The sequence below is a fragment of the Malus sylvestris genome, chromosome 4 (genome assembly GCF_916048215.2).
Source record: "Malus sylvestris chromosome 4, drMalSylv7.2, whole genome shotgun sequence".
In the NCBI taxonomy this organism is placed as follows: domain Eukaryota; kingdom Viridiplantae; phylum Streptophyta; class Magnoliopsida; order Rosales; family Rosaceae; genus Malus; species Malus sylvestris.
In genome coordinates this window covers 9,241,696-9,385,874 of record NC_062263.1, presented here as the reverse complement: position 1 = coordinate 9,385,874, position 144,179 = coordinate 9,241,696, and the positions used below count along the sequence as shown (strand labels likewise).

Genomic DNA, 144,179 nt, shown 5'->3' with positions numbered 1-144,179 from the left:
CATGATACAATAAATAGTGATTAACAATAAGATTTGCCCTCCATTAAACATATAAAAGTTTAACACAATAAGTATTCCAAAAAGCTATTACATCAAATGAGTGGCTTTGTGGGCATACTTCCAACAGGTATTGGCTGCGGCAGAGAACAAGGATGAATTTATGGCGTGAATGATGTATATAGGAGGTGGTAATTTGACCAAGGGATGAATGAGAGTATATATAGGCACATAAAACCCTAGGGAAATTAGGTTAGGACTTCGACTTAGCAGAAAATAAGGATTAGGGCCCAAACAATCAAAATCCAAGGGGGAAAAGGCTAACAAGGTGCGGCAAGGGCTGGAAAAGAAGGATAAGGCTTCTAGAAAGCCTTGCAAGGCAAGGAAAAAGGGTTTCCTTGCTGAAATTGGTGCGGCACTTATAGGAAAATGTTCTAGAACCTTTCTTTGTGTCCAAAAATGTTTAGGAAACCTTCAATGTTGCTTAAACTTAAGGCCATCTAGGTTTAGGAAAGGTCGACCCAAAATAAGAAACTTTAGGCTTAACTTTCCTACTTCAAGTAGGAAACCTTGTTTGAGTAGGAATCCTCATTCTTCTAGGAATCCATCTTTGACTAGGACTCCTCCGTTGATTAGGAATCCTTCTTCAATTAGGACTCCTTCAATCTCGTCCATTCATTTCGTTCCAAGCATGTGATATCCATTCCAAGCTCAATTTTGCTCCAAAAGGCTCCAAAATGCACTACTTTGCATACTTTGCCCTTAAAACCTAAAAACACATGAAAATAGCTTAAAAGGCTAATTTAACAAGAAAACACAATGTAAATGCACAAGAACAAGCTCACTAAGTCGCATAAATATGTTCCTATCAAATTCCCCCACACTTAGCTTTTGCCAGTCCTCGAGCAAAACAACAAAACAAAAGAAAAACAAAATGAAACAAAACAAACAAACAAAACCTAACCCTTCCAACGTTTGCCTCAGAGATTTCCAATGCACATGACATGTTAAAAATCATCATCCCCACGGATTTTAGTCATCTCTACACTCGAGCACATACTTAATCATAGTCACCACTTACTAGTTCACATTTAACCAATTAAAACGATGTTTTGAATGTAGTAACATGCCTTAGAGAATTTGCTCAATTCCTTACAAGATATGCACTCAATTTTCACTCAGATTTTCTAACTACACACCCTATACTAGCTATATGTGAGAAGATTGATGTAGTCATGAAAACGAACGCCCACATATATGTATAACAAAGAAAGCAATTTCTCGAGTTAATAAGCATTTAGATATGATCTCATGAATGGAATGCTACTACTTAGATGCGAGAACCAGTGACACCATATGCTCACACCAAATTCAAACTCCACAAATTGAAACACATAACACTCAAAATAGAAGTCAAGGGTTGTAACAGGGCTAAGGGTAATGGCTAACAAAGAAAGGATAGGGATAACAAACGTTCTTAAAGCAATAGCAAGCAAAGTAATGAAATTGAAACTTAGAATTCACTTTAGAATGCAGAAATCAACTTTTAAACACAAAGGGAAGATTCATGCAACACTTAAGGCCAATTGAATGTTTTGGACCCTATGTTCAACAATCACACTTTAGAGCTTGTTTTCACATTTTTTCACTCTTTTCCATACTTTTCACCACTTTTCTTTTCTTCTTTCTAATTTCCACGATTTTTTTTTTCTTTCTACCCATGCCACATTAAAGTCTTTGGCACACACACATATCCCTTCCCCCACACTTGTTTTTTGCAATACCTTGATCAAAAGGAATTCATCTTGGTCATGCTTTACTATACTTCAAGAACAAGGGTATGGATGGTCCTAATCTAGGCTAGGTGAGGATATTGTGGGTTAACAAAGAACATAGGCTACACAAGGCTCAACGGGGTTAAACTTAAACATATAATGAATTGGGATACACGGCAGTTTGGCTTTGGTGGTGGTCACTACACAACTTCATCTTGAATATGTGTTATGCAAATCAATAGCATGCTTCGAACGAAATGGGCATGAGTTCTAGCATTTGGAACTAAATGATAAAACGCTTCTAAGTAGTAACCAAGCAAAGAATAATGAGATCATGCAACAACTTTAGAAAACAACAATGCACAGATTATTAACTCTCCAAATAAACGTTTAGGCTCAAGTCTCACAAGGTTGTAGCGTTAGTTTGAGTTCCTTCCTTCAAGCATGTTACAAAAACTAATTTTTCCTTTATGATTGGATGTGAATTCATAAGTTATAACCACAACCAAGCATAAACCAAAGAGGAAATCAAACTTTCATCCATGTTCATAATTCTCTTTAACAGTCATGCAATTAAAAACCGAATCCTCATCATTGTGTTGGAAGGTACCCTAAGACACAAACAAATACAAAAAAACAAATCAAAACAACTCTTTTTGGTTTTTTTCAAAACAATTTTTCAATTTTTTCTGGGATTTTCGGATTTTTATGTAAAACACACTAAAATGCATCAAAACAGCTTAAAAATCACTTAAAAACAGAAAGGAACAACATTGGAAGTTATGGGTGATAAAATCCTACGAATTTGCATCAAAAGCACTTATTTACCCCCCCCCCACACACTTAAATCAAACATTGTCCTCAATGTTTCAAGCATAAACTCACACAAACAAAACATAAATAAGCAACAAACAGCAACGAAACACACTAAACATGGCAGAAACGAAATAACAACAAAGAGAAGGGTTTGAGGAACGCAAATCTGGAATTGGAGTGGTTCCTAGGTCTTCATTTGTTGAATGCATGGGTTTCCTCCCAAGTAGCGCTTACTTTAACGTCATGCAGCCAGATGAAGAACGCATTCACTCCCCATTAGAGCCCACGGCATGCAGGGAAATGTCATCCACGGCATGCTCCTCAAAGTTCTCATAATAGGGCTTTAATCGATGCCCATTCACTTTGAATTCGTGTCCCGTTTTCAAGCTTTGGATTTGGACTGCACCATGAACGAAAACATTAGTAATAACAAACGGTCCAATCCACCTAGAATGTAACTTACTGGGAAACAAACGTAAATGGGAATTGAACAATAGCACTTTTTGCCCTATGGAGAATATTTTGCCATGAATCATTTTATCATGAAAAGCTTTGGTCTTCTCTTTGTAAATGCTAGCATTCTCGTATGCCTTATGCCTTATCTCATCAAGTTCATTCAATTGGAATTTTCTATGACTTCCCGCTACATCTAGATTCATGTTGAACTTCTTGACGGCCAAATGAGCTTTGTGCTCCAATTCAACGGGAAGATGGCATGGCTTGCCATAAATGATCCTAAATGGGGACATCCCAATGGGTGTTTTGTACGCCGTACGATATGCCCACAGTGCGTCATCTAAGTGTAAGCTCCAATCCTTCCTTATTGGCCCAACGGTCTTCTCTAGGATTTGCTTGATCTCTCGGTTAGACACCTCGGCTTGGCCATTTGTTTGAGGATGGTAAGGTGTAGAGACCTTATGGTTGACATTGTATTTCCTCAATAACGCCTCAATGGTCCGGTTGCAAAACCTTGCAAATATGTTAGTTCTAATAAAATCTGCAACCACTTTAGAATTATTAGTCCGAGTGGCTTTTGCTTCCACCCACTTCGACACATAATCCACCGCAAGCAAAATATACATGAAACCATACGAGGAAGGGAAGGGACCCATAAAATCAATACCCCAAACATCAAAAATTTCAACATTAGGATAGAAACCTGCGGCATTTGATCCCTAGCACCTATGTTACCCATTCTTTGGCATTTATCACATGTTAAGCAAAAAGTTCTAGCATCCTTAAAAACACTGGGCCAATAGAATCCACATTGTAACACCTTAAGTGTTGTTCTTTGTGTGCCAAAGTGCCTACCACATGCATATGTATGACAAAAGCTTAGAATGGAATGAAATTCAGAATCATGCACACAACGACGTACAATCTGATCAGGGCAAAATTTCCATAAATAGGGATCATCCCATACATAAAACTGTGCATCATGTCTTAACTTATCACGTTGGTGCCTTGTGAAATTGCTTGGAATTCGTTTTGACACCAAAAAATTTACCAAATAGGCATACCAAGGCTCACTTACCTTTATGGACAGCAATTGTTCATCGGGGAATGTCTCGGCAATGGGTAGGGACTCCTCATTATGCACCATTCGGCTTAGGTGGTCAGCCACCACATTTTCACTTCCCTTCTTGTCCCGAATCTCAATGTCGAACTCTTGAAGTAACAACATCTAACGAATTAGCCGTGGCTTGGCGTCCTTTTTAGTGAGCAAGTACTTCAAAGCTACATGATAAGTGAAAACAATTACTTTAGTACCAATTAGATATGATCTAAATTTATCTAAAGCAAAGACAACGGCAAGAAGTTCTTTTTCCGTAGTGGAATAGTTCAATTGCGCATCATTCAACGTCCGTGAGGCATAGTAGATGACATGCGGCCTCTTGTCTTTCCTTTGTCCTAAAATAGCCCTTAACGCATAGTCGGACGCATCACACATAAGCTCAAAAGGTAGGCTCCAATCAGGTGGGACAATGATTGGTGCCGTGGTCAACAACTCCTTGAGTTGGTTGAATGATGTCGTGCATTCTCCATTCAAATCAAACGCCACATCTTTTTGTAGGAGTCTGCAAAGAGGTTGGGCAACTTTTGAGAAGTCTTTGATGAACCTACGATAGAACCCTGCATGGCCAAGAAAAGAATGAACCTCTCTAACCGAAGTAGGAGAGGGTAAGTGACGTACAAGATCTATCTTTGACTTATCAACCTCAATGCCGTTTTCAGAGATGATATGACCTAAAACTATGCCTTGTTTAACCATGAAATGACATTTTTCCCAATTAAGAACAAGGTTAGTTTCAACGCATCGTTTTAAGATCAAACTGAGATTATGCAAACAACCATCAAATGCATCACCAAAAACGCTAAAATCATCCATAAAAACTTCAATAATTTTCTCAACATAATCAGAAAATATGATCATCATGCATCTTTGAAATGTGGCAGGTGCATTACATAAACCAAAAGGCATGCGACGATAAGCAAATGTACCAAAAGGGCATGTGAATGTGGTTTTTTCTTGGTCCTCGGGTGCTATAACAATTTGATTATAACCAGAATAACCATGAAGAAAACAATAGAAAGCATAACTTGCTAACCTTTCAAGCATTTGATCGATGAATGGCAAAGGGAAGTGATCCTTCCTTGTGGTGGCGTTTAGCTTCCTATAATCGATACACACCCTTCAACCGGTTTGAATGCGAGTAGGCACAAGTTCATTTTCGGCATTTGCTACCACTGTCACTCCAGATTTCTTTGGAATGCATTGAACTGGCGAAACCCACCTAATATCCGAGATTGGATAGATTAGTCCACAATCTAAAAGCTTGATGATTTCCTTCTTCACAACTTCCATCATAGGAGGGTTGAGTCAGCATTGAGCCTCTCGAGATGTTTTAGACCCCTCCTCCAAAAGTATGCGATGCATGCACGTAGTAAGGCTGATTCCTTTGATGTCGGCCAATGTCCATCCAATTGCCGTTTTGTGCTCCTTTAGCACCCTCGCTAATTTGCCCTCTTCTTGTGCCATGAGTGAGCATGAGATAATGACGGGCAACGTCTCATCTTCTCCCAAGAAAACGTACTTCAAATGACTAGGCAATGGCTTAAGTTCAAGTGTAGGTGGCTGCACAACTGAGGGAAGCATCTTATTAGCCGAAACTAAACTTAAAATTAGGTCCAACAACTTACCAGATTGTGGTGGCAATGATTCTAGGGCAGCCACCATCTCAATAACATCCTCACTAGGGGGCACGGCAAAGGAGAGTTCATGCATGCCGTGGGTTTGCATGGGTGCTGCTTCCATGTTTTGCATGTCCATTCCTCGTGCAATGACCAATTCAAGTGCATCGTCCTTCAATTTGTCAAAATGGTCCTGTGCCAAAGAGTCAATTACATCAATAGCAAAACATGAATGATTCTCACTAAGATACTTCATAGAATCAGAAAGATTGAAATTAATCACTTCCCCATCAAATTTCATCGTCAATGTTCCATTAAACACATCAATCTTTGTCCGAGCCGTTTTCATGAATGGCCTTCCAAGGAGGATGGGCAATGATGGGGCATGGTCAGACTTGTCCATCTCAAGCACGTAGAAATCCGCCGGGAAGATTAAATGATTAACCTGCACTAAAACATCTTCCAGAACTCCTTTTGGATAGGCATTAGATCTATCGGCCAATTGTATATTCACACCATCATTTTTCAACTCTCCTAAGTTTATAGATGCATAAATTGAATATGGCATGACATTTATAGATGCACCTAAATCTAACATGGCAGATTCAAAACTAGTATTACCAAAGACACAAGGAATTGTAAAACTACCCAGATCTTTGCATTTAGAGGGCAGTTTGCGTTGCAAAATGGCTAAGATGTTTTCACCTACTTTTACAACTTCCTTGGTCGAATCCTTTTCCTAGTGGTGCAAAGTTCCTTAAAAAACTTGGCATACCTCGGGACTTGCTTAATTGCATCCAAAAGGGTGATATTGACTTGAACTTTTCTAAACGTTTCCAAGATGTCCTTTTCAGCCTCCTCCTTCTTTGATTGCATAAACCTACGAGGAAAAGGTACATTTGGAGGAACAACGTTAGAATTAATCACAATTGGAACTTCCCTACCTGATTTGGACATATTGGATTGATTATGGGATGTAGGAGGCTACGGCAAGGGTGCTTCTTTCCTTGCCGTGGCTTTGGCTTTATCCTCCTCTTCGAATTGCAACTTCTTGTCCTCTCTTTGGCTAATTTAGATGGTTGTGGATCAGTTCCAACTTCTTTTCCACTCCTTAGCATGATTGCCTTGGCAGATTCAAAGCCTCATTTCGGATTCACAACGGTTGAACTAGGCAACTTGCCTTGCTCTCGAAATTGTCCCATGAACTCCGCAATTTGCCCTACTTGTTTCTCCAACTCGTCCACCTTTTTGTCCTAGTTTGCATACCCTATGCCATAGAAGTTAATAATTGAAAAATCTGATCATTATCAGTAGACGAACCTGATTTGTTTTGGGCGGGTTGTGCTTGAGGTTGTGTGGGTGCAAACGGTTTTTGATAGAAACCCGGGGGTTGTTGCCCAAATGCACTTTGTTGTTGGCCTTGTTGGGGTTCTCTTCATTTGAAATTTGGATGATCCCTCCATCCCGGATTGTACGTATTAGAAAATGGATCATTTCTTTGTTGGTATTGCTGCCCAAAACCCACGGCATTGAGTGTCTCCCACCCTCCGTTCTCAATCAATTGTGGGCACTTGTCCGTGAGATGTCCTTGCATGGAGCATACGCCACAAGTAGCCACATTTTTGTACTTTTGGTCCTTCCACAACCTGAGAAAGAAGAGTAGTAAGGTTAGCCATTTGATTTTGAAGTTCGGAAATGGCACTTACCTCATTCACTTGGTGTTGCCGTGGGGTGTTTCTTTGTCCAACACCTTCGTATTGTTGAGCATTCAACGCTCGATTAGCAATCAAAGTCTTTGCAGCCGTAGGGGTCTTGTCCACCAATGCTCCTCCTGCTGAGGCATCTAGCATTTGACGTTCAATTGGTAGAAGTCCCTCGTAAAAGTATTGTAGAAGAAGCTCTTCCTTCATTTGATGTTGTGGACAAGAAGCAACAAGAGTTTTAAACGTTCATAATAAGAAACTTTAGGAAAATGTTCTAGAACCTTTCTTTGTATCCAAAAATGCTTAGAAAACCTTCAATGTTGCTTAAACTTAAGGCCATCTAGGTTTAGGAAAGGTCGACCCAAAATAAGAAACTTCAGGCTTAACTTTCCTACTTCAAGTAGGAAACCTTGTTTGAGTAGGAATCCTCATTCTTCTAGGAATCCATCTTTGACTAGGACTCCTCAGTTGATTAGTAATCCTTCTTCAATTAGGACTCCTTCAATCTCGTCCATTCCTTTCGTTCCAAGCATGTGATATCCATTCCAAGCTCAATTTTGCTCCAAAAGGCTCCAAAATGCACTACTTTGCATACTTTGCCCTTAAAACCTGAAAACACATGAAAATAGCTTAAAAGACTAATTTAACTAAGAAAACACAACGTAAATGCACAAGAACAAGCTCACTAAGTCGCATAAATATGCTCCTATCAGTTCCCGTGAGCGAGAGAGAGAGAGAGAGAGAGAGAGAACTCGGTTAGCCAACACGTGGCGCCATTTTTTTTTTGGAAAGGATGAACGAGACAGTAATGTAATAAAGATGATGAAGAATAGTCTTATATGGGATTTAGCTGGTTCTTATTCCAGACTGGTAGATTTTTGCCTCTCTATAATGGGCCCCATAAGTACTTCAAGTAGAAGACCTTGGACTCTCCGGTGGTAACCGAAAGAATAAGGTGCGACTGTAGGAGCTTCAGGATTTCGGCGTAAATGGCGGAAAGCTCGGTCTCCACCTTGGATATGTACTGCTTGAAAACGCCACGTACTTCTCGTTGCGGCGGCCTTCCTCCTTCTGCTCAATCAACAAGATTATGCGCCAGGCGGCGCGGAGCGAGCTGATGACGTTCTTGTAGGCATCGCTGAGCAGGTTGTGCTCCTCCACAGTCAGCAGGTTGTCCTCCTCCACCATCAGGTTGAGCCGAGCAAATCTGATTCAACGGCTCCGCCACTACCTTGTCGGCCGGCCTCGCCACCGAAACCTACACTAATCCTCTGCGACCGCGAGAATTGGATTTCAAATGGAGGATGCGGGAACTTTGAAGAAGAATCCAGCGGGTAGAGCAACTAGGCATCACATGGGTTTTGCAGTGACTATGCAGGTGTTTGGTTCTTGGGTTTCTGCAGATTCAAGGTGGTGAGATGAAAAAAATGAAAGAGAACCGACATAGCTTTTCGTGTCGTTTCCCACAGACGGCGCCAAATGTTGATGCACAAAATCCGGAGGATCTTGGACCAATGTAAATCCGGTCGTGAATCACACAAACGCTCAAGAACACAAAGATGTATCGTGGTTCACCCCAATGTTTGGGCTACGTGCTCTCTAGCCTATTTTCTATGTTTGCCCTCTTTGAGATGTTTTCTCTTCCCATAGCCTAAACCTTGACCTCCCCTAATGAGGAGAGTGAGGAGTCCTTTAATAGAATAAGGGCTCCTCACTTATTACATATTTGCCCCTTCATTTATTACATAATTACATTTGAGTCCCCCGAGTATTTATACGAGGTCTAAATACGAAGGCCCTAAATATAGTATAAACACTGCTAATGACAATTAATTTCTCATGAAAACAAAGAAAAGAGAAACAAAGGTATAAGACTAATTTATTGTTAGATGATATGCATCATAATAGCAGTAAACTGAAAATTAGGTAAAAATTAGTAAAAATTGAAACTTTTTTTCTGATGTAATATTCTCTTCATTTCACACATTGTTTTTTTTTTTTTCATTTCTTGGTTCCAACGATTTTATTTAGGATTTTCTTTCTCAAATTATTTTTCATGATTTCTCTACGGCCTGGAAAATAATAGCCTCCCTTGATGATAATTATAGTACAAAAGCATCACCCAATGAATATCTGAAAGTAAATTTTTGCTTTTTAATTGGAAATCATGACGAACAAAAACCTTTCACCAGGGAGAATTGGGGGATCCTTTCCTATATTAATTGTAATATCATTTAGACGAAATCAGTCATTTTAGTTTCCCCGACTGATACCATACCATACATACCAAGCATTAACAGCATATGCAAATTTTCACTTTGTTTCACACATCGTTTTTTTTTTTTTCATTTCTTGTTTTCCAACCATTTTATTTAGGATTTTCATTTTCAATAGTTTGTTTCTAAATGTACTTGTTTTCAATTTAAGAGGGTGGTCCTATATAGACATGAGCCAGGAAGGAAGAGTTCCGGTATGCTGGGCCAATTGTGGGTAAGTGCGACAGGGATACCTACACAGAAAAGAAAGAAACAAGAGGAGCTAAGGCCATTTCCAATGGAGATGGCTTAAGGTTCAAAAGCCAAAAAATGGCCTAATTTGTGCAGAAACTCACCTCCAACCGATGCTCGGCTATAATTCTTTGGAATCTATCAGGCCATTATTTGGCCATATGGGCATCAGGCTGGCCAATTGTAGTTCCCCTCTCAAACTCTTTTTTGGGACCCAACTCTTCAGTTGCAATAATTGATTCAAATTCACCGACTAGATTTGAAACCATCCAACGTAGTTTAATTAATTAACAAATAAATTTAAAGTATAAACTTAATACTAATAAATTATTGAGTGGGCTATATTTAGCCCATTCGATTGGAAATAGTATATGAGTATGGTCTGACACTGTTTATGTAAAAATAATTTTTTGCAGGCTATATTTCTGGATGAGGCTACGTTTAGCACTTTTCGGTTGGAAATGGCCTAAAAGACCTATGCTCTAAGAATCTCAAGATTTTCAAAACTCAGTCCATATTCAACTCGTAAACCCGTCAAACCCAAACCAAAACTAGTTGGGTTGGATGAGTCGGAGTAAGGTCTTCTCAAATAATGGCCTAACTATGATGGGTTAGCTTACGGGTTAGGTGTTGATCCGACTCATCCTGACCTATGAAATTGTATAAAAGTAAATTACTAATTTCATCCCTCCCAAAATAATAGGATTAGAAAGAAAAACTTTTCTTTATTTCTATCCTATTCTAGTCTCCTAAAAAAATATTATCTCCTACTTTTAATATATGTACATCGAATTTAGAGGGTTACGTGGACTGTGACGCCACTTTATATGCTTGGTTAATACAATTTCATTGCTTAATCCTTGCAAACAATGAAAATGGTGCCATGAAACACGTAATTACCCACTCAATATATAAATAGGCTTTTTCACTTCCTACATACCTTTGTTTAATTTTGTTAATTTTTTTTATGATTTATTCAATTCGATGACAAAAAATAAACAAAGTTGTGTAGCAGGATAAAGATGGTGTATGGGTCACTGACCAGATTTGAATTTAATATTTGGAAACAATACATTTATAACATCTAGAATACTTCTCAAGAATGAATTTTTGCAGCTGTCGCTGTTCGAGGTTATTATGTTTGTATCTAACAAATTATTATTGAATGGATCCTTAAGGTTTTAACAAGAATTATAAACCAGTTGGCAACGCACTATGCAAGAACGGTTACATAAGCTCCATCGCCACCACCTGCAAGTATTACTAAGTCCAGCACATTTTTATCTCTACTAATCACAATTATCTAATATAAATAGGTACTTAAATGGTAGACTAACACATCTTTTTTACTTCCAAGTTCTTCTTTCAACCAAATTAAAAGATGGAGAACGAAAAAGGTGCAGCAATGCATGTCATATATCTTCTTGGTCTTACTTTGATCATGTTTTACTTCTCAAGGGCAGTTGCACAAGAGGAAGAAAATAGCCTCCAAACTTACATTGTTTTTCTTGAAAAGCCAGCCTCCTCGAAATTTTCTGTAGAATCAGATTTAGACAGTTGGTATCAGTCATTTTTGCCTGAAACTACTACAAACTTAAACCAGCAGAGGATCGTTCATGCATACCGTAGTGTGGTCACTGGATTTGCAGCTAAACTGACACCAGAGGAAGTGAAAGCAATGGAAAACAAAGAAGGGTTTTTGTCGGCTCATCTCGAGAAAACGGTTCCTTTGCTAACTACTCATAGTCCTGACTTCTTGGGGTTACACCAAGGATACGGACTATGGAAACAAGCAAATTACGGTGAAGGTTTGATAATAGGACTCTTGGATACAGGCATTGGACCCGATCATCCTTCATTCAGTGATGAAGGAGTATCCCCGCCTCCAGCTACGTGGAAGGGCAAGTGCGACTTCAATGGAACAGTGTGCAACAACAAGCTCATTGGTGCACAAAATTTCGTTGGTGCAGAAGAGGGGAATATTACAGGAAATCCATTTGATCTCGTTGGCCATGGCACCCACACTTCTAGCACCGCTGCTGGAAATTTTGTGGAAGGTGCCAGCGTGTTTGGAGAGGCCAATGGCACGGCTGTTGGCATGGCACCTTATGCTCACTTGGCAATGTACAAAGTCTGTTATAGGACTGGTTGTAGGTATGGCGACATCTTAGCTGGTCTTGATGCCGCTGTTGAAGATGGCTTGGACGTGCTTTCCCTTTCACTTGGAGGCCCCTCACTTCCTTTCTACGATGATGTCATTGCAATCGGTGCATTTGCAGCAATTAAAAAAGGAATATTTTTCAGCTGTGCAGCTGGAAATTCTGGTCCCTATTATGAGTCTTTATCAAATGAGGCGCCATGGATTTTCACAGTCGGAGCAAGTACCACTGACAGAATACTAAAATCACAAGACGAGAAGCTCAACACCTATGGCAGTATAATCGGAGATGCACTTGCTCCCAAGGTAGCTTCCTTTTCGTCAAGAGGACCAAGCCTTTCAAGCCCCGGAATTCTGAAACCTGACATCATTGGACCCGGCGTTGACATCCTAGCAGCATGGCCTGAATCAGTAGACAATGCCACACTTCCTAATCCTAAGGCAACATTTAACATAATTTCTGGTACCTCAATGGCAACTCCTCACCTAAGTGGCATTGCAGCTTTGATCAAGAAATCACACCCTGACTGGTCTCCAGCTGCAATCAAATCTGCCATCATGACAACCGCTGATGTACTAAATCTTGCAGGCACACCGATCGTGGATCAAGATCTTACACCCGCGGATGTTTTCGCAATTGGTGGAGGCCATGTCAACCCTGCAAAGGCAAATGATCCGGGGCTTATCTTCGACATAAAACCTGAGGATTACTTTCCTTACTTGTGTGGATTGAATTACAATGAGACAGCAATAAAGATCATCACACAACAAACAGTGAAATGCTCTGAGGTCGGGGTCATACTAGAAGCACAGCTCAATTACCCTTCATTTTCTATTAAAGCAGGCCCGAACCAGACTCAGTCTCAGTATTATACACGGACTGTGAAGAACGTCGGCCCATCTACGTCAACTTACAACTTGGATCTGTTAGTACCTCATCAAATGGGAATGAGTGTGAATCCTCAGGTTCTTACATTCACAGAGGTTAACCAGGAGATTACATACCATGTCGAATTTATCGCAGAAGATGGTGCTGGGAAGGATGGCGTTCCATACGGTCAAGGATACTTGAGATGGTTTTCTGATAAGCATAATGTTACTACCCCTATAGCTGTCATCTTTGACACCCCGCAAGATTAAGATTTGTTGCTTTAGATGCTATCAGCAGTCATCCTCAAAAAAGAACATGCCTCGTCGAATTCAAACAAATGTTCATCCATAATGCATTATGAAATAAAACATGGCATTTATCCGTGGTTGTTGTTCTTCTTCTTCTTATTATTATTACTACTGGTCGTATGCCCACACATTCGTGTGTAATTAAATTTGTCTATTATTTGTTATGAAGATATTTATGTCACTCTTTTAAAGAAAAATAAAATAAAAATTGATGTGGTAGAAACTAACACATAAATTAAACCCTATAAATTATGCGATCGTAGTACGAGTAAGTAGGGATCGTTCTATTTCGGGGATTAGAAGAGATGCTAATCAACACAAATTAAACTTATAAAACTAAAAACTAAGTTAAACTAACAACAAAACAATAACAGGGGGGGATTTTGGACGAATTTGATTAAAACAAAAGTAAATGACAACAAGTAAATTAAGTTGTGAATGAAATATGAATAAAAGGATAGCTAAAGGATTCTTCTCCACACATGAATCATATGCATAAAAAACAATTTTCAGTTATTCTTCCTATAAACCATGAATGACAATGCCCCAAATTAACTGTGAACAACACTAATTAACTCTTAGATTTTCCTAAGTTCATTGAATTGGACTTAGCGACGCAACCAAATTATTCTTCTCAAGTTCCCTAACTATGAAAAGCATGATAGAGATACATCTCAAAGATCATTAAGTTCTGTGAAAATCATAAGCATTGACAAAGTTTTCGTAACTATGAAAAGCATGATAGTTCTGCCAAGAATTTACTTAACTCAATCATGACTACTGACTTTTACTACTTGCAAATATAAGTTCATAACGATTAGGTGAAATTCCCTTATATTCTAGCATCAAATCTCTGCATGCAAAATAAGTGTGCACCCTTAATAAATATACAAGAATAAGTTTTCTTTAAAGCAGATAAGTAAATCACATTTATGTTTTATGAAACAATAACTCAATGTAATAAATTTATATAAAACATATGATCATGGCTTTGAATTTACCTCTAATTAAAGAGAAACTTAGTTACACATGTTCATCATAACTAAAAAGCAATCTAAAATAAACATTGAAACTTAAAACAAAGATAGAAAGAACTCTGAAAATTCCAGCAACTTCAATGGATGAATGGTAGGCATGGCACCCCCTAAATAGCTGTAGGAATTTCATATATATAGGGGGAAACGGTTGAATCCAGGAGGAAAAGGGTTTTGGCATTTTGAATTATTTTAGGACTCTAAAAATCAGTAGAAAGTGTTGGAATGTGATTAGGATTCCTCCTTGTAGTTGGAGATAAGATAAGATAGATTATGTTGGATAAGATAGAATAAAAGATAAGATTATGTTGGATAAGATAGAATAAAATAAGATAAGATAAGATAACTACAAAAAAAGGGTCATTTGCAACCAACTTTTTCTGAGGGCCTACAAATACTCTCGGAAAAACCATTGTTTCCGCCCAAAAATTATGCGTTGTCGGAAATATGTCGACAAGAGATTTACTATTTTCAACACCCAAAATACCCTCGAAAAAGAGTTACATCGCCATCAGAAATAGCTATTTTTTGGAGGGAAATTTTGGCGCCACATTTATTTATGACGAAACTTGTATTCGTCGATAATAGTTATATTTTTTTCCAAGGGCGTATTTAAATTGTAGAGGTAATTGTTTATTTTCGAGGGCAATAAGTGGTCGTCGATAGTAATTTATCTATTTTCAAGGGTGATTAGTTATTGTCGGAAGCGATTGTGTATTTGCAAAAGGAATTAGAGGCTGTAAAAAATAATTGTATTTTAAATTGATTAAGTATCCACTAGTGTAAATATTTTAAATTGAATATTGAATTAGTTCATTGTATTCTTATAGTATCAAGGAGTGTAGTTGTAAAAAATCATCAAAATTGGAGCTAAAATAACTGTTAAATCATGATTTTTCATTTATAACTATCGAAATATTTCGTCCTGATACCTAATCTCTAAATGTTTGTTTTTTGCGATTTTGATGTATGCGATCTCAGAATATATACAAACAAGCTTTGACATTTTGATCATTAAACTAGTTTCTTAAAATGCACATTAAAAAAACCAAAACAATTTAAAATTACCAAAGAACGTTAAAAAAATTCACAATAATTAATTTACAAGTGTGAAAAAATATGCATACGATCTTGATCGCATCGTCTATGCTTTGACGATGGGTGCATCGTTGTTTGAATTTTTAAAACTCTACAAATAATGTTTTTAGTGGGAGTTCAAAATAAAAAAAAAAGTTCATAATAATTAATGTACAAGTGCGAAAAATGTGAAAGGATATACAAACGCTCGTTATTGCATCATTTACACTCAGACAATGGTTACATCGTTATTAGATTTTTAAACCCTCCAATACCCCATGAATAGTGTCTTGTTTGAGTGCAAAATTAATAAAAAATATACAATCACTTGTAATGACATGCTTTATAACTTTCGTGATGGGGTCAAATCTGAATACCGACACCATAATCCATAAACGCTAAATTTATATTTAAACATGGATTTTTATTTACACTCTATTCATGTCACTGATTTCATTTTTCAGATTTTCTTTTTTGAAAACAGGATCCTTTAGTGAAAGCAAACAGATGAACGATTTGAATCGTTAATATCACGTTCCAATGTTTACAATTAATTGAAATATGAGTCAATGTTATATAGTTTCTAGAGACCTTACAAACTCCATTAAACGTGTTTGTATCATTCTTGACCAATCCCGAAACTACCGAGTACCGGTTAACGTTATACCTTCAAGGACCCAGAAGAATTTCCCTCCAACTAGGAGGCCAATCACATTGTGACACGTGTCGACATCAGAAGCCAATCATAGCGCGACACGTGTCAACATCAGAAGCCAATCACAACACAACATGTGTCAATGTCAGAACAAAGCTAGAAACTCTCTTCTATAAAAGGAGATCATTCTCCCACAATATTTCCTAATGTCATTTGTACTAAATCATTCACTAGTGCTGATAAAAGGAGAGCTTAAACCTATGTACTTGTGTAAACCCTTCACAATTAATGAGAACTCCTCTACTCTGTGGACATAGCCAATCTGGGTGAACCACGTACATCTTGTGTTTGCTTCTCTGTCTCTATCCATTTACATACTTATCCACACTAGTGACCGGAGCAATCTAGCGAATGTCACAAACTTGACACTTTATGTTGTACCAAAGTTGTCACTGATTTTGTGCATCAACATTTGGCGCCGTCTGTGGGAACAACACATATTCCCACTCTCTTCAGCTTTGTCAAGTTGGTTTCCACCATTCGTACACTCTATTTTGACCAGACACTCCAACATGGGGAGCGAAGGAAGCCACAGCATGCAGAACGACACCCCATCGCACCTGGTGCGAAGCAACGAAAAAATGAACAAAAGTTTGCTCTTCAGGCTAAAGTTGATGAGCTGAAGGCTCAGAAGAACAAGATAGCAATGAAAAATGAGATCCTCCAAAAGCAGTATGAGAAGGTCTTCGAGATGCTCCACGAGGCTAGATATACTAAAACACACGAGCTCATCACCCTTGTGGAAGTCAACCATCAACTGGGTGCCCCCCAACACAGAGAGTCATTTGCCCTCGACATGGGTTTTCCTGTTGAGGAGCGAGCTACTTATCGAAATGGCGACCAACATGAGACTTCTCTCAACCCAGCTGCTTCGACCCGAAGTAGAAGAAGTGGAGGAAGGCACCTCCTTACAGAAGGAATGGAAGGATCGAAAGCCGTCTTTCGCGACTGTCGAGACTTCCTAAAGCAACTTCAAGACAAACTCATCCATGTAAGCTTGAAAATCAATGAACCAAGTCCTAGAGAAACACGAAGGTATAGGGGACTCAGAGATGTTCCGACATACATACCTTGGAAGTCAGTATGGCGAGTCCAGGGAAAAATCACATGCTCTTGATTAAACCTTCCTACTTCTAAGAGGAGATGGAGATTTACGAAAAAAAAAGCACCAGTGGTACATAACTCCACTCAGAACCCTCTTGTCCTACAACTCCTTAAGGAAGTAAACAAGTTGAAGGCCAAACGACAAGCTGAGATACCTGATTGGAACCAACCGAGGCCTGGCCCTCTTACAAGAAGGATCCCTAACACCCATTCCGAGCAAAGACAAAAAGTGATGTCTTTTCTTCCTTTCCACCCTCTCTGGCAGAGCTCTAAACTAGTATTGCCGTCTTCCACCTGAGACGATAGACTCATTTGAGGAATTAAGGAAACTGTTTGTTTCTCAACACATTTTCCAAACTGATCGCTTGCACTCTGCGGATGACTTGTACATTATTCGCCAGAAGCCAGACGAGTCATTACGTATGTATGCTGGCCGCTTCAGCCATGGGTATTCTGTTGTGCCGAGGCAGACGACAAGACTGCACTCAAAGCCTTCATGGCAGGCCTGCGTGATTATTTCTTTAAGTACATGATCAATGCCAACACTTGGAAGACTTACTCTGAGGTGATGGCGCAGGCTTATAACCATGCCTCCGCCGAGGCAAAGACATACCAAGAGAAACCCCCAACAACCATCCCCTATCAGCAAGTGGGGAGTGAAAGCCAAACCCACCCAAATGAGAAGACCTTAACCTTCCAAACAGCAGCGGTGCCTCCCCCTGCCTTACTTAATACTTTGCCAAGTCAACAGACATATCAATCTCAGGGTAAAAGGAAAGATTTCCATCCTCACCAGTCTCATTTTAGTAAAAGGAGTAAGGGACACTACCACGATAACCAAGGGTATCGCCACGATAATCCCTGACCCCAACAGTCAACACAGTGGGTCAAGCACGTGTCAAGACAGGCCCTACCCCGAGGTATGAGGCGTACACACCTTTGAACGCCACATGCGTGGCCATTTACCCTAACATAGTACACCTGATACCGAAGCAAAAGCCGAGGCACCCGAATTACAAGCCCACGAAGAACACGGGCACGTTTTGCTGCTACCACGAGCATAACGGCCATGACGGCGAGAAGTGTATCACCATTCGTGATCATATTGAAGGTTTGGCACGTGAAGAAAAAATTGATCAATTCCTCCTTCACCCTCCAAGAGGTAACCGTAACCAACGCCAGGTGAATGTGATATATCCTATAAGTGGTGGTACACTCATATCTAAATCTTCCAACAAGGCTATGAAAAATAGTGAACAAGCTTTAAGGTTTGGCCACCAAGTGTTTCACGTGGAAGACATCAAGAAAGGCAAGTATTAAAAGCCTAACTAGGATCCAATATGTTTTTACCCTCACAACGACCCACTGATCGTGGAAGCTCACATAGCCAACTTTGAAGTACGATGAATCCTGGTGGGCACGGGGGCTTTGGTCAATATCATGTTTGATGAAGCTTTCAGGTCACTTAATGTAGCTGAACACTTGCTCGATCGCTCGATTTCTCCTCTGATAAGCTTCTCCGATGATATCGTGCAACCTTAGGGGAGCATACAGTTACCTTTCACCATTGGTACAGGCCCTTACACAACTACCATTACCACTAACTTCCTGGTGGTTGATTGCCCAACAGCATACAATGTCATCTTGGGACGCACATGCATCAATGATCTCAAGGCCATGGTATCCACACATATGTTGTTGATGAAATTTCCAACCCCCTATGGCAATGGTTACATCAGAGGAGATTAACTTAGTGCACGATCATGTTACAACACTTCGGTCAAGCAACAGCACCTGCCTATGTCCAAGGAAACCCTTTCTATACATAACCAAGTCATAAAGACTAGCCCAGACGAAGCCAACTTGGATCTTCACGGTGGCAACAATCAACCCGATGATCCTCAAGATGACTCTTTCACCCAGCAAGCACAACCCGCTAAAGAGTTGGAGAAGGTCTATATCTCAAAAGATTATTCGAATCACATGGTGAAGATTGGCACCACCTTGTCACCACCCATTCGGTTGACATTGATCTCTTTTTTATAAGAAAACACTGAGGTCTTCGCCTGGTCATACGAGGACATGCCAAGCATCTCTCCCGATATCATTTGTCATCGCTTAAATATTGACCCCAAGACCAAGCCAGTGAAGCAGTAGCGAAGATTTTATGACGTTGAATGGTACGAGGCAATGAAGGTAGAAGTTGAAAAACTCAAAGGAATAGGCTTCGTCCGCGAAGTCAATTATCTAACGTGGGTAGCAAATGTTGTCCTTGTTAAAAAGAATTTGACCAAGGAAAGTCTTTTGCTCTAAAAGGTCTTGTGGAGAATGTGTGTCAATTACACCGACCTAAACAAAGGATGCCCGAATAATAGCTTTCATATTCCTCTCATAGACAAACTTATAGACTCTACGGCAGGGTGTGAACTCCTGAGCTTTATGGATGCTTACTCCAGATACAACCAAATCCTCATGAACCCTCCAGACCAAGAACACACAGCCTTCACTACTGGCATCGGACTATATTGCAATAAAGGCATGCCCTTTGGCCTAAAGAATGCAAGAGCGACTTATCATAGACTGGTCAATTCAATGTTTGCCGAACAGATTGGGAAGAGCATGGAAGTTTACGTTGATGATATGCTAGTCAAGAGCAAACATGCTGACCAACATATCACTAACCTATCTGAAAACTTTCACCATTCTGAATGAGGTTGAACCCCAACAAATGTGCCTTCGGTGTAGGCTCTGGCAAATTCGTAGGCTTCATGATAAGCTAACGAGGCATTGAGGCTAATCCCTAGAAGATCAAAACAATCCTCGACATGAAGGAACCGGTAACTTCAAAAGACATCCAGAGCCTTGCTAGTAAGGTGGCAACCTTAACTAGGTTCATCTCAAAGGCCACAGACAGATATGCTCCTTTCTTCAAAGCACTTAAGGGAAGTAAGAATTACATTACATGGACTGATGAATGTGCCGAGGTAATCAAGAACCTCAAAGACTACATGAGTAAAGCCCCTCTGCTTTCCAAACTTAAGGTTGGTGACACTCTCATTATCTATCTGTCTGTATCGGCTTTAGGAGTAAGTTCCATTCTCATTCGAAATGATGGTAATGTCGAACGACCTGTCTACTACACCAGCAAGGCCTTACAAGATGTAGAGACACGATACTCCAACATTGAGAAATTGGCTCTAGCATTGGTCATGTTTGCTCGAAAACTTCGCCCTTACTTCCAAGCACACTCCATCATCGTGCTTACCAATCATCCTCTTCGACAGATACTCCAAAGTCCTAACACTTCCGGACGAAAGCATTGGGTGAGTTTAACATCTCCTACCAACCAAAGCCAACTGAGAAGGGCCAAGCAATGGCAAACTTCATCGCCAATTTCACATATCCTGTTGACATTGTTTCTACACCTATAAAAGTGGTTTCATTACCCTCGGAAGCTCAGAAAATATAACCAACAGCCCCAGCATGAAGTCTATATGTTGATGGCTCGTCCAACCAACAGGGTTGTGGAGCAGGACTAGTCCTTACGACCCCTGACAAAGTGGCGATGGAGTATGCTCTTCATTTCAAATTCAAGGCGTTGAACAATGAGGCCGAATATGAAGCCCTCCTAACAGGCTTACATTTGGCCAAACACCTTGGGGTTAAACAAATTGATATCTTCAGTGACTCCCAATTGGTGGTTAACCAGGTCACCAACAACTTTGATGCTAAGGATAGCTCCATGGCAGCATATCTGGCATAAACGCAATTGTTGCTCAAACACTTCCACTACCAAATCACCCAAATTCCTCGAGCGGCAAATAGTTATGCAGATCATTTGGCTCGCCTCGCCTCAACTGTGGAAGACAAGATTGGGAGAAAAATTCAGGTCCAATTGTTGGCAGCACCAAGCACCATGACTGTGGAAGTGTGCAACTTACAACAAGGGGATAGTTGGATTACCCCGATTTATAGATTCCTTGCTCATGGCACCCTTCCAAATGACAAAGTCGAAGCTAAGTAGATTCGATACAAGGCTACCCGTTACTTGATCATTAATGGCCAACTCTACAAGCAAGGTTTTAACCTACCATACCTAAGACGCCTTACGCCCACAAAGGCGGAAACTGTCATTCGGGAAATACATGAAGGAGTCTACGAAGATCATGCTGGATCTCGATCCCTAGCACACAAGGCTTTTTTGCCAAGGATATTACTGGCCAACACTCCACCAAGATGCCATCAGAATATCCCGCTCAAGTGATAAGTGTCAATGCTACGTAACTATTCCTCACTCCCCTCCCAAGCCGCTCACTCCTATGATCAGCCCTTGGCCCTACACCCAATGGGGACGTGATTTGATCGGCTTAATGCTTGCAGGGAAGGGCAAGGTCCGCTATGCAATCGTTGCAGTTGACTACTTCACAAAGTGGGCCGAAGTAGAACCCTTGGCAACCATTACTGAGACAAAAATAGAAGACTTCGTATGGAAAAACATCTTTTGCATATTCGGCATTCCCAATGCGATAGTCACTGACAACGGGCGACAATTCGACAACAATAAGTTCAGGATGTTCTGCTCTAAGTTCAACATCAACTTATGTTTTGCCTCCCCAGCTCAGCCCCAGTGTAATGAACAAGTTAAAGCCATCAACAAAATAATCAAGCGAACTTTGAAAACCAGCTTGGACAAGGCTAAAGGTTGTTGGCCAGAATTTGTACCCCAAGTTCTTTGGTCATACCGCACTTCGTATCGGACATCAATAGGAGAAACCCCATTCTCACTTGCCTTTGGTACAAGGGCAGTTGTCCCAGTTGAGCTTGAGCAAGCAACATTCCGAGTCCAGAACTACATGCAAAGCCAAAATGACAAACAACTTACCCTTAACTTAGATCTAGTCGAGGAACACAAAAACCAGGCTCACTTAAGGAATGTCGCCTACAAGCAACGCATCTCCAACTACTATGACTCAAGGGTTAAACCTTGTTCTTTCAAAGTGGGGGACTGGGTATTGAAGAAAAGATTACTTTACGACAGAGTCCCGAGTGCAGGAACACTTAGTCCAAACTGGGATGGACCGTTTGAAGTTGTTGGCATCAGCCGCCCTGACTCCTACAAGCTTAGAAGCTCTGATGGCAAGACCCTTGGCCATCCATGGAACACTGATCATTTGAAGTACTATTACAAGTAAACTCACATTGTACAAGTGTTAAGCTTCAGCCGTTGAGCATCCTATGTAACAAAGACTATTTGGTATGAATTCAATAAAGAGGTGATTTAGACAACTTGGTCCTAATCCTCTTACATTCCTAGCAATGAAACACTTGGGTTCAAAGCTTCAACATGAATGCTTCCAACATGAAACAAAGTCTAAGTATATGTCAACAAGACTATACAAATAAACGAATAGCTTCACTGTATATTCGTTTAATCATACATTCCAACACATTCATACATAAGACAACTGTGCTTCGAAAGGGTTCAACATACATTGTGTCAATCGACACTTGCTACAATGTGCCTCGACACCTTGCCCTTATTCTCACCAACTGGGTGAAGAAATGTGAAGAAGGAACTCATTTTCATGCCACCAACTAGGTGATGAAATGTACAACCCGTTCTCTCCTTCATGCCACCAACCAGGTGATAAAATGTACAACCTGTACTCTAATATCATTTGGCAACTTGCCACTCAAGCCATCAACCAGGTGAAGAATGAACTCATCTTTATGCCACCAACCAGGTGATTAAATGTACAACCCGTACTCTCCTTCATGCCATAAACCAGGTGATGAAATGTACAGCCCGTACTCTAATATCATTTGGCAACTTGCCATTCATGCCACCAACCAGGTGAAGAAGGAACTCATCTTCATGCCACCAACCAGGTGATGAAATGTGATGAAAGTTGATAAAGGAACTCACCTTCGTGAAAGCAACTCACCATTCATTCCACCTACCAGAAGCTTGACAACTCACAAATAATCAAAAATGTCCAAGCTTGACAACTAAACTAGGGGAGCACTTATGCCCAACAAGAGTTATAGTCACCAACAAAGTCTTATTGCAAGCCAACAACAATTTCAGTGCATGGCATGCGAAAATCAAGCTATTAAGCCCTCTTGCATCTACTTCAGACATTTCTCCTCTGTAACAATGCAAACACTACAACTCGTTGAAAGCTTCACACACTCTTTATCAAGACAGTGTGAAGCAAAACCAATTTATGATGTCAACAAGAGCTTCATTAAAGGAGTTCAACCACAATTCTCAAAAGCTTCACACATTCTTGATCAAGACAGTGTGAAGCAAAACCAATTTATGGTGCCAACAAGAGCTTCATCAATTGAGGGCAACCACAATTCTCAAAAGCTTCACACACTCCTGATCAAGACAGTATGAAGCAAAACCAATTAATGGTGCCAACAAGAGCTTCACCAATGAAGGGCAACCACAATTCTCAAAAGCTTCATACACTTTTGATCAAGACAGTGTGAAGCAAAACCAATTTATAGGGCCAACAAGAGCTTCATCAAAGGAGTTCAACCACAATTCTCAAAAGCTTCACACACTCTTGATCAAGACAGTGTGAAGCAAAATCAATTTATGGTGCCAACAAGAGCTTCATCAATGGAGGGCAACCACAATTCTCAAAAGCTTCACACACTCTTGATCAAGACAGTGTGAAACAAAACCAATTTATGGTGCCAACAAAAGCTTCATCAAAGGAGTTCAACCACAATTCTCAAAAGCTTCACACACTCTTAATTAAGACAGTGTGAAGCAAAACCAATTTATGGTACCAATAAAAGCTTCATCAATGAAAGGCAACTACAACTCATAGAAAGCTTCACACACTCTTGATCAAGACTGTTCAAAGCAAATTCAATATATATGGTTCATCCAAACCTTCGACCACTACAAGGTGTGGCTTGCATCACAATCTTTTGGTCAACGGTGTAGAAGCAAAATTTCTATATGTTATCTCTCCCACATTTTCAACTTGCTAATTTTCCCAAAATTTGTATATGTTGTCTCTCCCACTACAAGGAAATTGGGAAATTCAACAAAGCTTCATCAATGGAGGACAACTACAAATTCTCAAAAGCTTCACACTATCTTGATCAAGATAGTGTGAAGCAAAATCAATTCATGGTACCCAACAAAGCTTCATCAATGGAGGACAACTACAAATTCTCAAAAGCTTCACACTATCTTGATCAAGATAATGTGAAGCAAAATCAATTCATGGTACCCAACAAAAGCTTCAACACCAAAGTTTCACCTACAAAGCTTCAACTCCAAAGCTTCACCTACAAAGCTTCAATACAAAAGCTTCACCTACAAAAGCTTCACCCACAAAAGCTTCACCTACAAACTTTCAACACCAAAGCTTCACCTACAAAGCTTAATATATATATATATATATATATATATATATATATATTCGAAAATTCAAAAATTCAAAAAAAAAAATCGAAAAAAAAAGTAATAAATAAAAAATTGTCTAGGCCTTCTCTTATTTGGGCCTAACAACTTTCATAACAAATATATATGAAGGAGGAGTTTTGGGCTACCACTTAGAAAGGAAATGCCTCATTCGTCAACTCCCTCGATTGGAGATTTGGGGGACTCCTACCATATGCTACTGCACCTTATTACTTGGAAGTCTCACGACCACTCAATGACTTGGATTTTTCAAGTCTCCAACCAAGAAGTTTTCCTCACTTAGGAAATTAAGGGAGCACTACCTCAACATACATACTTCACTCACAAAGCTTCAACATACAAGCTTCAACAAAAGAAAAAATTCAAAGAACTTAGTGAAGAAGGCTTTGGTGTATTTAACACAATACGTTGAAATGAAGCAAAACTTATTTATTCATATCTCTGATAAGTTACAAATATGTATATATACATGAATCAAAATAAACAAACAAGAGGGAGCCTTCACAAAGGTTGCTCAGGAGAAGTCTCAGCAGTCGGCAGAGCCCCAGAAAGAGTAGGCACTAGAGGGTGATCATTCAGAGCCTCAATACTGGGCAGAACCCCAGAAGAAGGAGGCACCGGAGGTTGATCATTTGGAGCTTCATTACGCAGTACAACCCCGGAAAACGAAGGCAATAAATGCCTTTGGAACAAACCAACAGACCTCTGATGATCAAGTAAAATCTGACCATCAGATTCCTGCAGCTGGTCAAGCTTCATCTGCATGTTTGTAGCATAATCATGTGCAAGCCTGTGCAATTGTTTATTCTCATGCTCGAGCCCTCTAATCTCCTGTTTAAGACTTATCACTTCAGCCGCCAATGATTCAACTTGTAGGGTTCGAGCAAATAGACGTTAGGCCATCTTAGACATAAAACCTGCACACTAAACACTGAAAGCCAGAGAATCCTTAACAGCCAACTCATCAGACCATTTGGAAAGTAGTCTGGTATCTTTGAGAGTGAGAAGGTTTCTGGCCACCACCGCAGCGGTCATATCAATCTTCATCACAGAGTCTCCAACGGTAAGAGGTCTAGTAGGGGATAAGAATGATGGGTACCATATGTTGTCTTGAGGAGGCATGGTTGCCTCTTCACCAAAGTTCAAGTCAAAACGACGGTCGGATAGCCTACACGCAACATCAACTCATCGGGTACCACAGATAACTTTGCCAAAGATCTCTGACAAAGTTTAGACACATAAATTTTGAAGGTCCAGCTACCATACCATTACCCACAAGGGTAAAGGAACAGCACCACTGCTTGATAACTGGAAAGTGAAGGAAGATTTTGTGAACAAATGTTCATTTAAGCAACATCAATAAGCATGCAATTAACAATTAAAGGCGGAATCATGCTTGCATGCACTTAAAAACAAAACATTAACCATGAAATTCAAAGCCTAGTAGATTGGTGAACCATGAATCAACTCAAAACAAAATGAGTTGAGATTTATACCTTTGTAGATTCCTCTTTGCATAAGCAAAGGCTAATCACCCAAAGAGAGGGTCTTCAGTCCTTGCATCTAAAACTATATTTTTGGATGGAAGAATAGGTTTCTCCAAGTTCCCAAAATTGAGAACCTCTAAGTCTCTTCACCAAGGAGAGATTGGAGAAGAAATGAGTGACCTTGGAGTAGTGGGATTGCAAGATGCACCCCCCAAGGGGCCGGCCTCCTAGAGAGAAAATGGAGAGACAAGTTCTCACCAATTTTCTCTAAAAGAAACCCTAATGAATAAAAGGCTATAAAGTCATATTTATACCTTTATTCATTTGAGTGGCAAACTTGTAATTAAAGCAAGTTCACTACCCTTCCTCTAAATGGCCGGCCATGGGGTGTTGTTTGGGCTTTTGGGTCTTAGTGAATCATTATTCATTAAGTTGTCATACAACTTAAGTCAATGGGCTTGACGTTCGAAGCCCATTGGGCCTTAAGGTCCAAAACCTATCCCGAGGTCTTTAACGAACTTATTCGTTTGATTAATTAACATATTAATTAATCCTTGCCATAAATAAATGATTAAACCATTTAATCATTCTTACTCATCTCCATTGTTTCTTCAATCTCCACCTTACACGGTGTGCGATCCATTAGGTTCCCTTTAGCGAGGCAGTGGGCGATTAAAACCATTTTACATCGATTGTGAATTGAAACTTACTTTCAATTCTCCCTTTAGTGATTACACACGTTTAGGGCTTCCACAAACCATGAGTGACACCTTGCAGCATATCATGGTTACCCAAGCTAATCAGAAGAGGTAGAGAAAACCTATTCAGTTTGGGATTACAAATGCAATACGGTCTTTCTCTAATCTAATACTCTTGACCACATTGTTTGGATTGATAGTTTATTTATTCATGTCCACTATCCAATGTGATTCGTGTGCTTATATGATTTCTTTGAATGTGATTTGGAACGCATTCCTAAATCTCATTCATACTCTGGCCAGAGATTCCAAATCATATCGTAGAGTATTCTCCCTCAAACGGTTTGAAGGTTAGAGATCCCTTGTTGCGCATTCACTTGCCTCCATGACTAAGTGGCTTAACCCCAACGATGCCGTGGACACCCCGATGGGGTGACTTTGTCATAATCAAAGATTAAGGACTTAACCACAAGACAACTGTGATGCCTCAGGTCAAAGGACTACTTTGCATTATCCCAACCATGAGTTCTCATGTGACATGAGTATGAGAACTCTTCGTTGATCGCGTTCAGTGAACTCATTCTCTACTGAGCACCTACGTACTTGTCTTGATGTCACACACACCAATGACTCGAGACTAGTCACTCTCCCTGAGAGAAGACATAGCACGTACCGATCTTGACGGACTGTCAATGCCCAATTGACAATCCTATGATCAGGAACATTTAGGATGTGTCTACGAAAAAATGGTCTCATGAATCTAACTTCATTAGATTACATTCTCCCAATCACATATTCCTTGGACTTTATCGTTTAAGCATATAACATTTATATGAGACGGCTCAAACGATAATCTATGCCCTTTATATGTAAACTAGATTAGTTTAACATGTGAAATGTCCGTAAAGTATCATCGTATGATTGGCTTTAGGGCACATTTCCAACAGAAAGTCCTTATGTGTGTCAACCTTCGTGCTCCGTGGCAAGGCAGACTGGCAAAAATGCCCAGCCTTTACTCACATCAAGAAAACACTTCCAATAGGATTACTTTCTCAAAAATCAAAGAGGCACCGCTCTTCGAATCTCGAAAGCCAGACTCTCACCAAGATTGCTTTCTCAAAAATCGAAGAGGCACCGCTATCTGAATCTCGAGAGCCAGACTCCCACCAGGATTACTTTCTCAAAAATTGAAAATGCACCGTTATCCGAATCTCGAGAGCCAGACTCCTACCAGGATAGCTTTCTCAAAAATCGAAGAGGCACCACTCTTTAAACCTCGAGAGCCAGATCCCTAATTGGATTCCTTATTCAAAAATCGGAGAGGCAACACTCTCCGAATCTCGAGAGCCAGATCCCTAACAGGATTGCTTGTTTGAAAACTGAAGAGGCATCGCTCTCCGAACTTCGAGAGCCAGATTTCCTTGGATAAAGCTTGTCTGCAATATTCACACGCAACATCAGCTTTCCAGATACCACATACCACTTTTTCAAAGTGCTCTGACAAAGTTAAAACAAGGGTAAAGGAACAGCGTTAGCACTCGTTGTTTGGACAATTCCTATATATGTCGACCTTCATCCTCCACAGCCAGGCAGACCTGCAAATAAAAAAAATGCTCAACTTTTCTTCACATCCGAGAGGGCACTCTCAACAGTCTCTCGAAATACTCAACTTATTTTCCCTCCGATAATACCTCTGCAAACAAGCCACACCAGAGCAAAAGTATCTCATATCATCAGGGTTAAAAGCAAGAGTATCCCATATCATGCTTTTTCCCTGTCTTACCTGTAAGACAAGGAGAAAAAGAGCAATCAGTCAACACTTGGAATCAAGCTTCCAGTCAGGAACTGACTACCTGGAACTCCTTCCCTGATTACTTACCTGGCATTGCTCTCGAGTACTCATCTTCAACATCTTATGCTTCTAGAAAAGATACCACATATGCCTGAGGAACAGATAGGGGAAGTGAAAATGATACAAGGAAGCATGTGGAGACAAGCGCAACAGAACACGTGCCGATTCATCTATTATTTTGTCAACAGAAAAAGTATCTCATATCATCAAGGTCGAATGCATTCTTGATTTGATGAACCTGTTTTGACCCTCAAATTCTTGAGTCGACCTTATACTCTGGAGGAAACCAGAAAACCCTCCAACCCAGTTCAAGAATAAGCCTATGGAAAGTTACTTCTTCAAAAGCAAAAGTATCTCATATCATCTATTCTCCTTTTTTTTTTCTTTATCTTTCTTGCTGCCTGCAAGATAGGGAGAATAAGAACAATCAGTCAGAACTCGAAATCAAACTTCTGATCTGGGACTGATTGCTGGGAGCTTTGATTGCTTACCTTGTTTGTCACCTTTTTCGGCAAATCTCCTAGCTCGAGGACTTGAGGGACTCCTACTACATGGTTCTTAACCAAGCCTGAAACTACAAGTAAGCTTCAAGTGAAATTGATACATTACCTTGTGCATCTCCACCGGTTAAAGATACCACCCCTGGATGGAGTAAAAGTACTTCCATAGAAGATGCCACATCTACCTATGAGACAGATAAGGCAAGTGAAAACGATACCACACTTTGGTACTTAGAAGTTTCGTGATTACTCAACGGCTTGGATCTTGCAAGTCCCCAACCAAGAAGCTTCCCTCACTCGGGAACTTAGGGGAGCATTGTTTTTATCTGTTTGAGCCAAAAAATTTAGTTTGGGCCGAGATGGATTCTCGGCCCGGAAGGCCTTACGGAAAGATTACCGTGGACCGTTTAGTTCATGGGCTTCCTAACCTAGGTTGGTCAAGTCATGCTGAGACGAGTAATTGAATCTTGGCGTAATAAGAAGTCTCGGCAAGATATGGATAAAAGTGAATCCAGCTTGATAAAAGACTAGGTTCAAAGTCATAGTGAAAATAGGACTTGTCGAGATGGTGTTTTATTAGAAGAAGAAATCCTAATCCGAGTGGGGTTTTAACTCGATTCAAAAAGTACTTGGTGCTATAAATAAAGAAGGCTATGCATCGTTCAAAGCCCCTCCAATTCAACACACAACTACCCTGCGCAAATTCTCTCAACAACCTTGAGATTTTTTCCTTTTCTTTTTTTGCCAACACACCTTCAGTTTGGATAAACAGCACTGTGAAGGCAACCAGTGATATCTTCAGTCGGCATAAATAGCATTGTCACCGTAGAACCAACCAATCTCGCAACATCTTCAGTCGGCATAGATAGCACTGCGTCGAGGGCGATTGGTTATCTATCCAAGTCTCGGTCGAGAAGGATTTCTGAATCCTTATTGGTCGAGGTCATTTCATTAGCCTTCTTAGCGAAGTGAGGTGTTACAGTTTATTAGGCTCGGCACATTGCAGGCCAAGTTGGTTTATGATTGGATACTCTCAAGTGGGATTCAGAGTTCTGCATTTCGACGGTCGAACCACGTTTATTGTTAAGACATATATCCACTTTGAGTATTTGTGCCCTTACACCTTGGTGTCTATTCGGCGTGAGTTTACTCTGACGAATACCATCACTACGACCGAATTCGACGACGACAACAATTTGTGAACTTCGTAAGAATTAGTAACCTTGTCTTCAGGTTCGAGAACGCAAGAGGCCGAGACGTGTTCCTTCCTCCGTCGTAATCGCAAGACGCATAAGTCGGCTGCGCACCCAACGTAACATCAACATATTTTAGTCCTCGGTTGAGCTCGGTCGACGAGTTGGCACGCCTCGCATTCAACCGAATGACGTAGTTAGCTCATAGATTACTTGGCCTGCGCGTCACGTAGGCTTGGTAGTTTTTAGGGTCAACATTTTGGCACGCCGAATGGGACCCAGTGCTAAACTACGAAGTTCATGCCAATTGAAACACAATCGGTTAAAAAGAAAACAGCTATGGGAAAATCAACAACCGATTTGCCAATTCAGAACATAGGACAAAGTGTATCACATGCACAGAATCCCCTTAGTGCCGTGACACCTGAGTTCACAAGCGCGACTCGCCGAGAAAAAAAAGTTGGTCTCGGTGGTCAGCTTTGCAATCTAGAAATCCCTAACAAAAACACATGCATTCTCAATGAAAAGATAGTGGAAGATTGTGATGAGGATGGTGGTGAAGGTTCTGATCCACCAACAAGATCGTTTCTTCAAAGACGGCTGGACGAACAGTCTAGGGCGGTTGAACAGACATTTAGTCGAAGAATCGATAAGCTGCATGACGTGATATGCAATAACAGTGAGGTACAAAACAGATTGCTTGAAATACTGGTTAGCAAGGTCTACGACGACAGGTCATTCGATTTTTCCCGGCAATTGCCACCAAGGAATAATCTGTTGCCAGTAGTACAAGCCGAGCCAGTTCCTATTCGGCTAAAGCCAATTGACCTAGAAAAGAAAGGAGGATCGAGTAGTAGGACAGATGGACACGACCAGAGGGTGGAAATAACATTCGTCGATATAACCGAGGTCCAGCGAATGATTGATTCGACCATGAAAAAAAGGCCGAAGTTCCCTAAATTCATCCATCCATATCCAGCTTACGTGGAATGGTTCGAATATCCTAAAGGTTTCAAAATTCCAGACCTTAGTCTTTTCACTAGAGAATCGTATTTATCCTCGTTAGAACATGTGGCTCGTTTCACCGCACAATGCAGAGATGTCAACAGTGATTTTCACAAGCTGCAGATGTTCAACTTTTCATTGACCGGTTCAACCTTTGCCTGGTATATCAACCTTCCACCTAATTCATCCAAAGTTGGGAGGAATTGGTCGAGAGATTTCACATGCAATTTTATCGGCCAGGGATAGAGATGTCAGTTTCTTCGTTGGCAAAGATGGCTCAAGCATCTGATGAGTCACCAATGGATTATCTTACCAGATTTAAATCGGTCATGAACTGGTGCCGAGTACCTCTCTAAAGTCGAGTTTGTTAGACTTGCTTTGAACGGACTCGATGTAGAATACAAAAAGAAATATTTGGGGGCAAACTTTCGAGATATGTATGAATTAGCCCAGCATGTCGAGCAATATGACTATTTGCTCTGAGAAGAGAAGATGTCGAAACCCCATCTCGAGGGACGATTTACAAAAACCCTATGGTCAATTACGCATCGACCAAAGGCGAGGAATCTCAATACGTCAACGTGGATGCGACCGAGATAGTAATAGATAAACCATATGTGTGCAAGGCATTGACTCAAATTAATTCCAAAGAGGTCAAAACCCGCTCGGCCACTGAAGAAACAACAAAAACATCAAAAGTTTATACCTTCGATATCACAAAGGCCGAAGTAATTTTTGATCAATTGCTATCAGCAAAGATCATTAAACTTCGGCCATGGCATAATATTCCCAAGGCCGAAGAACTTAAAGGAATGACATATTGCAAATACCATAACTCGACAAAGCATGCAACAAACAATTGTGTCATATTTCGTGATGATATCCAGAGCTAGATTGACAAAGGCAAGCTAAAGTTTCCTGAAAAATGCATGACTTTTGATACAGATCCATTCCCTTCAGTGATAGTCAGCATGGTAGACGCCTGTTTGCCCAAGGGCAAAGGAAAAGAGAAGGTCAAATTTACCCCAGTACAACACATCCGGAAGCAAAGCTCCTACCCTTGACTCAAGATTGATCTATTTTCCAACGCGCCACCTACCGAGCTATCAGGACCGGCCATAGTTGAACCAATGTCAAACTACAACGACAAAGAAAATGACGGGCCTAAAGAAAGGTTCCCAACCTCGACTCAAGATCGACTTGTTTTCTAATGCACCACCCATCGAACTCTCAGGACCTACCATAGTCGAGTCCATGTCAGACTCCAGCGAAGATGGAAATGGCAGGCCAATAGTTCTGTGTAGCAATTATAAGGCACGCGTTGTATTAACCAAGCCCAAGGGGAAACTTCCTCCGATGCAGATGCTACATCACAACACCAATCGGCGATTACAACAAAACCCTCAAAGGAACCTAGTGAAGGCCAACGCCAGAAAGTATTCGACAAGCTCGACCCAAGGAAACAGACAAATGGTCCTGCATCGGTCAAACGGCGCCTTGATTTTAACGCACCATTTTACAACTAGGATTATTATTCCCGTAATTCCAGTAGTTCGAGCTCATCAGCAAATCAAAAAACCTTCAGCCCACCTGAACCATGTGACCAACGTTGGTACAGCTACAATTCTCCCACCGGCATGTATATCACGTTATCCAAATCTCAGAAACATCGACATCAGCGTATAGATTGCTTGGCTCGACGACAAGCTGCCCAGCCTGTTTTGGCCACTAAATGGCAGTCGAAAGAAACAGCAGGAAGTGGAGATGATCGGCCAACCCCAACAATCATGGCTGAATTACAGAGGCAAAAGGAAACCAATCAGGATCTCGAAACTACCATTGAAGCAGCCGAGAAGCGCATCAAACTTCTTCTTCGGCCCGGGGAAATGAAAGCTCGTTTTGATCAATTTAAGAAAGAGGCCAAAAGCAAACTGCCCTCATTACCTTTGAAAGAACCACTAATCAGAGTTTGGCGGAATCTGCACCCTCTATTCCTCGGCAAATCATTGGAATATATCAAAGAATTTCACAAGAAATATTCCGCCAACGACTTGTATAGGTTTCCCAAGGCTTGCCAAGAAGCTCTTGACCTAGCATTAACTTGCCTTGATGCTTAGCAGATCATCCAAAAAACCACTGATCTAGCAATAAAAGCCAGATTCCAGCACATTCGAGAGGCTAAGGTTCTCGGCTTCGAGGTCGACCCATACACGGATATTGACACAGCCGAACTCCCTTTTTCTCTTGAAGATCTTCAACACCTTCGCATCACTTCGAAGATTTTTCCACGGTCTCCTTGTTCGGCTTAAAGGTCAATGAGATAGAGCGGGTGGCATGATTGGATGCTAACCTGGACACCAGGAATGCCCGGATCGCTAATGTGAAAATTAAGTTGACACACAAATTAAACCCTATTGATGACAATTGTAGTATTTAAGCAAGTAGGGATCGTTCTAGACCGGGGATTAACTAGGGATGCTAATCAACACAAATAAGACTCAAAAACACTAAACTAGACTCTATAAACTCAAAACTAACTCAAAACACTCAAAACAGCAAGAAACAATAAAAAAGACTCAATTTTAGACCTAATAAGTGATTTGGACGAAAATAGAACTTAAAAGACTCAAACAACTAAAAAAAAAACAGGTTTTGACTCTAAAAACAAGACTTAATGAATGGGGATTTTGTTTTGACGAAATTGAAAGTTAAAACAAAAACTTTAAAAACGAACTTAACAAAAACGATTTTGGATGAAAAAGAATGGTGAAAAGCTAGTTAGAGGGATCCTTCTCCACACATGAACATATGCATACGAATCTATTTCCAATTATTCTTTCAACAAACCATGAATGACAATGCCCCAAATTAATTGTATTGAACTAATTAATTCTTAGATTTCCCTAGATTCATTGAATTGAATGGATAACGCATCACAACCAAGTTATTCTTTATCAAGTTCCCTAACTATGGAATACGCATGATAGAAACACTCAACAAAGATCATTAAGGTCAATGGAAATCATAAGCATTGACGAGGCATTCATAACTATGAAAAGCATGTTACTCTTGCCTAGGATTTACTTAACACAATCGTGACTAACGACTTTTACTACTCATGAATATAAGTTCATAATGATTAGGTGAAATTCCCTTATACTCTAGCATCAAATTCATGCATGCAAACTAAGTATGCATCCTTAATTAACACACAAGAACAAGTTCTTAATAAAACAGATAAGTAAACCACATCCACGATTCATGAAACAATAATTGGATGAAATCAATTCATATAAAACATATAATCATGGCTTCGAATTCACCTCTAACTATAAAGAAATTAGTTCCTCATGTTCACAAATAAACAAAGATAACTTGAATTAAACATTGAAACAAAAGATGGAAAACACCTAGAAACGCTCCAACACTCCCAAGGCTTGGGCATAGGCACGGCACCAAGTAACTCCTCCTTTCTCCTTCCTTGCAATATGCGGCACAATGAGGGTGAATGTGTTTAAGGGATGTATGAATGTATAATTGTATGGTAGAGAGTGGTGAATGATTTGTGCGGCAAGGGTTGGTATTAATAGGCTGGAATTCATGTCAAAATCCCTAAGGATTTGGATAGGTTTCTGAAATTAAAATGGGATAAGGATTGTGAAACCAAAACCCAAGTGGAATGGGCTAAATTAATCAGAAAACCAAAGGGGATTAGGTCAATAAGGTGCGGCACTAATTCCTACAAGGAAAGGGATACATTTGGCCTAAATCAAGAGGGAAAAGGATTGAGATTTCAGGTTCTAGAGCTTCTAGAAAAGGGGGAAAACGCCAGATTTTTAGATGCTTCTAGAAAAGATGTTTTAGCACCAATTTAGGGGTTAAGGGTTCTAGAATCTGAAATATATAGTTTAAATACATAATTATCCCTTAAAAATAGCTGGAATCAAGGCACAAATTGATTTGGATAAGATAGGATAAGATAAGGTTAGGTTAGGCAAGGATAAGATAAGATAAGGTTGGATAAGGTTTTGGATAATGTTCCTTCTTTTGAGTTGATTTCTTATCTTCCTTGACTTGGATTTATTTCTTCACTCTTTTCAACTCATTCCTAGCCTCTTGAACTTCAAATTCATCCATCCATCTTGCTCCATTCATAAGTTATCCATTTGGTGCCCAAAACTGCCTCAAAATGCTCTAAATTACACTTTCTTTCCAACTTTGTCATATGGACCTACAAACACACGAAAATAGCTTAAAACACAATAATAAACATAAACAAACTATGAAAATGCAAGAAAACAAGCTAACTAAGTCGCATAAATATGCTCCTATCAATCGCCTATGAAGAATGAGCTCGTAAAATACGGCAGGAGCAGAGTCCGACACCAGATGCATGCAAGCTCGAAGATGACAATCAACAGGATACAGCGTCGGATTGTATGGCACAAACGCCTTAATGTGTTGAGACACACAGCAAGCCGGCCGCGAATGCTCCGACACACGATGATATAGTCCTCCCCACTTCGGAAGATGACAACCAGGATCCAATGGGCCCTTCAGTCCTTGAAAATATGGAAATCAGCATGGTCCATGTTCTACTTGCCAAATTTCAGCTAACTACACACCAACCAAGTTCCTTGGATGGCGATGTGGTCACCGAAGAAGCAACACAAGTTGATTTCGTCACTACGACGGAGGATGAGTCACCAGACGGCGACGATAAACTTAAAACAGCCTTGGATATCTTGTTTCCCCGTTTTTCTTCGACTAATCTTCAACATTTAAAACCATTGTATGTCACGGCCCATATTGAAGGCTACCCAATCTCCAAGATTTTCGTTGATTACGGAGTAACAGTCAACATCATGCCTATATCCGTCATGAAAGCATTACGACGATCCACCGACGAACTCATTCCTTCCAGAATAACCATGAGTAGCTTTATCGGTGACAAGTCTCAGACTAAAGGGGTGCTCCCTCTAGAGGTAAACATCGTAGGCCGCAATCACATGACCGTATTTTTTATCGTCGACTCCAAAACCAAATATAATGCTTTGCTCGATAGGGATTGAATTCATCAAACGAATTGCATTCCTTCTTCTTTATATCAAGTTCTCATTTTTTTGGATGGTAAATCAGTTGTGGTCCACCCGGCCGACACTCAGCCGTTTGAAACCAACATGATTTAGGCCCATTATTATAATGATCACGTCAGCTATATTACCCTATAGGGTTTTAATGAAGATGGACGGCCGACCTGGATCTCAATCCAAAAGCCATCGAGGTAGGCGCCGAGACTGTCCACCAGGATTCAGCGAGACTTGGTTTGGCCAATTTACTCCCCACCACTGATGATTGACGTCAAAAGCGAGAGGCGTCAAGTTGCGATTTCATCCACAATGGAACGCCTACTGGCCCATTGGTATGCTATTGCCAAGCACCCGCATTCGGGCATCAACTTAATCAAATTTTTTACCGAAGAAGATAACAGCCCGGTACTATCGTTGGATAAAGTTCAGGCTGCACTGGTCGAGCTCGACGACAGCCGACCCCAAGTTAAGGATCCTCTAGAGGAAATAAATGTTGGAACGGCCGACGATCCTTGGCCATTCTTTATCAGTACATTATTGCCCCATGCCATGAAAGTTGAACTCCATCAATTGCTTCACGAGTTTAAAGATTGTTTTGCTTGGAGTTATCATGAAATGCCGGGTCTCGAATAGACTTTCGTCGAACATGAATTACATATTAAACCTGGTTGCAACCCTATTCGACAACCTCCTCACCGATTCTCGATCGAAGTACAACTCGGCATAAAACATGAAATTGTTCGACTATTAAATGCTGGGTTTATCCGAACCGCTCGATACGTTAAGTGGTTGGCAAATATCGTACCCGTGCTCAAGAAAAATTGGGCCCTATGCATTTGCATTGATTTTTGGAATTTGAATCTGGCAACACCCAATGATGCATATCTCATGCCAATTTCAAATTTGCTAATCGACGCCGCGGCTAATCATGACATGCTGTCATTCATGGATGGACATGCCGGTTATAACCAGATATTTATTACTGAGGTCGATGTTCATAAAACTGTTTTCCGCTGCCCGGGGGTACTCGGAACTTAGGAGTGGGTAGTCATGCCATTCGGTCTAAAAAACATTGGTGCTACATACCAACACGCGATGAATACCATTTTTCATGACCTAATCGACAGTGCCATAGAAGTGTATATTGATGACGTCGTGGTCAAATCGAAAAGTTGCCCAACGCATATTGATCTTCGGCAAGCTTTCCTTCGCATGTGACAACACAACCTTAAGATGAACCCGGCCAAATGCACCTTTGGTGTGTCGGCCAGCAATTTCTTAGGTTTTCTTGTCCACCATCGCGACATCGAGGTCAACGAGAACAAAGCTCGTGCGATTATTGACGCCCCACCACCGGCGACCAAAAAATAACTTCAGTCCTTGCTCGAGAAAATAAATTTTCTTCGCCAATTCATAGCTAATTCCACTGGAAAAATGACGGCATTCTCTACACTATTGAAACTTAAGGACTCAAACAAGTTTGAGTGGCGTGAAGAACATCGAGTGGCTTTCACACAAATCAAGGTTACTCTCGCAACTCCACCCGTCCTCGTACCACCCCGACGTGATAAACCCCTTAAGCTTTACATTTTCACAGCCGAAGAATCCATCGGTTGCCTCCTCGGGCAAGATACTGATACTGGGCGAGAGCAAGCTATTTTCTATCTCAGCCGAAACCTCAATCCTCCAGAAATCAATTATTCACCAGTTGAGAAGCTTTGCTTGGCTTTGTTTTTCACCGCATCAAAACTCCGACATTATATGCTCTCATCCGTTACACAGGTCATCACCCAGACAGATGTTATTCGATATATGCTTACTCGGCCAATAATGAAAGGTCGAATCGGGAAATGGACACTGGTACTATCGGAGTTTAGTTTGCAGTATGTCCCACAAAAAGCCGTCAAAGGACAAGTGTTTACCGATTTCTTAGCCCACCACCCTTCTCCATATGGGTTCGGGGGCACCGATGTTGAAATCGGAATGGTGGAAACAGGTGACAATTATTGGACGATGTATTTCGATGGTTCCAGCACGTCAACATTGGCCGGTGTAGGGATCGTACTCCAGTCGCTACACCGACACCGTTAGTTCTTTTCCCTCAAGTTGGATCTTGATTGCACCAACAATCAGGCCAAGTACAAAGCCCTTGTTATCGGCCTTAGCGTACTTCATGATTTGCACGCTGCTCGCGCCCTCGTCTTCGGTGATTCGGAGCTTGTGATTAACCAACTTAATGGAACTTTTTGGTGCATGAGTTGTACTCTGGCGCCCTATCACATGGTGGCCAGTTACTTGGCCGAGTCATTTGACGGTATCACGTTCAATCATATTTCCCGTGGACGGAACACTATCGCAGAAGAACTCACTCAGATAGCTTCCGGTGCACAACTCCTAGGGGGCAAGAGTGGACCAATGATACCCGTTTTACGTCAATCATGTCCAGCTTTAGTTAATCAACAAATCCTTCAGCGAGACTAAGTCATCCATACACATGTAATGTCCTTACCTTCGTTATTGGAACAGGAGGATCCTATAGATGGTTGCATGGTCGAGATGCTACCAAACGACTAGAGAAGGCCAATTATGCAATACCTTGATAATCCCAGAGGCAAACACGACAGAAAGACAAAGGTTCATGCCATAAACTATGTCTCATACCAGAATGAGTTGTATTGAAAAGGCGAAGATGGTTTATTACTGTTATGCCTCGGCCCGCAAGAAGTCGCTCAAGCAATCAGAGAAGTACATGAAGGAATTTGTGGAGCCCATCAATCAGGACGCAAGATGCGTTGGTTACTTCGCCGCCACAGTTACTTTTGGCCAAGCATATTGAAAGATTGTATCGAGTATGCATGAAGATGCATCCAGTGTCAAATTCATGGACCCATCCAAAGGGCCTCGGCAGAATTACTTCATTCGGTCACCAAAACTTGGCCGTTCAAAAGATGGGCAATGGACGTGATCGGCAAAATCACACCATCCTCTAGAGTAGCGAAACATGCATGGATACTCGTGGCAATGGATTATTTCACTAAGTGGGTCGAAGCAAAATCATACGCCGAATTAACATCCAATGAGGTTTGCGATTTTGTGAAGGAACATATTGTGACCAGGTTCGGCGTACCAGAAACGATCATAACTAATAATGGCATAGTCTTCAGACCCAAAAGGTTCAAAGAGTACATGGCGAGCTTAAAAATTTGGCTTTAGCAGTCCACACCATACTATCCACAACGAATGGACAAGCCAAAGCAAGTAATAAGGTTTTGATCGGTATTCTCGAAAAAATGATAAAAGAAAGACCTGGCATGTGGCATTTAAAATTGAATGAAGCCTTATGGGCATACCAGACCTCACCCCGGTCAGCAACAGAAACCACCCCATATGCGTTCACTTATGGACATGACGCAGTGTTACCAGTCGAGCTAAGTGTAAATTCTTTACGCGTGATCGAGCAGAGTAGCTTATCCAACGCCAAATACAACCAGGCCATGTTACAAGAGTTAGAAGATTTGGAAGGAGATCAGGTTGACACTTACAATCTTCTAGTGGCACAAAAGAAAATTGTCGAGCGAACTTATAATCAAAGAGTCAAACAAAAAATGTTCGGCGAAAGAGAGTTAGTTTGGCAAACTGTGTTACCCGTGGGAATTAAAGACCCCAGGTTCGGCAAATGGTCACCAAATTGGGAAGGACCATTTGTCGTCCATAAAGTTCTTGGTAAGAGGCATACCATCTTAGAGATCGAACCGGTATTATTCACAAATTACCAATTAATGGAAAGTTCTTAAAAAAATACTACCCAGTCACATGGGAGATGTAAGAGTAAAAGCTTGTTTCATTTCATTAATAAGATGGTTTACAATCAAATTATTCTAAGGTGATGAAGGAAGAAGAGTTCCAAGAAGTGCTTTCAGCTCCAACCACCTCACTTCACCCATTATGAGCTCGGCCTGCCTGTTCTTCTTGTCCAACTTCAGCTGCTCAACTCGCTTCGCGTTCATTGCAAATTCAGTTAGACAAGATTTCCCACCCGACTCAAAGTCCACCGCAAGCTCAGAAGCAAGGGCCGACCTTCGTTTTGCCAGTTCGGCCATTTTCCGGTAGAGGTCGGCGAAGGCTTCCCCTTTCGTCTTTAAGGCATCGATCTTCAGACGAAGAGTTTCCTGAACGGCCAGTGCAGTTTTCAAGTCATCATCAGCCTGGAAAGCATTCTTGAGAATACTGAAGGATTTCTGAACTCACTCCAAGGTGGATGACGCCTAAACGACAGCCTCGACGCTCATTTGGCCATCTGCTCCAAGATCGTTTAGGCATGCACCCAACAAATCGAGCCCTTTGCGCTCAATGACTTGTGACGCCGAGAGAGATAAAACCTCTTGTAGCTGAACCAGAGCAGCTAAATCGGCAGGTGCAGTCGTAACGGCCGAAGAACCAGCCGCTTCAAAATCGCTCAATGACTTCCCATGAAGGCTACGCACAAAAATTATTTTAAGTACAAGGAAATTATGAAAGAATATAGCAAGAAGGTTTTTGTTTTAAACCTGCCGAGATGAGACTTCTGCCATATCTTCGGGTTCGTTGCTCGAACCTAAAGAACTTAATGGCCGAGCCTAGTGCTTTAGACTGCTTCTTAGTTCACGCGGCCGATAGAGGTTATCTACGTTCGATGGCCACTGAGGCGGCCAAGAAATATAGATAACACCCTTCAGCGCGTAAAATGTTCGATGAAAAGAATGGGTAGGCACCTGACATTCAGTATCTTCCTGGTTTAGAGATCTAAGACAGAAAAGTAACCAAAGAAAGGTGGTAGGGGTACTTACGAAGGTCGAAGTGGCTTCTTGGGGAGGAATGTTGAGGTCCTGGTTTTGCAGATGAACGGGTGTTTCCGCCGTCGCTTCTGGCTCGACGGCATGACGTTTGCCATGATTGGCCATAGAAGGGCCAACTTGGACAACCGCCTCTGACGCACGGGGAGGCGGATCACGTGGTTGAAGGTGACTCGTCAGTGGAATCTCATCGCTCTCGTCGCTCTCTTCTAGAGTGACTGCCGTGTGTTTTGGATTTACGGGAAGATTTTGCTCGGCCAAATGGGCAGTACCTTCCAAGACAGGCACAGCAGCTAGCCTTGAAATTGCAGACGCCTCGACCAGTGAAGCAACAACTGGTCTAACGACTTGAGAAACAGGCTGTACATGGGCCGTTTCTTTGGCCTGTACTGGCCATTTCTCTGTCGAAACTTGAACGACAGGGGTAGAAGGGGAAACACTAGGAGTCGTCGCCTCTGTAGTGTGACTGGAGATAACATGAATCTCCCGTTCTCTTTTCCTCGCCAGCTTCTTGACCCGTTTTACGGGTTGAGGGGGTTCGAGAGCCGTCTCGGCTTCTTGACGAGGCCGTTTGCTCAACAAGGCTTGTGTGGTAGGCTTAGCCCTTTTGGAGATGGTCAATTTTTTCCCAGCCGCAGCCACAGTGACCACTTCTGCCTTTTTCAATGACCGACCACCTGAGAAAGCAAGAGCAAATTTGTAGAGTTCAAAGTCGAAGGAAGAAGGTAGAAATAGACCGTTACCTTGAGATTGGGCGGTAGAAGCCTTATTGGGTCGACCGTCGAAGATCTTGTTCAGGACGTCTTCGACCTGAGCACCAAAAAAGTTTTGGGTATACTCTTCCCACCAATCATTGAAAGTCTCAGTGCTAAGAGATTCTGGAACGATTGGTCGAAGGCGGAACTTTTGGCACCATTCTTGAAACTCCTTCTTGCATCCTTGCACTCCTTGTCTAAAAAGCCAAATAGGCATCCTTGGCTCAGCTAGGAGCGAGAAGTAAGAAGAACCACGTGGTAACCCTGGAGATAGCCGAGTTACTGAGCAGTGAATTGGGGGTGATATACTTCCCAACTTGATCGGTACGCATCACACCCAAGAGGAAAGTCGTGGGTAAGCACAAACGACCCCCAGGACTGACGGAGATCAGCATCATCATCTACACTCCATGTTGATGTAGGAAGTTTGACCGATAAAGGATATTTTCGACGACGGCAGATCAAGAATTCATCGTCGGAAAGGGCATCAAGGCCGAAGAAGTATCTGAACACATCTTTGGCTTATTGAGAAGGTACTGGTTGAGAAGCCACCTGAAGGCCGAGCGATTCAGTAGGCGAGAAGCTGGCAAGCTCTGGCCGAAGGGTGACAAAATAGACCTGCAGCCAGAGTTGGAATACCCAAAGGGGGCCACTCTGGTGTAGGTCGATCTTCTAAAGGGTCATATCGGCCAAACAACGTAAGAGATGGGCAAGAATGGCTGGACTAAGCGCCAGGGTGTGACCGCTAGCTAGGGCTTCGGCCACAGGCATGTTCTCGACCAAACATTTGTTGGACTTGGTACAAAAAATAAATTTGTTATACCAGTAGAAGAGGAAGGCTTCGTGTTACCCCTGCCGTAGGTTCTCATTCCTCCGGCCGGCAAAGTGGAGGTAGAGAGTGTTGTAGTTGAGGAAGTTCTTATAAAGTTTCTGAACTTCCTCCTTTAGAGGTTCTTGGCCCTCTCCGCTCAGCGTCTCGATGGCCCGATCGTTGAAAAGTGTCTTTAAGTCGATGGTCGATGGGTATCCGGAGAGGGTAGCGTCAACCGGGATGCCAAAAGGGGAAGTCCCTAGGATCGCGGTAATGTCGAGGATAGTAGGACCCATGGGGCCAAGGGGAAGGATCATAGTGTTGGTGGCTGAGCACCAGAAGCTTGAGGCTGCCATAAAAAGCTTCTTGTCCACGACGAGCTCCATAGATGAAATACGGATGGCATCATAAATGCCAAGCGCTTTCCATTGCTCGCTGAAGATCTTTTCCATCCGAGCAAGCCAGGCTGCCCAGGTCGCAGTGGTCGAGGGCTAGGAGCCTTGGGGTTTTGCCAAATCCCACATTGACCATTCAAACCCTGACAGTAGGGGTGTTAGGCATTAATCCTTGAAGAGCTCGGTAATGGCTGGTGGCACTGCATCCTTGAAAAGTGGACCAAGGATTTGGTGGAGGGTGCTCATATCGCTCTCAAAGCGCAGAGTCTTAATTGAGTGCTGATCGATGATGGTCCCACATTTGTCGCATTCCTTAGAGAGCTTGGAAATGAAGGAGGCCATTGGAAATGGTTTCGAAGGGTTTCTAGGAGAAAGTCAAGGGGTTTCTTTTAATCTTTGAGCAAGAGAAAGTTAGGAAAATTTGAAAGCATAAAGAATGAATGATAGAAGGTCGGGTATTTATAGACTCGTGGAATGGAAGACCAAATGGGAAGAGTGATCGGGAAGATCGCTAATAATGATGAAGCGATGGAGAATATTAACAGACTCAGGAGAAAGATTCAAAAAACTCGCAGATTAAGGGGTCATGATGATATCGTGACCGTGTCTTTTATGAAGAAATGACGTTTTGGTGTCCGCACGATCTCGAGGGTACCGAAAGATTCGTAAATCAAGATTGCATGATGGCATGCGGTGACAGGTATATTGATTTGAAGATGTTTGGACATCCACACGTCTTGAGGAATTCAAAAATCTCATGAATCAAGGAGGTAATGATGAAAGGACATTCCAAGTCATGCTGAAAAGAGGACACCCTGCGAGATATCTGACGAGATCAAGATTGTGCAATCGTGCTTCATAAATGCTCCTAGGAAGACGGAGCATGGTGTCACTTCTTCAAGGTTAGGCCTTGGCCAGAAACTTCAGGCCAAAAAATGTCCTCAAAAGCAAGGGGGCAATGTTTGGGCCCAAAATATTGGTTTGGGCCGAGATGGATTCTTGGCCCGGAATGCCTTACGGAAAGATTACCGTGGACCGTTTAGTTCATGGGCTTCCTAACCTAGGTTGGTCAAGTCATGCTGAGACGAGTAATTGAATCTTGGCGCAATAAGGAGTCTCGGCAAGATATGGATAGAAGTGAATCCGGCTTGATAAAGGACTGGGTTCAAAGTCATAGTGAAAATAGGACTGGTCGAGATGGTGTTTGATTAGAAGAAGAAATCCTAATCAGAGTGGGGTTTTAACTCGATTCAGAAAGTACTTGGTGCTATAAATAGAGGAGGCTGTGCATCGTTCAAAGCCCCTCTAATTCAACACACAACTTCCCTGCGCAAATTCTCTCAACAACCTTGAGATTTTTTCCTTTTCTTTTTTCGCCAACACACCTTCAGTTTGGATAAATAGCACTGTGAAGGCAACCGGTGATATCTTCAATTGGCATAGATAGCACTGTCATCGTAGAACCAGCCAGTCTCGCAGCATCTTCAGTCGGCATAGATAGCACTGCGTCGAGGGTGACTGGTTATCTATCCAAGTCTCGGTCGAGAAGGATTTTCGAATCCTTATTGGTCGAGGTCATTTCATTAACCTTCTCGATGAAGTTAGGTGTTACAGTTTATTAGGCTCGGCACATTGCACGCCAAGTTGGTTTATGATTGGATACTCTCAAGTGGGATTCAGAGTTCGGCATTTCGACGGCCGAACCACGTTTATTGTTAAGACATATATCTTCTTTGAGTATTTGTGCCCTTACACCTTGGTGTCTATTCGACGTGAGTTTACTCTGACGAATACCATCACTGTGATCGAATCCGACGACGACGACGATTTGTGAACTTCGTATGAATAGTAGCCTTGTCTTCAGGTTCGAGAACCCAAGAGGCCGAGACGTGTTCCTTCCTCGGTCGCAATCACAAAAGGCAAAAGTTGGCCGCGCACCCAACGCAACATCAACATATTTTACTGAAGGAAAAATTTTGTCCTAGCTAAGAACAAGTAAGAACATTTGAATACATATGCAAACTATTAACACTTTAAAGTAGGCATGCTTTCAAAAACAATTCATAAAACCCATGACTTTCAAAGCCTAGTATATGGTGAACCAATAAACTCTTTAACAACATTAAAGAGAAGTAAAGATTTAGAGTTTCTTTACCCTTGAAGCTCATCCTTGTTTACACAAGGGATTCACCCAAGTGGAGGGCCTTCAAGTCACCTCCAAGCTCCTTGGATATTGCTTGTGATTTCCTTCTCCTTTTGTGCTCCTTTGGACTTTGTGGATGTAAGGAAAGGATCTCCAAAACACCAAAGATTTGGTGTCTCTAAGTCTCCACACCAAGGGTTAAGTGTGAAGATGAAATGAATGACTTAGAGAAGAAAAGATTGCTAGATTAATCTCTCTAAGTGGCCGGCCTTGATGTGAAAATTATGTTGACACACAAATTAAACCCTATTTGTGACAATTGTAGTAATGATGTAAGTAGGGATCGTTCTAACCGGGGATTAACTAGGGGTGCTAATATAATATAAATTGAATTAAAAACACAAAAACTAAAATTAAAGACTCTAACAAGACTACGATGACTCAAAACAGATTTGGAATACTCAAAACTGCCTAAAACAATCAAATTGACTCAAACAGAAACTAGAACTTGATTTGGACGAATTTGAAAGTGTTTATGACTCCAATTGCTTAAAAACACAAAATAAAACAGATTTGAATGACAAAGACTCAACAAAATATGGGGGGATTGTGTTTGGACGAAATTAAATTAAATTGGCAGATTGTAAAGAAAACAGATTGTAAGACAAAATTGTGATGAATCAATGGATGATGGAATAGCTAAGGGGTTCTTCTCCACACATGAAATATACGCAACGTAAATCGATTTCCAGTTATCAATTTAATAAGTTATGAACCTCGACACTCCAAGTTAATTAGGTCCGCTTAAATTAACCTTCAGATTTTTAATGGGAAAAGGCCTAGGGTGTGGCTGGATGGATAGGGTAAAGGATGGGCCTTCTAGAATGCCTTGCAAGGCAAGGCAAAGGGTTTCTAGAAAGGGGAAAGGTGCGGCCCAAGTCTAAGAGGATTAGGATAGGTCATCTAAAAGCCCAAAGCCAAGAATAGAAACTCTCAAAAATGGAAACCTCCACGAATAGAAACTTCCAACTTAGAAACTTTGGTTTCCACTTCTGCATTCTTTGTTCTTCACTTTCATTTCTTCATCTCTTAGGCTCCTTTGACCTTCAAACTCGTCCATTCCTTGTGCTTCATATGCATACACTCCATTCCAGCTCAATTTTGCTCTAAAATGCTCCAATTTGCATCATTTTATGTAATATGCCCTTAAAACCTGAAAACACATGAAACTAGCTTAAAAGACTACTTTAAACTCAGAAAACATAATGAAAATGCATAAGAACTAGCTAACTAAGGCGCATAAATATGCTCCTATCAGGCCTCTTTAGAGAAAATGAGAGAAAGTGTTTCACCTCATTTCACCAAAAAAAACCCCTAATGAGAAATAAAGCTATAAAGTTCCTTTTATACTTCATTTCAAGTGAGTGGCAAACTTGTAATTAATCCAAGCTTGCCCATTCACCCTAATGGCCGGCCATATTAATGCTATTGGGCTATTTGCCCATTTTGTTTTAGTTGTCATACAACTTAAACATAATAGGCCTTTTGGACCAAAACGCTTTTGGGCCCCGAAACCCAAAACCAACATATAAGCCCAATACGAACCTTTCGTAAAATTAATTAACTAATTAATTAATCTTGACCATTCTTCAATTAAACCATTTAATTGCATATCCATTTCATTTAATTTCTTCACTATCACCCTTACTCGGTGTACGATCCATTAGGTTCCAATTAGCGAGGTAGTGGGCGATTGTTACTCTTAACGATCGATTGTGAATTGAAACCACATTTCAATTCTCCCTTTTATGATTAGTGTTTGCTAATCATTTAGGGCTTCCACAAACCATGAGTGACACCTAGCAGTATGTCATGGTTACCCAAGCTAAGTAGAAGTGGTTGGAGAACCTATCCAGTTACAACTACAATGCAATACGGTCCTTCTCTAATACAATACTCTTAATCACATTGTTTAAGTGATAGTTTGTTTTATGTCTACTATCCAATGTGATACTTATCTATATGATTCCCTTGAATATGATTTGGAACATTCTTCCTAAGTCATATTCGTATGCTTTGGCCAAAGACTTTAGAATCATATCTTAGAGTATTCTCCTTCCACCATGGAAGGTTAGAGATCCCTTGTTGTGCATTCATATGCCTACACGACTAGATTGCTTGACCCCAACAATGTCGTGGACACTCCGATGGAATGTCGTTGACATGATCAAAGATCAAGGACCTAACCATTAGACATCTATGATGCCTCAGGTCAAAGGACTCCTTTGCATATTGCAACTTTTGAGTTCTTACATGACATGTATGTTCGAACTCTCTTTTGATCGTTGTTCAGTGTACTCGATTACTCTTTCGAGCACCTATGTGTTGTCTTAGTGTCCAACACCAAATGACTTGAGACTAGTCATACTCACGCTTTAGTCAACATAACACATACTAAAGAAGTGGACATTGTTTAAACGAATTGATATCTTCAGTGACTCCCAATTGGTGGTTAACCAGGTCACCAACAACTTTGACGCTAAGGGTAGCTTCATAGCAGCATATCTGGCATAAACACAATTGTTGCTCAAGCACTTCCACTACCAGATCACCCAAATTCCTCAAGCAGCAAACAGTCATGCAGATGCTTTAGCTTTCCTCGCCTCGACGGTGGAAGACAAGATTGGGAGAAAAATGCAGGTCTAATTGTTGGCAGCACCAAGCACCATGGCTGCGGAAGTGTGCAACTTACAAAAGGGGGATAGTTGGATTACCCCGATTTATAGATTCCTTGTTCATGGCACTCTTCTAAATGACAAAGTCGAAGCTAAGCAGATTCGATACAAGGCTACCTGTTACTTGATTATTAATGACCAACTGTACAAGCAGGGTTTTAACCTACCATACCTAAGATGCCTTACGCCCGCATAGGCGGAAACTGTCCTTTGGGAAATACATGAAGGAGTCTGCGGAGATCATGCTAGATCTTGATCCCTAGCACACAAGGCTTTTCACCAAGGATATTATTGGCCAACACTCCACCAAGATGCCATCAGAATATCCCGCTCATGTGATAAATGTCAACGCTACGTAACTATTCCTCACTCTCTTCTCGAGCCGCTCACTCCTATGATCAGCCCTTGGCCCTTCACCCAATGGGGACTTGATTTGATCTGCCCAATGCCTGCAGGGAAAGGCAAGGTCCACTATGCAATCGTTGCAGTTGACTACTTCACAAAGTGGGCCGAAGTAGAACCCTTGGCAACCATTACTGAGGCAAAAATAGAAAACTTCGTATAGAAGAACATCCTTTGCAGATTTGGCATTCCCAATGCGATAGTCACTAACAACGGGCCACAGTTCAACAACAATACGTTCAGGATGTTCTGCTGTAAGTTCAACATCGACTTCTGTTTTGCCTCCCCAGCTCATCCCTAGTCTAATGGACAAGTCGAAACCATCAACAAAATAATCAAACGAACTTTGAAAACCAACTTGGACAAGGCTAAAGGTTATTGGCCAGAATTTATACCCTAAGTTCTTCGGTCATACTGCACTTCGTATCGGACATCAACAGGAGAATCCTTATTCTCACTTGCCTTTGGTAGAGAGGCATTTGTCCCAGTTGAGCTTGAGCAAGCAACGTTCCGAGTCCATAACTACGTGCAAAGTGAAAATGACAAACAACTTACCCTCAACTTAGATCTAGTCGAGGAACACAGAAACCAGGCTTACTTGAGGAATGTCACCTACAAGCAGCGCATCTCCAACTACTATGACTCAAGGGTCAAACCTCGTTCTTTCAAAGTCGGGGACTGGATATTGAAGAAAAGATTACTCTGTGACAGAGTCCCGAGTGAATGAACACTTAGTCCAAACTGGGATGGACCATTTGAAGTTATTGGCATCAGTCGCCCTGGCTTCTACAAGCTTAGAAGCTCCGATGGCAAGACCTTTAGCCATCCATGGAACGCTAATCACTTGAAGTACTATTACAAGTAAACTCACATTGTACAAGTGTTAAGCTTCAGCCGTTGGGCATCCTATGTAACGAAGACCATTTGGCATGAATTCAATAAAGAGGTGATTTAGACAACTCAGTCCTAATCCTCTTACATTCCTAACAATGAAACACTCGGTTTCAAAGCTTCAACATGAATGCTCCCAGCAGTAAATAAAGTTTAAGTATATGTCAACAAGACTATACAAATAAACGAACAGTTCCACAGTATATTCGTTCAATCTGACCCAAGTTATGGCTTATATCCAAACAAAGGATTTGCTCAAACATAGCCAGGCATTCATCAATGATAGTGCAAATACTTGGTAATTAACATCAAACTATACGGCGCAAAGTCATAAGCATCCATAAATAAAAAGCTCTCAGGCTTACAACATGGCACATGCCATACAAACAACAAACTAGTACATCCAAAGTACATGGCTTGTGCCACACAAACAACAAACTAGTACATCCAGAGTACATGGCACATGCCACATAAACAACAAACTAGTACATCCAGAGTACATGGCACATGCCACACAAACAACAAACTCATACATCCAGAGTACATGTAGAAAAAGAGGGCACTACGAGTCATCCTTATCTGAGGCTAAACCCCTGACAATATCACTCTATGTTTCAACCCCATCACCATCACCACCTTCCTCAGCATCTCCAGGACCATCCTCACTCTCCTGAGACTACTCACTGATACTAGCCTCATTATCAAAGTCATCATCACTACTAGGATCAACAGCGAGGACGAAAGCTTCACCTTTTTGTCAGTACTTATCCATCTCATCACGGTACTTTCGGATAATACTTCCATTGTCGTAACGCTCAAAGACAGCCATCCATTTCCTTTTCTCAAAATTAGCCGCCCGGATGCAGTGAGGTCTAAAAGCATCGTGAAAGGCCTGGGAACCTAAGAACTCCTACACAGCAGTATCCCTCTCAATTAGGATACTCCTCTTCAGCCCAGAAACCTCAACCAAGGCATTATCCAACTCTCTTTTAACCTTGGAAACCTCAATGATGGTTGTCTCCAACTGTTCCTTAGTCGCTTCCAATTGTTTCTTGAGTCTCACGTTCTCACCATTCCGCCTCTTCAAACTCTCAAAGTTTTCATCCTTAAGGCAGATAGCATCAGCCAAAGCTTTGCTCGTTTTTCTGGTGTCATTCACAAGCTACTTATTCTCTTTAAACTTTGCCCTGTACCGCTTGACCTCTTGTAATCTGTCATTGTACTCGGTCATGACCTACATGACAAGATGATCGTCATTACCAGGAAAAAGAGGGGAGAAAACAAAGAAATGACAGAGTAACACTTACATAAGAAGATAGCCTCATCATCCGGTCACGATCTGATTCGTTCTCATCTAGCAGCTTGCCAAGCTCATCAATAGTGGATCGACGTCCTACTAGGTAATTATTGACATACCTAAAACTACTTGGCTACATGGTAACTTTCAAGTCCTTCCAATGAATGCTGCCAACCTCTTCCTTATACTTTCTCTTACGGCTAAAGTTAAGGCCACCTTCTTGGTCAGTAGACTCCATTGTTAGAGGAAATATGGGATTGATAGTAAGAAGAGGAGGCAACAGTCATCTCACCTCCCCTGCAACTATGGTAGCAGCACACCCGATGGCCTCAACTTCAGCCTTCTTTGAGGCAGTATTCTTGAGGACCTTCTCTTGCGATTTAGGTTTAGGGTTTGGCCTCACCTGATGCTTACGAGCTCCCTTGTGAAACAAAATGTCGTTTACGGGAACTCAAATGGGTGCTTTCCCTTTCTTGGGGCTAGTCTCCCCTTTCTTGCCCACTTTCTCCACTGAACAAGAAAAATCAAAGTAAGGAATGCAACTTTGTAAAAGAAAGAGGGGGCGAAATCAAATACATAACTTACTTGCTCGTCTCTAGCACTTCAACACTAAGGGCTAGAAACTGTACTTTCGAAATAAGGGTCGTAGCTTGCCCAACTGTCTATCCTCTTTGGGCACCCTCAACACCTTCTCTACGTCAGCTAGCTCCTGTCCGGACAGCTTGATAGTGCCTCGCGTCACTGCACGAAGAAAAATGTTAGAAGCAAGAGAAAATCACAACAAATAGCAAATAATGCAAACAAGGGATACATTACAACCTACAGTCTGGAAGTGAGTAGGAACATGTCACTCAGGCGTGACACCTTTAGCATACTCCAAATCATTATAAAGAAAGTACCAACGATTTTTCCAAGTGCAGTACGCATTTTTCTTACCAAAGACAATACGCTCTCTCTCACTCCGACATGCATACTCGACATACGCAGTGCATGCTTTCACCGAGCGCATCTTATAGCAGTAACTCCACTAATGAAAGGAAGGCTCACCTAACCCACATTAAATCCAAATAATATAAAACCCGATCAAGGTATCCCAAAAACCAGGGTAGAGTTGCCCAGGCGCATATCCAATGAAAGACAGCATCCGTTGCAACCACGAGTGCAAAGGCAGCTTCACCCCTAAAGTCAATAATATCTGGGTATAGAACATAACATGACCCTTGGGCGGTTCAGATGACAATTCTTCATGATGCACCAAACGCATTCCTACACTACGGGGGATACTACATGATTGCCTTAGGGCCTCAAGCTGCTTTTCACTATCTAACAAGTTTTGCACTAAATGGTCTGCTGTGAACTCAGAGCGAAATATGGGTATGGCATCACAAACAACCCCTTCACCCACTGACATGAAGGAGGAAGAACCAATATTGGCTAAGGCTTGACAATTATGAAGATCACCCAATCTCGAATTTTTTGTACAAGACTCCAACAAAGGCCCTGAAGACTCCAACATTGCAACCTCAAACCTAGAGTTAGAGTTAGGGGAGCCCTCATCATTAGGACTTCCAAACTCTAACATCTACAACAAACAGAAACAAACTCTATCACCACATGAAAGATCGAAACATAAGGAAATCCCTAGAGCATGGAGAAAAGTTCAATCCGTTCATTATGTTCTCAACCAAATACATGAACACTCAAACAATTCAACAAGAATGAAAGCATGCGATCTAGTGGAGAAGACTACCAACCTGAAGATAGTGCAAAGCAATGCCGGAATCCCTCTCAACTATAAGAGCACTCTGTCTCCAAAAATCACTACAAAATGAGCAAATGAAGACAATGAAAAGAGTGGTAACTTATCATTCTTATAGGGTTCAACATGGCCAAAGACATTCAAAATTCAAAATTCAAACCATGAGAAAACCCCACATGGAAAGTCTTCAAACTTCCACACAAGCTAGGGAGTTTTCAAATTTCAAACTTGCAGCACCCCCTCTCCCCCTCAAAATAAAAAAATAAAAAGGGGAGGAGGTGAACACATTAGCTTCATCAAAGAAGTTCAACCATAATTCTCAAAAGCTTCACACACTCTTGATCAAGACAGTGTGAAGCACAACCAATTTATGGTGCCAACAAAAGCTTCATCAATAAAGGGCAACCACAATTCTCAAAAGCTTCACATACTATTGATCAAGACAGTGTGAAGCACAACCAATTGATGGTGCCAACAAGAGCTTCATCAATAGAGGGCAACCATAATTCTCAAAAGCTTCACACACTTTTGATCAAGACAGTGTGAAGCAAAACCAATTTATGGTGCCAACAAGAGCTTCATCAATGGAGGGCGACCACAATTCTCAAAACCTTCACACACTATTGATCAAGACAGTGTGAAGCAAAACCAATTTATGGTGCCAATAAGAGCTTTATCAATGGAGAGCAACTACAATTCTCAAAAGCTTCACACACTCTTGATCAAGACAGTAAGGAGCAAAACCAATTTATGGTGCCAACAAAAGCTTCATCAATGGAGGGCAACCACAATTCTCAAAAGCTTCACACACTCTTGATCAAGATAGTGTGAAGCAAAACCAATTTATGGTGCCAACAAGAGCTTCATCAAAAGAGTTCAACCACAATTCTCAAAAGCTTCACACACTCTTGATCAAGACAGTGTGAAGCAAAAACCAATTTATGGTGCCAACAAGAGCTTCATCAATGGAGGGCAACCACAATTCTCAAAAGCTTCACACGCTCTTAATCAAGACAGTGTAAAGCAAAACCAATTTATGGTGCCAATAAAAGCTTCATCAATAAAGGACAACTACAATTCTCAAAAGCTTCACACACTCTTGATCAAGACAATGTGAAGCAAAACCAATTTATGGTGCCAACAAAAGCCTCATCAAAGGAGTTCAATCACAATTCTCAAAAGCTTCACACACTCTTGATCAAGATAATGTAAAGCAAAACTAATTTATGGTGCCAATAAAAGCTTCATCAATAAAGGGCAACTACAACTCGTAGAAAGCATCACACACTCTTGATCAAGACTGTTTGAAGCAAATTCAATTTATATGGTTCATCCAAACCTTCAACTACTACAAGGTGTGGCTTGCATCACAATCTCTTGCTCAACAGTGTAGAAGCAAAATTTGTATACGTTGTCTCTCCCACATTTTCAAATTTCTAGTTTCCCAAAAAAAAAAAAAAATTGGGAAATTCAACAAAGCTTCATAAATGGAGGGCAACTACAAATTCTCAAAAGCTTCACACTATCTTGATCAAGATAGTGTGAAGCAAAATCAATTCATGGTACCAACAAAAGCTTCAACCCCAAAGCTTCACCTACAAAGCTTCAACTCCAAAGCTTCACCTACAAAAGCTTCACCTACAAAGCTTCAACACCAAAGCTTCACCTACAAAGCTTCAACACCAAAGCTTCACCTACAAAGCTTCAACTCCAAAGCTTCACCTACAAAGCTTCACCTACAAAGCTTCAACTCCAAAGCTTCACCTAGAAAAGCTTCAACTCCAAAGCTTCACCTACAAAGCTTCTACTCAAAAGCTTCACCTACAAAGCTTCAACACAAAAGCTTCATGTACAAAGCTTTAACACAAAAGCTTCACCTACAAAGCTTCAACACAAAAGCTTCACCTACAAAGCTTCAACTCCAAAGCTTCACCTACAAAGCTTCAACACAAAAGCTTCACACACTCTTGATCAAGATAGTGTAAAGCAAAATCAATTCATGGTACCCAACAAAGCTTCAACATCAAAGCTTCAACACCAAAGCTTCACCTACAAAGCTTAAATATATATATATATATATATTTTCGGAAATTTGAAAATTCGAAAATTCAACAATTCGAAAAAAAAATGCCTAGGCCTCCTCTTCTTTGGGCCTAACAACTTTCATAACAAATATATATATGAAGGAGGAGTTTTGGGCTACCACTTAGAAAGGAAATGCCTCCTTCGTCAACTCCCTCAACCGGAGACTTAGGAGACTTTTACCATATGCTATTGCACCTTAATACTCAGAAGTCTCACGACCACTTAGTGACTTGGATTTATCAGGTCTCCAACCGAGAAGTTTTCATCACTTGGGAAATTAAGGGAGCACTACCTCAACATACATGCTTCACTCACAAAGGTTCGACATACAAGCTTCAACAAAAGAAAAAAGTGAAGAAGGCTTTGGTGTATTTAACACAATACGTTGAAATGAAGCAAAGCTTATTTATTGATATCTCCGATAAGTTACAAATATATACATATACATGAATCAAAATAAACAAACAAGAGGGAGCCTTCACAAAGGTTGCTCAAGAGAAGTCTCAGCAGTCGGCAGAGCCTCAGAAAGAGAAGGCACCGGAGGGTGATCATTCGAAACCTCTGTACTGGACAGAACCCCAGAAGGAAGAGGTATCAGAGGTTGATCATTTGGAGCTTCATTACACGGTACAGCCCCAGAAGACGAAGGCAATAAATGCCTTTAGAACAAACCCACAAACCTCTGATGATCAAGTAAAATCTGACCATTAGATTCCTGCATCTGGTTAAGCTTCCTCTTCATGTTTGTAGCATAGTCATGTGCGAGCCTGTGCAACTGTTTATTCTCATGCTTGAGCCCTCTAATCTCCTGTTTGAGGCTTATCACTTCAGCCACCAATGATTTAACTTGGCGGGTTCGAGCAAATAGGCGTTAGGCCATATTAGACACAGAACCTGCACATTGAACACTGAAAGCCAGAGAATCCTTAACAGCCAACTCATCAGACCGTTTGGAAAGTAGTCTATTATCTTTGGGAATGAGAAGGTTCTTGGCCACCACCGCAGCGGTTATATCATTCTTCATCACAGAGTCCCCAACGGTAAGAGGACCAGTAGGGGATAAGAATGATGGGCGCCATATGTTGTCTTCAGGAGGCATGGCTGCCTCTTCACCAAAGTTCAAGTCAAAACGACGGTCGGATGAGCCAGACATTTTCAGAAATGATGAAGGAGAAATGAGGTCCAATAAATCTCTGAAGTACGCAATAAAGGGAAAATTCCTACAAGCAATAACTCTCTAAACATACTTCTTACACACAATTGGTGCCCTTATAAAAGAAAGGGCAGCAGGACTGTTTGTTCAAAAATCGAAGAGGCACCACTCTCCGGATTTCGAGAAGCAAATTTTCCTGAGTAAAATATGTTTGTAATACCCACACGCAACATCAGCTCCTTGGGTACCACAGATAACTTTACCAAAAATCTCTGACAATGTTTAGACACATAAATTTTGAAGGTCCAGCTACCCTACCATTACCCACAAGGGTAAAGGAACAGCACCACTGCTTGAAAACTGGAAAGTCCATGTGTGTGTCAACCTCCGTGCTCCGTGGCAAGGCAGACTGGAAAAAATGCCCAACCTTTACTCATATCGAGAAAACACTCCCAACAGGATTACTTGCTCAAAATTTGAAAAGGCACCGCTCCCCGAATGTCGAAAGCCAGACTCCCAACGGGATTGCTTTCTCAAAAATTAAAGAGGCACCACTCTCCAACTCTCGAAAGCCAGACTCCCAACAGGATTGCTTTCTTAAAAATCGAAGAGGCACTGTTCTTCGAATCTCGAGAACCAGATCCCCGACAAGATTGCTTGTTCGAACTTCGAGAGCTAGATTTCCTTGGATAAAGCTTATCTACAATCTTCACACACAACATCAGTTTTCCATATACCACAGACCACTTTTTCAAAGTGCTCTGACAAAGTTAAAACACATGAATCTTGCAGCTCCCATTACATTGCTATGACCGAGAAGGGTAAAAGAACAGTGTTACTACTCGCTGTTGGGACAATTCCTATATATGTCGACCTTCATCCTCCACATCCAGGCAAACCTACAAATAAAAAAAAATGCTCAACTTTTCTTCACATCCAAAAGGGCACTCTCAGTAGAGTCTCTCGAAATACTCAGCTTATTTTCCCCCCGATAATACCTCTACAAATAAGTCACACCAGAGCATTGCTCTCAAGTACTTATCTTCAACATCTTATGCTTCCAGAAAAGATACCACATCTGCCTGAGGAACAGACAGGGCAAGTGAGAAGGATACAAGGAAGTATGTGGAGACAAGCGCAACAAAACACGTGCCGATTCATCTATTACTTTGTCAACAACAAAAGTATCATATATCATCAAGGTTGAACGCACTCTTGATTTGATAGACTTGTTTTGACCCTTAAATTCTTGAGTTGGCCTTATATTATTAAGGAAACTAGAAAACCCTCCAACCCAGTTCAAGAATAAGCTTGTGGAAAGTTACTTCTTCAAAAGCAAAAGTATCTCATATCATCTCTTCTCTTTTTTTTCTTCTCTTTATCCTTCTTGCTGCCTGCAAGATAGGGAGAATGAGAACAATCAGCCGGAACTCGAAATCAAACTTCTGATCTGGGACTGATTGCTTAACTTGTCTGTCACCTCTTTCAGTGGATCTCCTAGCTCGGCGACTTGGGGGACTCGTACTACATGGTTTGTATCGCGCTTGACCAAGCCTGAAACTACAAGTAAGCTTCAAGTGAAATTGATACATTACCTTGTGCATCTCCACCGGTTAAAAATACCACCCCTGGATGAAGGAAAAGTACTTCCCGAGAATATGTCACATCTACCTATGAGACAGATAAGAAAAGAAAAGACGATACCACACTTCAGTACTTAGAAGTTTCGTGATTACTCAGCGGCTTGGATCTTGCAAGTCGCCAATCGAGGAGCTTCCCTCACTTGGGAACTTAGGGGAGCACTGTTTGTACCATACTTGACCAATCCCGAAACTACCAAGCATCGGTCAACGTTATACCGTCAAGGACCCAGAAGAGTTTCCTTCTAACCAGGAGGCCAATCACAGCGTGACACGTGTCGACATCAGAAGCCAATCATAGCGTGACACGTGTCAACATCGGAAGCCAATCACAACATGACACGTGTCAATGTCAGAACAAAGCTAGAAACTCTCTCCTATAAAAGGAGATCATTCTCCCACAATATTTCCTAATTTCATTTGTACTAAATCATTCACTAGTACTCACTAAAAGAGAGCTTGAACCTATGTACTTGTGTAAACCCTTCACAATTAATGAGAACTCCTCTACTCCATGGACGTAGCCAATCTGGGTGAACCACGTACATCTTATGTTTGCTTCCCTGTCTCTATCCATTTACATACTTATCCAGACTAGTGACCAGAGCAATCTAGCGAAGGTCACAAACTTAACACTTTTTGTTGTACCAAGGTCCCCACTGATTTTGTGCATCAACAAGCTTCATCTGCAGCTTCACTTCCATCTTTCTTCTTCGCTTTCTCATTCACAAGAAGAGGTATACTCACTGGTTTAAAATCATCCTTCAAGCCAAATTTACCCCTAAGAGCAAGAACATACTTCTACTGGTTTATGAGTATACTAGTTCACCTTAGACAATTCCCATTCCAAGGAAATGATAGAACAATCCAAGATCAGTCATTTCATATTTCTTCATCATATCCTGTTTGAATTCTTCAATCGACATTGCATAGCTTCCAGTATACACAATGTCATACACATAGATGGATACAATCAGTGATTCCTCATTTCTTAGTTTGATATATAATGTGGCTTCACTAGGACTCCTTTGAAAACCATAGCTTAGTAGATAAGTATTTATCTCATCATACCAACCTTTGGGTGCTTGTTTTAGCCCATAGAGAGCCTTTTTCAATCTATACACCTTGTCTTCAGTTCCAGACTTTACCAAACCATCGGGTTGATTAACATAAGCCTCTTCTTGTAGAACACCATTCAAAAATGCATACTCACATCCAACTCATATAGCTTCCAATTTCTCTGTGCAGCAAGAACAATCAGGGTTCTGATTGTGTCAAGCCTTGCAACTGGTGCGAAGGTTTCGTTGAAGCCAATACCAAGCTTCTATGAATAGCCTTTTGGCAACCAATCTAACTTTATGCTTCTGAATTGTACCATCCAAGTTCAATTTGATTTTGAAAACCCATTTTACACCGATCATTGTTTCTCAATAGACCTATCAACAAGCTCCCATGTCGATTCTTTTCTTCTTCAAAAACTTCTGGTTTAGCAATGCACATATTGCATCTAGCATAGACCTCACTCAGAAAAATGAGTTTTTTGGAAGAAAAAAAAAATGAAGCACACTAAGATGAACAACGGTGCTGTAAAACTTGGAGAGTACATTGCTTTCTTTCTATTCCTCTTGGATTCGATTACAGAGGCATTCGATCACACACAGATACATAAGGTGTGAAGGAAATGAACAGAACAAAATATAACCGTTAGGGAGCCACACACCTCACTCGTGTAAGAGTGCTCACGTGCTCCACATGGGACTACTTAAAAACTTAACAGATTTGGATAGATGGCACGCTCTCCATCGTTTAGATGTTTTAATCCTAGTTATCAATTACATTCAACTTATAAGTTCAAACTTAAACTACGAACACTTCAATTCAATTTGAACTGCAATGTGATGCAATTCACTTCCTTTGATCTTCATTAGCAACATGTTTATGCTGCAACATCTAATACATCTGCTGGAAATTTTGTGCAAGGGGCTTAGCATGTTTGGAAAGTCAAATGGCAAGGCACCTTGTGCTCATTTTGCGTTGTAGGTCCGGTGACATCTTAGCTGGCCTCACTTGGAGGTCCCACACTTCCGTTTTACGATGATATATTGCAATTAGTGCATTTGTAGCAACGAAAAGAGGACTACTCGTTAGCCATGGAATTGTAAAGTCTAGTAATGAGGCCTTATAGTTTCTCATAGTTGGAGCAAGTACTGCTGAAAGAATACTAAAATCACAAGATGAGAAGCTCAACTCATATGACACTGTACTTGGAGATGCTCTTGCTCCCAGGGTCGCCTTCTTTTTATCAAGACGACCAAGCCGCACAAGCCCTACAATTTTGAAACCCAACATCATTGGACCCGACGTTAAGCATTAAAATCCTAGCTGCTTGGCTAAATCAGTGGACAATGTCGCACTTCCTGATCCTAAGGTGTCATTTAACATAATTTCGGGTACCTCGATGTTAAGTCCTCACCTGAGTAGCATTGCAGTGTTGCTCAAGAGATCACACCCTAACATAATTTTGGTGCAAGAAATTTCATTGGCACAGGCAAAGGCATACCTAATCCAAAACCTCCAATTGACCAAGATGGCGATGGAAGCGACACGTCTAGCACAACTGCAGGAAATTTCGGGTAAGGTGCCAGCATGTTTGGAGAGGCCAATGGCACAGCTACTGGCATGGCTCATCATGCTCACTTGGCAATGTACAAAGTCTCTGAGTTTGAGTGTGCTGAAGGTTATGTTTTGGCTGCAATGGATGTTGTGGTTGAGGATGGAGTGGACGTGCTATCCCTCTCAGTTGGCTGTCCCATAATTCCTTTGTATGAGGATGTGATTGCAAGCTGCATTTGGAGCAACTCAAAAGGGAGTTTTTGTCAGCTCTGCAGCTGGAAACTCTGGTTTTGAACCCGGTTCTCTGTCAAATGAGCTCTCAAGGTTCTCACAGTTGGAACAAGAACAACCGACATAATATTAAACATAAACTCACAACCTACAGCCACAATCTTGTCCAATGGCAACAGAGACGCACTTCATCCCGAGATCGCATCCTTTTCATCAAGAGGGCCAAACACTACAAGCCACGGAATTCTGTAACCTAACATCATTGGACCTGGTGTTGACATCCTGGCAGCTTGGCTCGAATCAGTAGACAACTCCACACTTCCTTCTCCTAAGCCAACATTTAACATAATTTCGGGTACCTCAACTTTAACTCTTCACCTAGGTGGAATCGCAGCCTTGCTCAAGAAGTTACACCCTGATTGGTCATCAAATCCGCCATCATGACAACTGCGAATGTTCTAAATCTTGCAGACAGGCCCGTTGTTGATTAATGGAACAAAACTGGGAATATCTTTGCAATTGGTGCAGGACATGTCAACACTTCGAAAGCAAATGGTCTGGGGCTCAACCACGATCTACAACCAGAGGACTGCATTCATACTTGTGTGGCTTGAATTACACCAAAAAATAGATAACCACCATGCCCCAAGAAACAGTGAACTGCTCTCAAATCGGCACCATAGAAGAAACACAACCGAATTATTCATCATTTTTTTATCATTGTAGAAGTTGTGCATTAATTAAGTCTGAATTTACCACCTCGCTCATAAACCGTAAAGTTTCCTTCACATCCACAATCTTTACTTGGTGCTCAACATTCAAGAAACTGCATTCAAGAATCTCATTGATCACGTGAATAACAATATCATCTTCTAAGAAATTATACAAACTTGAGGAGTATAACTTGCTTACCTCATCCTCATCAACTTCATTCACAAAACAACTATTGACTTCGTCTTCATCAATGTACTCATCGTAAATTGGTGGTAAATTCCAATCGACGAAACTAGTTTCTTCGACAGTGTGCTCTTCAAACAGATTGTAAATCACAGCCATGGTCTTCAACTGCAGCGGAAAACCTGCTTTGATGCCACTTGATGCAGGACAGAACCAAGGTATCAAGGAGAGGGGAATAGATAACCTGGGATTCGCTTAACCAAGGGCAACGGAGCTAGCTCACGTCGCTAATCGTGGATTCGCTCACACGACCGAGCCAAATGCTTGATTGGGGAAGGAGAAATCACTCACTTCACAATGCAAAATATATTTTAATTCATTCAAGTCTTCCTAAACATACATACGGAGTCCTTTAAATAGAGAGATTACAAACATTGGTAGGATAAATACTTATTACTAACGATTATAGTTACTAGAAACCTAATAAAATATAGATTTGAAATATGAAAAGCCGCAAACAATCAAATTTAATATAAAAACTATGTTTAATGTCGTGTATTGCATCACCAAGTCTGTGCTTTACACAAAGGCTGAGGAATGTTGGCCTGGGTAATTCAGCTTACAACTCGGATCTTTTAGTACCAAGTAATACGATCATGAACGTGACTCCCTCAGGTGCTGACATTCACGGAGGTTAACCAGACGATTATGTACTAGGTGGAATTTACTGCACTTGACAACGATAATAATATCCAGACACAAGGATATTTGAGATGGTTTTCTGCAAGTTATAATGTAACAAGTCCAATATCTGTGGTCATTGGCTCTAGGTGAAATTTGAATTTTACGTAGATAACTTATGAAAATCTACATGTAAATTTATGATTTGATAATAATGAACATAATAAACTCAAGGCTATTCGGAGCCTTGCTCCTCAAGTTAACTCTAAGTAGCTAGCTGATGATTTTAGGTCACATTCTTCTATTAGGGTCTACCACTGTCATAATCGAAACATTAAAAAAGGGAATAGTTATTAGCACTCCAAAAATCTCATCCTACACTCCCCAAAAGTAGATTTTTCTTTCTGGTTATAGAAAGTTTGGAGTGCAAAATAAGATTTTTAGAGTGCTAATAGCAATTCCCTTAAAAAAGTTACCGTTACTAAAAGCTGTTAATTCATCAGAAATCGAAAAATATGCATGTCAGATGTAAAATCATAATGGAGTACATGTAATTTACATAAAACCTTTCACATTGTGAATTAGTGTTCTAAAAATCAGCCTTGGCAGTGAAGGCCCGCCGTGATTTAAGGCAAATCATTTCAAAAAATCGGTCTAGAGCTAGGCAGTCCTAGGCGGTTTGGTTTTGTTTTTTTTTTTTTATTAATTGTGTGCTTTTTTTTTTCTTTTTTAGTTTCATGGTGGTATACTTATGGAAATGATGTACCTAATTTGTAAACAATGGATTGACTACAAGTTCATCCAATTGTGAAATGAATTGGAGCATTTTTTTAGGGGATACATACAATGAAAAGAAATAAACTAAATACAACAGGGTTAAATAATTTAGTACATGTCCAATCCAATGCAAGGATCATGAACAAGAAGAATTTAATCTATCATCCAAGAATACTCCTCATTATGATTATATGCTTACTGTTTTATAAATATTGAACTAGTTGGATGGATGTACTTTGTGTATTTTTCTACTTCTATTTTTGCATTTTATCATTCTTTTATTATCCATACAAGTATAGTTTTTTCTCAAAGTGTAAATAGGCACTTATTTACAAGATATATAATAAATTTACATAAATCTACATAGGCCCCACCTAGCCACCTAGGCGCTAGGCGCTAGGCCCCTGCTCACCACCCGACTAGCGCCTAGCTTTTTTTATAACCTTGTTCTGAATACAGCATGTAACATACAATAATTGTGAAATCCCGTTCCTGGATTTCACTATTGTAATCTATAATAGGAGCATATTTATGCGACTTAGTTAGCTTGTTTTCTTGCATTTTCATAGTTTGTTTATGTTTATTATAGTGTTTTAAGCTATTTTCGTGGGTTTGTAGGTTCATATGACAAAGTTGGCAAGAAAGTGCATTTTGGAGCATTTTGAGGCAGTTTTGGGCACCAAATGGATAGCTTATGAATGGAGCAAGATGGATGGACGAATTTGAAGTTCAAGAGGCTAGGAATGTGCTGAAATGAGTGAAGAAATAAATCCAAGTCAAGGAAGATAAGAAATCAGCTCAAGTGAAGAAACCTTATCCAAAACATTATCCATAACCTTATCCTATCCTATCTTATCCTAATCCTAATCTACCTATATTTCAGCTACAAAAGGGATTTCTTTTCCTATTTGGAGACTTAAAACCTGATTTCTAGAAGCCTTATCCACTCCTACAAAGGTGTTGCACCTTATCCCTTGTTTTTCTAGGAAATCAGCCACAAAACAAGCTTTCTAGAAGACCTTATCTCCTCTCCTAAAAATCTGGCGCCCTAAACCTTTCTAGGACTTCTAGAAAACTGATTATTCCTTTCCCCCTTGGTTTCTAAAAGCCTTAGCCTTTTCCTTCAAGGATTGTGTGTTATTATCCTATACAAATTAGGCCTTTAAATCCTTTTCCTTTGCTACATAGGGGCTGCGAATTTCAGCCTATAAATACCATCCTTTGCTGCACCATTTAGTCACCATCCTCTACCATATTTTCACTACACCATTCACCCAAACATACCTTGTGTGCCGTGAGTTTGCAAGGAGAAGAAGGAAGACAACTTGGAGCCGTGCATGCCATTCAAGGAGCTTGGATTGTGGAGCGTTTCTAGGTGCTTTCTATCTTTGTTTTAATGTTTAAATTTATAGTATTTTCGTGAAGTTAAATTAATTTTAGATTTTAATTACTTAATTACAAAATTTGAATATTTTAAAATAGTTATTAAATCCGCAGACCTTCGAGGGTCATTTTTAATGTTCCTTAGTTGGGCTTGACCCCACGAGTGTTTAGGCGAATGTTGTATGTGAATCGGGACGAGAAAGGAAGGTTACGAACGTTTTAGAAGTTTCTTTAAAATTTAAAAAAAAAAAAAAAAAAAAAGAAGATAGAAGCTGCCTGATGGCAGTGAGGGAAAAAGAAGAAGGAGAGTGTCAAGACGGAGGAAATGAGGGGCTTGACGAATGGAAAAAGGATAGAGGAATGAGGGTGACTAATCAGGAAGGAGAAGAGGGAGGGAAATGAGAGAGTGGAGATGTACGGGATCATGGATCCCTTACCCATTTCTGGTAACCCAACCCGGTGAAACAGTGGAACCCGTTGGGTTCCCGGTCAAATTCCTGCGATTTTCCTACGAGTTTAACCAAGCCACCACCTGAGAACTCTTCACCAACCTTCATTCTCCATTTTTCACCCAAGATCGATGGGGTTTTGGCCCCATATGACAAAGAACAAAATCGTGGGTTCCGGGGACACCACTGCAGCAATCCGCCACTCTGGAAACCTCACCCTAGATTACCACACCAATAGACTCCTCCCATTCCCACGAACAAAGCCCAAGCAATGGTGGAGGCATCAGAGCAAGTATGGAGCTTGAATCGAAGCACACCCTTTTCTAGGGTTCCAGCGGGTTCGAGGGAAGTTGGGGCCTTTCCCAACCAAATTGGACTTTTCCACTGGTATAAAACTTGTTATACTCATTGAGATCTTCATTTCTGTAAATTTTGGTAAATTTTGGAAATAGTTGGTTTTTTCCGATGAACCAGGTCGGCCCGTAGCCACGTGCAGCGGCGCGTGTGGCGGCACAGGGCCAATGGACCAACATTGTCTTTTTAAGTTGAATTCAATGTTCTAGTTCCAAAATTGATGACCGTTTGATATAGTTAGATAGTCTGAACCTAGTATGGTGAAGTAATTTACTTGATCATTTTATGATTTAACTATCTGACCATTGGATCGTCATCAAAATTTAATATGTTATAGTACGTAATATTTGAGGATAACTGGAATTTAAAGATCGGGAATCAGATGGACGGATCTTCCAGAATTAGATTTCTAACTTAGTAAAATTAATTGTTAACCGCCACCTAATTCTAGCAATTGGTGAAGATCCGACCGTTGAATCGCGATGAGATTTTGGTATGTTGTTCTTTGAGCGTAATGTGGACCTTAGGAAGTTACAGATCTAGATTATGATGTGTGGATCTTCCGGATTAAATTGCTAGGGTGTGGACCCCACCGTTGACGTTTGGTCAACAAGTCTTGAACCATTTGAATTACTAAAATTAGTATTACTAGAGACTCAGTGAAGCTTTGTGGACTTCTCTCGATGAGTGACTTTAATATATGTGATATGGTGATTACCCGATTCTTTATATTAATATCCTTTGTGGATATGACATGGTTTTATAAATGTGTTTTCTGTTAAAATGTGATTCTTTTATAATTGGCCATCAATCTATTTTTATTAAATGTGATTTGATTCATGGATTGGTAATATTTGTGAAAAAGGTGATTCGAATTGCATATTGAAATGTTTTGTAAATTGAGGGCTAGTAGGGGACTATAATCCTGCTTGGTTAATCCGCATTGGGGGGTCACTAGTGGTCATGCTTGGTTAATCCGCATTGGGGGACCATACTATATATGGATCGCACTTGGTTAATCTGCATTGAGGGATCCTTATGGCCATTTATACTTAGGGGTGATCATGCCTTGGATGAGTGAGGTTTACAACTACGTCTTAATCTAGTGATACTTCTCTTCCTCTCCAAGTCCAAATCCTTCCTTCCTTTCATCAAAATACAACAAAATCTCAAAATTTTCCAATGAAAGCAAAAAGAAGTGATGAAAATGTTAGAAATACTTGTAATGCACAAAAAAATAAAAAAATGAACGCAAGTTGAGGAGTTAAAAAAATATGATATTTCACTAAAAAAGCAAAAAGGTGAATAACGAGTCGTAACATCTACGGTCACACAGAAAAGTCCATTGTGTACAATCGGGCTAAATAGCTAAAAACGCCTAAATCCCAAAAATTTCCCGACTAACTTATGGGGACAGCTTGTTTATTTTTTATTTTATTCCATCTTGAAATTACAAGCACGAAGATAGAGCCAGATAAGAGAGTCGTAACCAAGAAAGAATGTTAACTACTAATCAATCCAAAATCCAGGTATTAAGAAGAACAATAAACCAACTAAGTTGACACCAGACCAACATAGCACCTCCAAAATCCAAACAAACAAATATTGGTATTGGTATTATTTAATTTACATAAGATCCTTCGCTACATTGGTATAACTGAAACGATTAGCGAGTATTACCAAGTTCTGTATTTTAATTCCAAAATCCTGCATTTTTAGACTCTTATGCTCAGCTTCATTTGGCATCCCCTTAGTCAATCAAGTCGCAACAAGCATACCTTAACCTCGAGGGTCATTGTCAGATCGGTACAAGAAATGCCGGCGAATGTCCCTTCAAACCCCGCGTTTCATCTCCATCTCTTTTGTGTAGCTACTATATATCTATATATAGGTTCTCTAATAGCAGACTAACACAAATCACTTCCACTTTCGGGTTCTTCTCAATCGAAAGATGGAAAGCAAAAGGTTTGTGGCTTTCCTTCTTGGCTTGAGTTTCGCGTTATACTTATCTGTAGGAGGTGCTCATGAAGATGCAGCGCTAGAATCACTACCTGAGACAGATGACGAAGATATAAACATGCAAACTTATATTGTGTGGGTAAACCAACCAGTGCAGAAGTTCCTTTTTTCAAAATCTCATCAAGATTTGGAGAGTTGGTATCACACATTTTTGCCGACAACTATATCAAGCTCAAACAAGATGGTGAATCCACGGATGGTTCATGTATACCGCAATGTGGCCACCGGGTTTGCAGCAAAGCTCACTCCGGAGGAAGTAAAGGCCATGGAAAAGAAAGAGGGGTTTGTGTCCGCTCATCCAGAGCGAATTCTACCTCTGCACACTACTCACAGTCCTAACTTCTTGGGATTGAACCAAGGACTGGGAGTATGGAAAGGAGCAAACTACGGTAAAGGTGTAATAATCGGAGTTCTTGATACTGGGATAACACCTGATCATCCATCATTTAGCGATGAAGGAATGCCCCCTCCTCCAGCAAAATGGAAAGGCAAGTGTGACTTTAATGGAACAGTGTGCAATAACAAGCTTATTGGGGCAAGAAATTTCCAAGGCGGGAAAAGTACAGGAGCTCCTCCAGTTGACGATGAAGGTCATGGCACACACACGTCCAGCACAGCTGGAGGAAATTTTGTCAAAGGTGTCAGCGTCTTTGGTCAGGCCTATGGCACAGCATCGGGCATGGCACCTTACGCACATGTGGCAATGTACAAGGTCTGCGGGGAGGAGGGCTGTTCTGAAAGTAACATCTTAGCTGCAATGGATACTGCTGTCGAAGATGGTGTGGACGTGCTTTCCCTCTCACTTGGAGGTCCATCATTTCCTTTCTATGCTGATGGGATTGCAATTGGTGCATTTGGAGCAATTCAAAAGGGAATCTTTGTCAGTTGTTCAGCTGGAAACTCTGGTCCTTTCTATGGTAGTTTATCAAACGAGGCTCCGTGGATTCTCACAGTTGGAGCAAGCACCATTGACAGAAGCATAAGAGCAGTAGCAAAGCTAGGAAATGGGGGAGAATACGACGGTGAATCATTATTCCAGCCTAAAGATTTTGGTTCAGAGTTATTACCTATGGTGTATGCAGGCGCAAATGGCAAGGAATCATCTAGATTCTGCTCTTCCGGATCACTTGAAAATGTTGAAGGGGCAATAGTGGTGTGTGAGAGAGGTGGAGGAATAGGAAGAATCGACAAAGGGGCAGAAGTGAAAAGAGCTGGTGGAGCTGCCATGATTCTCGTGAATGCAGTGACTGATGGTGATAGCACCTTAGCTGACCCTCATGTGCTTCCCGCAACGCATGTGGGTTATGCTGCAGGTGTGAGAATCAAAGCCTACTTAAACTCCACCTCCAGTCCTGCAGCCACAATCTTGTTCAAAGGAACTATCATCGGAGATAAACTTGCTCCCAAAATCACTTCTTTTTCATCAAGGGGACCGAATATGGAAAGCCCTGGAATTTTGAAGCCCGACATCGTTGGTCCCGGTGTTAGCATCCTAGCGGCGTGGCCCGTTTCAGTGGACAATGCCACGGATTCTAACGCGACATTTAACATGATTTCAGGTACCTCAATGTCATGCCCACACCTAAGCGGCATTGCAGCCTTGCTCAAGAGTTCCCACCCTGACTGGTCACCGGCTGCCATTAAGTCTGCAATTATGACAACCGCGGGAGTAAATAACCTTGGAGGAAAGCCCATTGTTGATGAAACACTTAAGCCGGCAGACATCTTTGCCACTGGTGCAGGCCATGTTAACCCTTACAAAGCAAATGACCCTGGGCTCATCTACGACACAAAGCCAGCGGATTACATTCCTTACTTGTGTGGATTGAACTACACAAACGAACAGATACAAGTCATCACCCAACAAACAGTAAACTGCTCTGAAGTAGAAAACATACCAGAAGCACAGCTAAACTATCCCTCATTTTCTATTATAGTTGGGTCATCTGATGAGTCTAAGTCTCAGTACTATACAAGGACAGTGAAGAATGTTGGCTCGGCTAACTCAACTTACAAGTTGGATCTTAATGTACCACGTCAAATGGGAATGAGTGTGAATCCTGAGGTGCTCACATTCACAGAGGTTAACCAGGAGATTACGTTCTATGTGGAGTTTCTCGCAGAAGACGGCGCTGGAAAGGATGGAGTTCCGTTTGCTCAGGGATATTTGAGATGGGTTTCTGATAAGCATTCTGTTAGTAGTCCAATATCAGTCATCTTTGACACCGGCTCGAATGGAAAATGAACAAGCAACAGTTATCACAAGCTTGCAGACAATAACAGAAGCAAACAGAGCCCAAAATAAGAGCAATTCCAGTCATGCAATTCAAATCCTTGAACATTTTGATTTTTTAGCATTGTCATTGTCAACTTGAAAGTTGAAAAAAAAATAAAAGGTGGTTATATTCTGAATCTAAAATCGTCTACCTAACAAACTTAACAATATTGCATTCACTATTCTAATAAATAAAATTTTAGCACAAACAAGCCATTAAAATAACAAACTACATGGATAATTATGTTAGAAGTCTCTAATGTGTGCGATGAAACATAATAGTAATGTTCATTCCAACAAGAAAATGTCTAGTGAGATGAATATCACTAAATCGTAATACTAAGTGACTCTATAAGTTAGTCTTAACATATAAATAAAGAAAACCAAGTAGCCATGAAAAAAGTTCTAAAAGACGCTAGGCACTAGTCGGACAGTGGGTTGGGGCATAGCGCCTAGGCGAACTAGACGGATTTAAGTAAATCTATTGTATTTCGTATAAATAAATGTTTGTTTATACTTAAAATATATATAATTTCATCATAAACTAGAAAATAGAATGACATATATATTATGAAGTATTGGAAAATAATAACAATATGGAGAGCAAACATATAATGTGTGTTTATTTAAGTGTTCATTAAGTCTCTTACAATTTATTGGAAACCATAAAATGCAAAGGGAAAGTTATTTATATTCTATCTAAGTGAGTTGCAACCTAGGCAGGTGTCTAGGCAAGTCTGGGCAGGATAAGCGAGTGCCTAGGCAGTCTATGCAGGTGCCTCAACAGGTCTAGACGGGCACCTCAACAGGTTTAAGCGCCCTTTTTTAATTTTTAAATGTCTAGCTAATCAGAACGATAGCCAATTGCCTAGCACCTAGGCGGAGATTTTTAGAATAGTGGCCATGAATTTATGTCTCAGCCCATCCCAAAGTCCCTCACCGTATGAGTATTAGCCATGATCACGAACCAGCTTGGTGGCTGACAAATACCCACCCTCGGATCTTGGAGGTTGGAAGTGGGACAAAAAAGATGAAAAAAATACAGGTTGAAGATGGTGACCCAACAAATTTGGGTATTATGGTAATTTTCATGGGCCTATTTTCAGTTTTTGCCCCAAGGCTCCAATTAGCCAGGGACAGCCCTCGTTCCCATATAGGCCGAATCAATCTAATTAAGCTTTGGTTTGGTTCGATTTGGTCCAAGATTACACATTTATAGTGTTGAAACTGATCCGAACAACTGTAATTTGTTTAGTTTAAAGAAATTAAGCGATTGGCTAATTTGATATCCATCCAGAGTTTTTTTTTGATGCAATAATATCAGGGTAGGTGTCGCGTTAAACCACACAATGAGCTAGCCATTAAGTATCGTACTCATAATTGATGAGAGTTGAACTTGAGATCTTCTACTTATACATTGAGAAAAATGAGAAAAATATCATTACATCGTAATGCTAATGGCACGTCCATAATGAGAAATATAAAAACAAATTTTGAAACACATGCCATAATATAATAATGTGATATTAACCAAAAAAAAAAAGGCTAAAAGGATAAAAAAATATATATAATTCTAATTACTAAACCGATCAAAATTGAATATAGATGACACATCGATCAAATATAAACCCATATAGTGATCAAAGATTGACGGTATAGCTATCAGCTATTAACGACATACTAAAAGATTTGATCATCTCAGTAATTCAAGTTTAAAAATCATCATTTTGTTCAATCTCAAAAAATAAAAAAACACACACACCCCTTTTTTTATTCCACCTAAGACGTGGCTTCATTAATCCAAGCCTTTAATTTTCTCACACTTTGAAATTATTTCTGCAAAAAATCATTCAAATTCAAAATACATGATTACGTAAGTGTTTTATTTAAAAGGAAAATGCTAACGAGATCAATTTAGTAGACTACATGTAAATCACATCCCTAATAGAGGTATGACATACTTATATTTGTAGACGTTATCTTTATTAGAGAAATGGGTCTACGATCTACTAAATATGATATCCCTAAGGTCACCCCATCCAAAAATAAAGCTTTGACTATTGTATTCATGCGGTCACCTCCTACCAAATGACTATTTAGGCCGTCCCAGCCAATAGGCTCAACTATTTGAGCCTGTTTGTTTGACATTCATGTTAACTATAACCCATGTTTGAGTGGATATTTAATACCGAGCTTAGTGTGATTGGAGGTCCAAGAATGCAAAAAGTAGGAGAAAGATTGGGCTTGGGCAATTGGCAGCCCAGGAAGAATTAAAAATTATTTTTGCCAAGAAATAGGCAGCAAGCCTATGTGGAAAGTGACAGGTTACAGAGGATAGCTCACCCCCAGCAAAAAGTACTTTTTCAAGGTATGGATAGGTAAATAACAAAAGTAGATGGTGACTCACCATACTCTAGAGGTCATCCCCAAAAAGGGAGGCTTGGACAATCGGGCTAGAGAGTTTATAAAAGCAACAAAGGACACAAGGAAGAAGAACACTTAACCAATCAATCAAAAGACATCCAACTTTGCACTCCAAAAAGCAAGAAACCAGAAAGCTTTAGTTACCCTTTTTGGTCGCAGGTCCATCATAGAAAGCCATTTTTTATCAAGTTTTAGAAACTCTGCTACCTTTCCCCTATGTTGTAGTATCGAATCCCTTTAATAAACCCGATTTATACTTCATTCTCCAAAGATTACAACCCCTGTAAAACACAAAGAAAAGTGGTTACAAGAAGACGAACCTTGCCTGACAAGATCATAATCTTGCCCGAGTCTCTTTTGTTTGTACTTTTATATTTATGCATCTTTCATTGTATCCTATATCATTTTCTATTCGTTCAAAGTTTCATCTATGATTAATCTTGCTAAACTAATTAACCTTGCTTCTTTAGTATTAACCGTAACCAAAGAAATAATTTGAAGGGCCCTAAACTCCCTTTAATTGGACATATGATATTATGAGTAAAAATCCTTATTTACAAGGCAAGAAAAAGAAATTTATACAGACTTAACCAATGTGTAAACAATCCAATCGAACTAAGAAGTCTAAATAACTTGTGGTGCAAGTAATCAACCCATTTAATAACCAAAAAAAGAACAATTTGTTATACAACGATAACGGTGGCACACTTGGACCCATATTAGTTTTGATTGTGAGTCTTAAGGCCTAACAAAGGCCCCACAAATGCACGATTCAAACTAATAACAAACTCATATTGCAGTACATCAAGCAGTAAACCTTGCCCGACAGGCAAAACCCAATGGAGTTGTGCGAGGGACAGGTCTAGCCCGAACAACTCTAGCTCCCAATTTTTGGAGTCATATTCCTCAACAGCTACCATTTGGCATCTCTTCAATTATCTGTATAAGAAATGCAGGCACATTCCAGCTCGATCGATTGCTATCGACTATATATAGTTGCTCATGTGCGGTAGACTAACACAAAACACTTGCACTTCGTAGTAGTTCTTAAACGAAAAGAAAGTGTCTAAAGTTGTTGCAGATTGTATATCTGCTCGGTTTAAGTTTCTTGTTTTGTTTATCGGTTGCAGCAGCTACTGATACTCACGAGGGGGAAAGTAGCATGCAAACTTACATTGTTTGGGTGAAAGTGGCACACACATATCCAGCACAGCTGCTGGAAATTTTGTGAAAGATGCCAATGCGTTTGCAATGGCCAATGGCACAGCAGCTGGCATGGTACCTTATGCTCACGTGGCAATGTACAAGGTATGTGGTGAGGAGGGTTGTTCTGATGCTGACATTTTAGCAGCTATGGATACTGCTGTCAAAGATGGCGTTGACATCCTCTCCCTCTCACTTGCTGGTACTTCATTTCCTTTCTATAACGAAGGAATTGATGTCGGTGCATTCACAGCAATCCAAAAGGGAATTTTTGTCAGCTGTTCAGCAGGAAATTCTGGTCCTGACTACAAGTCTTTATCCAACGAGGCCCCGTGGATTCTCACAGTTGGAGCAAGCACCATTGACAGAAGCATAAGAGCAACAGTACTCCTTGGAAATCACGGAGAACTTGACGGCATATATTTGAACCAGACTAACGATTTTAATTCAACATTGTTGCCTCTTGTTTATCCAGGCATGAACGACAACCTATCATTATCTTTGTGTGCCCCAGGATCCCTTGGAAATGTCAAGGGGAAAATAATGTTGTGCGAGGGAGGAAGAGGAAGAGTTGCCAAAAGGGTAGAAGTAAAAAGAGCTGGTGGTGCTGCCATGATTCTTGTGAACCTAGAGGTTGATGGCTACAACGTCTTAGCTGATGTTCATGTCCTCCCGCGACACACGTGAGTTATGATGCGGGGTTGATGATCAAAGCGTACATAAACTCAACCACAACACCTCAAGCCACAGTCTTGTTCAAAGGCACTGTCATTGGAGATCCGTTAGCTCCTAGTCAAGGGGACCAAGCATTGCAAGCCCTGGAATTTTGAAGCCGGACATCATTGGAGCTGGTGTTAGCATCCTAGCAGCATGGCCCGTTTCTGTGGACAATGCCACACTTCCTAATCCTAAGGCAACATTTAACATGGTTTCAGGTACTTCGATGTCATGCCTTCACTTAAGTGGCATTGCAGCCTTGCTCAAGAGTTCCCACCAAGACTGGTCACCGGCTGCCATTAAGTCTGCAATCATGATAACCACAGAAGTAAATAACCTTGGAGGAAAGCCTATTGTTGATGAAACACTAAAACCAGCAGATTTTTTGCCACTGGTGCAGGCCATGTTAACCCTTCAAAAGAAAATGACCCGGGGCTCATCTATGACATAAAACCAGCGGATTACATTACTTACATGTGCGGTTTGAATTACACAAACAAACCCATACAGATCGTCACCCAACAAACAGTGAACTGCTCTAAAGTGGGAGCCATCCCCAAAGCACAGCTAAACTATCCTTCATTTTCTATTATAACTACGCCATCTAACGAGTCTAAGTCTCAGCACTATACAAGGACAGTGAAGAATGTTGGGACAGCTAGTTCAACTTACAAGCTGGATCTTAATGTGCCACATAAAATGGACATGAGTGTGAATCCTCAGGTTCTAACATTCACAGAGGTTAACCAGGAGATTACGTTCAGTGTGGAGTTTATTGCACAAGACGGGGCTAGGAAGGATGGTATACTGTTTGATCGGGGGTACCTGAGATGGGTTTCTGATCAGCATTCTGTTACTATCCCCATATCTGTATCTTTGACACATAGGAAAAGACATCACAAGATTGCAGAGAACGATAGAAGGAATTGAACCCAAAAAATTAGTGATACTCCAGCGGTGCCATTTTAGACATTCAAGATTTAATTTTTGATTTGCAAGCCCTTTGTATCATTGCTTACATACTAGAATTGAAATTGATAAAAGAAGTAAATGGATAAGTGGATTGTTTGCGGTTGTATCAGCTGATGGCCACAGTTCTTCGGGTTTTTTTTTTCCACATAGAACTAATAATCTAACAGCATTAACCAACATACAAATTTGGGGATTGTCTAGCATAATGATAAATAAAAAATAAAAAATAAACTAAAGAGCTTCAAGCAAAGTCTTCAAAGGTTTAGATGATACGTACCTCTAGCGTGTGTAGAGAAGCCAACCGAGCAGCTGATCTGGTGACTTGGATAATTGAGTTTCAGAAGCCCACGTTCCACAATGCAGGTACACCCTCTGCTATATCGCAGTGGGGTCTGCTCCATCAGTCTCTTCACTTCCAGAGTTCAGAGTAGAGGTTATGGATGACATATTAATGACTAAACAAGTTTACCTTCATTCGTGATTTAGAAATATAGCAACTCCAGGCCACTTCCAATCCCCGCTTGAGCAACGCTCCTTGAACCCCCTTCAAGAAAAGCTGAGTGCGCCCTCTAGAGGCTAGAATTGTAAAAGTCGAAAAAATTGACTAAAAATCTGTGACATTTATCCTGATGAGTATGTCAATTACTTATGTGATTTGAATCTTACAGGCAGTGAAAGATAGGCATGATCACACAACAAAGCATAAAATGTCAAGTCCAAAAGGCATACCTGCAGCACAACTATCCTTCATCTTCCGTTGCATTTGATCCGAGTCCTCAGACATTTACAAGGACAGCGACGAATGTTGGCTCTGCTTTCTCACCTTACTATGGGTTGTTCCGCCAAAGGATTTGACAACCGTGTAGTGCCCATTGTAATTACGTTCATGGAGACGAAGCAAACAGCAACGTTCTCTGTGACATGTACTCAAACAGGTGACGGTACTTGGGATGCAAGAAACCTATTGAGATGTTTGAGAGGATAATACTATTTAGCATTCACGCTAACTAAATACTAAAATGGGGATGAAATGGAAAATATAAACAAATTACAAAGATTAGTAAAAATTGAACTTTGTTTATATGGACAGTATCTTCATTTGCGAGTAACGGTTTCTATGCATGACAAGAATAAATATGCTGTCGGCTAAAAGATAATCGTAGGCGTCAATTTGCAGTCTAGGATTGGTTTGGATAGAACAACCCACTAGATTTAATGGAATGACAAACGGAGAATTGGTTGTCCACTTGCAATTTTCGTTTAAGTGAAGGTATAAAGTAGATTAGCCATTAAGAAAACTTATTTGGATAACGAACGAGGCTATAGAGTGTACGATTGTTCACTATGCACAATTCACATCTACATAATTCCAAGTAAATAATTGGCATTTTGTGTAAGAATATTTACAAAATAAATCAATATTGGTACTATAAATGCTGATGGGTTAAGTATAAGGTCACAAATATTGGTATTCCTAGACTCACCTACGTGGAGCTCAAGGGTTGTGGGCTTCGATCTTTGGTACTCCTAACTAGCCCAAAGTCTTCCATATTGTTTATTCCACATAGGCCCGATAAACTTTTGTAATCATCCACATCACAATCCACTAAGCAAGCCCCGCCACGTAGCTTGGGCTTAAGTGAGCATGTATTGTAGTTAGCATGATTTGTACACGACAGCAATGTCATGTCAAAGCTTGGTGTGATGAATATGCATGGGCATGAGCTTGGCGTGATTATGCAAACACTTACTCCCTAATTTTTATTTTATTAACGTGGCGTATATATTCTCGATTCCACACCTTTGCATATGTTTAAGCTTGGCTTGGGTTATTTTACAACAATCGGGCTTTGAGACATAATTGGGCTTGCATGTACAATTTTGGGCTCCAACACTAATGAAGAGGAGAGTTCTCATCATGAGAGACTGGTCAATAAAAGTCTAATCAAGAGATCTTGGTCAAGAGATGTTCAAACAGGGAGAGTCCGATCATGAATACTTGAGCCTAGTCAACAGAAGTTTGATCAAGAGGCGCTTGGTCTAGAGAATTTCGATCAGAGAGAGTTTGGTCATGAGTAGTTCAATCAAGGTGGGCCTAATTATGAGAAGTTCGATCAATGGAAGTTTGATCAAAAGGAGCAATCCTATTTTGGAATACCTTCCTCATATTTTGGATGGGGATATTGTTGGGTTTTTCCAGCCCATAATGAGTTGTCGTAAGTCTATTATGAATTATAGTCTTAAGAGGATTAAACTGTTTTCCTATTTGGGGTTGTTCTCCTAATTGGAGTGGTATTCCCAATTAGGATTCATAACTAGAGTGAGAATATTGTAAGGGCAAAGTGTTTGCGAGAGAAAAAATAAGTGTGTATTTCTTGTTCTTTCAAGTTTTTCGTCTAGTCTTAATTCTAAAGACTTGGCAAGATTATTCTTTGTACTCATTATTGATATTCACAATAATACCCGGAAGAAAGACCATCATTGCCTTCCACGAAAAACCTTCGAGGATCAACCTATTCATTTCCAGCAACCTTCACCATTTACAGTTCATGCTAACTATAACTAGATGAGGAGGGTGACACCTAAAAGGAAAAAGAACAAATTAAATTGATAAATACTAATAAATTAGAAAGCCTTGTAGAATGAGGGTTTGTTTAGATCAGGCTTGTTATTCCATTGAAGAAACAGCATGAAATAGAAGCGTCAAGAAAAATATTCCGGAGGATAAAAGACAAAATCACACAAAGTGTGGTATTGTATTGTACACAGAGTATGGACAAAATATAACCCAGCAAAAAAGGACAGCGACGTCTAAACGCAATAAAAATCATGCAAATGGCTCGCTAATGTGACATCCATTTTATTAATAATGGCTTCCTGCTATAAGAGAATAACCTCCACACATGCTAAGAACCGTCCGGTTCACAACAAAAAAAGGAAGGAAAAATGGACTCATTCACTCAATCCTTGAACTGGTCAGACATGCAGTAATTGCATAAAACTAAACCAGCTAAGCAATATATGCAAATAAAGCAGTACCACTTGAAGTAGAAATAAAACCTGCACAGATCCGTGTAGCCGCCTTGAGGAAAAGTAGAATCACTAAATAAAATTCTCCGTGGGACAGAAGACGATAATAAGGCTAGAATAGGATCAAATTTGCACGGACCCAGATCATAAAGCTCCAACAGATATATTGCTGAAAATGCCGGCCATTCTCCGCTTCCTTCAACTATATATGATGCTTTCCTGAGAATATCAACTCATAACAGAAACACAGGCATCTCTGACTATCCTTGCTACTTCATTCAGTAGGGTTTTATTCACCATGGCTGTGATGCCTTTTCTTATTTTCATACTTAGTTTCTGTTATGTTACCGCTCAGAAAAAGGAGCTCTCACCAGCAACTACTAAAACAAGCAATTTACAGACATACATTGTCCATGTAAGGCAACCAGAGGGCAGAGTTTTTGCTCAAACAGAAGACCTGAAGAGCTGGCACGAATCTTTTCTGCCCGTTACCACAGCAAGCGCCGATGAACCGCCACGCCTGCTTTACTCATACCAAGAAGTGATCAGTGGTTTTGCTGCTAGACTAACTCAGGATGAAGTAAAAGCAATGCAGGAGATGGATGGCTTTGTTGCAGCATATCCTCAAAGAGTATTCCGTCGGAAAACTACACACACACCCTACTTCCTGGGGCTGCACCAACAAACCGGAATATGGAAGGATTCAAATTTTGGGAAGGGCGTGATCATTGGAGTGCTGGATGGTGGAATTGAGCCCAACCATCCTTCATTTAGTGGTGCAGGAATTCCACCTCCACCTGCTAAATGGAAAGGGAGGTGTGACTTTAACGCATCAGACTGCAACAACAAATTAATCGGTGCAAGGGCTTTCAATCTTGCAGCTAAGGCGTTGAAAGGAGAGAAGCCTGAGGCACCGATCGATATAGATGGACATGGGACCCACACAGCAAGCACCGCTGCTGGTGCATTTGTGCAGAATGCTGATGTTTTAGGGAATGCCAAAGGTACGGCAGTCGGGATTGCACCTCATGCGCACCTAGCAATATACAAGGTGTGCTTCGGAGACCCCTGCCCAGATGCTGATATATTAGCTGCACTTGAAGCCGCTGTGCAGGATGGTGTTGATGTGATCTCAATCTCCCTTGGTGAAGCGTCAGTTCCATTTTTCCAAGACACCACTGCAATAGGCTCATTTGCAGCAATCCAAAAAGGAATATTTGTAAGTTGTGCAGCTGGAAATTCTGGCCCATTTAACGGCACACTATCTAATGAAGCCCCCTGGATGCTAACAGTTGGAGCAAGCACAATAGACAGACATGTTGTAGCCACAGCAAAACTTGGAAATGGACAAGTATTTGATGGCGAATCTCTCTTTCAGCCCAGTGATTTCCCTTCAACATTAATGCCTCTTATTTATGCTGGAGTAAATGGTAATGATTCGGCATTGTGTGCTGAAGGATCCTTGAAAGGTCTCCCTGTTAAAGGTAAGGTAGTTGTGTGTGAGCGAGGGGGAGGTATAGGAAGGATTGCTAAGGGAGAAGAAGTGAAAAACGCTGGAGGCGCTGCCATGATTCTTTTGAATGAAGAAACTGACGGTGTCAGTATTTCAGCTGATGTTCATGTTCTTCCCGCAACACATGTGAGCTACGCAGCTGGACTGAAGATCAAAGCATATATAAATTCAACAGTAACACCAACAGCAACAATCTTATTCAAAGGAACTGTCATCGGAGACTCATCTACTCCAGTGGTTGCTTCCTTCTCTTCAAGAGGCCCCAGCCTGGCAAGTCCAGGTATTCTGAAACCAGACATTATTGGTCCTGGAGTAAGCATTCTTGCTGCATGGCCATTCCCCGTTGACAATACCACAAAATCAAAAATCAATTTCAACATAATGTCTGGAACTTCAATGTCTTGCCCGCATCTCAGTGGAATTGCAGCTTTGCTTAAGAGCTCACACCCTTACTGGTCACCAGCTGCCATTAAATCTGCTATAATGACTTCTGCTGATCTTCTAAATTTAGAAGGCAAACCTATTCTCGATGAACAACTTCAGCCTGCAGATGTTTTAGCCACTGGTGCAGGCCAGGTCAACCCATCAAAGGCAAATGACCCGGGATTAATTTATGATATTCAACCTGATGATTATATCCCTTATCTTTGTGGCTTGGGCTATAAAGATGATGAAATCAGTATCATTGTGCATAGACAAATAAAATGCTCAATGGTATCGAGCATACCTGAAGGAGAGCTGAACTACCCTTCGTTTTCTGTCACACTGGGACCATCTGAGACATTCACACGAACTCTGACAAATGTTGGTGAGGCATATTCATCTTATGCAGTCAAGGTTAATGCACCAGAAGGAGTACATGTGAGTGTCAAGCCCAAAACACTTAACTTCACAAAGGTGAACCAGAAGATGTCGTATTCAGTGACATTCAGCCATATTGGTTCAAAAGGTGAAGCTGGTGAATTCACTCGAGGATTCTTAACGTGGGTTTCTGCTAAATATGTTGTTAGGAGTCCGGTTTCTGTTAAATTACAGTGAGTAATGGATGCTTATCGTATAGTGGGCATCTGGTGACTTGCAATGTCATCAAACTTCATGGAGCTCTATGCGATCAAACTTAAATGTACTCATTTTCTTATGTTTTCCTTCAATAACATGGCAATATTTTAAAGGAGATATCGACTCGGACAATCTAAGTCTAGGACAGAAATAAACCTCACATACCAGGTATATGATATAGAAATCTTGGATCTGCTTCTCGTCGAAAAAATAATTAAAACATAAATATAATAATAAAGACTAACAACAATAGACGCGATGTGGAAAAAGAAGAATGGTGCAAAATAGATGCCAAAGACTAAACGGTAAAAATAATCTCATAACGCAATGCACTTTCTCCCATCCAACTTAAGGTTGTATGTTAGTTGTTCAGTTAAAAAACGGCTGATATAAATCTAATAATTAACTTCTACTGGCCAACCCTATAATCTCCTTACCTAGATGAAATACAAAACCACCACCACATAAACCTAAACAGTCACCAGTCACATTTTAATCACCCGAAGAAAGTGAAAAATTAGTTACTTACCCAACCTCCAGATAAATACCTTCAGAAAGGTGTCTGGGTTTCACATTCTCAGCACCTTCGAGATTAAGCGCTGCCGATTGCTTCACAATAAAAGTAATAACCTCTCGCAGTTCTTCCTGCAATTAATTGCCCCTCTTTCAGAAAAACCCACACAAATTTGGTTCAAAAACATACAAATTATAAACAATTTCCAACCATCCAAACATACTTTCAATCTACCCCATACAAATCGAATATCATTGCGTAATTAGATAATTCACTGAAAATTAGTTTGAAAAAAAAAAACTGAATCGGTACAATTTACAAAAGCCTTGATTTCTACAATTACGTTTTGGACAAATACATAAGAATTTAGCACAGACAAATACATAAACTAGCAAAATTCTTTTATCCTAGGACAGATGAGAGGGAGAAGGGGACGGACATTGTTTTTGAGCTTCTGGATGATGCTGCGGCGGAGTCTGTCGAAGTCTCCGACGTCCTTGAGCCGATCACCTCCTCTTTGCTGACCTTGTGATCGTGCGAGCCCTCCATTGGGTTTTTGCTTTGCTTCTTTGCATCCACACCCCATACTCTTTTTTACCGCCACAACATAGCTTATTGCCTTGTGAAAAATTATTTCTTTTGAACAAGACTAGACTTGGATAGATTTTTTTTTTTTTTTAAATTATCTGCCTTGAAAATGTTTTTAAAATAATTAAAAGCGTATTTGATGAAAATATTTCTAAACTCACCTTAATAAAAATTCACCTAGATCTTAAAAAAAAATTTAAATGCTTTTTGCTAGAAGCACATATCTTGTGCTTTTTTTTAGTTCTTTTTGGAACCCAAATCAATTTTACTAAAAACATTTTCAATCTTTTTAAAAGCATATTCAAACGAACTCTTAATCCATGAATTATGATTCTTTGAACAACCCTAGTTAGAATTGATTGCCAATACTCAACAGTCTTAGTCTATCTAGAACTAGGCCCAACTCAAATGCAATTTCTCCACGGTCCTTCATTCATAAGGACTCAGTTGGGCTAACATTGTCTTTGATTGGAACGCTTCTACCCGGCAGAATCGATGTTGGGTCTTCCTTCCAATTTCCTTGTTTTAGGCCAAACTTGTATTTTGGGCCCAAACATCAACATTCACCAAAATTATGGAAATTAATCAATCTTTGAGACATATGTCAACATTTGAAAGTTTATTGAATCAACTACATCCAAACTAACTCCATACAAATATGAGTTCTCTCCCATTTGGTGAGAGCCCTTCTCTCCCTGAGAGTGTTTCTCACTGGTTTTGGTTTGTGAGTGTTTATTTGTTCATCCTCAATTTCGAAGTCGTCGACCTTAGACAGAGCTCTGTCTAAGGCTGATGGCAGTCATTCGTTTCTTTTTTCTTCTTTCTTCTTCCCTTTCTTTCTCCCTCAACTTGTTTTTTCCTCTATTTGGCTGGATAAGTCTCATCCATCACCCCTGCTTTCCTCTAATTTCACTGTCCTTTGGGCCAAATCTCCCCTTCCCTCTACCTCCATGATCAACCCACTCCATAATATTCTTCATAAAATCAATCCTTCATCGATATCAACCAAGTATGCACACACAAATCTTCAACGTGATTTCTTGCGATCTCCCTGGAAGGTGCGTAATGCTTCGATTCGAGTGTTCACACCACCACCTTCTTCCTTCTCTTTGCTTTTGTTGGCATTAGTATTTGCGGGCTAGTTCTTCCCGCATGTTTCTTTCGATTTGTGGTGGAGATTTCGGTGGTGCTCTTTGGAGGATGTAAGTGTTTCTTCTTCATCCAGCTCGGGGACCATGTTTAGCCTAATCTTAGGCATTTTTTGGGGGCGACTGTCTGAGATGGTAGGTAGGCGGTCCGACGGTGTTGGGCCCATAACCTAGTTTTGGGTTTTCTATTTTACTTTGGAAGTCCACATTTGTGTTTGTGGATATTGTAATTGGGCCTCTCTCTTGTAATTATGTTGTCTTGGTAATGAACTTACCTTTCATCAAAAAAAAAAAAAAAATTTCAAATTTTAGTAATGACTAAGGATATAATGTTATGATAAAAAAATTTAAAAAAAAAAAGGATGTAATGCAACTAAAGAACTAAAAGTAAAACATCTAATGAAAAAAAAAAATTGAATCATGACTGAGGATGGTTCGCTCTCACCATAGCACCATGGTGTGGTATAGGTCTGGCAATTTTTTACACAATTCGTTAATTCGGTACGAAATTAACAAGTTTTCAAGCCGACACAATAACGAATCTGGTCATTATCGAGTAACTCGATATGCACCTATTAAGATAACGGATCAATCTAGATATACACGTGGATAACCTGTTACACGATAAGAAAAATATTAATTTAATAATTTTATACCACTAAAAAAATACTATAATAAACAATATATATATATATATATATATATTCAAATTAAATTTAGAATATTGATGATTGTTGGATCGACTAAGTTTTAAACCCAGTCATCCAATGTTTTTCTTAGTCCTATATCAAACTCTCTCTCATTCTCGAAGGCTCGAATCGAAGCAGTCGCTTGATATCTCTCTTGAATCTCACTCTCGAACCTCAACTCCGGCCAGCCACAAGTCCACGACCACCCTCTTCAGTCTCCCTCCACCACACCACTGTCACCACATACAACCTAGTAACTCACCACCAGTCAATCTACTACTTTTGTCTCCGATTCTCTCTCTAGATCAAGCGAATCTCGTTAAGATATTTTTGTGGGAATGTGGTATGTGGCAATGTTAAGATATTTTGAAGTAATATTTATGTGGCAATATGGTATGTTCAAATTTAAAAAAAAAAAAAAAAAAAAAAGGTCGTACCCAGTGCACAAGGCTCCCGCTTTACGCAAGGTCTGGGAGAGATGAATGTCGGCTAACCTTACCCCCATTTATGGAGAGGCTGCTCCCAAGTCTTGAACCCAAGACCTACCGCTCATGGACGAAGGCACTTGCCATCACACCAAGTGCGACCTACCGCTCATTTATGGTATGTTCAAATTTAGAAGAAGAAAAAATAGAGTATTTTCTTAAGGGGTCATTTTTACCTGTTGGGTAAAATGACCTGATCTGTTAAGAACCGTTAAGATAATGGGTGTGCCACGATATGACCCGTTAAGATAATATGTGTTACACGAAAACGACACAAACACGACAAACACAACCCATTTGCCAGACCTAGTGTGGTATGAGGATGAAATGAAGATTTGGGTTGACGAGTGTGGTGGAACGACTAATGAATTAATGGGTTGAGGCACTGAAGAACGCGCAAACTAAAGCATGATGGTTATTAAACAACCCCTAAGTAAGATGGAACATTAAGTTGCTCTGTTACCCAAAAAGAATTTTACCAAAGCAAATGACAATATTGAGATTAGTTCTTAGAAGCACATGCAATGTCTTTGAACTTTCGAGATGGAACAACACTCTACATCCTCCCATCCTAATTTCTCCTTTGACAAGGCATTGGATATCTTGTTCACGCAATCTTCACAATTATTTGTTTTCTATAAGGACGTGGCAGATTTTATAAGATGATGAAACATCTGTCGAACTGTAAGTGTTTTGTTTGATACTATTTCGAGTTTTGACAGTGTCTTTGAAATTAGAGGACAATAGAGCCGTTGCTTTTCCCTCCACACATTCCCCACTCACCTTATCTCTTCATATGTTGTTTCTCTTTGCTTTCCCTCCAAACAATCCCACCCCACCCAAAAAAATGAATCAAAAATTCAGATTACCAAAAAAGTCCTGTCTTCATTTACTACTCAGCTCACTCTGTAACCACAGAATTAGTGGCTTTTCTCAGTTCCAATGGCCACCAAACTAGGGTTCACCTTAACATCTACAACCCCTTTTAATCCCTCTATTCAGAGACCCTTTGTCTCCGTTTCTTCTTCCTCCTCGACTAGGGTTGAGTCTTTTCAGATCAGTGGCAGACAGCTATGCCTCCGCCTCCGCCACCGCCGCCTTTTGGTACTTCCGGCTAGGGCTACAGCTGACCAACAAGGTCAGGATCATCTGTCCATATAAGGCCTTGAATTATATTTTTGTGGTACCTGCTTTGATTGCAGTGTTGATTAATCAGTGAATGAAATTGATTGAGCATTTTTTTTATAATTGAAACAAACTGATTAAGTAATCATATCAAGTTCAGTGCAGTATTGATCTCACCAAAACTACAGGGGCTTGGTAATTTCACACTTTGCTTACTATAGAGGGTGACCTAATATTTTATGTTCGATATGGCGATATTCTAAACTATTCCAATCTATGAGGGCGAAAATTGGAACTTGGGTGCAAAGGGGCTATCACACTGCTCCAGCCAACTGGCATACTCATGATACAGGGTGTGCTAATTAATTAGTAAACAGATATTATGTGGAAGATACAATTTTTACTTCATTGCATAGGTAGGGGCAGATTAATAGGACCACCAACCTAAGTATACAAATGAGTTAATTCTTAAGTCTCAGTAGCCATGATAGTATTTAATAATTAAAAAAAAAACAAGATGCTCAATTTGATGTTTTACTTTCTTAGTTTTAATGCAGATTGAAGGGGACTTATTCATGATTCAGTCTTAAACTATGTTATCTGACACCATGAAGTGTGGACAAGTTTTTTGCATACGAAGTTTTATTGTACAATTTAACGAGTAATGCTATGTAGACCACGTATACTGATCTCTTTTGCAGTCAGTTCTTGAAAGTCATTTCTTTCTTTTTTTTTTCAGAAATTTACTCTTTTCTTGGTTTGTTTTTGGAATATTTCTTGAATCATTTCCAATGTCCTTTTTCAGGCAAGGTCGAAAAGGATGACGTTGTGGACAGTAAAATTTTGCCATATTGTAGCATAGACAAGAAGAAGAAGTCTTTGGGTGAACTTGAACAAGATTTTCTTCAAGCTCTACAAGTAATTTTACTCTACATTTTAATGTTTTATAGTACTATAGTGTTTTGCTATTAAACACATTATGATTCCATAGATAAACCGATACAAGAAAGTACTAGGTCTGGATCTCAACCAAGGTTCCGACTTAGTTCTTGGACCACTTTCACAACTTATGCCGGCAAAATCTGTCATGGCTCCTTGGTTACCTTCTTCTAGAAGTCAGCTGCTTATTGTTTTGATTAATTGGATGCAAATCACTAATAGATGTTCGCATTTGAGATACTAAATGGTTTTCTTCTTCTCTTTGCTCGTAAAGTCGTTCTACTATGACGGAAAAGCTATTATGTCAAATGAGGAATTTGATAACCTTAAGGAAGAACTCATGTGGGAAGGCAGCAGCGTTGTCATGCTAAGTACGTAGTGTTTCATTTTTTTTTTTTTTAATGAGACTTGGCACCACAATATCTTGGGATTTCATGATGGTAATATTTCTAAGATACAATTTCGGTTTCTGGTGTTTAATTTTACCGTGCAGGTTCTGATGAACAGAAGTTTCTGGAAGCCTCAATGGCCTATGTGTCTGGGAAACCAATTCTGACAGATCAAGAGTATGATGATCTGAAAATGAGGCTAAAGGTGAGTGTGTGTTGGTTTCATGTTTAGGCGCGCATAATATGATTAATAGTATAGTTTCTTCCATCCATCGTTTCCATTTGCTTCAGTTGGTGAACATAATTTTCTTCTTTTCAGACGGAAGGGAGTGATATTGTAGTCGAGGGTCCAAGATGCAGTCTCCGTACTAGAAAGGTGCGTAACGCTGAGTTTTCACTCTCTTTCTCTATATATCCATGTATGAATTACCCTTGTGCACCCTTCATTTTGTGGTTTCATATGAAGTACTGCAAAATGTGAATGTAATTACCCAATATCACAAGGATTATCTCTTTAGAGGTCGCACTTGGTGCGATGGCAAGTGCCTTCGCCCATGAGCGGTAGGTCTCGGGTTCGAGACTTGGGAGCAGCCTCTCCATAAATGGGGGTAAGGTTAGCCGACATTCACCTCTCCCAGACCCTGCGTAAAGCGGGAGCCTTGTGCACTGGGTACGACCTTAGTTTTTCGTATTCGCATGTTTGATTATAGAAGTATTGATTAAAATCCATTACTGATTACCGGATCTAAAGATTTTTCTCTTGCTTGTCCTCCAAATGTCTCTGCACTTCTGCTGATTTACCATGGAAAGAGTTGTTTAAGTTGTCTACAATTTGTTTTCTTAAGCTTACATGGATGTTTTACTGTCCTTTTTTCATTCTCTAATACAATTTCTGTGAGATACCTTGGTTGCGAAATCGGGGATAAAAGGCTAACTAAGTTCTGGTTGTACTGATTAACTTTCTTCCAACAGGTTTACAGTGACCTGACTGTTGATTATTTGAAGATGTTCCTGCTGAATGTCCCTGCGACTGTTGTCGCACTTGCAGCGTAAGTCATCTACTTAAACCTGCTTGCTCCGTGCACATAAACGAAATATAGTCAACTGCTTAACCAGCTAATAGCTTCTTGTCACCGAAATTTTCGTCTAGTTTACATAGATGATATCTAATCTACCAATTAATCAACAACCTTGTTTCCTCATCTGCTAGGTTCTTCTTTTTGGATGATCTGACCGGTTTCGAAATCACATATCTTTTGGAGGTATATTGTTTTAATTACACACAACTTGTAACTACATGAAGTTTTGGTTGCTGTACGTATCCATTTTACGCTCTTTCAAAACAACCTTTCGTAAATTCTTGGATTGCAGCTGCCGGAGCCATTCAGCTTCATTTTTACATGGTTTGCTGCTGTGCCTGCCGTAGTTTACTTAGCTCAGGCACTGACAAAGCTAATTATCAAGGATGTTTTGATCCTGAAGGTAGGATTCCGTTTTGTCAAATGCCATTTCTTAGGGATGTCTGAAAATAATACGTACGTAAATTGTGGATACTGTATTGTTTTTAACATTTCACATTTGTTTGCCTAGGGCCCTTGTCCGAACTGTGGTACAGAGAACTTGTCATTCTTTGGGACCATACTTTCCATTTCAAATGGAGGTTCCACCAACAACCTTAAATGCTCAAAGTGAGTATAAACCTAATCATGATTCTAGATGAGTGCTGCAATCCGTCATGCACACGTGGGTGATTTCTGACCGTCTTTAGATACATGTAAGTTCCACAACGGAGCTCACGTGCATCAATAGTCAAAAATCATTCAAGCGTGCGTGAACGACTGATTGTAGCATTTTATTCTACTATTGACGTTTCTTTGTTTTGTTTCCACTTGTGTGCTTTTTATCCCTTGGACTCTACTTGGCTCCTTCATTGATGATAGTGGCATCATTTCATTATACAAATATTAAAATCGCAATCGTTCATTCTCTTTGCCATCATTTGAACACCATTTATGGAGAAAAAAAATCATTGGATTTGTAGACCAATTAGTCATTCATATGAATCAAACAAATTGACGGTTGACCATAAAAATGAAACATTCTGATTATGACATTTGTACGATAAGTATGATGTCCACGTTGCCATTGAAGGAGGCATGGCATGAGCCGAGCGTTATACTTTTCTCTTTGTTTGGATTTTGTGTTTGTTTGGACATGATTTACAAAAGGTGTGTTTCCATTTAATTTGAACTGTGATGAGTAACATTTGACTGCAGCTGCGGAACTCCACTGGTATATGATTCGAAGTCGCGCCTGATTACGTTGCCAGATGGAAGCAATGCATGATGAGAATTTGGGAGCTCAAATAAAATGTAGCATAAATGTAATTAACGAATAATCAGCACTCGTGTATTGTGTAAGCGTTTTCTTGTGCAGAAGAAGAATATGTAATTTTCTTGGTTCTTGGGGTCTCTTTGGAACATCTCAACAGTTGATTGTGAATATGAATACAAGGAAAGAGGAAGATAGCATGATCGGACGGTTCAGATCTAGTCTTATGCCTTCCATTATCAGTTGTCTTCAGCTCCTGTGTGCGCATTGTTTTCAAGTTCTCTCGTTCGGTATAGAAAATTGGATTGGAATCAATGAAATTGCTGTTTTCTAGATATGCCAGAGATAGAAGATGAATTACTCTGTCCGAAAACTTATCAGCAAATGGTAGGGTTAGAGGGTATCCATTTCAATCCGACCCTCTATGCTAAACGAGGCTTGTGGGTCGGAAACAGAGTTACCGATGCAAGAAAATTGGAAAATAACTCAAGTTGTAAAGCATTTCTATTTGGGTTTGTTTTTCAATAAATACGAAATGCTTGTACATCCAGCAAGAACTAAAATCAGTACTAAGATTGCAGAAATCCTTCCGAAGCGTTTAAACATCCTTACAACATACCAAACGGCCTCCACAAGACAGTTGAGTAAAGGCAGCTAAAGCTTAAGACATCCAATAAAATGGGCATCGCATCAAACTCTAACGGCAACAAAACATGTGACACGCTCCTTCCCACTCGATCCATCCAAAATGCTGCCTCCGAAGAAACATCAGTGCTAATGCTACAACCATCTTCTCTATAGAATCGCCACGTCCAAATAATCTCCAATCTACAAAAATGAAAAGATGTGAGAACAACCCTTTTTTCGTCAAACTCCAACAAACTTTGACATAAAATTTCAGTTTACCTGAAAGCTAAGATCATTCAGTGCCTTGCTTTCATCCACTTGTCTCCCGTTTCCATGAGAATTTGTCATCCCAACCTTAGAAATCCAAGAAATACACGATTTTTAACAAAAAGAAAAGAGAGGGGGAAAGTAGTTCATAATTGTATGTGCATAAGTACTTCTCAATTGTATATGTACAAAAGCAAAATTGTTTTGTTTCCCACCTAGCTATATGCTGGAAAATGCGTAAAATCATACTGCATACACACCCGTAGACTACCTCCAATTGTAATGGAAAATAAATTTCAAAATAACAAGAAAAGAGAGAAGTCAACCAACCAACTGGAACTAATTTCTTGGGATCACATCAGTATGAAATATAGTTAGGAATTTGCCATACGGTGAATTTTAAACTAATAATTGCATACGACGGTTGAAATATAATTTCACATGTTGGTGTAAGCATAATTTTCTTTACTGAAAAGAGGTGAAAATGTACAAAGGAATATTGCTTTTTCTATTGAGATGATTTATTATTTTGACTTGAATGAGCATAAGTTTGAGTTGAAGCAGTAAAGGGAACTCATTTATCTGTCGAGTGGAGGATACAGAGAGCAGTCCTCGGGTATCTACCTCATCTTGATAGCTAGATTTGAAAATAGAAAGGGTAATAGTGTACTGTGATACATGCATGTATCACTACGTGAGAAGGAAGCAAGTACCTGTTTCACCACAAAACGACCGCGCTTGTCAGGGTATACAAAAGCAAAAGACAGTCTAGCATTTCTTCTCCTAGCCTCTGGAGCAATCTCTTTGACCTGACAAAGAACTAGAATCATCATCGGAGCAAGTAATATAATGTTATTCAACCAAATATGGGAAAGAGGATAGGATGTCATGACCCATGACATTATGAAAGACAGATAACATACGAGATCAGTTAGCTCACGAAGTGTTGCATCTTTCCATGTATAAATTTGAACCTCATCTTTGGGTTCATTGCCTCTCACTGCAAAGTCCACCTCACTGTGATGAGCTCCAATCTGCCAAAGAAAAAGAGTTAAAAGAAAATGTAAAAGGCTGAAATGGAATGTCAACAGCACCCAATCCTTTATATTAACATCAAGTTCCCAAACTTCCAATACCGCCAACTTCTCCTATCTTCTCATTAGTAACACGAGCTCCAAATTATACAAAGCTTCCCCATAATTCCAAAACAAAGTCTTAACGGTATTAGAAACCCAATGTACTTCGTTCTCCTCATTACCTAACTTAACACCTACCTCAGAATCACCACCATAACCTTCTACTGAACTGATTTCAGAGTCTAAATCGAGCAATGACCTTCAAGGCCAAGAGAAATTGAGAGACATATAATTATACCAACTTAATTTTCAATTCTTCTCCCTTCGCTCCGTTAATTGGGCAAAAAAAAACAAAAAAACAAAAAATACCCCAACACCAAATTTTTCCTAAGTCTATCCTCTGCAACAAAATCAGCAAAACCTGCTTCGAATCGAACACCACTAAAGAAAATAAGATATGGGTTTTTCTAAAATCTGAATTTCCAACAAAAATCACTAACTCCAATTACTTAGAAGCCAAATTTCACAAGCATAAAAGATTAAAAAAATACTAAAAATTAATACCAGAACTGCAAAAAATAACCTAAAAACAGAAAAAAACTGGAGTTGCACGTACCTTAGTGAAAACCCGAAGCAGCAGAGGGCAAGTCTTGCATTACATACAAAAATACAAAGCTGTTCATAAATATATGCCTATAAACCAGCTAGCAAAAAGTAAATAATAAATTTAAAAAAAAATGAAAAATATAGAAACCCTAAAGATGTAAATAGCAGAGCTGAAAGTTAAAGAGAGTACCTTTTCACGGTCGATGGGTTCGGAGCGGGGGCGAGGCGGCGGGGGCGGCGGACCCCTGGAGTGAGGCGGAGGAGGAGGTGGCGGAAGTTGTCTTCCGGGTGGGCCTCGCGTCTGGGGACCGGGCCCGCCCATCTTTTCGTCTCTGTTTCTCTTCTCCATTGTCGAAGTCCTTGCCTGAGAACGATTTCGGGTTTTTTGTTCGGGTTTTGGGGTCGATGTAACAGAAATTTGTGGTGTACGAGACTTGATTATTTATGCGGCTCATGGGTCATGACAAAGAAATAGGTACGGGTCATGGGTCTCAGCCCAAATAATCAAAAGGCAAGAAAGCCCAAGAAGTCTGCAACCACTATATAACCCAATAAAGAAATAAATGAACCAAAGGGGTGTTTCCCAACCCCCCGGGAACTTGTATAGAACTGCCAATTTTCTCCTTAAACTTCACTATTAGGCAATGTTCTCCTTGAATTTTAATTATAGCTGATTACCCCCTAAAAGTTTATAAATAGCCAATTCCCCCCCAACGTTAGATTTTAGAATTTTTCATCCAATTTTCTATTATTTTCCCCCCATACAGTTTTCATGTATTGCCTGCGTGATAAAAAATGGATGAAAATTTTAAAATCTAGCGTCAAGGGGAAAATTGGCTATTTATAAAAGTTTAAAAGGGTAATCAGCTAAAATTAAAGTTTAAAGAGGAAATTGGCAGCTCTATGCAAGTTTGGGGGACAAATCGACAAATATGTCTAAACCAAAATTATTATTCAAGTTTTATGGAGATACCAAAAGCAAAATAAAAACTTATGTGAAAAATGACTTGTTTTCCCAAACTCAATAACATATAGGTTGCACTTAGAGGTACAAATCGGCTCAAACGGTTCAAGTTTGACTCGTGTTCAACTTGTTTTGGCTCGTTCAAGCTTGATTCGTAAATTAAACGAGTTGACCTCAAACAAATTATTAGGCTTGGTAGAAAAATGAGTCAGTGTTGAGCTTTGGTATGTTCAGCTCATAAAACCCATGAGCATTTCACTTTTTTACATATATTGGACATGTAATCATTTCCAAGTTTGTTTTTATTATTTTTATTTACTCAATTTTCAAAAAAATTCAATTTTCATTAAGTTGAGCCAAATAAAAACTCGAATCCGTTTTACAAATGAGCTAAGGGCTGGTTTGGTATTACTGTGCTTTGAAAAAAAACTGCTGTGAGAATAAGCGGTTGTGCTGTGAGAATAAGCGGCTGTGAAATAAATCAGTAAAATGTTTGGTAAACTTTTTTGTAAAAGTGCTTTTGGAAAAATAAGCAGGCTGATAGTGAGTATTTTCATTAAATGAGCATTGTAGCTCCGTGTGCTTTTAAAAAAAGCCAGTTTTCCAAAGCTGCAAATAGCAGCTTCAACTTTTTCCTTTGATTTCAGCTTATTCTCACAGCAGCTTCCAAAATAAGCCATTTTTTTTCAGTTTACCAAACACCTAAAACCCTCACAGCTTTTTTTCATGGGTGCTTTTTCTTTTAAGTACCTCACTCCCAAACCACCCCTAAGTCAAGCCAAGGTGAGTTTGACTATACATTTATAAGTTTTTTTTTTTTTTTTTTGAGCTTGGACAAATAATATCATTTGAGTTTAGTTTGAACACTTTTGTAGTTGGTTTGGCTCGACTCATCTACACCCATAATTGTATTTTCATACATATATTTACTTTGACCTTTATATTTTTGAGCAAATTGTTGTAGGCAATCCAAAATGATCATTATACACTTTGACTTCTGTATATACGCTATATATTCATGACAATTAAAACTTCTAGAAATTAAACAGAGCAAAAAATTAGTAAATTAAAAACACGATTGCCATTTTGAAAAATAAAATTTACAATACCTGTTTTCTTACAAATAGCTTAACACAAAATCTCAGGAAATCATGTGTGAAGCCCAACAGTCACACATGCTCCACGTAACTCGAGTTGTGTTATCCATGTGTTAGGTTTAAAATTTCGCCGCGAAATAACGTGTCGAGAATGAATCCAACATTAATTAGATGAGGGACCTTACATATTGGACTACTCCCCATAGGTGGAACCTCAACTTTCTTTATCCAACAACAACTTTTCTGGTTACAACCACTAAAATTCCTTGATCGCAATTAATTATATTTGATCTGGAAATGGATCATCTCTTGATCCCTTCCACTAAATCCACACAGTCATTGACGGCGGAAAACAAGAGGTCTCTTTAAAAGTTATAATAATTTTGGCTATTGTATCAAATTTCAATGACTCGGATTCATGAACTAAATGGATTTGATGGAAGGGATAGATCCCTTTCCATTCTAGATAACCTCCAGACATTATAATACTATTCTATAATATAATAAGTCAAATCTATGTTTGTCTTCTGTCCGTTGACTTAAAACATGAGCAAATAATACTATTGTAATCAAACACAATGTATCCTTTTTCATGCAATTAGTCACCAACTTAATTCTTTCAATAAACATAAAATCCTTTGGATGATTAATAAAATTAAATTATATAAAAAAAATTAAAATATCAACCACCTAATGCAAGTACAGCCATACATGCCAGCACGTTAGATACCACGAAAACATTTCACTGAAACTATTGATTTTATAAGCAAATAATATAACACTCCTACTTGACTAATTGTTCAGCATAAACATCGTTGGGGCCACGAAGTCATTTTTCTAGCTACATGAAATGTTTTGTAGTTGAACATTATATAAGGCATGCAAAACGGACCAACTGGCATTGCACTTGTACTTCGATCATCCTACAGAGTCTTAAAGGAACCTCTACCAACACAGACATGGCTTCTTTCCTTCCTTCGTCGAGCCTCAGCTTCCTTCTCATGTCATTGATGCTGGTAACCATTAGCACAACAGTGGTTGCAAAGGTCATTTACCGGCCGAGTCCATGGAACCTTGCCCACGCTACTTTTTACGGCGATGAGACAGCCTCCGAGACTATGGGTATGTATGATGTTCATTTCACATATGTTGAGAAAATTATTTGTCCTTCAAATATCTAACATGTTATATTATCCAACTAAAAATTAATACTGCATATTCAAACACATGATAAAATAAGTTATCCATTTTTTCATTTATATGTCAGTAAACATAGTACATATGCAACACTATTTTTGTTGGAACTAATTGCGTATAAATTTCTCTCGATTGACTATATCGGTGACTTGCCACACAAGAAAAGTGTAGCTAGCAAAAACGATGAATACATATATATTCAAATAAAGTACTTTATCAATTAATTAATAATCCCTATTCTTAATTATTCTGTTTTCTTGGTACAGGAGGAGCTTGCGGTTATGGAAACTTGTTCAGTAATGGGTATGGTACAGATACAGCAGCATTGAGCTCAACACTATTCAACAATGGTTATGCTTGCGGAACTTGTTACCAGATAAAATGTTACGGGGCAAGTGCATGCTTTGGAAATGTTGAATTCACCACCGTCACCGCCACCAACCTTTGTCCGCCAAACTGGTCCCAGGACTCCAATGCCGGAGGCTGGTGCAACCCTCCTCGCACCCATTTCGACATGGCCAAACCTGCCTTCATGAAAATTGCTCAGTGGAAGGCCGGCATTGTTCCCGTCATGTATCGCAGGTACTCCTTAAAATTTAGGATACATTAGGGTTTTTTTTTTTTTACTAAATTGCAACACTTGGTAAACTACAAAAACTAAAATGAAACTTTGCGTAAATTATAGCAACCAAAATCATGATTTGGCCTTAACTAAATAGTTGATTTTATATGATCACATTTTCACAATTGGATTATAAATCTTCTATGTGATTTTCTTGCAGAGTGCCGTGCATGAGGTCGGGCGGCCTTCGATTCTCTTTCCAAGGAAACGGGTACTGGTTGTTGGTGTATGTGATGAATGTAGGAGGAGGAGGTGACATTGCAAGCATGTGGGTGAAAGGAAGCAGATCAGGGTGGATTCAAATGAGCCATAACTGGGGAGCTTCATACCAGGCATTTGCAACCTTGAAAGGCCAAGCTCTCTCTTTCAGGCTAACTTCCTACACAAGCAAAGAGACTATAATTGCTTGGAATGTTGCTCCTTCAAGCTGGAATGTGGGTTTGACTTACAATTCAAATACCAACTTCCATTGATGCACAAAAGCACGCAAATATGCGGAGATTCTGTATTACTTAATATGCCTACTTAATTGCCACTCTTTTTTTTTTTCTTAATTTTCCTTCTTTTTTTATAAAGCCCCAAGGCCTTTATCTGTAGCTTTGGCTTGGAAAATTTCCCTTTGGTTACTCATATATCCTTACTAAAGTAATTTTACTGATCACAACAATGAGAGAACAATATATTTACATGCTATATGTACAATTGCTTGTTTTCAGTATTATTTGGTTGAAACAAGTGTTCTGCAAGTAATAGATTGTTCTAGTGAATAAGGTCTTTCTCAACCCAATGTGTCTCAGGATCTTTTTAATGTTGCTTAAAGTAATAATATCACGTGTAATTGAAAATTTTATATGCATACAAAAAAAAAAGTGTTCTGCAAATTCCATCTTACTACGTAGAAGTTGATATCATATTTCCTATCATATATTTCCACTCTTGTGTTGTGTATGAATTTGAAAAATGCTTTTCTCCCAATAATATTTGAAATACATTTAAAGCATCACATATTTAATTCAAAAAACATTTTCTGTTACCCTGCAAAAGAATCTGGCTAGTCGTCGTATTCTCTTTGTGGAGATCTTAGAGATCAGTCAATCGTATCTGTTCATCGTATATCGTGCAGTCAAAAATTATTTTAAATATTTCTTTTTAAAATTAAACTCATTACTTAATAAAAAATAACTATACGATGTACAATAAACGGACATAATTCATGAATCTCCAAAATTCTTACCAAGGATCTGAAGACTATCCTGTTGGCCTGCAAAATACCGATATGACCATCATCATCAGCCTTGTCGGCAAATAGCATCAAAAGGCATGAAAAAGACCTTGTGATCTAATAGTACTTTTGGTCAATTGTGATCTAAAAGCACTTCTCAAACAAATAATGACGTAGAAGTGGAACAATTGCTCAATAGCACATGCAAAGTTTACTGTTTTCGGATTATTAGTGTCTGTTTTTGTTTCATGATACCTTTTTGAAAAGAAAAAAACGAGACAAAACAATCTCGTTACTTTGACACGATGTACGATAATTTGGGCATTCGAGGCTGTTTGGAAGGTCAAAACTGCATTTTTATTTAATTTGGGTTGTTTTGTTAATTTGGGTTGTTTTGTTAATTTGGGTTAAGTTATTTCCCGTTTATTCCTTTTGTCGTCAAGGTTTCTGTCAGATTATTTAAGCAAACTCTATGGTTGTATTTTGGACGGTCTTTCATTCAATAAAATTCAAAAAAACGAAAGTTGCTCTCACAAATCCCTGACTTCCTAGGAACCTTCAAGTGTGATCGTTTGTGAACCCTTTATGCTATAACTTTCGTTGTGTCACATAATAAAGCACTCTAGATTGTCGATGCCAGATTGAGAAATGATCATCGAAGAAAAGAGGAAGATTTTATGTTTGCCCTCATAAATTAAAATGCAAGAGTTTCGGTTGGTTAAAAGAATTCATGAAGTTAAAGTCATATTTTCTTCTTGAAGAAAATTGAAGTTCCACTATGAAATCAATTGGCAGTATGAAGAGTAGCGCCATTACTTATAAGCACATACAAAGTCTTCTCTCATCAATGTGGAATTCATTCTCAATACTCGTCCCCTCTCCTCTAATTTCGTTTGTGTAAAATAAAACCTAAATTGAAACTTACAACTAGAGTAGACACTCAACTTCACCAGATAACGCAATATTTTGCACCGTCACCGGTTGTCAATACACTATTTCTTCAAAACACCCACAAGTGACAAGACAATGGTCATTGCTACCGTGTCTTTCATTTTTTATACTATTTCATCCATGTGAATTGTGGGCCATTTGGAGAGGAATCAAATGAATTTCCATGCTTGCTATAATCGTGAGACGCACAACCACACACAAAGTGGTTAAAGTGGGGAACATGTTATCAAACACAATCAGGAGTATTATCTAATATGCCCTCCCAAAAGAGAGCCATGCCCTCTCATTGCATTGCCCTAAGCACGCCAAGCCTCCCTTTTCCACTTCCTTTTTCCACAAAGTGCCATCATCACAAAGGCTCCAACATCATTTCTTCAAACCTTCTCATATGATGATCCTGCATGACTACTCCATCTCCTTTGCCATCCCAATATCTTTCTTTCTTTCTCAGAAACCCAATTTTCCATTTTCTCATGAAACAAACAGGCATATATATTTTGGTGTTGTAGAACCTTGGTTTTGTTTAGGATTAACATATATATTCTCTCCAAGACCTCCATAAAGGGAGAGACAAAGTAGGAACTTTCTTTTTATTCGCTTACTCTTTAACCCAACTTTGCTTTTTCTGAGCTATAAAGTCCACAAACAGTTTAAGCCTAACAATTTGCAACCTTGTATCTGTTTAGATCTAGTTTTTCATAGAATTCGATAAGCCAAAGCCACATTCTTTTAGTGTACAAGCTTCCAAGAAAATCAAACCAAACCGTTTTGTACATTTATGATTTATTGTTACTATATTCGTTCTTCGAAATCAAGCTCATTTTCTCACATGGGCTCTCCCTTCTATCTCACATTGGTTGTTCTTTCATTCATATGTGTAGCGTTCACAAAATCTGAAGCTCAGAAGATCCAATCAGCCCGTCTTCTCGACCTTCTCATTCGAGACGTCACCTTCAAGGCGTACGACACACGCATCAGGACAGGAACACTACACACTGTAAATTTACCAGCAAACTTCTCAGGCATCATAGTTGATACTGCAAGATACAGATGTGGCAGTCTGCGAAGGTACGGCGCGCAGGTAAAAGAATTTCATCTAGGCACTGGTGTATCTGTGCATCCATGTGCTGAGAGGGTCATGGTAGTTAGACAAAATTTGGGATATAATTGGTCCTCAATATATTATGCCAACTATGACCTATCTGGATATCAGCTTGTTTCTCCAATTTTAGGCCTCTTAGCGTATAACGCCGGTACGGATGTGAACTTCAGCAACCCTTTTGAGCTTGGTATTGAAGCTGGAGAAAAACCCATCAGCATTGATTTTAAAAACATCACAAGGGTGAACAATGAATTGGGTACAAGGCCATTATGTGCAAGTTTTGAAGGTGATGGCAAAGTGACATTGGCAAGGGAAACTAAACCTTACATTTGTGTTGCAAAAAGGCATGGACATTTCGGGTTGGTCATCGAGAAGCCTATTCCGGTGCAATTGAGGAAGAGAGTGAGCCAGTGGAAAATAGCGGTTGGAAGCTCGGTTGGATCTGCATTGGGTGCTTTTCTTTTGGGACTGCTTTTAGTGGCAATGCTTGTGAAGGTGAAGAAGCAGTCGAGGATGGTGGAGATGGAGAGAAGGGCTTATGAAGAGGAAGCTTTACAGGTATCAATGGTTGGACATGTGAGGGCTCCTACCGCATCGGGTACTCGAACAACACCAGCAATTGAGCATGAGTATATACCTCCTCCTCACTGAATTGGATTCAGTTTTTCATACTAAATTATTCTTTTTTAACATTATTTAGCTGAAATGGAAAGGTATTTGTTGTGAGATAGAATTGTATTTAACCAAATTTTTCAAGGGCTCCATTGGTTGGGAGAAGGAAATTCTACTTTCTGAGCTATACATGGCCATTCATTGTTCTTTTTACCTTCAATTTTCATGACAGGATGAGGTTTCTTTTCTTTTTCTTATGAATGTTTCCTAATTACTTGTCAAACTGCAGAGTGGAGACACAGGTTAACAAAACTTTAACTGCAGTTACCAGTTGTCTTACAAACTGGGTTTAGGATGTGCTTAATTTGACCTTATCGTGATGGTAAAAAGACAACGATCTTCTCACTCACTTGACAATTAGCCTCCACCGTACAATCAAATCGCTTTATTACATTACTTAGTTCAGATTAAGAACTAATAGAAAACAATACTTTAATCTCTAGTCACTCCTGAAATAGAAGCAAAATCATCCCTAAATCCCTTGAATCTCACCTTTTCACTTTCTAATTTATTTTGTCAAAGGCAATTACATAAAACCCGTGATATGTCTTCAGACTTCAAAATGATCTTAACCAACATTTTACATTGAAATTGTGAAAGAAAAACTCCTTATAAGGATTTCCTAAAGCTGAGATTTTATTTTATTTTTTAAGGAAACTAGCCTTCATTGCACACAAAAGGTATTTTTTGAAACACGGCGTTCTATGCGCGACTTAAACGTTTTAAATGTATTTATATGCGTAAATTGACAAAAGGAAAGTCAAATATTTGAAGTAAATGAATAATCTTAGATCATGCAAGAAGAAACCTCTCATAAATCAATTAAAAATAGAGAAAATAATATTTAATGAACAACTTATTGAATCACATTATTACTAGTCTATTGTAAGGCTAAGCCCACCCCCTCCCCTTAGTGTAGATAATATTGTTTGTTAAAAAAAAAACAATCATTTGACATCTAATTTAACGTAATTTAATCACATTATTATCCGCGTGCGAAATTTTTTTTTTATAACCGACATTACACGCATCTTAAGATGTTTTGAACGTGTTTAAAAATAGAGAAAATAATATTTAATAATCAACTGATTGAATTATATTATTGCTAGTCTATTGTGAGGCTAAGTCCACCCCTCCCACTTAGTGTAGATAATATCGTTTGTTAAAAATAAAAATAATCATTTGACAACTAATTATCCGCTTGCGAAATACTTTTTTTATAACCGGCATTACACGTCTCTTAAGATGTTTTGAACGTGTTTAAAATAAAGAAAATAATATTTAATAAACAATTGATTGAATCACATTATTGATAGTCCATTGTGAGGCTAAGCTCACCCCTTCCCCTTAGTGTAGATAATATCGTTTGTTAAAAAAAATAATCATTTGACAACTAATTTAATCACATAATTATTTGCGTGCGAATGACCTGTTTTATTTATAACAGACATTACACGTCTCTTAAGATGTTTTGAACGTGTTTAAAAATAGAGAAATTGAATCACATTATTCCTAGCCTATTGTGAGATACTAATTTTAAAAAAAAACCACAAAAAATTAATTATTAAAAAAAACACTGTTAAAATGACGAAAACACCCCTGCTTTATTTGATACATTATTTTGGGATGCTTTTGAAGTTTTTTTGTCTTGAGGGCATTTTTGTCCAAATCTTTTTGTTGAAGCTTGGTGAGTCCAAAATCACTATTCACCTTTTCCATTGGCTTTATATATAGATAGTGAGAGCAATACAGTAGTAGGCAAGAATTAAGAACTACACACTAGGACCAAGTCATCGGACTACTAAAGTAGTCTACCCTCCCATTCGCACAAAGCGATGAGAGGGACCTAACCACTGTCAGAACGTCGTCTCTTCAAACACCCACACGAACCAAAATACTGTTATCCGGATGTAGGGAGATTTCCTGTTTTGATGTGAATTAGTTTTCAAACAACATGTAAATGATATAAGTTCTACTATACTTTCATGAGTTAAACTGAATAAACAATTGAGCATGTGTAGGCAAAATCATTAGTCACAGTATTGAGAGTATTAATTTGGGAAAAGAAGGGACCTTGCATGTACTTAAAAGTATCAAGGAATGTTAGGTAAACTAATCTTTTAAGCCACATTTGCAAACCATGTTATGTGTCACCAATAGTAAATAAGCACGTTAATCAATATTTAAGTAATAATCCAATCATCATCAACCACGTCATATGGTTGACAAAATATGGTTTAAATTGATGGTATCCCTAGCATTACCTGTAATGAGTAATTGGGCTTTCTCATACTGACAATTTGTTTTATGGTGGAACCTCAACTTTCTTCATGGTATCAGAGCAGGTTATCATATGTGTGAAGTCCAACGGTCACATGTGATTCGCATCACCTAAACTGTGTTGTCTACATGCTAGGCTTGAGCGGGCGTGTTGAGAGTATTAACTTGACATTAGAGGAAGAATGAACCTTACATGTGCATATAAGTAATTGAGCTACTCATTTTATTATCAATTGGTTTTATGGTGGAACATAGGCCTGGGCACGGTTCGGTACCTGGGTAGTACCGAAACCGAACCCATAGTAAAATTTTGGTATAGTTCGGTATGGTATAAATGGTTGTACCAATTTAGTACCAAACCAAATAGGTTCGTTTGGTTCGGTCCAGGTATAGGTTCGGTTCGGTTCTGGGCCTTTAAGGAACAAGGCCTGGTTTAGTGTTTTTCAGTTTTCGTGAAGAAAAAAAAAAGCCCGAATCAATTTTTGGCCCAAAATTAACAAAGTGCACAGTGCATGTGACTAAATTAGTACGAGCATTATTGAGTTCTCCCTATTGACAACATCCATTACTTTGATATGCAAAAGCAATAAAACATCCATACCTACAAAAGCTAGCACAGTGCACGACTAAATCAGTTTTTCTGGATGCTTATCCATACCCACATAGTCCCTGCTTTTGAGATGTGGATGTAGTGAAAACATCCATCCCAAAATTAAGGAGATCAAAATTAACAAAAGTAAACGTTAGACTAATCAGACTAATTGAGCTATTTGATGCAACAAAAATTGAGTTCTCCATGCTTCTGCTACATGACTAATCTGAGCATACAAAATTCAATCCAACAACAAAGTTCAAGTAAATGCCTTATGGCATTAGTACAAACTAAAATGAAAAATCAAAGTTCAAGTCAAAGCCTTATGGCATTAATACAATCCAAATGTAATAGCAAACATCAAACTAAATGCCTTAATAACTAATATGTTCAATTAATATAAACTAAAAGCAATTATCCCTTAGAGACCTTACGCTTGACACCTTTGGTGGCTAGAGGTTTGTAAGGCTTTGAAGGGGCCTTTGATTGAGCGCATTTTGAAGCTCGATGAGGTCGGGTAGGAGCTTGTGAAGCGGATGCTTGAGAAGGTAGGGTATGAGGTTGTGAAGATGACGCTTGTTGCTCTGGATTATTAATAGAGAGAGAAGAGATGCTTGATGTCAACAACTCTACATAATACAAAAATATACACAACTTGTAAATACAAAAGAATAAAATCTAAAAAATTATAACAAACAAGAACTAAGAAGAGTATAAGAAATTACCCGCTTCAATACTTTCGTAGAACTCTAAGTGCTCCAACGAAGGTGCATCATCTTCTAAGGTGATAACACCATCACCCCTCATCCAATTATGCATGCAAATTAAGGCTTACCCCGATTTAGGAGTTAAAGAACTCCTAAAATCCGAAATCACTCTTCCCCCGGTACTAAAAGCACTCTCTGAAGCCACAATAAATGCTTGGATAGCAAATATGTCTTTTGCAATGGCTGCCAATATAGGATACTTGCAACCATTATTCTTCCACCATGAGAGAATTTTAAAAGCGCCCTTGGTTTCTTTGTCCACCTTCTCCCAAGGATCCAACAAATATGAATCCACCTTATCTCCCACCACTTGCTCATCACTCTCTTCTACAAAATCAATCCAATCATCTACACAATCATCTTCAAAGGATTCAACAATACGTGAAGTAGAAGAAGATTCTCGAGGAGGTGTGGGGACCTTCATATGCTTCCCCCCATAAACCCTTGGGGCATCCAACACATCTCTTGTCTCCTTAGTTTTTACATGAGCATCAACTTCCAACAATTGCTTTCTAATAATATGAGTAATATGCCTTAACTTGAACCTTGGATCTAAAATAAGAGCAACAACTAGCAAATTGTTCAATTGAAGGTAAGAAAGAAAATATTTGTCATACTTTGCTCTCATGTCAGTTGCCATTTGTATCAAAAGTACCTCCGTTGGTGAACCGATTTGCACATTAGGTAGGGGAACCAAATTATTCATAGCTGTCTCTATTTTGATGACATCATGGAGAGTAGTATGAGCTGTGGGGACCAAAGAATGACTCACCCGCAATGTCACCTCATAGAAAACCCGTAAAAACCGAACAAACACCTCCGCCTTTTCCCAATCTTCTCTAGTTGGTGGTCCAACCCTTCTTTGACCTTTAGTAGCAACTATTCCATCATCATCATTTTCTTCTTTAAATTCTTTGAAGTACACGCTAAAAGGAGTATCACTTCCCCCTATCCTAGCAAAGGCTTTCTTAAACTTTATGGTTACTTCCAACATATGAAATGTGGAATTCCATCTTGTGGGGCAATCTAAGCAAACACTTGTTTTACATGTTAACTTCTCCATAAACACGGCTTGCTTGAAATACTCTAACCTTTGTGGAGAGCTCCTCACAAATCTCACACAATTTATTATGGCTAAGAGGCCATTGGTTAGCCTCTTCATCCCTTGACTCACAATTAAATTGGTTATGTGAGTGTTACACCTCACATGTAAATACTCCCCATGCAAAATGGCTTGTGAATTTTCCCACCTATTCATTGTTGGCCTAAGTTGATCCAATGCAACTTTATTTACGGAAGCATTGTCCACCGTGATGGTGAGTATTTTATCTATGCCCTATTCCAACAAACAAGTTTCAAGTAACTTAGCTATTGTGGCTCCCGAATGATTAGCAATGAGACAAAAATTAATGATCCGCTTATGCATATTCCATTCATCATCAATAAAGTGTGCGTTGACGACCATATAATTGATGTTTTGAGTGATTATCCAAGTGTCGGTGGTAAGAGAAATTCGGTGTGCATGCAATTCATTTTTCAAACTATACTTAGATTGGGCATACATTCTAGGGAAAGTTCTAACAAGAGTCCTCCTAGATGGCACACGAAACAATGGACATGCAACACTACAAAATCTATTGAATCCGATCTTCTCAACGGTACTAAAGGGTACCTTATCAAGAGCAATCATCTTTACACATGCTTCCAAACAATTGGATTGGTTAAACTCCCTAGTAACCAAATTTTTACCCCTTTTCTTATCCCCATAAAAAGTTCTTGATTTTTCCTCAAGTTGGCTTGATAATATTTACATTGTCGATTAAGATGTTTTCTCATTCCGGATGTACCATTAGTGCTTGAATCAGCGGCATAGTCATCATCACTTGTATGTTCCGGGCAATAGACACATTTAGCCCTAAGTCTTACATTTGGAACCAATACCGGTTTATCATTTCCATCTTTTACAACATTCCCTTCTTGATCCTTGAGGCTTACTAGGGTCTTAACTTGATAAGGCCTAAAGTGCCCCCAAACCTTACTACATTTACCTTTTAGGAGTTGGGAGACACTTACCTCATCTTGATCTCTTTCACTTTCGGACTCACTTTTGCTTCCCCTTGATTCATATTCCATATCATTTACATCCTCTACAGAGTCTACATGGTCTGAAGCCTGCATCTAATCAATACAAAATATCAATTACGATTACAATTACAAGTCAATCTAGCAATTATAGAAGCACTGAATCTGTGCAGATTAGTGCAGATTAGTGCAAATTATCCACTGAATCATGCAAAATGGTTGTTGATTATTAGGTCTCTAAGGAAGTGATAGAATCAATAGTAAATGGAACGGACCAATCCGCCATTGTCTATGCAATTCCAAATTTCCATTTCCATTTCCATTGTCCATGCAGATTATCCATTTCCAAGCTGGTTTTTTCTGGGTTCTTTGGAGATCTAAAATTGTGTAGATTATACCTATTACATTTATATATGAAAAATTGAAAACCCAATTTCTAAACAACCCAAAAGGGAAAAGAGATTAACTACATCAAAACTACAAAATCCAACGACAAACTCAAAAGCCTCAACAAAATCCTACAATTTCAAAGAAACCCCTAATTCCAACCCCAATCTAAATCTAAAAATTAAAACCCTAATTTTATAAAATGCAAACAAATTCAAGAGATTGACTTACCATGAGAGAAGCCGATGTCACAATGGTTGTGGTGGAGGTGAGATCGTGAGAGAGATTGGAAAGGAGGAAGACGGCGGGTCGGCAACTGAGAAGAAGGACCGTGAGTGAGTGACGGCATGATAAGTGAGAGGGATTCACTCTAGTGTGACCAAGTGCTTGTGAACTCAGGATAAACCAATAGAAACAAGCCACGTGGGCGATAATTTTAATTGCAAAACTGATTCGGTACGGTTCAGTACCGAACATAGAACCGAAACCAAACCAAATAAGCAAAAAACCGAACCGTTCTATTACCGGTACCGAATGCACCGAAAAAATAATTGAACCGACCGAGTTTGGTTCGGTTCTCGGTATCTTTTGTCCAGGCTTAGTGGAACCTTAACTTTTTCCATGAAGGATCATCATCATTTAAGCCAAATCTAATATCTCTTACTTACAAATAAAGAAAAACACCATTAAACCATGATTCAGAGCTAGTTTGGTATTGATGTGCTTAAAAAAAAAATGTTTTTGTTGTGCTGTGAGAATAAACAGCTGTAAAATAAAGTTGTTAAGTGTTTGGAAAACCTTTATTTTATTTTTTTTGTAAAATTGCTTTTAATAAAAAAAAAAACTATGTCTGAATGTTTGGTAAACTTTTATATAAATTGCTTTGAATATGTTAAATGACTAAAAAATATATAGTATTTAATGTGATATAATAATTATCAAAGACATGTAGGGGTATATTTGCTATTTGAAAATTTCATTAAATGACACTACTTACTATGCTTTGAAAGAAAAAAAAAAAAGCAATTTTTTAAAGCTTTTTTATTTTTTTATTTTTTTTATATTGTCATTAATAGTAGTTTTTTTTTAAAACACCACAATTTCAAACCAACCCTCAATCATGACTTTTTTTTTTAATTCCTTATTATTAAAGATGAGAAAAAAGTTTGAAATTGTTACATCTCAGACTGGCTTCGCCGTAGCACGATATTGTCCGTTTTGGGCCACGCCCTCACGGTTTTGTTTATGGGAACTTAGACGAGAAATTCTCAGTGGGTCACCCATCCTAGGACCGCTCTCACCCGAACTCGCCTAATTTCGGAGTTCCGATGGAATCTGAAACCAGTAAGTTCTTAAAATGTCTCGTGCTATAAGGAAGGGAGCATATACATATAAGGCACATCACCCCCTCTCCGTTGGTCGATGTGAGATGTTACAATCCACCACTCTTAGGGGCTTGACTTCCTCGTCGACATACTCGCACCGTACGGCAGAGTAGCTCTGATACCATTATGTCACATCTCAGTCTCGACTCCATCATAGCACGATATTGTAAGCTTTGGGCCCTGGTCACGCCCTCACAGTTTTGTTTCTGGGAACTTAGGGGCGAGAGCAATCCTAGAATGGGTGATCCACTGGGAAGTGTTCGTGAGTTCCCAGAAACAAAACTGTGAGGATGTGGCTCAAAGCGGACAATATCGTGCTACGGCGAAGCTAGTCTGGGATGTGACAAAATGTATTGTAACATCCCACATCGACTAACGGAGAGGGGGTGATGTGCCTTATATGTATATCCTAAATTCCCTATAGCACGAGGCCTTTTGGGAACTCATTGGCTTCAGATTCTATCAGAACTTCGAAGTTAAGCGAGTTCGGGCGAGAGCGGTTCTAGGATGGGTGACCCACTGGGAAGTTCTCGTCTAAGTTCCCAAAAACAAAATCGTGAGGGCGTGGCCCAAACTGGACAATATCGTGCTTCGGCGAAGCCGGTCTGGGATGTGACAGAATGGTATCAGAGCCACTTTGCTGTGTGGTGCGAGTGTGCAGACGAAGATGTCGAGCCCCTAAGGGGGTGGATTATAACATCCCACATCGACTAACGGAGGTGGGATGATGTGCCTTTAGGAACTCACTAGCTTCGGATTCCATCAGAACTTCGAAGTTAAGCGAGTTTGGACAAGAGCAATCCTAGAATGGGTGACCCACTGGGAAGTTCTCGTATGAATTCCCATATATAAAACCGTGAGGGCGTGGCCCAAAGTAGACAATATCGTGTTACGGCGGAGCCGGTCTAGGATGTGACATAAATTGTTACAATAATTTAGGATAGACGAGTTTTTCAAATCCAAAACACAGGGATAAAAACCCAACATCCTATTCACTAAGATACTAGACAACATGCAATTCAGTTTTTTTTTTTTTTTTAACAAACGATATTATCTATGCTAACGGGGAAAGGGGTTTAGCCTCGCAATGAGATAACAATAATATGATTCAAATTCGTTTTTTACAAGAATTGAACTTAAAACCTCTCACAATGGACTAGCAATTCAGTTACAACTTTGACATAAAAAAAATTATATAACATTCTCATAATGAATAAGCAATACCTCAAACTACTCAATATTTGTAAGAACAGATTTGCTCATAATTATATAAGCACCGTATGAATTTAATTTTATGTGAGTTCAAAACAAACTTATGTAAATAATGATGACGACCAGCTGATTTTTCTTGGGTGCAAGTGGGGGGTACTAGAGATACCCTTGGCACAGTGGTTGCACCGAAGAAAACTTGATGCCCAGCATCGTTAGATGGACTCTCCCATCCCTAGTTTGTTTGGAACCACAAGAATTCCTTAATTAAATAGGATTCCAACTCCCCATTTGTTATTTTGAGAGGCATCTCATATGCTTGCATCGTGTTCTAAGTTGTTAGCTGTTTTTTTTATGTTATTTTAATTATCTTAATTGTTTCGTGATCTGTATATGCAATATAATAATCTTTGTTCTCCGTTTGTGATTTTCATCATATACCAACCAATATTCTTAATTCAAAATAATTATTTATACCAATGAATTGTAGCATCGTGTTCTAAGTTGTTAGCTGTTTTTTTTTTATGTTATTTTAATTATCTTAATTGTTTCGTGATCTGTATATGCAATATAATAATCTTTGTTCTCCGTTTGTGATTCTCATCATATACCAACCAATATTCTTAATCCAAAATAATTATTTATACCAATGAATTGTACTTATATGTTATTTACCAATAACTTTTATGTCCATACAATTTTCGATACAAGTAACTTTCCTTTGGGCTTGAATTCTTTAAAACATATTGTTGACCCTAGAAATTACAAAGCCTACGTGGCGCGCAGGCCGAGTATATTCTAAGCTAACTACGTCCTTCGGTGATTGCGGGGCGTGCCAACTCGTCGGCCGAGGCTCGGCCGAGGAGTAAATTTGATGATGCTGCGTTGGGTCGCGCTACTGACTTCTGCGTCTTGCGGTTGCGGCCGAGAAAGGAACACGTCTCGGCCTCTTGGGTTCTCGAGCCTGAAGACAAGGCTGCTATTTCTTACAAAGTTCACGAACCGAATTCGGCTTGCAATGTGCCGAATGTAATAACTATGACACCTCACCTCGCCGAGAAGGCTAATGAGATGACCTCGACCAACAAGGATTCGAAAACCCTTCTCGACCGAGACTTGGATAGGTAATCGACTGTTCTCGCCGCAGTGCTGTTGATGCCAACGGAAGATACTGCGAGACCGACCGACTCTACGGTGACAGAGCTATCTATGCCGACTTAAGATATCACCGGTTGCTTCCACAGTGCTGTTGATGCCAACGGAAGATGTGTCAGCGAAAAAGGAAAAGAAAAAGATCTCAAGTTGTGAGAGTTTGCGCAGGGCAATTTTGTGTTGATTTGCAGGGGCCTTTTCCATTGCTGAATGTCTTGTATTTATAGTAGCAGAACACCGAGCCCGAGTTCTAATCCTATTCGAACTAGGTTTCCCTCTCCGGATTAACGTTACCTCAATCAGTCCTATCTCTGCTAGGACTACGAATCTAGTCCTTAACTGAGCCGGATTCGCCTTCTAGTTTTACTGATCTCGTCGAGGGTCCCCATTGTATTAGGACTCGACTTGCACTCTGATTTAACCGATCTAGGCCTAGAAGCCCATGAGCTGAACGCCCCCATGACTCTCTCGCCGTACGTCTTCCAGGGCCGAAAGTGATCCTTCCCTCGGCCCAAACTGTTATTTTGGGCCCAAACATTGCCCCCTCGCTTTTGAGGTCCTCGGCCTGCAACCTTCGGCCGAGTTTCGGCCTTGAAGAAGCGAATCTACCACTCAGGATCCCAATACCCGAGTTCCAAGGCGCATTTATTGAACATGATCGCACGATCTTGATCCTGCTAAACCACTCGCCACGTGGCATCCCCTAACATGGCCAATCCCCGATAATGACGTCTGAAGTGTGCGCCTGCCCGAACCGTCTCGCCATTATGACCACTATCTCAATCCGCGAGCCATTACATCAGTCCGTGAGCCCACCTGTCATCGTGCAGGCGTCGAACCGTCTTTCGTTATTAACTTCGCCGTCACACGCGATCGTGCACCCCCAAAACCTAAAACCGTCGGTCTTCTCAACCGCATTTCCCAAATGCTCATCATGATCAACGATTCCTCCGGTCGATTTTGCCCTTTGTTTTGAATTTCGAACGATTGCTCTTCCTCCCATTACTCTATAAATACCGAAATTTCCTCATTTGTACTTTACGTTCTCAAACTTCCTGAAATCCCCTACCCTTGCTCTCAAGTGCATTCCTCCATTCCAAGTTTTCGTCCTCAAATCCCCAACCCAGAAAACCTCCTTACGCTGTGCTTTACAATGGCCTCCTTCATCTCCAAGCTTTCCCGGGAATGCGACCATCATCAAAAGATCCTTGATCGGAGCTCGATCAAGACTATACGGTTCGAGAACGACATGAGCACCGTCCACCAAATCCTGGGTCCTCTCTTCAAGGCAACAATCCCGCCGACCATCACTGGTCTTCTCCAGGAACACTGCCTTACACCCTTGCTCCAAGGGTTTGAATGGTCGAGATGGGAGGCGGCAAAGCCCCAAGGCTCCTGGCCCTCGACGACCACCACCTGGGCGACCTGGGTTGTCCGAATGGAACGGCTCTTCGGCGAAAAATGGAAAATCCTGGGTATCTACGACGCCATCCTCCTTTCGTCGATGGACATTGTCCCTGACAAGGAGCTGCTCCTAGCCGCTCTATGCTTCTGGTGCTCAGCCACCAACACAATGGTCCTTCCCCTTGGTCCCATTGGTCCCACCGTCCTGGACATCACCGCCATCTTGGGGACCTCGGCCACCGGGATCCCTATCGACACGACCCTCTCCGGGCACCCGTCGAATATCGATCTGAAGACGCTCTTCGACCGTCGAGCCTTCGAGACCCTGAACAGTGACGGTCACATCCCGTCGAGGGATGAAATACAGAAGCTCCACAAGAACTTTCTCAACTACAACACCCTCTACCTTCACTTCGCCGGTCGAGGGGAAGAGGACCTGCGAGAGGGAGAGCATGAAGCCTTCCTCTTCTACTGGTACAACAAATACATTTGTTGTACCAAGTCAAACAAATGTTTGGTCGAGAATATGCCAGTGGCCGAAGCCCTGGCCAGTGGTCACGTCCTGGCGCTAAGTTCCAATATTCTTGCCCACCTCTTCCGTTGCCTGGCCGAGGCGACTCTCCACACGGTGGACCCCCACCAGAATGGCCCTCTCTGGGTCTTCCAGCTCTGGTTGCAGGTGTACTTCGCCTCCCTTCGGCCGGCTATAGCTGATTTCTCAGCAACAGAGGCTCTTGGTCCTCAGCTAGCCTCCCGACCAACGCCTCCTCATCAGGCCGAAGAGGTATTTAGGTACCTCTTTGCCCTTGACGATCTCTCAAGCGACGAATTCCTGATTTGTCGTCGTCGCGATTACCCCCCTCCATCAGACTGCCTACCTCTGCGTGGGCCGCAGAGGAGGATGCCGCTCTTCGCCAAACCTGGGGGTCGTTCGTGCTTGCTCGCGACCTTCCTCTCGGCTGCGACGGGAAACGGTCGGGGTGGGAAGTGTACCATCCGAACTTCCTTGCCCGTCAGCTCGGCTATCTTCAGGGCTGTCCCGTCCCCCTTCTCTCTTCCCGCACAGTATTGAGCCGCGGACGCGAGCCTCGCTCTTCAGAGAACGAGTGCAGGACTGCCGCGAAGGAGTTTCAAGAGTACTGCCAAAGATTTCGCCTACGACCGGCCACCCCAGAAACCCATTGCACTGACACCTTCGGTTAGTGGTGGGAAAATTACACTCAGGAGTTCTTCGGTGCGCCGGTCGAAGATGTGCTAAGCAGGCTCTTCGGTGACCGACCTAAGAAAGCCCCGGCCCCCCATTCTCAAGGTAGTTGTTCAATTCCCCCTTTTTCTTCAACCTTGCATATTGTACGCCCTACTGAATTGTCTTTATCCTTTTAGGTAGTCGGCCTTTGAGAAAGACGGAGGCAGTTGCCGCTGCTACGGCCGGGAAAAAATCGGTCGTGTCCAAAAAGGACAAACCTGCTGGTAGGGCCGGGTTTATCAAACGACCTCGCCAAGAGGCCGGGCCGGCTATCGAGCCTTCCCCGCCTGCCAAGCGGGTCAAACAACTGGCGAAGAAAGGTGCACGGGAGATCCACGTTATTTCCAGCCACACGACGACTCCCAGTGCTTCCCCTTCTCCCGCCGCCGGCCATTCTGGGGTCAAGAAACAGCTGGCTTCGGCCATAGAGACGGTCTCAGCGCAGCCTGCTTCTGTGGCCGGCGAATCAGTCGTACCTCCCTCTGTCGAGAAGGCCCATGTCTCACACCAGGCGGTTCCTACGACCGAGGAAACCTTTCCCAAGAATCCAAAGCCCACGGTCTTCGTGCTGGAAGAGAGTGAGGGGAGCGACGAGGTCCCGCTGGCGCGTCGTCCTCCTACTCGTCAACAACCTCCTCCAGTATCCGAGATGGCGGTCCAACCTGGCCCCTCCTCGGCTAATCGTGGCAAGCGCACGGTCGAGGAACCGACCCCGGCGGCCGAACCTCTCGTTCCTTCTCAAGACCAGGGCGTCCCTGCCTCCACTGAAGCAGCTGCGCCAGTCGGCCCATCGGCAGCCGACCGTGGCAAACGCCTGCTCGAGGAACCCGAGGCCACGGCGGAATCGCCGATCCATCCTCAAGACCAAGGCTTCCATATCCCTCCACAGGAGGTTACCTCGGCCTTTGTAAGTACCTTCAATTTTCCTCCTGATTGCTTTTCTGCTTTAGAATTCTAAACAAGGAACAACTAAATGTCAGGTGCCTGTACATTCTTTTCACCGTCAATTCTATGCGCCGAAGGGCGTTATCTATATTTCCTGGCCGCCTCAGTGGCCATCAAACGTAGATAACCTCCATCGGCCGCGTGAAGTGAGAAGCAATCTGAGACACTGGGCTCGGCCATTGAGTTCTTTAGGTTCGAGCAACGACCCTGGGGACATGGCCGAGGTCTCCTCTCGGCAGGTTAAAAACGACACCCTCTTGCTATTCTTGTCATGACTTCCTTTAAGCTTAACCTTGTTTATTCGTGCAGGCTTCATGGGAGGTTGAATTCAAAGCTCTCCTCTCCAGCACGACCGCAGAGTCCGGCCCTTCGGCCGCTCCGACTGAGGCTACCGATCCAAGCGCCCTAGCCCAGTTGCGAGAAATCCTGTCACTCTCACCATCGCAAGTACTTGAGCGCAAAGGTCTTGATCTGCTCGGCGTGTGTCTGAACGACCTTGGAGCCGACGGTCGCCTAAGCGGAGATGCCATTGTTCGGGCATCGTCTGCCTTGGAGCGCGTTCGGGAGACGTTTAGCATCTTCCAGACTGCTCTGCAGGCCGAACAGGACCTGCAAGCCGCCACGGCCGTTCAAGACACCCTCCGTCCGAAGATTGACGATCTACGGGCAAAAGGAGAAGCGTTAGCCGAGCTCGACCGTCAGATGGCCGAACTAGCAAAACGCCGGTCGGTCATTGCTTCTGAGCTTGCGAGGGACTTCGAGTCAGGCGGGAAGGATCGCCTAACTGAGTATGCGACGGCCAAAAAACGGGTCGAGCGCCTGAGGCTGGACAAAAAGAACCGGCAAGCCGAAGTCATCATGGCCGACGTGCGGTGGTTGGAGTTGAAAGCTCTGCTCAGCACTCTTCTTCCCTCATCTCCTTGAATGTATTAGACCTACTCATTTTTGTAATACCTGTCAATTTTAATGGAATGACTTTTTCTACAACAAACTTTTTATTCACGCATTTCCCATGTGACCGGATAATATTTCTTCAAGAACTTCCCATTAATTGGTAATTTGTGAACTACTCCAGTCCGGTCTTTAAGATGATACGCCCCTTTACCGTATACCTTATGCACAATGAACGGCCCTTCCCAATTCGGCGACCACTTGCCGAACCTAGGATCTTTTATCCCTACGGGCAACACCGTTTGCCACACCAATTCACCCTCGCCGAACGTTTTCTGTCGTACCTTTTGATTATAGGCTCGCTCGGCAATCTGTTTCTGTGCCACCAGTAAGTTATAAGCGTCAAGTCGCGCCTCTTCCAAATCTTCTAGTTCCTGTCTCATAGACTGATTATATTCGGCGCTAAACAAACTACTTTGTTCAATTAATCGCAACGAATTTATGCTCAACTCGACTGGTAGCACCGCATCGTGTCCGTAAGTCAATGCGTACGGGGTTGTTGCAGTCGCCGATCGGGACGACGTTCGGTATGCCCATAATGCCTCGTTCAACTTCAAATGCCACATGCCAGGCCTCTCTTTTATTATTTTTTCGAGGATGCCAATCAACACTTTATTACTTGCCTCGGCCTGCCCATTCGCCTGTGGATAATACGGTGTGGACTGTTCCAGCCGAATTTTTAAATTGGCCGTGTATTCCTTAAACCTTTCGGCTGTGAAGATTGTTCCATTGTCGGTTATGATCGTTTCTGGCACACCGAACCGGGTCACAATGTGTTCCTCCACGAAATCGCAAACTTCTTTAGACGTTAATTCGGCATATGATTTTGCTTCGACCCACTTAGTAAAGTAATCAGTTGCGACTATTATCCATGCATGCTTAGCAGCTCCAGAAGTCGGCGTGATTTTGCCGATTACGTCCATGGCCCATCCTCTAAACGGCCACGGCTTAATGACCGAATGTAGCGATTCGACCGGGACCCTTTGTATAGGCCCATGGATTTGGCACTGCACGCATCCTCGTGCAAACTCGATACAATCTTTCAGTATTCTCGGCCAAAAATAACCGTGTCGCCGGAGTAGCCATCGCATTTTTCGTCCAGACTGGTGAGCTCCGCATACCCCTTCATGAACCTCTGCGATCGCTCGAGCACTCTCTTGAGGGCCGAGGCATAGCAATAACAAACCATCTTCGCCCTTTCGGTACAACTCGCTCTGGTACGTGACATAGTTCGTGGCGTGAGCCCGTGTCCTGCGACTGTGTTTTCCGTTAGGATTGTCAAGGTACTGCATAATGGGCTTTCTCCAATCATCTGGTACTGCCTCGGCCGCGCAAATTTCTATAGAGTCCTGGTCCTGCCGATCCAACAACGAAGGCAAGGACATGACCCTGGTGCGTATCACATTGTCTCGACGGAGGATTTGCTGATCAACCAAGGCCGGGTATAATTGTTGTAATATTGGTATCTCCCGGCCTAGCTTGCCCCCCAGGAGTTGTGCACCGGAGGCGATTTGAGCCAACTCGTCTGCGTCGGTATTATGAACCCGAGAAATATGCTCGAATGTAATACCGTCAAAGGACTCGGCCAAATAGCTGGCGATCATGTGGTAAGGCGCTAGAGTACAACTCATGCAGCGAAAAGACCCATTAATTTGGTTAATCACTAGTTCAGAATCCCCGAGGACGAGGACACGAGTAGCATGTAGGTCAAGAAGGAAGCCTAGACCAATGACCAGAGCCTCGTACTCGGCCTGATTATTGGTACAGTCGAAATCCAATTTGAGCGAAAAATACCAACGATCGTTGTGAGGAGACTGAATGACGATGCCTGCACCGGCCGAGGACGAAGTACTGGAACCATCGAAATACATCGTCCAATAGTTGTCGCGGGTCACCACCATGCCAATCTCGACATCAGCACCCCCGAAATCGTAAGGCGAAGGGTGCTGGGCAAGGAAATCGGCCAACGCCTGTCCTTTCACAGCTTTTTGCGGCACGTATTGCAAACTAAACTCGGACAACGCCATCGTCCATTTCCCAATTCGGCCCTTCACAATTGGCCGGGTAAGCATGTACCGGATAACGTCGGTCTGGGCAATGACTTGGGTGACCGACGGGAGCATGTAATGCCGAAGCTTGGATGCAGCGAAGAACACGGCGAGACAGAGCTTCTCAACGGCGGAATAATTGATCTCCGGAGGACTCAGATTACGGCTGAGGTAGAAGATAGCCTGTTCCCGGCCGGCATCATTGTCTTGCGCGAGGAGGCAACCGATGGACTCGTCGGCCGCCGAAATGTACAGCTTGAGAGGCTTACCGCGCTGATGAGGGACCAGGACATGTGGGTTTGTAAGGGAAACCTTGATCTGTGTGAACGCCGCCTGGTGCTCCTCATTCCACATGAACTTATCGGAGTCCTTGAGCTTCAAAAGTGTGGAAAAGGCTTTCATTTTACCTGCTGAATTAGCAATAAATCGGCGTAAAAAATTGATCTGGCCGAGTAAGGACTGTAATTGTTTCTTCGTTGTTGGGGGTGGGGCGGTGATGATTGCGCGTGCCTTGTTCTCATCGACTTCAATCCCACGATGATGTACGAGGAAACCAAGGAAATTCCCGGCCGATACACCAAAGGCACACTTGGCAGGATTCATCTTAAGGTTGTGCTGACGCATACGGAGGAAAGCCTGTCGGAGATCGTCCAGATGTGTCTGTCGGTGTTTAGATTTGACGACAACATCGTCGATATAAACTTCGACGATGGTGCCAATTAAATCATGGAAGATGGTGTTCATCGCCCGTTGGTACGTGGCGCCGGCATTCTTGAGGCCGAATGGCATGACAACCCATTCGTAAGTGCCGAGTGCCCCCGGGCACCGGAAAGCAGTTTTGTGCACATCGGCTTCGGCAATAAATATTTGGTTGTATCCGGCATGTCCATCCATAAAAGATAAGATCGCATGATTCGCCGCGGCATCGATTAACAGATCTGAAATCGGCATTGTATACTCATCTTTGGGCGTTGCCAGATTCAGATTGCGAAAATCGGTGCAGATGCGCAGTGCACCACTTTTCTTTAATACAGGAACAATATTCGCCAACCATTCGACATATCGAGCTGTCCGAATGAACCCGGCTTTCAAAAGCCGAACTAATTCGTCCTTAACACTGAGTTGGACTTCGGTCGAGAATCGACGAGGTGGCTGACGGAAAGGCTTGAATCCGGGCTTAATACGTAATTCATGCTCGACCAAAGCACGATCTAAGCCGGGCATTTCATGATAACTCCAAGCAAAACAATCTTTGAATTCCGTAAGCAAGGCCCGCAACTCGTCCTTCATTTGTTGAGGAAGTAACGCACTAATAAACAAAAGTCGTGGGTCATCGGCCGTCCCAACATTAATCTCTTCCAAAGGGTCCTTAACAAGGGGCCGATGATCTTCGAGCTCGGCCGGGGCGGCTCGAATTTTATCAAAAGATAATACAGGCCCATTATCTCCCTCAGCAAGGAACTCGACGAGGTTGACGCCCGAATTTGGTTGTTTAGATATCGTATACCAATGGGCCAGCAGTCGTTCCATAGTAGATGAAACCGCGGCCCTACGTGCTTCCCGATCAGCGTCAAACATCGGTTTCGGGGAGAAAGTTAGCTAATCCGAGTCTCGTCGAATCCTGCTGGACAGTCTCGGCGCCAACCTCGATAGCTTTCTGAACGGAAATCCGAGTCGGCCGTCCCTCTTCATTGAAGCCTTGCAACGTAATATAGCCGACGTGATCGTCATAATACCGTGCTTGAATCATGTTGGCTTCAAAGGGCTGGCTATCGGCCGGATGAACAGTGACCGATTTGCCGTCCCAAAAGACAAACACTTGGTACAATGAGGAAGGAATACAACTAGTTTGATGAATCCAATCTCGGCCGAGCAGTGCATTATACTCGGTTTTGGAATCAACCACGAAAAAGGCGGTCATATGGGTGCGACCGGCAATATTCACAGTTAACGGAAGCACACCTTTGGTGTGGGACTTCTCGCCGACAAAACTACTCATTGTGATCCCTGACGGAATAAGCTCGTCATTTGAACGGCGTAAAGCCTTCATGATGTTCAGGGGCATGATATTGACAGTAGCTCCACAATCGACAAAAACTTTAGAAACCGGATATCCCTCGATGTGTGCCGTTACATACAATGGCTTTAAATGGTGAAGCTTGGCCGATGATAAACGAGGGAACAATTCGGCCAAAGTGGCCTTTAGACTATCATCTTTTGCTGTTGACTCGCCTTCAGCAATCGATACAAAATCAACATGGCCAGGTTCCTCAACAACCACATCTCCATCGAGGAAATTTGGTTGAGCCGTGCTTGATTGAAAATCGGCAGGTAAAACATGGACCATACTAATTTCCATATTATCCAGGACCGACGGGCCCATCTGGTTGAGACCCTCCTCGTTTGGTTGGTCAGCGACTACGAACTCAGTTGTCGTCAGAGTCGGACAACGAGATTCTTCCGTCCCTTCAACAACGTCACTCGGCGGAGCTGCTTCGGCCATTTGTTGGTTCTGCGTGACCGCCTCAGGTAAGGTCGAGATTGACAATGAACTTGGGGTCAAGACCTGAACCTGCTCCTGGTAATGTAGCCGAGCATCCCTAGTGTCGAGATAAGCATCCAAACGGGCAATACGTGCTATCTCATTGGTCGTAAGGCCAAAGAGAGAAACCGCCGAAAATACTTCAAAGTGATACCGTAAATACTGAAGGTCCTCCAGCGAGAAAGGAAGGTCAGCGACATCGATATCGGTATACGGGTCAACTTCAAATCCAAATACACGAGCTTCTCGTATGTGCTGGAACCTTGCTTTCAATCCTGGATCTGAGGTCTTCTGGATGATCCGCTCGGCATCCGGACAAGTCAAGATCAGATCAATGGTGTCCTGGCATGCCTTCGGCAAACCATACAGATCGTTGGCCGAATGATTCTTATGAAATTCTCGCATATACTCTAAAGACTCCCCAAGGAACGGGGGATGCAAATTCCGCCTAATTTTTACCAAAGGCTCTTGTATAACTAGCGGGGATAATTTGCTTTCGGCCTCTTGCCGAAAATGTTCAAGGCGTGCCTTCATTTCCCCTGGTCGAATAAGAAGTTTAATCCGTTTATCAGCTTCTTCAAACACGGTCTCGATGTCTTGATCGACCAGCCGTTTCCCCTGAGCCAACTCTGTCATAATTGCTGGAGGTGGTCGCTCCTCATCATTGGCAACTGTATCCTTCGGCCGCCACTTAGGGGCCGAAGTTTCTTGGGCTGCTTGTCGGCGAGCCATGCAATCTATCCGTTGATGCCGGCGTTTCTGAGATTTGGACAACGCGGTGTAGACGCCCTTCGAAGAATGATATGTATACCAACGTTGATCTCTAGGCTCGGGAGGCTTGAAAGTCTTTTGACTCCGTGATGATCCTGAACTGCTAGAATTACGCTTATAGTAATCATCGTCATAAAATGAAGCATCAAAATCGAGGCGCCGCCTGACCGGGGGTGTCTCTTCCATCCGTACTTTAGAACCAAGCCTCTCAAAAACCCCGTGATGGTGGCCTTCACTGGCTACCCTTTGCCGAGTTGCGGCCACAGGCTCCGAAGAAGGCTTCTCCTCTGGTTCACTGTCGACCTCCGCTCTACATTTCCTGCACAAAACCGCCGTCCCACTGTCTTCACCGGCGCTATAATCCACCATAGGTTTGACAATAGCGGGCCCCGTTAAAGCCGTAGGTGGTTTATTTGAACGAAAATCGGCCATGAACCGTGGCCGAACATTCTGATTCCGCGGGCGTTGTGTCTCAACCACTTCAGCCTTGCCTTTCCCTTTGTCCTTGGGCAGGTACGCGTTGACCATGTTTACTGTTGCCGCGGGGAATGGATCAGTATCCACACTCATCTTTTTTTCGGGGAATTTCAGTTTGCCATTATCAATCCAGTTTTGAACGCTGTCGCGAAATACGACACAATTGTTTGTCGTATGTTTGCTTGAATTGTGGTATTTGCAATACACCTTCCCTTTAAGCTCTTCGGCCTTAGGAATGTTGTGACCAGGCCGAAGCTTGATAATCCTTGCGGATAACAGTTGGTCGAAGATTGCGTCAGCCTTGGTAATATCAAAAGTGTAGACCTTTGATGGTTTCAACACTCCTTCAGCGGCCGAGCGACTTTTGACTTCTCTAGAATCAACCTGAGTTAATGCCTTACAAACGTATGGCTTATCTATCACTATCTCGGCCGCATCCACACTGACGCATTCATCCTCGGTTGACGCATAGCTGACAGTAGGATTTTTGTACAACGTCCCCCGAGATGGCGTTTTCGAAACCTTCTCCTCACGGAGCAAGTAGTCGTACTGTTCAACATGCTGGGCTAATTCATACATGTCCCGAAAGTTTGCCCCCAGGAATTTCTTTTTGTATTCGACGTCGAGGCCGTTCAATGCAAGCCTGACAAATTCGACTTCGGGTAAGGGCACTCGGCACCAATTCCGGGCCGATTTGAACCTAGTGAGATAGTCCATTGGTGATTCATCAGATGCCTGAGCCATCCTTGCTAAGGAAGAAACTGACATCTCCATCCCTGGTCGATAAAACTGCTCATGGAACTTCTCGACCAACTCTTCCCAGTTCTGGACGGAATTGGGGGGTAGATTAATGTACCAAGCAAATGCTGAGCCGGTCAATGAGAAGTTGAATAGCCGTAACTTATGAAAGTCACTATTGACATCTCCGCATTGCGCAGTGAAACGAGCCACGTGCTCCAACGAAGATAAAGATGATTCACCGGTAAAAAGACTAAAATCTGGGATCTTGAAACCCTTCGGGTACCCAAACGATTCCACGTAAGCTGGGTACGGATGAATAAACTTAGGAAACTTCGGCCCTTTCTTCATGGCCGAGTCAATCATCCGCTGAACTTCGGTCATATCAACAGGTGTTACTTCGACCCTCTGGTCGGTCCCGTCTGACCTACTATTCGACCCTCCTCCTTTCTCCAAGTTAATTGGTTTGGGCAGGGCAGGAATAGGCCCGGCCGGTACAATCGGTGCCGGGTTGTTTCCTGGTAAACAAGGTTGGCGAAGATCGAAAGGCCTGTTGCCACCAACTTGACTAACCAGCATTTCGAGCAGCTTGGTTTGCCGATCATTGGCACTGAGTATCGCGTCATGCAGCTTGTCAATGCCTCGACTGAACGTCTGCTCGACTGACCGAGACTGCTCGTCCAGTCGCTTTCGGAGAAACGACCTCGTTGGTGGGTCTGATCCTTCACCACCGTCCTCGTCACATTCCTCTATTATCCCTTCATTGAGAACGCATGTGTTTCTGTTGGGGATCTCTAAACCACGGAGTTGACCGCCGAGATTAAGTTCTCTCTCTCGGCGAGTCGCGCTCGTGGACTCAGGTGTACCAACGCCAAGGGGATTCTGCGCCTGTGGCACACTCTGTCCTATGCTCTGACTCGGTAAATCGGCTGTCGACTTTCCCATAGCTGTTTTCTTTTTTACCGATCGTGTTTCAATTGGCATGAACTTCGTAGTTTAGCACTGGGTCCCACTGGGCGTGCCAAAATGTTGACCCTAGAAATTACAAAGCCTACGTGGCGCGCAGGCCGAGTATATTCTAAGCTAACTACGTCCTTCGGTGATTGCGGGGCGTGCCAACTCGTCGGCCGAGGCTCGGCCGAGGAGTAAATTTGATGATGCTGCGTTGGGTCGCGCTACTGACTTCTGCGTCTTGCGGTTGCGGCCGAGAAAGGAACACGTCTCGGCCTCTTGGGTTCTCGAGCCTGAAGACAAGGCTGCTATTTCTTACAAAGTTCACGAACCGAATTCGGCTTGCAATGTGCCGAATGTAATAACTATGACACCTCACCTCGCCGAGAAGGCTAATGAGATGACCTCGACCAACAAGGATTCGAAAACCCTTCTCGACCGAGACTTGGATAGGTAATCGACCGTTCTCGCCGCAGTGCTGTTGATGCCAACGGAAGATACTGCGAGACCGACCGACTCTACGGTGACAGAGCTATCTATGCCGACTTAAGATATCACCGGTTGCTTCCACAGTGCTGTTGATGCCAACGGAAGATGTGTCAGCGAAAAAGGAAAAGAAAAAGATCTCAAGTTGTGAGAGTTTGCGCAGGGCAATTTTGTGTTGATTTGCAGGGGCCTTTTCCATTGCTGAATGTCTTGTATTTATAGTAGCAGAACACCGAGCCCGAGTTCTAATCCTATTCGAACTAGGTTTCCCTCTCCGGATTAACGTTACCTCAATCAGTCCTATCTCTGCTAGGACTACGAATCTAGTCCTTAACTGAGCCGGATTCGCCTTCTAGTTTTACTGATCTCGTCGAGGGTCCCCATTGTATTAGGACTCGACTTGCACTCTGATTTAACCGATCTAGGCCTAGAAGCCCATGAGCTGAACGCCCCCATGACTCTCTCGCCGTACGTCTTCCAGGGCCGAAAGTGATCCCTCCCTCAGCCCAAACTGTTGTTTTGGGCCAAAACACATATTTACAAAAGTGAAATGTGGCTAATCTATTTAACATTAAGTAAACATTTTACACCACGACATATATATACTTATAATCGAAACCTTTCATAAAACAAACATTTTGTATACCTGTAAACAGTGGCGGATCCAGGAAATAATGTTTGGGGGGTCAATAAGGATAGCGCGCGCAGCGCGAAATTTTTTTTTAACAGAAACGGCATGCATATCATCATTTCATCGGGTCTTGGTAGGATAGCGCAACCAGCTACTCCAAAATCCTTGTTCAAAGGTCCTGAACGTTCAAACATGGAGGAAGAGATTGCTTCAACTTGTCGGCCTTCTCGGAATCAAACACACAAATATGAAGCACAAATGTATCTGAGCATGCACGTGAGACCTTGAGAACTAGGAAATTTTCATGTTTTTCAATTTAGATGTAAGAGTTAATATCTTACTGTGCCAAATACAGCAACTGCTGATTTCCTCATCTGCATCTACCCAACCATTATGCTTGGATCTCTCATAGAAGAAACAACTTGTTCACTAATATTTTGCAATTGGAAAAAGAAAAATGAATTCCTTGTGAATATCTGGCAAAGCATATCACAATTCCGTCATAGGGAAAGGCATGGTTACAAGTTCAATTATAGAGCCAAACCTGATTAAAAGCACGCAGTTTGCTTTTAAGTGTTGAGAAGGGTTTCTGTAAAACCCCTCCCCAAAGATTTCCTTGTAATTTCACAATTTCCCTACAGTTAAGTGAAGTTTACAATTTGGTCCCCACTTACTTACCCTATCCGGATCCCTTTTTGGGATTTCCTACCTATCACAACTTGCCACGGGGAAAGTCCCCATTGTCCTCCTTCTCATCTCCCCGAACTCTCCTCTCTCTCTCTCTCTCTCTCTCTCTCTCTCTCTCTTTTTCACTCTTTAACTCTCTCACTCTCTCCGATCGAATCCACACCCACGCACACCCACACCACTACCCCGACGAAGGTCTACATCACCACCACCCCGAGGACTTTCCTTCCCTCTCTCTCTCTCTCTCTCGTCTCTGTGAAGTGGGAATTAAAGGTCAGAAACTCTACACAGAACCTGCACGTCGCGCGAGCTGCTTCTTCTTCCTCTTCCTGCCGAGTCTTCTTCTTCCTCTTCCTGACGACCCCGACGACCCCAGCTCCAAGAGGTCGCATATGGGAGCTTCAAGGTTGTTTCCATGGTTTCCAAGGGGTCGTTCGACCCCGACGACCCCACTGTGGATCCGCCCCTGCCTGTAAACATAAGTGGCTTGAAAAAGTCAAGAAGTTTTACGTAAATTAACGGTATATAGTTTTTCTTGTGTGATCCATCTTTTCATCTTAAGCTCTCAACCCCTTATTTTACATGTGATATGACATAAGGCAATAGTAGCATCATGTTGCATTTACTAAAGCGAGGCTTATGTTTTTACGCACCTGACCTCCCAACAATCTAAATTAGATTAAAGTAAATGTCAATCCTATAAAACAAAATAAAAAAAGTTTTTTAAACCCAAATTCTAAGCATTATTTGAAATTTGGTTAAATCTCAATCCAATTTTGCCAAGGAAAAGGAAGTCCCACTCAATTTTGGTTAAAGAAAACATAAAAGAGTTTACTAGAGCGAATAGGACTTACCAAACGCACCACAATATAACCCCCTCTTACGATTTTCCCGGGATTATTATCTCCTCTGCTTTCTTACCTCGTTTTCCCGGGAAAATTACCAGCACCCATCAACCCCTTCTCTCTCCTCCCATCCTCTCTCTCCCTTCCCATCCCAATTCCTTCGCTCTCCCACAGACAGAGAGACAACAAACCCACACCCACACACACACTGATCTTCTATGGAGGATACCACTCCCACAACCCCATCGACTCCGGCTCTGCTCCGCACTCCTCAGGCACTACATTCCCTAACCCCATCTCGGCACATCGACCGCCTGATCAACTACAACCACCACCAATCGCCGTCCAGGACCATCTACTCCGATAGGTTCATCCCCAGTAGATCCGGTTCCAACTTCCCCCTCTTCGACATCTCCAATACTCCATCCGAGGGCCGCGATGACTCGTCAAGCGCCTACGGTACTCTCCTACGCGCTGCCCTCTTTGGACCTGACTCCGCCGGCGTCGTTCCTCCGGCGACTCCCGAGAAAAGGAGCGCGATTCAGATGAACCCGCCCAGCCCCAACATCTTCCGGTTCAAGACCGAGACTCGCCGGTCAATGCACTCGCTTTCCCCTTTTGGGTTCGATGATGTGGTCACCGGAGTTCACCATAGCCCCGTCAAGGCTCCTCGGAAGGTTCCCCGGTCGCCTTATAAGGTGACTTTCATCACTTTCTAGTCTTTTGCCGATTTGGGTTTGGTTTGATTTTGGATATTGTGAATTGGGTTTTTTTTTTTTTTTTTTATTTACGGAAATTTTGTTTCTTGTTCAGGTTTTGGATGCACCTGCTTTGCAGGACGATTTCTATCTGAATCTTGTCGATTGGTCTTCGCACAATGTGCTTGCTGTTGGGTTGGGAAATTGTGTTTATTTATGGAATGCTTGTAGTAGCAAGGTAAGCTCTAACTTAGCTTCTCTTTCTAATTTTAACATTTTAACATTTTTTTCGACAAATTTCTAATGTTAACATTGTTGTTGTAATTTGAGGCAAACGTGGATGTTTTTCGATGTCACAAGTCTCTATCTTTTTATGATTGTAACTGCTTTTCGATCATGTGGTGTGTGTTTTTCCTGGTGTATGTATGAAATTGATCACTTTGAATCTTTGCCGATGTGATATTTTTTGACTTTATGATTGGATGTCACTTGCAGGTAACTAAGTTATGTGACTTGGGGATTGATGATAGTGTCTGTTCCGTTGGCTGGGCTCAACGTGGAACTCATCTTGCGGTTGGAACTAGCAATGGGAAAGTCCAAGTAAGTGATTCTTGGACCTATTCACATCTGATAGACATGGTTTATTCTTAGAGATTTGATATTGAGATGTTATTTTATATTTATAATATTGCAAAGTGGAATTACAAGTGTAGTTGCTACAACATCCACAATATAGGTGTATAAGCAACAAATTTGTGACTTTAGTATGGGGAGTACGATCGTCAAACAACATAATGCTTGAAATACTTACATGAACTGCAGAATTTGTGGAAATGTTTTGTTATTAGAATGTAGACTAATACAAATAACAAGGTCCTATCTAGCTGCATATCCCTGTCTGGTCTGTTGTGCAGACAGTCCCACCAACACGTCATCTATTTACTCATTCTAGAATCTCCAAGTTTTGTTCCGATGTCCAGATTCCAAACTTGGCTTTAAGTGTTCAGCTTTGTAGATGTATGTTACTGGTCCTTAGATAGGAGTAGGAATAGGTAAGTCGAAACCTCCATGCCCTGCTCATTACATTGTGAATCTGTGACGATGTTTGGTTATATGAGTCTGAACACAATAGGATTCTGATTTTGGTGACTTCCTTTAATTTGATTTTTTGCACAACTGTTCAAACATGAATAAAATTTTGACTACTGGTCTGATTATATGCGACATGCTTCTTCTGTGTTCGGCCTTTGTCAGAACCAGGTCAGTGTATATGATAATCAGGTTAGGATTGTATTTATTGTTACAATTGGATATTCAACAGTTGCATGGCAGCAGTTTATGCGTTGGTTTTTGTGCTGCATTATAGCAGGAATTTCATATTTAGTACCACTTTTGTGTAATTGTTTCCATTTGAATTTTACTGTTAGATATGTGGCATGTTTATTGTATATATGCCGCTGCATAACTGGCTGATGCACTTGCTATCTACTGTATAGATATGGGATGCATCCCGGTGTAGGAGGGTAAGAACCATGGAGGGCCACCGACTACGCGTTGGCGCCTTAGCCTGGAGTTCATCTATGCTGTCTTCTGGTAGCCGGGACAAAACTATTCTTCAACGTGATATTCGTGCTCAGGACGATTTTGTTAGCAAACTTTCCGGACACAAGTCAGAGGTCAGAATTTTTGAGTTCATGTTCACTTTGATTAAACTACTGTGTACAATAAGAAACTGTTAACTTTAAAATTTCGTGTACTCATTCTAATTCTTAGTTCTTCTAACTTGTACTTCGTGTAACATGCCATTTGTCTTTGTTGTGTTGTTATTATCCATGTATCTTGCATATCATATTTTGTTTCATTTATATATTTCACACCCTGAAGATATTTGATTGTCCTTTAGGTTTGTGGACTGAAATGGTCATATGATAATCGTGAGCTGGCATCAGGCGGGAATGATAACAGGGTATGTTATGGCAATTTTTTTTTTCAGTCCGACTTATTTTGTGTGCAGTTTTAATTTGGTCATGCTACCAATTCATAACTGATAGTTTGCTCTCTCTCTCTATATACAGCTTTTTGTTTGGAATCAACATTCAACTCAACCGGTGCTCAAATACTGTGAGCATACTGCAGCTGTGAAAGCCATTGCATGGTCTCCACATCAGCATGGGCTTCTTGCATCTGGAGGAGGAACAGCAGACCGATGTATTCGTTTCTGGAATACTACCACCAACTCACACTTGAGCTGCATGGACACTGGAAGTCAGGTGAAAAACTTCTTATTTGTTTTAATCTGCTTACTCTACTGTTGATTTTTTTTTAAACATGCATGCAATATGGAAGCTTTGCCGTGTGAGAAATATTTAGAGAACCTGAACTGATTGCAGTGAATGTCATTATTTCAATAGTTCCAAACCTGGTTGTTGTTTCATCACGTTGTTCTTTTTCTAATGAGTAGATATTTCCAACAAATATAAATCTTCCCTTTTTTTTTTTTTTTTAAATTTGACCTTTTCCATTTTATGATAATTGATTGATAAAAGGAGGAAACAGGGGTTAACACATTCACAACTTGAATCCAATTACTTTCGCTCTGTACGTCGTCTAGGTGCTAAATCAAAGGAAAACTATTTTACAGTGAAAATTACAAGGATTTCTCATTCACGATGCTAGATGTTGATATACACTGTTCATAAACATGAATTTTGTTGGTGACTGAAATCCCTCCCTTTCACCTGTCCCTTTTTCTGATTACTATGCGCAGCTATACTTATATCCATTTGATCTGTAATCTGCAGGTTTGCAATCTTGTGTGGTCTAAAAATGTCAATGAACTAGTCAGCACCCATGGATACTCCCAAAATCAAATAATAGTTTGGAGATATCCCACCATGTCAAAGGTAAATAAGTGTTGTCAATTCCCCAAAACCATTAAATGTCTTTTATCTTGGTTTCTAATTCTTCAACACTATCTGACGATGCAGCTGGCAACTCTTACGGGCCATTCATACAGAGTTCTTTATCTTGCCATCTCACCTGATGGACAGGTTCTGTACCCAATCTTCTTATTGTACATGCCCTCTGTTTATGGTTGTGCAAATTACTTTTCATTTGTTTATGAATATTCTGATCTGTCATTGATTGTTGTTTCAGACAATTGTCACTGGAGCAGGAGATGAAACACTAAGATTTTGGAATGTGTTTCCTTCCCCCAAGTCCCAGGTAAAAGATTCAATACTTGATGGGAATGTTTAATGCAAATGATTTGGTTAATAGCTCTTCCTTAATTGTTTAGTCATCAGAGTATGTTATAACGGATACATAATTGATTATGCTTCCTTGAGAAGTCATTTTCTGTCGATGTTCCACCTGCATGCAAAGTCAGTAAGGTCATTAGAGAATAACAGGGTAGTTTGGTGGTATTGATTATTTTCCTTCCCTGGCATTGCTTAATAATTGGGTTCTATATCCTTAATCACGTTATCTTACATTCTATAATGTGAATTGAAATTGGTTTAATCTAAGACAATAAATTGCATCCAGTTGTTCCGTTTCATATCCTCTACCTTTGATCGTATTTCAAGCTTGAGAGGAATGCAACTCACGTCATATGAATGAAATTGTTATTGCAGAACACGGAAAGTGAAATTGGAGCATCATCGCTTGGAAGAACTGTTATCCGGTGACCTTGTACATAACATCAATACTGACTTGGCAACCTTCACAGTTGCTCAGACTGCCAGAGGATGGGAACCGGGCAATGATATGCCATTTCTTTTTGACATGATACCATAGATGTGCAGGAGATTATGCCGCGACCTCAGAAGACTAAGACGAGAGATGAAGTGATGGGTTCGGTAGGATTTCGATTTTTTACTCTCTTTTCCCACTTAAGTAGTCTACTATATATAATGTATAGAGAGGGGTTGTGATGAATATTCTCACCTTCCCGGAGCTCCCTCACTTTGTATATTTAAAGAGGAGGATACACTGCACTGGGAGATAAGTCGGGTCGGTATGGTGCAAGTTTATTTCACATTCTTTGTAAATGGATCACAATTTTTTTCACATTTTAGTTGAACATTATGTGATTTTTTTTTACCACTCTAGTTCGTGTAATCGCATTCTCACGTGCGAAATTTTCGGACGTGTTCGATTTATATAGGCTCTCCCTTCGGTCACTGTGGAATCGGATACATATAATTAGATGATTAATTAGTGTTAATAATTCACAAAGGGAAGCTGTCTTAAGCTAATGGACCATTAATCATATGATTCAAGATGTTCTGTTCTTTTATTCTTTTCTGAATTGCGACAGATTCAGAACCTTGTGCCAACGCTCCGATCAATCAAAGCTAGATTGAATCGCCACCGTGTGATTTGTAACGAACGACAGCATGTCCAAGGGCAATTTCGTGAAAGATGAGATGCAGTTTTCTTTTCTTTTTTAAAAAAGGACCAGCTGGTCGTTTCGTCATGACACTTTTTTCCTAGCCACCAGCATGCGATTCATCAAGACTAAGAATTAAACCCAAGACATGTCGTGTGGAATTCGGATCTGAAATTCATTCCCAATCATTATGTCACGTTAGGTGAGATGCAGATTTAAATGTTTAATGCAATTTTGCGATATTATATATTCACATAATTTAAAGAGTAAATTACATAGTAGCCCCTCAGGTTTGAGGTCAATTACAACCCCATACAACAACTTTAAAACATTTCACTTTCATACATCCAGTACCATTTTATTTCAAAATAACACCTCCGTTAGATTTTCCATCCATTAATCTGTTAAATGCTGACGTGGCTGCCACATTTGTGCCACGTGGCTGCCAAATGTGTGCCACGTGGAAAAATAATAATTTTTTATTACCCTATTGAACAAAAAAAATAAAAAAAACAAAAACCAGATCTCCTTCCCCAGAATCCCCACCCGTGCCCACCCTCGCACCCCCCAACACCCACCCCTTCCCCTATCCCCTATCACCTGCAACCATTTCCCTCCCCACTGCGCCTCCAAAAACATTCCCCGTCCAAACGACCATCGCCCCCTCCCCCGCATGGCTGCCGTGTGGTTTTCTACCATCTTTCCCCACCCTAAATCCAAATTTCTAAAGCCCAACAAGCAAAACCCTTTTGCCTTGGCTTTGGCAGCTGCTGTATCTTCCTTCACTTTTTCTTTTTGCAGGCGCAGAGGCATATATGGACTCCTCAAAGCTTTCTGTCCATCCTTACCCGAAAGCAAATGGGAGGGCGGTGGCAATGTATAATGCCGAGTCCCTGCACTATTCCTCCCGTCAAGCACAAACCCACCATCCTCTGCCGCAAAACCCAGAAAAGGAAGAGAGAATTGATTAAAAAAAAAAAAACCCAGAAGACGAAGAGAGAGAAGATTGAAATTTGAAGTGGGTTTTTGGTTTTTGAAATTGTGAGGTTCTGCAATTCCTTGAAACTATTGGATTCTGGGGTGGGTTAAGAGAGGCTTTGGTTTTGGATTGAGATAAAATGGGTGGGTGGGTGGCTGCATCTGTTCGAGTGGTGAAGTGGGGGTGGCTCTTGTCTTTTGGGTTGATGAAATGAATAATGGCAGTGGCTTGGGTAAGAGAGAGAGAGAGGGGGTGTGGTGAAAAATGGCGGTTTGGGGAGCTTGGGAGTGGATAATCGGGATGAGATTCTCGTGGTGGTTGAAGGTCGAGAACTGGGAATTTTGGGTTTTGGATCTGGGGATTTTGAGGGGTATGGGGTTCGAGAGAGAGAGAGTGGGGAAGACGAACATGGTTTCGTTTTTTTTTTTTTTTGTTCAATAGGGTAATAAAAAATTATTATTTTTTCCACGTGGCACACATTTGGCAGCCACGTGGCACAAATGTGGCAGCCACGTCAGCATTTAACAGACTAATGGATGGAAAATCTAACGGAGGTGTTATTTTGAAATAAAATGGTACTGGATGTATGAAAGTGAAATGTTTTAAAGTTGTTGTATGAGGTTGTAATTGACCTCAAACCTGAGGGGCTACTATGTAATTTACTCTAATTTAAACTATTCTAGAACTCATAGATTTCACGTGGGAGGCTTTTTTATTCCAGAATTGGTTTTTGTCATCACAAATAAATGCAGAAATGACAATTGGATAAATTGTTCCAATGGCCAAAAAATTGATTTTGAGTGAATTTGGATGACCAAATAATTTGAGTAAATCTCTAAATGGCTACTATATGCACAAGCGTACAAATGCCACCAATACGTATTTGTCACAAAACCGATAGACGCAAGAGATCCATACTTGCGAACACTCCAGAAGATGTTGAAGAGCAAGGTCATTTAAAGTCATCATAAAGGAGTGAGACCACATAAAATCATCGCTGAAAGATGAGCACATAACTCAATGCTCAAAGGCGAAAGACCACATCCAGCGATCTATCGTAGAAGCATGACCAGAACGCTCGCTCGGCAAGACAACAAAAAAGCTACACACCCTAAGAAGGGAACCATTTTTTGATTCATGTATGTGGAGGATTAGAGCATCTCTAAAGGAGATGTCAAATTCAAAACATCAAATTTTAATTTGATGGCTGACTTAGCAATTTGACATATTGTCAATATTTTTCTTCCACCTGATATGCCAAATTTATGGGAGTTTTAACAAAACACTTTCGGTACTGTTCACTTTTAACGAAAAACCACATTTTTACCTTTAACTGGCACTATTCACTATACCTTTAAAAAGGGCTTTCGTTAAAAGAGAAGTTTTTTTAGACTTTTCATTAGTTTTCCTAAAATTTATTGCTTCATTTATTTTTTTTAAACAAAAATAATAAAAATTGGGTTGTTGTTGGTTTAAAAATAATAAAATAATACTTAAATATGCTAGCATTTAAAGTAAGGCAAATGAAATGCATTTGAAAATAGCAAAAATCATATTTAAAGGCAGCTTCAAATCTGACATCTCTTTGTCTATGTCAGCTTAAGTATTTTTTTTATGTCAGCTTTGATATCTCAGATGATGTAAATAGTATGTTATTTGTTACTATGATATTTCAATGTGACATTTTTAACATCTTTTTTGTAAATGACTCTAGCCAAGGTGGAGCGGACAAATGTGATCGCACAAGGCGGCGCTACTATAGTGACGACCAACCCCCAAAAGTAGGTTTTGTAGGCCAACTCTCCAAAAGTATTTCCACATATCTTGCCTGGTTCATTTTTTCCCCAACCAATTACATGAAATTAAAGTGGTGGTGTTGGTGGTTCAAGTCTATCATGTGCTTTGATTTCAATACAAAGACAAGTATCAATAGATTGGATTTGGATCCTCTCCTGAGCTAATGGAGAGGATCCTCCTAACCCATCATCTTGGGCTGTTGGATTTTTATCTAACGGCTACAAATAGGGGGGGTCCCTTTAAAGTTATAATAATGATAGTCGTTGGATAAAAATCCAACGGCCCACGATTATGGGTTAGGAGGATCCTCTCCATTAGCTCAGGAGAGGATCCAAATCCCAATAGATTAAGGTTCAAAACGAGGGTACATGAAATTACACATTTTTTTAGAAATCTAAATATAGATTTTTTTTTTTGTATTTAATCTTTTTGGAGAAAATGTACGATATTTATCAACTTAGGTACCGTTTGCTACGTGGGACAGGACGGAACGGAGTGGGACAAGGCATTCCGTCCCACGTTTGATGCACCTAAAACGGGTGGATACCGCTATTCCACAAGACGAATTTTGGATGAATTTTCGTTCTGCCTCACCCTCGGGAACGACTCGTTCCACATTTGTGGAACACAAAATTATAACATCTCCGTCTCCTTCTTCTTCCTCCTTGTTTCCATCCGATGACATCTTTGCTCCCTCTCTGTTCCATCCGGTCCTATTCTATCATGTCCTGTCTCATTCTGTTTCGTCCCTTCTACATATCAAACGATACTTATAGAACACAGTACAAATTGATGATAGTGTGCTTTAAAGGTCTTGATAAAAATCTTTGTTGGAAATTTTAATCCAATTAAAGAAAAAATAACTTAAATAATGATACAAATAGCTGACAAGAATAATATTTTTGCAATAGTATTAACAGATAGGTACATATCTATTTACATTAATTAAATAAACAAAAGAAATAAATAAAATCTTTAGTTTGTTTCCTGGGTTTGCCCCTGAAAGCTCTGGTGGGTCCCAACCCTAGTTTGATTTATACGGGGAAGCTCTTGGGACCATGCAATCGAAGTCAGTTGTGGGAAGCAACAGTTGCACTCCTCTTGACACGTCTCTGGCAAGTCCCAGTTGCTTGGAGAAGTTGCCTCCTCCCCCTCCCCGCCGCTGTTGTTTTCCTGGTGGTGGGCACCGCCTGATGACCCACTTGAAGGTGCTGCTGCGTCGACTAGTGGGCCCCAGCACTCCACCTTGTTGAATTCGGGAATGCTCGAGTGGAAGTAGATCCATACCATAGCGTCCTGCAGTTCTGGGTAGCTGTTGAACAAGTTGCCGTCCCCATGGACAAAGGCCTTCAAAACCTACCAAGGGAAAGGGAATATCACGTTTTAATAAAGATCATAGAGACAAATTAATCAACCATTAAGAGAAATTAATTCTCGATTAATTAATTCATATAAATAATATGTGGGTAGCTACATTAGTGTGATCTCTCAATAATTATTTAATGTACCGAAATAACTGTTCATGTCACGTATTATTATTCTACTCAAAGATATTATAACTAGAATATACACTACTGTGTATCTAGTACACAAAAAGTTGTCGTACAAAATGGGATGAACTAGAATTTCAGTGGTATAAAAATTATTAATAACTAATTAATTGCTGACTTACCACAGGTAATTCTTTGCAGAAGATGAAGTATCTGAGCCTTGCAAACAAATCTAAGAGGAAATGACCTCCACTTATGTGACAGTGAACATGGAGAGACATCTTGTCCTTAACTTTCTTCCACTGAGCAACAACTTCATCCCTTTGCAACTTGCTGTACCACCCTTGCAACTGCAACATCAAACTTCCCGATTTCCATTAATTCTTCATTAACGTAATCAATAAAAAAATTAATCTTAGTCAAAATTCTTAAAACCTGAGAGTTGTCGATTGTTTGTGAAATTGCCAGAGTGAGCTTTGAGGTGATATCACTATGAGTGAGTGTGTAAGTTCTTGGAAGCTTCCCTGGGTGCTTCTTTTCATCCACTCCTAAAAACAGAACCTTCAGCTTCGATGCTTCAAATATTGCTGGCCCAAATAGCCTCGCAACCTAATCAAATCAAAACCCACACCACACAAAAAAAATGAAAACCAAAAAGTAGACATGAGCGTAATCAAGTTGGCAGTCAGCCTTGCTCCTAAATTAGAATCCCGCTTACGCATGTGAGATTAGATTTGAATGTCGCTCGTATGAATTTGTGAATAAAATGATTAAAAGTAAAAGGAAACTTACAGGAACTACGGCCCTGTTTCTTTTCTTGGGAGTTCTTGTATAGTGAAACAAAGAGCCTCTATGACGAGAGAGAGAGACTGAAGGCTTGAAATCCCAAGGAAGCACAGAAGCAGCAGTCAAAGCTCCCATCTTTCTCTCTCTCTCTCTGCCTCTCAGCTTGTAGGCACCCAATTATGTAAAACTTTATGTATGAAGCTACTATCTCTGCTGCTTTTATTAATAATCAAGTAAACAACAAGAGTAAGAGTTTGCTTTTGCTTGTACTTCTGCTTTTGCTTTTGCTTCTGCTTCTGCTTTCGAGAATAACTTGTGAGCTAAGCGATTTGAAACGTTAAGAATTGGAGAGATTTTTCAGTGTGATTGACATACGAGGTGGTACATCACGTGTCACTATACAAATAGTGAGATATGTGTGTTAAAAAATTTATAACTTAAAAATAAAATTTTCCACCACTTACATAAAAACACGTGATATACCATGTTCCCGTCATAATAAAAAATTTCTAAAAGAATTGAGCTTAGTGACGTGTCGGCTTGGCAATATTTGCCTGAGATGATGGGGTCACGGTTGCTTCAAGAAAGCGAGTTCTTTATGGCCTTTTTATATGGGTTTATTATATTAACACTTCACTGATTGTTGAATAAATCTTACGTACTTAATACACCTCATATTTGATATTTCAATGAAAAATTATCTTAATACACCCCACATATTTCCTCATAATACCCTCACACCTCACATTCTCAATATACACCTTACATTTTCTACATTCACTCCATATTTCTATACACCCCACATTTCTCAAATCTTATAAAGCTTTTAATTTGGACAAAAAATGCCGGCAAGAATTTTGACACAAGATGTCACCTAGGATTTAAAGCATATGTGGGTTGTTTTCAATTCCACCATTAAAACTCATGTCGTCTGTTTTAATATTTGGTAGTAATTTTAGGTGTTTAATTCTTCATGTAATCCCTAAAAGATGAATACAAACATAGAAACTTGAATAACGCAGAAAAAACAAGATTAAATAATTATCAATATCGTCAAAATCACTAAAACAATAAAGAATATGAAGTATTACCTCATGTGAAGCTTTTGAAACATCTATTTCGTGTTTCATTTGTCAAAAATAATTTTTCTCAATCAACATGTTTGTAGTTTCATTGGTTCGGGTTTTGTTCAACAATAGAGGGTCGGAGGGATTTTGATAGTTTAAGAAGATAAATAATACGTTAAAAGTGATTTATGGTGTATTTAAAATATTTTTTTAAACCTAATAAGGTCAAAATTACAATTGCATAGTAAGGTGAATAAATCATTTAATATTAAATTTTAATACGAAGTGCATTTAATATTTTGCGAGATGCTAGTATAAAGAGCCTTTTATATAGGGTTATGCTATCTATACACCCATTTTTACTTCTCACACACCCCTTGTTAATTTCTGTTCGTTGATCTTTTTCAATCATCCGATCTGACGGCCGAAAACCAAAAAGATGTGAGAGAAGTAAAAATGGGTGTGTGGATATCACACCCCTTTATATATTGTATCATGGAACCATGGACCATTTTTGTGTGGTGTGATGTGTTGGCCTCCAAATTTGTCACGTGGAGTTCTGACCAAAAGTAAGTTTTAGTTGTAAAGATCATCATTAGAATAAAAAAACTAGAATCTATGCAGGTGATCAAAATTGCTTATATTATAAAACAGTTGTAAGGATCAACATTAGAATAAAAATTTAATTAAATTAAAGTTGTTTAGTAAAACAACAGCAGCAAATCAATAATAAATAATACTTCTATAGATTTGTGTTTTTTTATTAGATGGTGAAATAACTTATTTCATGAATTGACTTATTTCACCGAACGATTTTATATATTATTAATTTTTTTATAAAATAATTTTTACGACTTTAATTTATAATATAAATAATTTTTATCATAAGCATGATTACAAAATATTAAAACCAAAAGCTCCCAAATTTTTGTATTAATTTAACCTAACCAGTGCGGAAACAATCCACCCCCTCTCCTATTTTTAGGATTATATAGCTTTACTTTTACGTCCGCCCCTTTTTTTGGTAATTACGTCTGGCTTCTGTGGCAGTTGGGTATTTCAGTTGGTTTGGTCAGCTGCATGGTTGCCAATGCCATGCATTTTCATGATGCGTTATGCCAATAAATTTACAAATATCTAACCTATTCTGTCATCTATGCATGACGCGTTATGTCAAGAAATTGACAAGTATCAAACTAGTATATCATCTATGCATGATGCATCATGGCAAGAAATTTACAAGTATCTAACTATTCTATCATCTACGCACGATGCATGAACCTATCATGTGTGCGGGTAGGAAGACCGTCCGGGGTCCAAAATAATTGAAGACACTAAAATTATTAGGGTAATATATTTGTATATGTTTTCATAAGAGTATAAATTTATAAAATTTGGTTCAATAACAAAGAAGTTTAACTAGAGTAATGCGTTGATTCACGTTTGTTCCAATTCAAGTCTAATCTTCCACAAAGAGTAATGCGTTAACCAAATTTTTAGACCAAATTTGCAAATTATATAACGTGTCATCAAAATGTTTAATTTAGTACCAATTTATTACTTTTACATATCAATTAAAGACTCAAAAATATCATTATTTTTTTTAGTCCCATATTGACAAGGTTAGTAAATAAGAAAAAACATCTCACGATTTATACAAAAACACTTTAAAAGTTCAGATGAAAAACAAAACTCATACCTATCTACTTGTAAACCCAGAGGTTTTTTATTTCCTTCTCACGATACAAAATAAATTAGTTTTTCCTTGTTTTTAAATTATTAAGTTTGAAGTGTTTTTCTAAGTACAATTTTATCGATGTCTTACGTGTGAAAACAAATAATTTTCTTATATAAAGTGTAGGCACATTTTTTGGCATCGTCCCGGACCTCAAAAATCTCTAGACCGGCCATGCATATGTGCATGATGCATGAATAGCTCTCGCTTTGTCTAAATTCAATAATAAGGAGAGGCCGGGATTGAAGTTTCACATTTTAATAGATGTATTATATTTTTGGGTAGGTTACATTTTACTCTTTCAGGTTTGAGTGCAATTGCAACATCATACCATATTTTTAAAACATTTCAATTTCATACATTACTTATCATTTCATTTCAATTTCCTACATCGATTATAAAATCTATCAAATTAACAGTTAAGTAATAACGTGACAAATATAAATTTACATTTTTATTGATGTGGCTGCCAGCTTTGCAAAATGTTAATAAAAAAACAAACAAAAAAGAATTAATCAATACAAAAATTGATAAAATCCAGGGTAACTTACATAGTAACCCCTCAGATTTGAGGTTTATTACAACCCTATACAACATCTTTAAAACATTTCACTTTCATACCTCACGTACTATTTTATTTCAAAATAATACCTCTATTAGATTTTCCATCCATTGATCCGTTAAGCGCTGAAGTGGCTGCCAAATGTGTGCCATGTGGCAAAAATAATAATTTATTATTATTTTTTTTAAAACCTGAATCTTCTTAAAAAAAAATCAAAAGCTGAAAGAAAACCCCAACCCCCGTGAACCCCCCCAAACCAAAAACACCCAGAAAGAAACCCCTCCCCCCAACATATCCAAACCTAGAAAAGTCCCCCCCATAACAAAACCAAACGCAGAACCCCCCCCCCCCAAAAAAAAAACCGGATTGCAAAAAAGTCCCCCCCCCCCCCACAAAACGAGATCTGGAAAGGACACCCCCCCTCCTCGCGGAGACCTTCCCTCCCTGACTACCCACCTAACCCAGAACCCAAAAACCTGCAACAACAACAACAAGAGGGAGGAAGAAAAAGAAAAAGAAAAAAAAAAAAAACCTTAAACCCAGTTCGTCCCCCACCCGCAAAAAACCTGCAATCTAGAAGAAGAAGAAGAAGAGGGGAAAAAAAAAAGCCCAGATCCCTTCCCCCCACCCCTCCGCGACCCGCGACCCACCTCCATTCCCCCCGCGACCCGCCTTTTTTCCCCCCGCCGCCAGGATCTTGTGATTTTCAGTGTGGGTGAGTTTTGGAAATACTTTTGAGTTTGAGATGATTTTTGGACTGGTTTAGTGGTAGATCCACCTAATCTCGGGTGGAATTTTCTTCTTGTTGCAGGTTTTGGGGGTGGACGAACTGGGGTTATTTTTTTTTCTCCCTCTTCTTCTTCTTGTTGCAGGTTTTGGGGGGCTACTTATTCATTCTTCTTCTTCTTTGACGAACTGGGGTGGGTGGGGTGGGGGTTACAGGGGTGGTTAATTAACCTTTTTTTTTATATAGAAGATTTAGGTTTTTTTTTAAATTAAATTAAATATTTTTGCCACGTGGCACACATTTGACAACCATGTGGCAGCCACGTGAGCACTTAACAGATTAATGGATGAAAAATGTAACAGATGTATTATTTTGAAATAAAATGGAACGTGAGGTATGAAAGTGAAATATTTTAAAGTTGTTGTATGAGTTTGTGTAAAATCTCAAACCTGAAGAGTTACGGTGTAATTTACCCTAAAATCCACGAACCCACAAAACCTAATTTTGATTTCCCGAAACACGGTGAAGTCGACATACATTGCCACCCTCCCATCAAATTCTAGAGACCGGAGATTTTTTTCTCTTTCTCCCTCCTCCCTTTCTGATTCTATCTGTTCTACGTCTCTCTCTCTCTCTCTCTCTCTCTCTCTCTCTTCCTTGGTGCGACTAAGATCATAGCAAAACCTACAAAGCAACGATCCCTGAAAAAAAATAAAAAAAAATAAAAAAACGTACACGCACACACAAGGGTGAACAGTGAACGATATTGATTCCCAAACAGTTGACGTGCAAGGCTTGAGAAATTCAAATAAAAAATATACAATATTGCCATCAAAATTGTAAAGCAAATCCAATACAACATTTTTAGTGATTAAAACATTCAAAATTCCAAATTTTTCACAAAACCATCAACATTTTTGAAAATTATAGACCCAAAAATTCAAAACAAAATTTGAAAGGGGATCAAAAAGCATGTCTTGATGGTTCTGTTATAAACGCACCCAACCCAAACCCTCCTTCCCTATTCAGCACCTCCTTGCTAAATTCCCTGCTCGCTTCGAGAACATGAACACCCTCGAATTATTGGCCCGCCGCAGAATCATCAACCTGGAACGCCACCGCTTATGGGTTAGGTTCAAAGATTAGGCGCCAGGATGCCGAGACGAGTTTTGCTCGCCGAACTCGAGGTGAGGGTGTTTAGGAGGTTGCCTTGTGAGAGAACGAGAATGGATGGACTAAAAACCAAAAACTCCCAAATTTTTGTATTAATTTGATCTAACCAATGCGAAACCAACCCACCCCCTGTCCTATTTTTAGGATTATATAGCTTTGCTTTTACGTTCGCCCTTTTTTTTTGGTAATTACGTCTGGCTTCTGTGGCAGTTGGACATATAGGTACTTCTGTTTGGATCAAAACTTGAACTTTGGGCTCAAGAAAGGAGCTGGCCCAAAAGGAGGCCCGAAAGGAAAGACAGCCGAAGCCCAGTCAAAGCCCAGAAGGCAGAAAGGGCCTTTTTGAAGGAACATTTTAGGGAAACATGTTCATTTAAGCAACATCAATAAGCATGCAATTAACAATTAAAGGCGGAATCATGCTAGCATGCACTTAAAAACAAAACATTAACCAAGAAATTCAAAGCCTAGTAGATTGGTGAACCAAAACTCAACTCAAAACAAAGTGAGTTGAAATTGTACCTTTGTAGATTCCTCTTTGCATAAGCAAAGGCTAATCACCCAAAGAGAGGGCCTTCATTCCTTGCATCTTAAATCTATGGATTTGGATGGAAGAATAGGTTTCTCCAAGTTCCCAAAATTGAGAACCTCTAAGTCTCTTCACCAAGGAGAGATTGGAGAAGAAATGAGTGACCTTGGAGTAGTGGGATTGCAAGATGCACCCCCCAAGGGGCCGGCCTCCTAGAGAGAAAATGGAGAGACAAGTTCTCACCAATTTTCTCTAAAAGAAACCCTTATCAATAAAAGGCTATAAAGTCATATTTATACCTTTATTCATTTGAGTGGCAAACTTGTAATTAAAGCAAGTTCACTACCCTTCCTCTAAATGGCCGGCCATGGGGTGTTGTTTGGGCTTTTGGGTCTTAGTGAATCATTATTCATTAAGTTGTCATACAACTTAAGTCAATGGTCTTGACGTTCGAAGCCCATTGGGCCTTAAGGTCCAAAACCTATCCCGAGGTCTTTAACGAACTTATTCGTTTGATTAATTAACATATTAATTAATCCTTGCCATAAATAAATGATTAAACCATTTAATCATTCTTACTCATCTCCATTGTTTCTTCAATCTCCACCTTACACGGTGTGCGATCCATTAGGTTCCTTTTAGCGAGGCAGTGGGCGATTAAAACCATTTTATATCGATTGTGAATTGAAACTTACTTTCAATTCTCCCTTTAGTGATTACACACGTTTAGGGCTTCCACAAACCATGAGTGACACCTTGCAGCATATCATGGTTACCCAAGCTAATCAGAAGAGGTAGAGAAAACCTATTCAGTTTGGGATTACAAATGCAATACGGTCTTTCTCTAATCTAATACTTCTGACCACATTGTTTGGTTTGATAGTTTATTTATTCATGTCTATTATCCAATGTGATTCGTGTGCTTATTTGATTTCCTTGAATGTGATTTAGAACGACTTTTCTAAATCTCATTCATACTCTGGCCAGAGATTCTAAATCATATCATAGAGTATTCTCCCTCAAACAGTTTGAAGGTTAGAGATCCCTTGTTGCGCATTCACTTGCCTCCATGGCTAAGTGGCTTAACCCCAACGATGCCGTGGACACCCCGATGGGGTGACTTTGACATAATCAAAGATCAAGGACTTAACCACAAGACAACTGTGATGCCTCAGGTCAAAGGACTAATTTGCATTATCCCAAACATGAGTTCTCATGTGACATGAGTATGAGAACTCTTCGTTGATCACGTTCAGTGAACTCATTCTTTACTGAGCACCTACGTACTTGTCTTGATGTCACACACACCAATGACTCGAGACTAGTCACTCTCCCTGAGAGAAGACATAGCACGTACCGATCTTGACGGACTGTCAATGCCCAATTGGCAATCCTATGATCAGGAACATTTAGGATGTGTCTACGAAAGAATGGTCTCATGAATCTAACTTCATTAGATTACATTCTTCCAATCACATATTCCTTGGACTTTATCGTTTAAGCATATAACATTTATATGAGACGGCTCAAACAATAATCTTTGCCCTTTATAGTTAAACTAGATTAGTTTAACATGCGAAATGTCCGTAAAGTATCATCATATGATTGGTTTTAGGGCACATTTCCAACACTTTTCTGACTCGGTGCAGCTCATGAAGACCACTTGCTTACCTACCCAAAGGCCAAGTGGTGTAGACTGATCAGCTACACAGCCCATAAAGCACTTTATGGTGGCATTACATGTAAAATAGCTGATGAGTCATCACCCTCAAACCGCATTCGGGCAAGGCTGCTGCTACAGAAGGCCAAGCCGAGTTGTCTATATAAGAAGAAAAAGAAACCAGGAATAAAGACACTCAAAACAACCAATCAAAACTCTACTCAAATTAGCTCATCAGCTTCCTTGTAGACATTTATTTTTAGCCAAGCATCCTTTGCTTTTCTTGTTTATTAGCTCTGCTACTCACTTGTAGTATCGATCTCATTTGTAGCTTTTATGTACTCATTTCCATCATATAAATTACAAGCAACCTGCAATATTAGTCACTTTCCTCTGTCATTTACATTTCCAAGCAACCTTGTCATTTACATATTGTTCTATTTCTCCATATAAGTAAAGTCCTTATTTTTAAGGCAAAGAAAGAACCTTGATTTGAGTAACTCCCACTCAATGGCACAATCTCTTGGTTCGAAGTCAAACTCAGGCGCAACCTCAATCATTCAAATCCCGTCTACTAGTGGCATCTAGTAGTGGCACGCCCGCACCCCACCAATCTCGTATGTGAGCAAATCCCCGGCATGCCCGCGAGGCCCAATGGCGGATTTAGGGAGCGAACATAGTTTTGGCATGCCCAGTGGGATAACTACATTTGATCAGAAGATATATGTTAAAATGCCAGAAGATTTGCAAACCACGTTACTACAAATGTTACAAAGATTGGAGAAAGCCTCCACAAGCTCCAGAAATGATACAGGCTTGGTTCCTCCCGAAGGAAAAAGACGTAGAGCCAGCCAGCCAGAAGAGTCGGTGATAGTCAAACCTGTAGTTCCCTTCACCGAAGCCCCTGTAAATATGATCAATATGACATGGGCTGAGAAGGGAAAAGAAAGAATTACAAGGGAACCAGAAGAGGAGAGATTGGCTGAAAAACCTACAGGAGGGGTGATTAAATCGCCCAAATATCCAAAAGCAGCCATAATCAAAGGGATGGTTATGTGTAGTAAGTGCCAATGCGAGTGTGAGCTCGAAATTCCCCCGGCTGGAATCCTCATTGATCATGAACTGATCAGGAGAAAGGAAGAAGACGTCAGAAGAGAAGCCCGCGAAAAGATTAAGCAGGCAACAAAAAAGGACACTTCCCGAAGCGTTTTTCAACGACTAGGAGGTGATTCCCAACCCAAAGCTTTGTCAGAAGTATTTCGAAACCATGAAGTTTCTAAAGAAGCAGAAGACATGGAGGCCAAAATACGAAGGGGTACAGATCATCCTCAATGTGGCCAGATGGGGAGGCAAATCAAGAGGATTGATGGCATGACCAATCCTGTTAAAAAAGGGAATCCTGTCCACCTCGGGCGAAAATGGTACGTAGTCGGGAAGAACGGACAGCCTACCAAACCCATGGGAGCCTCCATGGTCAGGAGGGTTCAAAGGCAGCATAAAGCCTACATGAATTCCCTGAAGACCCCCACAACATCCGAAGCCTCCAAAAATCAAAAGTTGGAGAAAACATCATCTGAGGGAAGTAGTCAGCTCCGTTGGAGAAGTAAGAAAGAGGTGGAAAAGGCCAACAGCAAGACGGAAGGCAAGGGGGATCACGTGCCGCAGAGCCAACACCCTAGGAAGTATAGGATCTTGAAGAGAGCTCAAGAAGATCTAATCATGGTGCCAACCCCTGGGTGGAAGCCAGAGCCTATTTGCGCTGGAACTATTTCATCTGAAAGGAGACCACCTTCTCTGCCATTGGTGGATCCTTTTGGTGAAGTTCCAAAATAAACACTGTATGCGGACATGAATCAACAGCAACAAGAGGGGGCACCATAACCATTACTTTCAGCTGATGCGATGGCCTGGTTGGATGAATTTATGGACCAGATTGGGGGCAATAAAGAAAATCCGCCCGAGCCTAGTAATTTCCATATCAACATGACATATGTGTTGTCCGCCACGTTTGGTGCCAGACCTAATCAACCCGCTACTATGGAGGGTGATTACTTGACAACTGAGCCAATGATGGCACATGTCAATGTAGAGGTAGTTGAAGAAGAAAACTCGGATAAGGCTAAATCTTCATAAGCATCCAAAGGTGGTCCTCTAAGGATTTACACAGACGAAATGGTGTTTAGCCGCCCGAACAGCTCATTGGCCAATCATCTGAAACCCATATATGTTACAGCTCACTTAGAAGGTGTGCCCTTCAAAAGAATTCTAATTGATGGAGGAGAAGCTGTTAATGTGTTACCAGCCAAGCAGATGAAGAAAATGGGAAGAGGCACGGAGGATCTTATTCCCACATACCTCACGGTCTCTAGCTTCTCAGGCGCTATCACCAAGACTCATGGGATATTGCCTCTAGAAGTGAATTTGGGATCTAAACAGATAATGCTGGCATTCTTTGTGGTGGACTGCACTTCCACTTATGGGGCTTTACTCGGAAGAGATTGGATCCACCAAAGTTTGGCCAACCCTCTACTCTTCATCAACAAGTGGTTGTTTATCATGAAGCGGGCACAGAAGGACCAGGCTTTTGGGAGATGGTAGAGGCCGAATCACGACCATTTCTCCCCACAGCCAATGTTGCGGAAGAAAGTTTCTACAACCCCAATGTAGGAATCTTGAAATGTTCAGGAGCTGACGAGAACGGCCGCCCTACCAAGGTGACGGCCCAAAAGCTTTTGGAACAAGGAATGCTCCTTACTAGAGAGAAGTGGGATAGACCTTGTATCCTCCCAAATCCCCTACAACATCAATGACTGAACAAAAGAAGAGAGATCAGGTAATGGCAGTCAGATCCCTGATTAAAAGACTGCTGGTATATAGGAAGGGAAGAAGACAAGAAATGGAGCTCTTGGACAAGGAAGAGCAGGAATGGCAGGTGGGAACTTCAACCAGCCAGCATGAAAGCAAGGAATCTTGCAGAGAAGAACTGGATAGGGCCATTCAAATGGCCGAGTGCATATATGATCTAGACGGGCCAGACGACTTGCCCGAGAGCCCGGAGCTGGTCGAATTTTTGTGTACAGAACTGGATAAGCCACCACCAAAAGTCCAGGATCCTCTGGAAGTTATTAATTTAGGAACAAATGAGGATCCGAGACCAATACAGATCAGTGGTTTATTGGGGGTTGATGATCGGGCAAGGATTATTTGTCTTTTGCAAGAATTCAAAGACTGTTTTGCTTGGCATTATACCGAGATGCCAGGGTTAGATCCAACCTTGGTGGAACATAGAATGCCCATCAATGAGGGATATAAACCTGTCAAGCAAGCACCACGGAGGATGTCAAATGAGATAGAAGAAAAAGTCAAAGA

At 40.8% G+C, this 144,179-nt stretch overlaps 10 protein-coding genes and 1 pseudogene across 11 annotated transcripts; 8 read left to right on the top strand and 3 right to left on the bottom strand.

The window, feature by feature from the left end:
- Window positions 1-11,467: 11,467 nt before the first annotated feature.
- LOC126618100 (subtilisin-like protease 3) lies at window positions 11,468-13,288 on the top strand. Its single transcript, XM_050286197.1, has one exon. It carries the CDS (start codon window positions 11,669-11,671, stop codon window positions 13,286-13,288), a length of 1,620 nt encoding a protein of 539 aa, XP_050142154.1. The 5' UTR covers window positions 11,468-11,668.
- Window positions 13,289-66,307: 53,019 nt separating this feature from the next.
- On the top strand, window positions 66,308-69,079 carry LOC126618099 (subtilisin-like protease 3). The gene has a single exon (XM_050286195.1). The coding sequence runs from the start codon at window positions 66,767-66,769 to the stop codon at window positions 69,077-69,079; it is 2,313 nt and encodes a 770-aa protein (XP_050142152.1). The 5' UTR covers window positions 66,308-66,766.
- A 3,404-nt stretch (window positions 69,080-72,483) lies between these two features.
- On the top strand, window positions 72,484-74,383 carry LOC126618098 (subtilisin-like protease 3; annotated as a pseudogene).
- Window positions 74,384-76,770: 2,387 nt separating this feature from the next.
- Window positions 76,771-81,170, bottom strand: LOC126619530 (uncharacterized). 2 transcript variants are annotated; one of them, XM_050287924.1, is made up of 3 exons: window positions 80,981-81,170; window positions 80,557-80,672; window positions 76,771-77,007 (listed from the first exon to the last, which is right to left on the bottom strand). In XM_050287924.1, the coding sequence occupies exons 1-3, from the start codon at window positions 81,125-81,127 to the stop codon at window positions 76,959-76,961; spliced, it is 312 nt and encodes a 103-aa protein (XP_050143881.1). In that variant the 5' UTR covers window positions 81,128-81,170; the 3' UTR covers window positions 76,771-76,958. The 2 variants fall into 2 exon arrangements, with proteins under 2 accessions (XP_050143881.1, XP_050143883.1); XM_050287926.1 differs by having other exon boundaries at window positions 80,576-80,672; window positions 80,981-81,169.
- Window positions 77,404-80,142, top strand: LOC126619529 (subtilisin-like protease 4). The gene has a single exon (XM_050287923.1). The coding sequence runs from the start codon at window positions 77,754-77,756 to the stop codon at window positions 80,004-80,006; it is 2,253 nt and encodes a 750-aa protein (XP_050143880.1). The 5' UTR covers window positions 77,404-77,753; the 3' UTR covers window positions 80,007-80,142.
- A 3,103-nt stretch (window positions 81,171-84,273) lies between the features above and the next one.
- Window positions 84,274-88,456, top strand: LOC126619218 (PGR5-like protein 1B, chloroplastic). The gene is made up of 10 exons (XM_050287518.1): window positions 84,274-84,589; window positions 85,382-85,494; window positions 85,790-85,886; window positions 86,009-86,109; window positions 86,224-86,280; window positions 86,877-86,953; window positions 87,115-87,166; window positions 87,276-87,386; window positions 87,495-87,592; window positions 88,181-88,456. Exons 1-10 carry the CDS (start codon window positions 84,394-84,396, stop codon window positions 88,248-88,250), a joined length of 972 nt encoding a protein of 323 aa, XP_050143475.1. The 5' UTR covers window positions 84,274-84,393; the 3' UTR covers window positions 88,251-88,456.
- Window positions 88,457-88,717: 261 nt separating this feature from the next.
- LOC126619219 (histone deacetylase complex subunit SAP18-like) lies at window positions 88,718-91,235 on the bottom strand. Its single transcript, XM_050287519.1, has 6 exons — window positions 91,002-91,235; window positions 90,822-90,854; window positions 90,053-90,163; window positions 89,843-89,938; window positions 89,142-89,216; window positions 88,718-89,063 (listed from the first exon to the last, which is right to left on the bottom strand). The coding sequence occupies exons 1-6, from the start codon at window positions 91,158-91,160 to the stop codon at window positions 89,031-89,033; spliced, it is 507 nt and encodes a 168-aa protein (XP_050143476.1). The 5' UTR covers window positions 91,161-91,235; the 3' UTR covers window positions 88,718-89,030.
- A 2,530-nt stretch (window positions 91,236-93,765) lies between these two features.
- LOC126619743 (expansin-A7-like) lies at window positions 93,766-95,478 on the top strand. The gene is made up of 3 exons (XM_050288158.1): window positions 93,766-93,994; window positions 94,336-94,651; window positions 94,852-95,478. Exons 1-3 carry the CDS (start codon window positions 93,832-93,834, stop codon window positions 95,162-95,164), a joined length of 792 nt encoding a protein of 263 aa, XP_050144115.1. The 5' UTR covers window positions 93,766-93,831; the 3' UTR covers window positions 95,165-95,478.
- Window positions 95,479-97,112: 1,634 nt separating this feature from the next.
- LOC126617870 (uncharacterized) lies at window positions 97,113-98,791 on the top strand. Its single transcript, XM_050285958.1, has one exon. It carries the CDS (start codon window positions 97,643-97,645, stop codon window positions 98,615-98,617), a length of 975 nt encoding a protein of 324 aa, XP_050141915.1. The 5' UTR covers window positions 97,113-97,642; the 3' UTR covers window positions 98,618-98,791.
- Window positions 98,792-122,931: 24,140 nt separating this feature from the next.
- On the top strand, window positions 122,932-128,096 carry LOC126619451 (protein FIZZY-RELATED 2-like). Its single transcript, XM_050287847.1, has 10 exons — window positions 122,932-123,912; window positions 124,028-124,150; window positions 124,408-124,512; window positions 125,409-125,588; window positions 125,816-125,878; window positions 125,988-126,182; window positions 126,714-126,815; window positions 126,900-126,962; window positions 127,069-127,137; window positions 127,548-128,096. Exons 1-10 carry the CDS (start codon window positions 123,433-123,435, stop codon window positions 127,599-127,601), a joined length of 1,434 nt encoding a protein of 477 aa, XP_050143804.1. The 5' UTR covers window positions 122,932-123,432; the 3' UTR covers window positions 127,602-128,096.
- A 3,870-nt stretch (window positions 128,097-131,966) lies between these two features.
- On the bottom strand, window positions 131,967-133,641 carry LOC126619455 (protein STAY-GREEN homolog, chloroplastic-like). The gene is made up of 4 exons (XM_050287851.1): window positions 133,364-133,641; window positions 133,007-133,180; window positions 132,754-132,921; window positions 131,967-132,437 (listed from the first exon to the last, which is right to left on the bottom strand). The coding sequence occupies exons 1-4, from the start codon at window positions 133,490-133,492 to the stop codon at window positions 132,057-132,059; spliced, it is 852 nt and encodes a 283-aa protein (XP_050143808.1). The 5' UTR covers window positions 133,493-133,641; the 3' UTR covers window positions 131,967-132,056.
- Window positions 133,642-144,179: the final 10,538 nt, after the last annotated feature.

Coding starts and splice junctions, on each gene's coding strand:
- LOC126618100 (XM_050286197.1), top strand. CDS start 11,669: ATGGAAAACAAAGAAGGGTTTTTGTCGGCTCATCTCGAGAAAACGGTT.
- LOC126618099 (XM_050286195.1), top strand. CDS start 66,767: ATGGAAAGCAAAAGGTTTGTGGCTTTCCTTCTTGGCTTGAGTTTCGCG.
- LOC126619529 (XM_050287923.1), top strand. CDS start 77,754: ATGGCTGTGATGCCTTTTCTTATTTTCATACTTAGTTTCTGTTATGTT.
- LOC126619530 (XM_050287924.1), bottom strand. CDS start 81,127: ATGGGGTGTGGATGCAAAGAAGCAAAGCAAAAACCCAATGGAGGGCTC. Junction 80,673..80,980: donor TCCAGAAGCTCAAAAACAAT/GTCCGTCCCCTT, acceptor AATTAATTGCAG/GAAGAACTGCGAGAGGTTAT. Junction 77,008..80,556: donor GGTATTTATCTGGAGGTTGG/GTAAGTAACTAA, acceptor TTTTCCTTTTAG/GTGTCACCCTCCTCATCTAG.
- LOC126619218 (XM_050287518.1), top strand. CDS start 84,394: ATGGCCACCAAACTAGGGTTCACCTTAACATCTACAACCCCTTTTAAT. Junction 85,887..86,008: donor CAGCAGCGTTGTCATGCTAA/GTACGTAGTGTT, acceptor TTTACCGTGCAG/GTTCTGATGAACAGAAGTTT. Junction 86,110..86,223: donor ATCTGAAAATGAGGCTAAAG/GTGAGTGTGTGT, acceptor TCTTCTTTTCAG/ACGGAAGGGAGTGATATTGT.
- LOC126619219 (XM_050287519.1), bottom strand. CDS start 91,160: ATGGAGAAGAGAAACAGAGACGAAAAGATGGGCGGGCCCGGTCCCCAG. Junction 90,855..91,001: donor AACCCATCGACCGTGAAAAG/GTACTCTCTTTA, acceptor ATGTAATGCAAG/ACTTGCCCTCTGCTGCTTCG. Junction 89,939..90,052: donor TTCGTGAGCTAACTGATCTC/GTATGTTATCTG, acceptor GTTCTTTGTCAG/GTCAAAGAGATTGCTCCAGA.
- LOC126619743 (XM_050288158.1), top strand. CDS start 93,832: ATGGCTTCTTTCCTTCCTTCGTCGAGCCTCAGCTTCCTTCTCATGTCA. Junction 93,995..94,335: donor GACAGCCTCCGAGACTATGG/GTATGTATGATG, acceptor TTCTTGGTACAG/GAGGAGCTTGCGGTTATGGA. Junction 94,652..94,851: donor GTTCCCGTCATGTATCGCAG/GTACTCCTTAAA, acceptor ATTTTCTTGCAG/AGTGCCGTGCATGAGGTCGG.
- LOC126617870 (XM_050285958.1), top strand. CDS start 97,643: ATGATTTATTGTTACTATATTCGTTCTTCGAAATCAAGCTCATTTTCT.
- LOC126619451 (XM_050287847.1), top strand. CDS start 123,433: ATGGAGGATACCACTCCCACAACCCCATCGACTCCGGCTCTGCTCCGC. Junction 125,589..125,815: donor TTTCCGGACACAAGTCAGAG/GTCAGAATTTTT, acceptor ATTGTCCTTTAG/GTTTGTGGACTGAAATGGTC. Junction 126,816..126,899: donor GATATCCCACCATGTCAAAG/GTAAATAAGTGT, acceptor CTGACGATGCAG/CTGGCAACTCTTACGGGCCA.
- LOC126619455 (XM_050287851.1), bottom strand. CDS start 133,492: ATGGGAGCTTTGACTGCTGCTTCTGTGCTTCCTTGGGATTTCAAGCCT. Junction 133,181..133,363: donor GAAACAGGGCCGTAGTTCCT/GTAAGTTTCCTT, acceptor TGATTTGATTAG/GTTGCGAGGCTATTTGGGCC. Junction 132,922..133,006: donor AAACAATCGACAACTCTCAG/GTTTTAAGAATT, acceptor TTGATGTTGCAG/TTGCAAGGGTGGTACAGCAA.